At 39.4% G+C, this 126572-nt stretch overlaps 4 protein-coding genes across 4 annotated transcripts; all 4 read left to right on the top strand.

The window, feature by feature from the left end:
* Positions 1-28077: 28077 nt before the first annotated feature.
* Positions 28078-28826, top strand: LOC308408527 (uncharacterized protein; the record flags this gene model as incomplete). Its single annotated transcript, XM_080900846.1, has 3 exons — positions 28078-28351; positions 28435-28552; positions 28684-28826. Exons 1-3 carry the CDS (start codon positions 28250-28252, stop codon positions 28824-28826), a joined length of 363 nt encoding a protein of 120 aa, XP_080756972.1. The 5' UTR covers positions 28078-28249.
* A 35070-nt stretch (positions 28827-63896) lies between these two features.
* On the top strand, positions 63897-65334 carry LOC308408519 (type-2 ice-structuring protein-like; the record flags this gene model as incomplete). The annotated part of the gene is made up of 5 exons (XM_080900832.1): positions 63897-63957; positions 64415-64551; positions 64641-64760; positions 65017-65122; positions 65261-65334. 5 exons carry the CDS (start codon positions 63897-63899, stop codon positions 65332-65334), a joined length of 498 nt encoding a protein of 165 aa, XP_080756958.1.
* A 14304-nt stretch (positions 65335-79638) lies between these two features.
* LOC308408508 (type-2 ice-structuring protein-like) lies at positions 79639-81231 on the top strand (the record flags this gene model as incomplete). The annotated part of the gene is made up of 5 exons (XM_080900821.1): positions 79639-79714; positions 80261-80397; positions 80487-80606; positions 80914-81019; positions 81158-81231. The coding sequence occupies exons 1-5, from the start codon at positions 79654-79656 to the stop codon at positions 81229-81231; spliced, it is 498 nt and encodes a 165-aa protein (XP_080756947.1). The 5' UTR covers positions 79639-79653.
* Positions 81232-94801: 13570 nt separating this feature from the next.
* Positions 94802-98474, top strand: LOC308399808 (uncharacterized protein). Its single transcript, XM_080887239.1, has 14 exons — positions 94802-94929; positions 95085-95134; positions 95234-95311; positions 95530-95695; positions 95790-95909; positions 95985-96032; positions 96121-96204; positions 96314-96379; positions 97428-97487; positions 97580-97630; positions 97719-97763; positions 97848-97912; positions 97989-98093; positions 98213-98474. Exons 5-14 carry the CDS (start codon positions 95898-95900, stop codon positions 98289-98291), a joined length of 615 nt encoding a protein of 204 aa, XP_080743365.1. The 5' UTR covers positions 94802-94929; positions 95085-95134; positions 95234-95311; positions 95530-95695; positions 95790-95897; the 3' UTR covers positions 98292-98474.
* The last annotated feature ends 28098 nt before the right edge of the window (positions 98475-126572 follow it).

Here is a 126572-nt window from a genome sequence, read left to right as displayed (position 1 = left end):
TGCAGAACAATCCCTCATATATTTGATACTCATGGTACAACTTGCTGGTAGCACTCCTGCATGTTTGGCTTTGATATAAATGCTAGAACATTTAGCTGTTGGCATAGGTGTGTCTTTATTTATCATACTTACAGTGTCTCCATTGTGAGCAGACACACACAGACATGTCCATGTATGATCATGTACAAACTTGCTCTCATGTTGACAGGCAGTGAAAATAACCAGTTGCTGACAATCTGGTCTGATCGGTACATGATGACCTCAGTACTGAGGTAGTTTTTAGTTGAAAAACCCAAATATTAACATTGTCAGTATATAATCTACCACAGATGTGTCAAACTCAGTGTCACTAAAGGCAACACTATGAAATGAGAATCAGAGAGTGAGTTAAAATGTGCACAGAAATTCCCTCTCTGGTGGAAAAGGTTTGTTGCACTGAACACTGAATAAATAAGGAAACCAATAACATAGGTTCAAAGGTCATTGTCATAAAATGCAGTCAAGGAGTTGCTAAATGAAAAGCTCCTGTTGATAACAGTTCAACAGGGACTACTGTGAGTTTTAGGATACTGACAGACATCAATGTTGCCATAACATGTAAATGTGTTAATCAGCTGAGAATCAATGACAGCTGCACAAAAGTATCCAAAGAATACATCAGTGAGCAAAATGTTTCTTGAGCTATAGGAAATGAGGCTCTTAAACCAAAGTAATCATTTCAAAGAATCCATTTAATTTTTTTTTGAGCATATATATGACTTGACTTGTAAAGAGTCTGGACTGCCCAGAAAGTTAATGATAGACAATTTGTCAGGGCGAATTAATGATGTCAGTGAATTAAATAATTCCAAAATTATCTGTGTATTTTTTTAAAGAGATACAGATAACAAATCCAAAAAAATGACAAAGAAGTTCACACAGGGAATAGAAAGATCTTGTTAAGGCCAACATGAAATGGTTCATTTCCTCATTTCAAACATCTAATATGATCTGGTATTCTGTTCAGTTCAATTCATTTTTATTTATAGCATCACAAGAACAGGTGCCTCAAGGTGTGTAAGGTAGAGACCGAACAATAACACAGAGAAACCCCAACAATCAGATGACCCCTTATGAGCAAGCACTTGGTGAAAGTGGAAAGAAAAACATGTTTTAAAACAGGAAGAAACCTCCAGCAGATCCAGGCTCTGGGAGGGCTTCCCATTGCTGCAATCAATTAGGGGTGAGTGGAGGGAGAGCTGGTATCTTCTATCGTAAATAAAATAATTTTTTTATTGTTTATTTTTTTTAACAACTGTGAGCCAATTTGGGATTAGGATTATGGTTTAGAATGTCCAACATAAAAATGTCCTCAGTGAAGATCGACTAACGAAAAAACCACAGTGGTGAGAAATACCCGCCCTCTTACAACACTACATTTTGTACCATGTTGGTTGAAAATTTTCATATCTTTTGAGGTTTTTAGCTCTCACGCATGACGTTTTACTTTCACATGTTGTCTCTGTAGATATTTCCTTTTGCCAGTATTTAAATTTTTCTCTGATAAAACAGAGTCACCTGCATCTGTGGGAGTCTGCCTGTAGCTTTAATGAACAAGCTTGTACATTAATGCCATCATTTCACCAACAGATGGAGCCAAAGACTCAAAACAGTTCATTGACCATTTATGTGAGGCTTTGACAGTAAAATGCAGACCTGCATTATATAACATTTACATTTGTAGAAATTGGAATGGGACGCAAGAAGCGAGCAGCTGAAAGTAGCTAGAAGACCAGTGATTTCCAGATTCTACAGGTTTGTTTTCCCCATCTTCATCCAAAGCTCCAACTTTTTTTCTGTAAAATTCAAAAACAAACCAAAAAGACAGGTGAACCACAGCCTTAAATAATGTGTATCATCAGAAAATCCTTTTAAAAATTTTGGAAAAGTAGCAAATGTTGTGACTCACAGAGCACAGGAGAACTTCGATTTAAAGCCCACAAGGCAATGCCAACAATGGCTGCGACGGCTCCAACACCAAACACAATACCAACAACTTTGCCAGCACCCATGCTGTCGTCACCTGCATGTAGAAGAAGGATAAACATAAAAGCTGACAATCTTTAAGCTGCTTTTAAGCTCAAACAATATTTCCATGACAGCTATTCACTTTCAAGCTATGAAAAATAATCATATTTACCTGATCCTGTGGACTCATATAGCACCTTCTTCTGATCTTCTGTTTCATTTACTATTAAATAACAGAGAAATGTAGTGAAAGATGTAGTAAATCCAAACATCAAACATAAGATTTTACTTCAACACATCAAATATCTAAATGAAGCTCATATATTCTGTTGCAAAAAAAGCAATATGACAGGAAGTACAATTGTTAACTGTCTTTTTGCCACTGGTTATAATAAATAACTAATAATGAGAGTTTGAACTGCCATCATGATACAGGCCTTTGGCAAAATTCATGATCTGCATCAGCTCCTCTATATTTCACGTACTGAACAGAAGAGTGGTTGTATGTTCTGGGGTGGTTGAAGGCAGAACAGTTGTTGGCAGAGGAGTGGTGATTGGTCCTGAAAATATAATAAACAAATATGTAAAAATAAACAGTTACAGTAATCAATGAAGGAAATGCACATTTTTGGAGTTTACTCACTAATTTGAATGCTCACAATCACACAGCGTAGCTCAGAGTGATACTTGGCCGTACTGAGAAAAGAAATCCAAAACATAGTAATTAAAAAATGAAACAGTACAACATATGTCCATAAAAATGGTGGTGCGAAAATGTTTAAACCATCTGACTTTAACTCTGCCTGGACTACGAAGCAGATGGGATGGTTTTCTTCATCTTCCCTGTCAGATGGTGTCCAGGTCAGGATGAACTCTCCATGTGATACAACATGTTTCACAACGCTGTGTGGTCCACTGAACAAAAGCTTTGAGACCCTTACAAAAATACATAAAATAGAGATTTGGCATGTAGGGGTAAATCAGAGTGCAAACATCAGAATTTATTGCAGACTGTTTCATCACCGTTCTTTTTATTGTATCTTTTTACAAAAAGAAATACATCTTAAACAATATGTTTAAAGAGGAAACGAGCAAGCAAAGACAGCTCTCTATCAATGCCTCTGCTAAATAATTTTCCCAGTCCTGCATCTGATTTTTTCAAACACATCTATTTATTTATTTTTGACCTGCAATTCAAAACATTCTACATTGCAAACAAAAATCAAATAAAAAATGTCTTGCACTGTCAAGGCATTCATGTAGGACATCTATGTAGCAATGCAACATAGGTGACATTGCATGGGTAGTGTAGGGTGATCCAGATCAAGTTATATTCTAACTTGGTTACTTGCCCTTTCTTGGGTAAATTAAATGTATATTTGGTAACCTAGATGGACATCAAAATTGGCCTTCCCATGACTCACTGTGAGGTTGTAGAACCACGTGGATTTTGTCCCAGCTAATCAGCAAAGATCAGGTTATGTGGCTGATACTGACATTATTGCATGTGGCCAACCAATAATGACCTAAAGTTTGTCAGAGTTCAGTGTCCCTCCAGAATTTGGGAAATTGGGTTTTTCACCCCAACCTACTCCCACTCTTGTTGTCATAACATCAAAACTAAGAGTAGTAATATGATTAAACTCATGTAATATATGGTTTAATAATTATTCTGCATGTTGAAATTAATGTTGTTTGTTCTGGATTTCTAAAATGTTTTTATGCCACATAATGATCGCACCATATTTGAATTCATGCCCTGTTCACCTCAAACTATTACAAGTGATGGATTGGATGTTACCACTACTTCATGTATGACTTTACAGTGATCCAGTGAGAAATGTAATTTTTTGTTTTTTGGTTTGTTTGTTTGTTTTTTAACTATAATTCTTATTAGTATTAAAATGTATTTAATAATTTAATGTCTGCAATTTATTTATCTTCAGCAGATCTAGACATCAATTTTACTATTTTTCTTCAAATGTGACTAGACAGGGATGTACTTCAATAGTGCATTATATTTACTAAAAGTGTGAATCAAGACAAATGTTCATGAATGAATTTTTTCTTAAAGTTATGTGTTTTTCATATAGTTTTTATATACACAATTTTTTGGAAAGAAATGTATATTCTGAACAAGCAAGGAATCATATATGGCAGCATTACTGATTTTGATTTGCAATGAAAATGAAAAACACTGAAAAGAGTCACAAACGTTTTTTGTTTTTTTTTAAAAGGTTCTATATTATGCTCACACACAATCTAGGAGAAAGTTTGAAACAAAAATATTCTTTACATATGCCAGTGTTTTGTTTCTTTCTCTTTAACTCACATGGTGTTGGTTGCCTCTGCCATAATGGTAATATTCAATGTTTCATTAATATAGGCCAACAGCTGAGCCCCACTGACGGGGGTTGGAGGCAGAAACTTGGGCAGGTAGGCTCCCTCTGAACAGGATGGCACAGGCAGGTCCACTGGAACAAAACAAAAAGGTGGCATATTAATTCAAGATCATATCAGTTAGTGACTTAATTTGGCAAGCTAGGATTTAAAATGAGATATGATTTTGAAAGTTATTTCAACAACAAAAATATAGCCAAGTAGCTGTAAATGTAGCTGTAGGTGCTTCAAATGTAACAATGTTGGAACTTTGTGTGGGACATGTATTGCTGTGTTAGCTGGTTATTGTGCCCCCAAATGCAAAGCAATTGAGTCAAGAGTCATAAGTAGTACAGAAATGCAAATCCAAGACCTACACAGTAAGTATTTACCGTAAATGTCGGGCTATAAGCCGCTACTTTTTGCACAAGCTTTGAACCCTGCGGCTTTTAGTCAGGTGCGGCTTTTCTATGGATTGTCTGTGATTTTTGTCATATCGTAAGACGATTTGTTTTGTGTGTTCCGCTGTTGTACGGCACTACGTTGCCTGGCGGAAGGATCGGGGTTCAAGAGTGGTATGTTAGTCACATGTCCGTCCGCCAGGCAACGTAGTGCCGTACGAAGTAGCGCGAAAAACAAACTTCAAAGTAGCGCTACGCGTTCAGCGGGAGTCGTGGATGATGAGCGGCGATAAACTTGCAAGTTATGCCCAACTCCACCGGTGGATTCTGACAGCGTGGAAAAGTGTGAAAACATCCACGATCACCAACGGATTTTGAAGGGCTGGACTGCTGCATGATGGAGAGGAGGACACCGCCACGGCCCTTCTGAGGGTGTTCGACTCTGACACTGACAATGAGGATTTCTTTGGTTTTGAAAGTGACAACGAAGGAGAGAAGAAGAGTGGATGACGAAGCCATCATGAGCCTGTTTGTATCCGACACTGGAGAAGAGGACTTTGGTGGTTTTAGTGCGTAGGAAGAAGAGAAAGATGGTGGTGAATGACTGACTTTTCTTCTTGTTAAAGCTGTGTCACTGCACCTGAGCCTAAAAGGTAGGCCGAATCTATTGTTCTGGTGTGCTGTAGGTTATTGTTATGTACTACATGTGCAAATATGTACCCATAACTTGTTTTTCAAAATATTAATAAAAGTGATGTCTCCAAACAGCCATCTCTTTCCTGACAATTCCCTTTGTGCATATTCTCTTACATATGATAAGTCAACATTGAAACACCTGCGGCTTTTGGTCAGGTGCGGCTAATGTATGTACAAAACAGGATTTTCCCCTGATTTTAGCTTGTGCGGCTAATATTTAGGTGCGCTTTGTAGTCCGGGAAATACGGTAATTACTCTTCTGATGTCAGATGATTGCAGAAGAATGGGATGATCCACAGATGTAGACAACTGCATCTGTAGGAGTTTTCATCCAGGACTCTGAAGGACTGTGAAATAGTTAAGAGGTTAAAAGTTAACGACCTACCTATTAGACCAAATCTGATTGGTATTTTGCTGAGAGCATCACTGGGAGTCCTTGTTGTCTCCACATCATCACTTTGATGGAGAAAGATGGTCTGCTTGGGAAAGTCCTCCATCTCCAGCTGTATTGCATATGCACCTTCATCACTCCTACTCGCAGAATGAAAGGTCAGTTTGCAAGACTACAGGAGAAGGAAACACAGAGAGAAACCAGTTACATGTTTATATAGCTGAATTTATGTTTTATAAGAAGAAGCTATTTTGAAATAGCTTTTTAGGACATCTTTGAAATTGTCAGAAATTGGAAGGTGGCATGACCATGAGGCAAAAAACAATAAAGTGTGTTCTAACCCACTGAGGTTTCAGCAATGACCCCAAATCTATATTTGGGGGTGTAACCTTTGGGTGTATGAGAGTTATTACTGTATTTTATTGTGATGTTATTCATTATTTATTAGATTAAATAATAACCTCAGAAGAATAATAACGTCTTAACTTTGTGACACTTAGCTTGAGACAGATGAAAATGCTTTTAACTTACTGGTGTGATGGTTAGAAGAGATGGTGGTGTACAAGGATTACACTCATCTGCTGCTGTGTCTCCATATCTGCATTGAACCTCGTCTCCATCAGGATCAAAGGCCAACAGGCTGAATTCTCTCTTACAGTTTGAAGGAACTCTGGCACAGAGATATCACAGGTCAAAAATTCTCGCCTAAAAGGTAGAACTGTCTTGTGGTTTTAATAAGTGCAAAGACAATATATTTCTCTCTAGCTCTAAAGATTTTGTATATCCAAAATCACTTTTGTTTATTAAACTTTACTTCATTAGCTACATAGCTACCTATCTAAGGCTAGGGATAAGCACTTTTATGTAATGTTTGCCTGTTTGAAACACACAAAGCTTTTAAAAGTAATGTAAGAAGTAATGTATTTTTATTAAAAATAATGTGTATTGGTACTTAACTCCTTGCCAGTGAATGTAATTCAGCACACTACTTGTTACACTTGTTTTGTTGCTGTGCAAAATGTTCTGAAATGCATTTTCAACTGATTACCATACTAAAGGCTACAGTCCCAAACAATAACACAAATCCCTACCCTAGAAGGAAACGCACGGGATCTTTTCTTCAGTTCCTAATTATGAACATAAAACCAACAGCACAAAGGAAAGATGAAAAACCAGGACCCAGATCCCCAAAGTGATTCTACTTTAGAAACATAAAAAGGTACAAACAGAGGGCACAGCCTGACTGCTCATCACTGTCTTGGTGAACTGTTGATCAGGCTCTGCTATGCTGGGGTCAGCATACACTGAGATTTAATATCACTCTGGGTTGTTGGCAAGCTTAGCATTAGCATGCTGTCTGTACAGATGATTGCAAAGAGCCAAATTTCTCTTAGCAGTACAATAAAGTTTCTGTCCTAGTTTCCATTTTACCATCACACACATCTTTCATGTAATAAAAGTAATGCCCAAAAACTCAACTCAAAAACTCTATGGCTGTAACATTGCACTGCTCTACCACTGTCTTCCTGCTGCACACCAACTAAAAATGGTTGACTGTAGCAGATAGAAAAAAAAATCTTTCTTTTACGTTTTTCTTTCTATCTGGCACACAGATAACTGAAGAACCTTTGTAACACAATAACAACATAATAGTAACTAATGTAATTATTCAATTTGGTACAATAACACACTGCATTACCATGTTGCTAAAAAACAACCAACACTGGCAAAAATTAAATTAAATCCTAGCCCTAAACAGACTAATGGTGTCCTGATTATTATCATGATTCTATGTAAAGAAAAAACATCAAATTTTTCAGGAACCCATATTTCAGTTACATGTTTTAGGACACAGGTGTTGAACTCCAGCCCTCGAGGGCCGGTGTCCTGCAGGTTTTAGATGTGTCCTTGATACAACACAGCTGATTTAAATGGCTAAATTACCTCCTCAACATGTCTTTAAGTTCTCCAGAGGCCTGGTAATGAATTAATCATTCGATTCAGGTTTGTTGACCCAGGGTGAGGTCTAAAACCTGCAGGACACCAGCCCTCGAGGCCTGGAGTTCGACACCCGTTTTAGGATATATATTACATGATAATTCATTCTTTTCATATGCCATGAAGTATTGAATTTATTTTTGATTTGCAAACAAGATATATGATGAATGTTTGATGCTTTCCTCTCATGATGGTTTGCAAATACTAAAAAAACTAGCCACAACAAAGTTAATAGCTTTACCTCAGAGCTGGCAGGATGGTGGTCTGAGGTGATTTGTTGGGTTGAGCTGTGTCAGATCGAGTCCTCAGGTCCACCTGAGTTACAGCTTTCCAGTTACCAATACCATTTTTGTTGTCAATCCAGTTACCACCAGCCAAACTACGGATTTGAATTGAAGGTTGTAAGGTCCATAGTACACACATTAATATACTAATTTGTACATGAATCCAAGTAATGTATAAGCACAAGACATTTCTAAGATATGGGAAAGACCATTTTTACAGATCAGGAGGCCCCCAAAGCCTGGAGATTTTAAACAATTAGGGATGTTTAACCTCTTAACCATAGGTGTTATTTCGATAAAATTCCTTTCATCACAGCAGAAAAAACATACACTTAAGGTTTTTTCTTCCAAAGGGACAGTTGTTGTCAAAACTCTGTAATTCTTATTGTGAGTAACCGATGTACAGTGTACTATGTTTTTGTCAAGTGATACATACAAGTTTGACCACTGAATGCAATCAGGTCAGTGGCATTTTGTTGAATCTGCTGTTTCAGCTGACGTGTTACTGACCGTAGCTGAAACAGAGAGTTGCTGGAAACCTCCCGAGTCATGACTCCTTCCCTCTGACACCACTCTTTGTCCTCCTCATCCACGATGTTCAGCTCCACACTCTCACTACCACAGTCACCGCTGGCACAGCTCCACTTGTCTACATCTGTGCATGAGCGAAAGCTCAACTTGTAGTCAAAGGCCACCTGTGATATTGTAAAAAAAAAAAGAAAGAAAGAAAGAAAGAAAGAAAGAAAGAAAGAAAGAAAGAAAGAAAGAAAGAAAGAAAGAAAGAAAGAAAGAAAGAAAGAAAGAAAGAAAGAAAGAAAGAAAGAAAAGATGATGCTATTGTTATATGATTGTATAATATTATAACAAGATTGTTGCAACTTAAAAAAATAATAGACAGTACTGTGTTGTCCACTGGGTAGCTAATACCTTGATTATGTTGTAATAACAAATTGGAAACCACACAGCTTCATGATCACCCTGTGATCATGGAATTCATGGCACTTCACACAATAAAACCACTGCATACTAACACATGTGAAAAGTTACATTTGACTTACATATATTACACAACAATGATACCAGTGTATTTTTCCAATTCACAGCTTTAAGCAGACTGGACCATTTTGTGGTAAGAACAACAAAGAAGAACTGAATGCAAGATAAATCCTGGGCTTTACCTAAGCTGTCAAATTTATCCAGAGAGCAGCTGTCCCATCCTGCAATGCTTGCACAATTCCCAACAATTTCTAATAGAAAGGTTACATAAAAAAGTAGAAAATATATGCAGATTCTTCTTCAGCTACCACACGGAGACGGCTCTGTAAAATCTGGGATTACTTGCCCTCTTTGTATATAAGTTCGCACATTGTCAGTAGTTCACCCACAGATTTTGACACTCCCATGTGTGATTGATTTACACTCACGACATCACGTTAATTCCCCCCATTTTGTAAATCAAACAAAGCTGAGCACTTTTTCACTTTTTTTTACAAATACAAATTTTGTAAAAGAACACATTATAACAGCAATCAATATTTTTGCACTGTGCCCTTACCCTTAGAGATCCATCATCCGTGCTTTCTTTAGGGGTAAAGGTCATCACTGTCCCAAAGTAATGGGATGCCTGAGAACCAGAAAGCACCAGGAGAAGAAGAAGCAAGCCTGTGGTCATTATGTCCTCAGTTTAACTGCTGCTTTATACAGTCAGCTACTCGATACAGTACAAAAACGGACTCATCTGAAATGAAACGAGCACAACGGTTAAAAACAGGATTGTTTCACTGCTCCTCCTTCTTTACTCCCCTCCCTTTAAAACATCATTTATGTCCCACTCAGTAGAGGAGACACAGTGAGACTTCTGGTTGGGTTTTACATCATCACTCATAGATACAAGCAGAGATTTGTCTCATGATCCTATTTAATTCAAGTAAGTTGTAGCAACACTGGTTAGACGTTTTTCATGGTTTGGTCTCTCACAGCTTTATCATTACTACTTGATTTCATCAGTACTCCTGCAAAAGAGAAAAAAGTTGAAGGTAGCTCAAAACAAAACTGCAATACTGTTACAGAACTCGTGCAGCCTGGGCTGACTAACTGTTAGAGATCAGCTTGTGCTTTGCTTAGTTTAATCAGACATGGACTAAAGACGAGATTACAAATGTATTATATGGAAGGCTGTTTTCTATCTTAATACCAACAGTGAAAATGTACAGAAAATGTACAGTAAATTGCTGACCTTATTATTAGGGAAAATAAAATCTGTATATCAGTTTATTAAAACAGTTTTTCTTAAAAAAGCAAGAAGTATGGTTCTGAATAACAAAAGTGATGGAGGGAGCATAAATGTGCTCTGTGAATATGAAAAGACAAATGTGTAAGATGTAAAAATAAATAAATAGCATATGAAAGAAGATTGCTTGTTTATGTTCATGCCTTTCTAAATTTATACTTGACTGTTATGTATTAATGGAAAACGCCTTCTTAAAATAGTGTGATGCTAATATAAGAAATTCCTTCAACTGCCTCTATACCAATAAAATAAAAGTAATAATGTTTTAGCAGAATAAGAAACATGTAATTTTCATTGTGTTGATTTGCCCTGAGGAGCATGTGAATGTAATAACTGCCACCACATTACAGACATTGCTGAATGGAGCACTTCAGGAAAAGAACTCACCAGTTTTTGAGTGACAATAACAATGTGGTTATCGTCAGAGATGTCCAAGTCTAATTTACTGTACTCTCCCATGTAGGACAACAACCTGCTGATAAACCTTTCAGACGTTATAAACCTACTTGATTTTAACGTTTGAAAAGCTTTCATTTACCTGTGCAAATAATGGCTACTCTTTTTCCTTTGGTCAAATATAAGACAGCTATGTTGTCAAAATGTCTTAGTTATACATAATTTCTTTATAACTGCCCCATTTTGGTAAAGGCTAAGCCAAGTCACTGGGGGCAGATATATAGGTTCTGACAATAGTTTGTTTTTATTAGTTGAAATAAACTATATTGACCTTTAGCTCAAGAACAGTGTGTGGACAGCTTAAATGAATGGATTTCTATGGCTGGATCCAAGCCTTACATCACCAAGCACAATGCTAAGTGCTTCTTGTTCCAACATGACTGCGCTCCTACACACAAAGCAAGGTCTATAAAGACTTGGATAGGTAACTGGCATGCACAGAGTCCTGACCACAACCTGACAGAACACACAGTTGGGATGAATTAAATTAATTAAATCAGAGACTGCAAACCAGGACTTCTTGTCCAACATCAGTGTCTGACCTCACAAATGTGCTTCTGGAAGAATCATCAGAAACGCTTTTAAACCTCGTGGGAAAGGCTTCCCAGAAGAGTTGCTGTGATAGCTGCAAAGGGTGGGCCAACATCATATTAAGCCCCATGGATTAACTATGTGATATTACTCAAGTTCATACGTGTGTGAAGGCAGATGAAAGAATACTTCTGTTAGTATAGTGTATTTTACAGTATTTTATAATAGTATTTTTTTTTACTAATTTTGTCTTTGGCATTTTGTGGCATTTCACCCTTGATTGTGTATAGAGGTCATTCTTACAGTTCATCTTTGGCAGTGTCCTAATTTTAAACTGAAAATGTCAAAAGCCTGTAATTAGACAGAGATGTGAGTCATAATAAGCAAGCATATCCAGACATGGACATTGTCTAGTTTGGTTTTGATGTTGATCTGTCTTTGTTTATGAAACACAGAAAATACAAAACCATTAAATAATAAAAGAGATTTCAGAGAGTGGTCAAGCATAGAGACACAGATTCACAGTGCAATACAATAGTCTAAACTAAATCAATCAATAAATAAAAAGGATTAGTCTATGGTTAAACAAAGAATGCATGAAACCACAAAATGTGTCCTTGACTTTGGTGATCTTACACTGACACGCCCTTGGAGTTAAACTAGTTGAATCACCGGCTTTGAATTTGGGTAAATCCTATAAACTCAGCTTCTTTTGGTTTTCCCATCTGAGCAGTCAGTTATTAAAAAAGGTTGTGAAACAAACAGTGTTCACAAGGTTACTTTTAAAATGTATTCCACTACAGATTACAAAATACATGCCCCAAAATGAAGTTTGTAATGTCTTCTACAAGTTACTCAATGTGAGTAACATATGAATACTTTGGACTACTTGATATATTGTCATGCTTTTTACAACTACATGAATGTGCTATTTTTCTTCTCTTCTTCCTCTATTTGTGTTGTTTTTATTTTTTGTTTGTCTATGTTTGGGCCATTTTTCTATATGTGCATAAATATTTTTATATAAATACGTGCATATCTTTTAAATTAAACAGCATGAATTCAGTGTGCAGCATTTGTCTTGAAGACTGATGAAATACATTTTAAAAACTTTGTTCCCTTTTGTTGTTATGTTTTCTGTTCTGAAACACGAGGCAACAGTGTAAAAGGACACATTAAACATAAGGCTGTGTTTTGCTGTGAGGTAGGTCAAGTTGATGGAATGGCAAACGGTAAGCTGGAAATTAACTCAATCATCTTCAGAGCTTTCGTTCCCAATGACACGTCATCTGTTGGTCTAACCAGAATCTGCGTTGTCTGAGGTTTTTTTTTTTTTGCCTATCCCGTTTTGCACTTGTGCAGCCAAAGGTTTATTGTCATATTTTCAATTAATACATAGTATAAAACACCTTTTTATGCATTGTCAAATCTTTGTAGCTTTTTAGCAGAAAACCTTCCATTCAAATCCACTGATAAAAGCGTTTAATCACTAGACATTTAATCCCTGACCGACAATGCTATTCAACTGCCAATGTTTACCCTGCCAAAAGGAGCTTCAAGAATAAAATATTTCTCTGTCTGCATAACAAATACTCTTATTTTGTTATACTGGTATTGACATTTACTGGTAGCATGTCTGCGTGTCAGATGGCGGTTTAACTGTCAGGACAGTTACCTGCTGGAATAGGTGTGTCCTTGTTTGCTCTCAATGTCTCCATTGTATGTAGACATACCCAAACATGTCTATGGTATAACTGTGATCATAGAAACGATCAACGTCATTACCTGACAGGTTTTGGTTTGATTTTGGAGTAGTTGATTTTTTGTTTCTTGGTCAACACCCTCTCACTTCATGTGGATGTAAAATTAGCTTTACTGTGGAATGATTGAGTCTCCATGGCAGGATTGAGTCTTGGTGGTTCCTCGGTTGTTTCCAAGCATCCCGATCAATTTCCTCTCAGCTGATGGTGACAGTTTTGGTCATCTTCCAGAACTTAGCAAAGTAGTGAAATATCCAGAAAACTGGTACTTATGTAGAACTGAACCGTGGTCATTCAGAAAAGGCCAATAAAAAAGGCCCACAAAGTTTCTGGAATGGATTTCCCAAAGCAGAGACCTCTGCACTATTTAAAGACTTCTGGACTATGGTTAACATCTAAATAAGGTACAACACTGTCCTTTTCAAAGTATTTATTGATTATTGAAGAAAGAAAAGAAAAGGAAGAAAAATCTCAGCTTGCTTATAAAAACAAGTTCCTTATGATGTGCCAAACATCTATGCCCAGGGGTTTGTACTTTGATGATCCAGACAGAGCATCTACCTGATCAGTTTTCAGTTTTCAGTTGTAATTGTCATATGCAAGTTAGCACAGGGTCAACATCGCAATGAAATGTATTTGACAAGCAGAAGACAGTCACTCAGCAGAATGGTACAGTAGAAAAAAATAAAATAAAATAATAAAAAATAAATAGAAAAATAGTAAGAGCAAAATAATAATAAGATGTAGTAAAAGAAAAAGAGATTTTAAGTTAACTGACTATATATATATATATATATATATATATATATATATATATATATATGTACACACTAGTGATTAAATAAAGAAAAACTTAAATAGGAATGTGGGGGGGGGGGGGGGGGGGGGGGCAGATGGGATATTGCACAGGAATAAGCAGCAGTAACTAAAGTTTTTGTTTTTTGTGGCAGTTGTTACAGTATTGCACTTTTTTAAAAATATAAATATCAATAAAGTGGAGTGACCAGTGCAGATTATACAGAGTACTTGTGAAGCTGCAGGTTAGCTTCTGAGTGCGTCCTGTGGACTGTGTTGTGGTTGAGGTGTCGTATGGCTTGATGGTAGAAACTGTTTTTAAGTCTTGTAGTCCGAGCAGACAGGCTCCTGTAACGTCTGCCAGATGGTAACAAGGAGAAGAGCTGATGTGCTGGTTGGCTGTGGTCCTTGATGATGCTGTGTGCTTTAGAGGCATCGCTGGAGAGAAATGTCCTGAATGGCAGGAAGCCTCATGCCAGTGATGTGCTCTGCTGCCTTCACCACCCTCTGTAGTGATTTACGGCTGCTGGCAGAGCAGCTTCCGTACCAAACTGTAATGCAGCTCATCAGCAAGCTCTCGATTGCACACCTGTAGAAATTTGAGCTGATGTTGGCGTTCATGCCAAACTTCCGCAGCCTCCTCAGGAAGTAAAGCCGCTGGCGAACTTTCCTGATAGCAGTGTCTGTTTGAAGGGTCCAGGAGAAGTCCTCAGTGATGTTGACTCCAAGGAATTTGAAGCTGCTGACCCTTTCGACCTTGACACTGTTGATGTGGATGGGCTGGTTTTCCCTGACTGGTCATTTCTGGTAGTCCACTATCATCTCTCTAGTTTTGCTGATGTTGAGAGTCAGGTTATTTTCCACACACCACTCGTACAGCGCCATCACGTCCTCTCTATAGGCCCGTCTCATCGTTGTCTGTGATGAGGCCTATGATGGTTGTGTCATCCGCAAACTTGATGATGATAATGTTGGACTCGTGTTTAGCAACACAGTCGTGTGTGAACAGTGAATATAGGAGGGGGCTAAGCACACAACCCTGTGGCGTACCTGTGTTTAGGATGAGTGGTGAGGAGGTGTGCTTACCAACTCTCACCACCTGGGGCCTGTTTGTGAGGAAGTTTAGAATCCATCTGCAGATTGGTGTTCCCAGCCCAAGGTCGACGAGCTTCGTGGCAAGTTTTGAGGGGATGATGGTGTTAAATACCAAGCTGTAGTCGACCACTGACTGCCTCAGGGAGAGGTTGAAGATGTTGGTGAACACCTCTGCCAGCTCGTCTGCACACACTCTGAGTAGCCGGCCTGGGATGCCGTCCAGTCCTGGAGCTTTGTGAGGATTGACCTTTTTAAAAGTCCATCTCACAGCTTCTGTTTTCAGAGTTAAAGTTGCAGCCTCACTGTCCTCCTGAGGGTAGAGGATCTGCTCTGTGTTGTCTGCGTCAAAACGAGCATAGAAGTTGTTGAGTTCGTCTGCGAGAGATGCAGTGGGCTGAACACTGACTGTGTTGACCTTCTTGTAGTCAGTGATGCAGCGCAGTCCATTCCACCATCGCCTGGTGTCAAAGCTGTGGTAGCTGGACTCCATGTTGTCCCTGTAGTCCTTTCTGGCCTTTTTTATGGACTTTCGGAGGTCGTACCTGGCTGCTTTATATGCATCAGCATCCCCGGAGTTAAAGGCAAGGCAAGGCAAGGCAAATTTATTTGTATAGCACAATTCAACGACAAGGTGATTCAAAGTGCTTTACAGAGACATTAGAAACAAAAACAAATAAAAAGCATGATTTAAAATTGATTAAAACAAGCAAACAAACAAACTAACTAAACACACACATTTCACACCTGTTCGCACGATCTGAACCCTTATCGTAAGGGGAGCTACCAGTCCTTCTGTGGACGAGCTACTTTCTATTTTAAATTCCCTGAATTTAAAATACTCTCTAGACCCAGTCTAGACCCAGTTGGGGAGCTACCCAGAGCTCTAATCCCACACCTGTTCGCGCGATCTGAACCCTTATCGTAAGGGGAGCTACCAGTCCTTCTGTGGACGAGCTACTTTCTATTTTAAATTCCCTGAATTTAAAATACTCTCTAGGCAGAGGTCCGCACTTTTAGCTTGGCGCGAACGTGTTTATTTACCCAGTGTTTGTGATTTGGATATATGCGGACAGTGGTTTTTGTGATGATATCATCCATGCACTTTCCAATATATCCAATGACAGAGTCTGTGAGTTCATTGATGTTGCCATCAGCTGCATCCACAAATATCTGCCAGTCAGTTGTGTCAAAGCACTCCTGCAGGACCTTTCAGTCTTTGTCTGTATGCAGGCAGCAGTATGGAGCAATGGTCAGCCTTAGCAAAAGCTGGGTGGGGGAGGGGTTTGTAGCACTCTTTGAATGGAGTGTAACAATGGTCCAGTGTTCGATCACCTCTTGTGGGGAAGGAGATGTGCTGATAGTATTTGGGTAGAACCTTCTTCATGTTGGCTCTGTTGAAGTCTCCCAGCACAATAAAGGCAGCTTCTGGATTTTTGTTCTCAAGTCCAATAATGATGTTATACAGTTCGTCCATCGCCGTAGCTTTATCAGCGTGTGGGGGAATGTAAACAGCTGAGAGGAGAACTCAGCTGAACTCCCTCGGGAGGTAAAAAGGCCTGACTTTAATGGTCAGCAGCTCGAGGCTCTGAGAGCAGTACGTTTTTAAGATACACACATCTCTAGCCCACAAAGCGTTAACCATAAAGCACACCCCTCCTCCCCTTTTCTTTCCTGAGTCCTTCGTTCGGTCTCCCTGGTAAACAGTGAATCCATCCGGCGTGATGGCGCAGTCGGGGACGCTGTGAAGGCCAGAACACAGCAGTTCCTGATGTCTTGTTGGTGTTTAATCCGTGCACGCAGCTCGTCAAGTTTGTTGTCCAGAGACTGGAGATTTGCGAGCAGGATGCTGGGCAGAGGTGGCTTGCTGTTTCTCTGTCACGTTTGGCACAAAACTTTGGTGCGTTTCCCCCTCTTTGGTTTCCCTCAACGTCGCGCGAGTAAACAAAAGATCCCAGGCAGCAGAGCGTCCACGGAGTCGAAACCCGCTGTAGTCCGAAGTCCGAACTGGCTGCCGAACGTAGCTCCAAAAGCGTTTGTCTGTCATACCGAGTGTATGATCGCGCTGTGCGCACAGAAATATAAAGCAGTACAAAATAAATAATAACATTTTTGCTGAGATGACTGGGAGCTCTCGTCGGTGCAGCCATCTTACGCAACCAGAAGATCATATAATTAGTTGTCTCTTTTGGGGTTTCTTCATTTCTAATGATGTTAGCAGTTTGCAAGTATGTTTCTGACAGTATGCCATTGGCACTTCAGCAAAGTACTGGTACTGCATAGTGTGTAATAATTGTCAACAGCTTCTTTATTTAACCTTTGTGTTGTTTTCAGATTTGCCAATTAAAGTCCAGGTCAAATAAATGATTTATTGATTACAAATGTATAAAAACACTTATAACCGTATGATTCTTACAAATGTGGTGTGTATTTCCAACATATAGAAAGTACTTTAAAATATGACCTCTGACCTCTCCTTTAAGTTCAATAGATTAATCTCAAGATCTAAGTGATACTAATGCCACATAGAGCTAATTAAATGTTTGATTTGATTTGATTTGATATACCTTTATTAGTCCCACAGGGGAAATTTCATTTCATAAGGCTGCCGACCTATTGCACGCAATGGCGGCACCATCTTACCCTCCGACCATACATACATTACACAAAAGATCACATGGGGAAGACAGGTCAGAGAGGTATAACAATGGAAAATGCACCACATGAGGAAAGATAACGAGAAAAAACTAACTCCCCCCAGACTGAGCTCCAACAGTTTGAGAACAGAAAAAAACACCTCTGCACATAGCACATGAAAAAACTCTTAATACACCAAAGAAACACATGACAAGCCACAGGGGTGGGTAAAGGGTGAGAGACAGCCAAATTAGACAGTACATCCGGGCCTGCGTGCGCTGGTCTCCTTGATCCACCGTCAGCATCGGAAGGGAATAAGCATCGAAGGCGTTTGGAAAGGGAGGGAGGATGAGTGTGTGCATATCAGTGTATATGTATGTGTGTGTGTGTCCAGAGTTCAGCTGAGACAGTGTCCTTCGCCCTGCTAGGCTAAGTAAACAGTCTTCCAGCCAACTCAGGTGGCCTTGCATGGAATGGGAAGAACAGTCTAAACACAGTCGTTATCAGGGTGTTTTTTGTTCGGCTCCAGCCTTGCGACCGCAGCTGGCGCCGAGAGGGTATCCGCATGAAGTGATGGTGCTTTTTACTTTAGTGCGAACAACTCATATGAAGTTCAAAGCTGTTCTAACAGTCCAACACTGGTCTCTCAATCTCCCGTTGGAGAGCCGTGAGCTTTCTATGATGGTATCCAAACTTACGTTCCGTGATGTTGTCGTTCTTTTTGCTCAAAGAGCAGGTTCTGAGAACTCACGACCGCAGTGCACTTCCCCAAGATGTGATCGAATTTGCGCTCAAAGGTGTTATTCGAGCTAGTCCCTCCAGATGTAATCCAGTTTTTCACTCAGAGGTCTTGTTCTGAGTATTCACGGCAGCCGTGCTGCACTCAATGAGCCCATTTTGAGAAACTCACGCCTCGTCCCATCATTTCAATCCCAGCGGGCAGCCTTGTGGGGGGTTTGAACAGCCGGTTCCACCTTCTTAATTCTTCAATAAGCCAGGGCCAAGCCAGCTCCGATCAGCAAGAACCCTGTTACCATGGTTCTGAATAGGTAGATATCTTCAGCACTCAGGCTCACCCGAGCCCAGACTTCTCGTTGAGAAGGGGTGTCAATTGCATTCAGAGACCAGTTGATCAAATCCATAATTCTCTTTTAGGTTTTAGAGAACAGACTGTGAGAGAGTGTTCCAGGGAAAAGTAATACAAAAAACACGAGACTAGACAAGGACACAAGAGGCTAAGCAGGGAAGCTAAGGGAGAGGAGGAGGAGGAGAGGAGAAAAGTGCGACCGCCTTAGCTGAGAGCAAGAGCAGATATGATATCTCTTCCTGCTATTGTTTGTATTGACAATATAGAGAATGATATATGGGGGTTATACATATAAGATTACATTAGACCCCTGACCTTTTCATCAAGGTCAAATAAGGTCAAACAATCATTAATTGTCTTTTATATTTTGAACTTCTTAAAATTTGTTTGTATGAAATACTGATATGGGAATTCTAAATATTTCAGAGACAAAGAGGAGTTGAAAAGGGTGCAGAGAGAGCTGAGGGGACTGATAAGGAATGGGAAGGAGAGCTACAGGCAGAAGATGGAGAACCAGCTTCAACAAAACAACGTTGGTGAAGTCTGGAGAGGCCTCAGAACCATCTCGGGCCACCAACAGCAGAACTCTCTGCCTGGGAGGGATGTGAGATGGGCAAATGAACTGAATCATTTCTTCAACAGATTTGATTCAGCCATGAGGCAGTCTGCAACATCGGCTGCAGACTCACCCACCCCCACTGCTGCTGTTCCACCTCAGACACTTCACACCTCCTCTATTCACCCGGCTCACTCCCCCCCACCCCCAACTGCAGCATCCAATACACACTCAACACAAGGCTCCAGCCTGTCTCTCTCAACCACCCAGGTTAGGAGGGAACTGAGGAGGATTAATGGCAAGAAGGCAGCGGGTCCAGATGGCATCAGCTCGAGGGTCGTCAGGTCCTGCGCGGACCAACTGTGTGGGGTGATGGAGCACCTCTTGAACCTGAGCCTGAGGTTGGGAAGAGTCCCACAGCTCTGGAAAACCTCCTGTGTTGTACCAGTGCCAAAGACTTCACGCCCCAAGGACCTCAACAGCTACAGGCCGGTGGCTCTGACATCCCACCTGATGAAGACCCTGGAGCGGTTGGTCCTGGCTCAGCTTCGGCGCCTAATAAGCTCATCACTGGACCCACTTCAGTTTGCCTACCAGCCTGGCATTGGAGCGGATGATGCCGTCATTCACCTCCTACATCGTTCCCTCGCTCACCTGGAGACCGCTGGAAGCACTGTGAGAATCATGTTCTTTGATTTCTCCAGTGCCTTCAACACTATTCTTCCCTCGGTTCTAAAGGACAAGCTGGTGAACTCTGGAGTGGACCATCACCTCACTACCTGGATCCTGGACTACCTCACCGACCGACCACAGTATGTGAGGACTCAGGGCTGTGTGTCGGACAGGGTCGTCTGCAGTACGGGGGCCCCACAGGGAACGGTTCTGGCTCCGTTCCTCTTCACCATCTACACTGCAGACTTCTCCCACAATTCCACCCAGTGCTTCCTGCAGAAGTTCTCTGATGACTCTGCAATAGTCGGCCTCATCACTGATGGGGACGACAAGGAGTACAGAGGTCTGACCCAAGACTTTGTGGACTGGTGCCAGCTGAACTACCTCCAGATCAACGCCAGTAAAACCAAGGAACTGGTGGTAGACTTCCGCAGGCACAAGCATTCTCCACTGCAACCACTGAACATCCAAGGTATGGACATTGAGGCTGTGGACAGCTACAGGTACCTTGGTGTTCATCTGAACAATAGACTGGACTGTACTCATAACTCAGACGCCCTCTACAGGAAAGGGCAGAGCAGGCTGTACCTGCTGCGGAGACTCAGGTCGTTTGGAGTGGAGGGCCCACTCCTGAAGACCTTCTATGACTCTGTTGTGGCTTCTGCTATCTTTTATGGCGTGGTCTGCTGGGGCGGCAGCATCTCTGCTGGGGACAGGAAGAGACTGAACAGGGTGATCCGAAGGGCCAGCTCTGTTCTAGGATGCCCTCTGGACCCAGTGGAGGTGGTGAGTGACAGGAGAACGGCGGCTAAGCTGTCATCCCTGTTGGACAACATCTCCCACCCCATGCAGCAGACTGTGACAGCACTGAGCAGCTCCTTCAGTGGGAGACTGCGGCACCCACGGTGTGGGACGGAGAGATTTCGCAGGTCTTTCCTCCCCACTGCTGTCAGACTCCATAATAAAGACTTTAATTGATCAAGCACACACATCCATACATATGCAATAATACTAAGTCCAATAATCCTTTCTGTCATCGTTGTATTTTTACTCAGTTGTATATAGTATTTGTATTTGTATTCTATTTTTATCTTATTGTATATTTATTTTATTTTATTCTACTGTATATAGTATTTTATTTTATTCTATTCTGTACAGTTGTGTACTGTATTTATTCTTATTGTATTCTAATTTTTGCCTCATAACTTTTGCACTGTCCACTTCCTGCTGTGACAAAACAAATTTCCCACGTGTGGGACTAATAAAGATTATCTTATCTTATCTTATCTTATCTTATCTTATTATTGTTTGCATTCAAATAGCATGTCACATTTGACCTTTGACCTTACATTTACATTTCACATGTGCTTTCTTTCAAGATGACCCCAAAATGCATTATTTTTAGTGCACTACAAATTCTTGAAGTTTAAAAAGAACAAAGGGAACAAAATTAATAGATACACATGGAGCTGAATCAGCATGTAATCACATTTCAGAAAAATAATTTTTCATACATCAAACTGGGTACACGATAAGCCCTCCTCACTGAGGTAATGGTTTTAAGTGGTTTTGCTGCCATCAAATAAAAAATGAACTAATGTCATATTTTCTCATTTTGAAGATTAAATGTGTTCTATGTTCAATGGCAGAAATAAAAAGGAATGTATTGTAAATCACTACAGTTATTTATTGGTAATCCATAATCAGTGTTGGGAAGGTTACTTTTAAAATGTATTCCATTACAGATTACAGAATACATGCCCCAAAATGTATTATGTAACGTATTCCGTTACATTACTCGATGAGAGTAACGTATTCTGAATACTTTGGATTACTTAATCATGCTTTTTACAACTACCTGAATGTACTATCGCTGTGATTTATTACTGTTACTGAAGGTTCGTGGCTCCGAACCCGTAGTAAAGGGATCTCTGGCTAATACGTCGGGTTCGTGTTGGGCTCGTAGCCGAAAAAAATAGCTTTACTTTGTTGTCTGGGTCAACTTTGCTTGCGAGAGACAAAGAGAGGCGTTGAAAGACTGCTCCAACGGAACTTATTGTTTCGGAGGAAAACACGAACACGGTGTACAGTCGAGTCTTAATAGCGTACTTACAACTGGGCTCGTCAGGCACTCTTCTTGGCTGCAGTGGTTATTATTATATTTACATGCTTCCAGCTCCCGTTTCTGCTCGATGACAACTCGTACTTTTCCCACTCGCCTTTTTCTCCTACCTCGCGCTCTGCCCATGAGGCTACATTCTTTAGAGCTGTAGCATTCTGCCTATTAGCTTAGCACAACAACAACAACAACAAAAAGGCGCTCTCTCACCCAGGAAACATGCAGAGAGAGAGAGCGTCACCCTGTAACCATGGCAACCGTAACGCTGCCGCCAGGAACAACAGAACGTAGCTGTCAAACAAAACTCAAACAGTCCTGACCCGCCACAATATGAAACAGGAAAGTACCGCCGTGTAATCCATTTATTTCAACAAAGTAACTGTATTCTGAATACCACCTTTTTAAACGGTAACTGTAACGGAATACAGTTACTCATATTTTGTATTTTTAATACGTAACGGCGGTACATGTATTCCGTTACTCCCCAACACTGTCCATAATACAGTTTGCATTTTTCGGAATTTTGAAATGCATTAGGGGTTCAGCAGTTTTAATAATGGGAAAAAAAAAATCAGAGTCAGTTTCCAGAGATGATTCACCTTATGAAAGAAAATACTGCTTTAGGGTTCACAGATCAAAACACAAACATAAAACAAAAAGAAAAACAAACAAAAACAGCCAAATACAAGTTGAAAAAGAAGTTAAACAGCTAAAACATTTGTAAAAACATTTATGCATAGCGAGACATTAAATATTAAAAGTCAGTGATGCAATATTGTAAAGTCCAAAATGTGACAGTGATATAGTTTTGTTGACAGATGAGAGGCACTCTGTATAACTCCAAAAAACGTATTAATGACAGCTGCGACCATTTATCATTTGTTGAGTATAGAAATTATCCATCCATCCATTTCCTTCCGCTTTTCCGGGACCATGCAACATTTTACATGTTTGTTTCTGTTTGTTAGTTCTCGGCACCAACTTACTGAAAAGCTTATTACCTTGTTCAGTAAGTTGGGTGGTTTGTGGCTCAGCTGCAGGATGGAGGAGTAACGGGTTCAGGGACAGTGCCTAACCACGCCTTTCTTACTTTAGTAGTGTCCGAGGCCAGAAGCAGAACCGGAGCTGAATGAGAGCTGGTTGGAGCCAAAGGGCCACACAGGAGCCGAACCGAGACTTCAGCTCCAAAAACAAGTGAACTCAGGCATAACCTGGACGTCGTGTGCGTGTCTGAGTTCATGTAAAAACGTGTTATAAGCCTCAAACTGAAGACTTCAAATCTGGTTTTTCATCATGTTGTTGTGCAGAGTTTATATTCACAGTCTGAGATCTGCAGCTTCCAGCTGTTGTTGTCAGTCCTGAGACTGGGTGCAATGATCCACCTACTGAATCCTTCATCAAGAACTCACTGGCCGTGTGTGAGGAAGTGTTGATCTGTTTAAAATTGAAAGAAAATTGAAAGATTCACTGAGTTATACTGAATATAATTTAAGAAACTTTAAAGTGTGACTGAGATATTTTTATATTTACAGAATAATATCTTTCTCTAAAACAGACTTACTTGTTTTAGATATTTCAGAAGAAACACAAATGCACACAGGATCAGCAAGCAGGAGATACATGAAACACTAATTATTCCCCACCCTAAAAAAAGAAATTCCACAGTTACACAAACATGAAAAACATTATTCAGTGTTAATAATGAAAAGATCACATTTTAAAGACAGGAAGCGGAATAGGGTAATAATTAGTTTTATTCTATTATTTACACATTTGTGATAATCAGAAGCCCAGGATGTGTTTATGGGTAGTATTTTAAAGATGGTGGAGCTCTGAATTTTGGCACAGATCACCTGCCTTATCTGTACTGTATGAGTGAATAAATGAGCCTAATAAGTGTTGTAAGCTTTAAAGTTACATTTATTTGTTTATTTTTTATGTGTGAATTTGGTCTCTTTATTCAGATCTGGGCCCTATTTCAGGAAGCCGGTTTAGAAAACTCGGAGTGAAAAACGATACTCAGGGTTGAGTAACCCCGAACTGTCCAACTCGGAATATTCGGTTTCAGAAAGGCTGATAACAAGTAGTTCAATCAACGCGGAGTTGCTTTAACCCCAAGTTAAGCACGCGCACGAGGATACATAAAGCCCTGATTAGTGGAGCAGAGATTAAGCGAGTTACCATGGAGACGGAGGGAAAGAAGGCGCGGTCAATGTATTTTACAGCGCTTGAGGCCGAAATTCTGATGGCAGCATATGCCGATAACATGCAAATTTTGCAGAAAAAAAGTAACACAGCCTCAGCTGCAAAAGAAAGAGAGCATGCATGGCAAAACATAGCCGACAGAGTCAATGCGTGAGTGTTAATTTAAACATTGATCTAGGGATTTCCACCCATTTAACACGTTATTTTATTATATCTTATTTTTTATTTTATACATTTTATTTTGTGATGTGATGTGAGCGCAGGTGCAACCCAACAGGCCCCAAACGTTCCTGGCAGCAAGTAAAAATGAAATATAAAAATAAAGTCCAAACAGGTGAGGTGTAATTGTATTATGAGCCATAGTGCTTGGTCTGTTTGTCCGATGTAAATCAATTGCAGTTAGAGGCTACATTAATTTTCTTTCTGTAAGCACTTATTGAAATTATCTGAGCACATTACAAGTACATATTTGCTTACTCTGTATGCTCAAATGTGACCCGTTATAGCCACTAGAAAAAAAGCGGAGGCCCGAAAAACAGGTGGGGGTCCTCCACCACCACCACTCACAGAGGCTGAGCAGTTGGCTTCCACATTTGTGATAATGTTGGCAGCATCACATATGATCTTCACAGTGCAGAGAACACAAATTAGCATCCATTACTATAATGAAATAATTTGTTAGTTTGAAATGCTACAGGGAACTATGTACCTGTACATTAATGCTGTGGAAAGACTTCCTGTTCACATAGTCTCCTTCATTTACTGAAGGAGCAATGATTGGAATGTGAGTGCCATCTGTACAGCCAATCACGCCTGGGAACCGTGAAAATAAATGTAAAATTTAAGTAGTAGTTCAAGTATCACCACATCATGAATTAAGTTTTGTTCATCCTGATACCTGCAATTTAGTGGAATCCCTCTTTGATAAATCTTGTGGGTCTATGACCGGGGAACACCACAGACGAGTACAGGAGACGTTTCAGTGCAACTGTAACATTCCTGACTGCCCGACAGACGGTAGCCTTGGAAACGTGCTCAGCGTCACCAATATTATACAGAAAGCTCCCGTTTGCAAAAAACCGAAGTGCAATACAAATAATATGTACAGAACTGAGAGAATGTCTGCGATGTGTCACATGAGCAATATTAGGCCTGAGGATGTTATTCAAATAAATTATAGATTGTGCTGAAAAACGGTAACGTTCACACAGGAAATCATCAGGCAATGATAAAATGTCCAAACGCGCTCTAATCACTCTCTCCCGGCGGAGAGCTCTGCGGAGAATTTGGGCTTCAACATCTACTGGCTCTTCAAGGGAGGGGCACGCCATGTCTGACACTTCCTACAGTCAGGTTTCCGACAAAGAGGCAGAGAATGTCAGGGTTAGTTGAAGTAAACCTGCTAGGGGGCAGGTTAGCTTCACGGAGTGTGTCGTCATAGTAACTCACTCAGAATTAATCTAAACTCGCTTTGTGAAACCGAAAACCCAGAGTTTTCGTTAACTCAGGGTGTACTTACTCAGAGTTTGCACTAAACCGGCTTCCTGAAACAGGGCCCTGGTGGTTCGATGTTTCCAGGTTGCCCAGTTGTTTCTGTTTTCCCAGAGTTTGATTCCGAAATAAAATTATATTTTAACTTTTTGTTGTCTCTTCAAAAAACTCAATGTCAGGATTTATAAACACCATTTTTTTTTCCCTTAGGATCCAACCTTGATCTATTTTAACAGCTCCCAGTGATCACATGTGTATAAATGAATTGTCTTACCAGAGACGGTGACTCTGCAGCTGTTGTAACCGCGGCCATAACCTGTGTCCACCTCACACAGGTACAGACCCGAGTCCTCAGTCCTGAGTCTGGACAGCTGGAGTCTGATTCGTCCTTCTCTGAGGGTGTCTTTGTCACTCTGGACTCGTCCTGAAAACTCTTCATCCTCTGAGAACTCGACACCATCAAACAGAATATAAAGAGTTGAGTATGTTTGACCAGTTTTCAGGTAACAGAGGATCTCCAGTGCTGAGATGGACGTGTCTGGTTTGGTGGTGAACGTCCACTCCAGTGTGATGTTGTGGTTCTCCTCTGCCTGATAGGAGCTCTGTGTCACATCCACTACAAATGATCCTGTTGAGGAGACAGAGAGGAGCAGACACTCTCACAACATCAGAACTGTTAAGAACAACAAACAGTCTTTCTGACAGCCTCCCACACGATAGTTTTTCATGTTCTTCCACCACAGTATAATTCCACATTTCCTTTCACAGTGAGTCAGAGACAACACTGTCAAAAATCAATGCTGTGTTGGTTGGTTTGTTCAGAGTTACTTAAACATGAATAAATCCACTTTGTTTCCACAGTCAGTGAAATGAAGATGACCAAGATAACTGTGATGATGATTTTGTTTCCATGACTTTCATCATGAATCTGTTGATCAGACTTATTCAGTATCTCTGCAGTCAGCACAGTTAAGCAGCCACAGTTTGATCATCCACCAAAATCTAAAGTCAATTTAAACAGCTCACAGAAAACTTGATTCACTGAGAGGTTTTGAAATCATGAAGAAGAAACTGGATGGTTGTAATTTACATGTGAGCACTGAAAACATGTCACATTAGAAGGATTTCAGCCTGTAAACATCCACAGCAAACATCCACTCCCACTGAGATCTGCTACATGATAAATGTGAGGGAAATTAAACACTGATGACATTTTAACTGTGTCCCTCCTGCAGATGGAGCTCAACATCAACTAATAACACAGATGTTACTTGAAACATTTATCAGCTCAGTTTGGAAACACAGAGACTCTGAAACTGTTTCATAGTTTTTCAGTGATCAGTATTTTGACTTCTGTTCCTGTCTCCACTGATGAAGTGCAGGGGGACAGACCATGCGAGCATTAAAAAAGTCACAATGGAAAAATATTTAACACATGACACTGGATCAACACATAAAGTTTAGTTATTAGTCAAACAGAGTTATTTACAGTTAACTAAAACTTGAGTCTGACAGAAACAGATTTATTTACCTTTCACAAAAACCAAGCAGAGGATAAAAATCCACAGAGAAACAGAACGAGACGACTCCATGAAGTCACAATGATCACAGACGATGGAGGAGAACAAACCCAGAGTGAGTCTTCATTTGTCTAGTTTCTCTCTCCTCTTCACACTCAGCCTGCAGACATAATAACTCCATGAAATCTCAACACAGACATGAAACTCATATTTTCAGATTACACTAAACTTTTACTTTGATTATACGATCATACTTGATTTCTCCTGAAAATAAAAAAAAATAAAGACACTTACCTTTCAGGTACTTGAGAAACATCACTTTTAAGCTACAACATCAATCAGGAAAGAAGAAATGTTCACTATGAATTTAATTAATTTACCAACATGTGATTAAATCTAGTTGATCAGCTGTGATAGTCTATAATCTACACAGCTGCTAATGTGACTGAGAGTGATTCTAAATAAAAGCTGTTTACCTTGAAAGCAGAAGAGCGAGTTTAAGGACACGACACAGATCAGTACAAGAACATAATGTCAGGTTAGGGCTGTGTGCAGGCAGGAGTTGTGGTAAGGAGGACCCAAAGTGCAGACGCTCGGAGTAGTGATGTGACGTTCTGTATCGAGGCTTCGAAGCTTGTGTCGAGTAATGGAGGGGGCGTTTCCTCGATGCGCGTATCGAGGCTTGCTTCTTTTATGGGAGGAGCTGAAAATGATGACGTCCGAAGCCTCGCTGCCCGGCTGTACCACGTGACTGGTTCATGAAGTGGTTTGAACTTTGCCGTGAGATATGACAGCGATATAAACCCCTCAGACTTCATTCAAAATGTGGGTGTTTGATGGAGAGTTGCGGTTAGTGAGAGTTTGGAGACAGTTTGGAGGTTTATGAGAGTGAGGAGAGAAAGTCAGGAGAGAATGGAGCCAGCTAAGAAGAGGAGGATGTCCTCCCCTGTGTGGGAACATTTTGATCTTATTCCTCCCAACAAGGTATGTAAATTTCTACAGATGTATTTTCATAATACTGATGGTGCAATACAATTTATGTTAAGCTGTCTGTACTTTTGTACAAGGTGAAGTGTTTGCTATGTGCCAGGGAGCTGGGATATAACAACAACACCTCATCCATGCTTAGGCACTACAGAGCTTTGCATGAGAATAAGGGGAACACCGATTGTGGAGCAAGACCAGGTGAGCCATCAAATGTCATGATAATATAGCATGCTGTAATGTTACTAAATGATATAACAATATTATACAACTGTAATAAGTTACGTGTGTGATATTTATATTTGTGCTTTATCTTTATTGTCTTTCCTCAGGAGAACAATCTCAAATAGATGAAGACCTGGTCAGCATGGTGATTGAGGACTCCCAGCCATTTAGCATTGTCGAGGACAAAGGATTCAAAAGATTCGTTAAATCATTAAATCTTAGCTATGTTCTCCCCACTAAAAGGTCATAAAAGCAGTGAAAATTTAGTTTTTACAGAATAAAATGTGAACAGGCAGGACTGAGGCCTCAGTCTGTAGCTGTCCATACCTCAACGTTACAAAAGCACAACCACTGTCCACACCCCAACCACACCTCACAGTAAATGATCATTTCCATTTTAAGCATTTCCAAATGATCATTTTACATACTGCCAGTATAAATATACACAGTATACTGCCATCACTACAATATACATGTTTTACACACTCCTGTTATAGTTGACATTTACAGGCTGTGTGCAAAAGGCCACACTCTTCAAATTCATGCCAACTAATATTTTTACGTCCAGTAGGTGTCCTACTAGAGCAAATGAAGCTTCAAGAAGCTTTGTGCTGGGGTGAACCAATTGGATGAAAAGCTTCAGTGCTTCATGAAGCTTCATCTACCCATCACTAGCTCAGAGGCAAGAGTGTACTTCAAAACAGCTTTAATGCTCAGACAGACACACCAGACAGCAAGATGATGGTAGATCGCGACACAAAGAAACACAGTCCTAAAATACACAGAGAGAGCAATCAGTGAATGGGTAACAGGAGGGAAACACAGCTGGGGCAAATCAGGCCTAACGACACAAAGGAAGCAAAACCAGACGCATTTATATGAGACAGACTTTCAAAGTAAAACAGGAAACATAACACAGAGATGCGAACTTGACAAGGGGATACAGCTGACAGGGGAGACAGAGCAACTAGAGAACACAGAGACATAAACCATAAGACAGAACTCTAGCAAAGAAACCAAAGACTAGAGATAATAAATAATATAATGAACTCAAAAACCCTGGATCAACGACCCAGGCATCCTAACACATAATGACTGTAGGACGGAGCTTTGACTCTGGTACCAACCTGCAGTTTGTGTTTGGACTACTCCACCCACATTACTGCAACTGGGATTTGATTGGTTTGAAACTGAGACTGACCTGAGTCTGGGTATTTCCTCATTCTTGAGCCACTTCATGGTTTCACTTCTGCTTTTTAAAATGTTTGTGTTGATAAAAACACTTTGAGTAACTCAAACTGAAAGCACAGTGAGTTCAATGGATCGTGTTACAAAAGATGTTTGGTTATTAATCATTTATTGTTGCGTGAACATCTGAATATAAAATATATTGAGCTTAGACTTTGAATCCATTATGATTCATTTTTTATAATTTGTATTATTATTATTATTGTATCTAAAAACGTGAACATGTTTGATTCACAGAAATGTAAAGAATAGTGTCAGTCTGCTTAGTCAGTGAAGCAGAAATTGATTTTCTGACAAACATCATTCTCAAAATGTTCAGTTGTGCAGGAGAGCGCTGTTATTAGTAACTGAGTAAATGTGTAAAAAAGTTTCCAATAAAATTGGTTCTGATTGATGAGCATTGACAGCTCAACCATTTCATCCAAAAAAAAAATTTGTTTCCACTTCATCAAGCTAAAGGAAGGTTTTTCAAAAGATTTTATTTATTTTGACTTTTTACTGTCTCACTAAAGTATTCAGAGTTCTGCATGCATGATGTTTTTTATGCTTAAAATCAGCATCACTGTGTCTTAGATTATTAAAGGAAATAAACTCTGTGGGAAATAAAAGTTTAATCCTCAAAACATTTCTTATTATCTTATTCTTATTATTTTAAATCTCAGCATCTGTTAATTATTGTTGAGGCTGAGAGGAAAGAAAGGCACTGAAACAAAAAGCCCAGGAGCATAAGATCCATATATTTGTATTTGAATGAAAAAAAAGCCCTTCACATTGAAAGGATAAAGGCTTGAATGCATTATGTCAATTTGGCATAACAAAAAATGTTAATTAAAAATAAATAAATAAATAACTTTGATGTAAAAAATAAATTGTATCCAAACATTCTGTAAAATATTCACATACTGTATAAAAGACTTCAATACAGTGTACAGAGGCACCAGGTAGGGCTGGGCGATATGGCCTAAAATCCATATCACGGTTGTTGAGGAGTACTTGGTGAGGGCTAGTTCTTTTAGGTTCAGCCGCTAACAAGATGGTGTATCGGTCAGGATACAGGAAGTAGGACAACAGGCTTCCACTTTGCTGGATTGTCACCGCCATCTGTTTTATTTCCACTTGGATGCTCAGTGTTGCCAGCAGTCTGTAGTAACAACAAATTGCCATGAGTATATGAATATATACTAGGGCTGCACGATTAATCGTTAGAAAATCGCGATCTCGATTTATACTTATGTGCGATCTCATTTCCAAATGACAACGATTAAAAAAAAACAAAAAAACAACGACGACGATTGTACCGCATTTTGATCCGGGACGTAATCTGCATGAAAACAAGCGCTCACTCTTCCTGCTCAACAAATGACAAGGGCGGAGCCTTATACCACGTGATACAGAAGCTGTGCCGTGTGATGCTAAAATTAGTAGGGAAAAAAAAACGGAGAGCACATCAGGGATGACGAGAAAGTGACAGGAGAAAACCCGTCCCGGTCAACCACCCAAACATCAATAATGGGAACCTTACAGCGCTTCCCTATACCCGTCGAACTCCCGCAGGCACAAAGAAATTACGGAGGCTATCACTTATCACCTGACCAAAGATATGGCTCCCATCAACACTGTGCAAAACGAGGGATTTAGGAAAATGATCAACACCCTAGACAAACGCTACACAGTGCCGTCCCGCAACTATTTTTCTATTGTTGCACTACCTGCTCTATACACGCAGTTTCGAGCAACGGTGGAGACGGAAGTTCAAGTAGTACAACATTTTGCGGCAACAACAAAACGTGAGACATTTGTTGTTTTTATGTTTATTTATTGTTTTTATGTTCAGTCTCAACTGTTACGAAGTTGATGTGCAGTTAATAAGTGCAATAAATATTTATACTGGAAAAGAAAATCGTGAGAGAATCGTGATCTCAATTCTAAGCCAAAAAATCGTGATTCTCATTTTATGCAAAATCGTGCAGCCCTAATATATACAGCAACAGCTCCACTAAGATAAACATAAGTATTAAATGAAATAAACCAACACATCCATCTGAATATACAGATAACATGACATATATAATTTGAACTATGCCAATCTTACATCTCTTGCTCCAAACACAGAAAGGACACAATTAAACACAGTGAGAATGTCATACATAGCCGAAACATCCACTCTAACTGTGAACAAAGGGACTTTGGTGCCATCGTGTGGCCGAATAAAATGACTACATAATGGCGGCGGCCAGCGGCACATGCCTTTAAAGAGATAAGATTCACTGGCATCACGTTGCTCTAGTTAAAATAGCAGCTCAACAGGCAGCCTACAGGGAGGTGTGCCCAAGGGCTGCTACCGGCTACTCACCCGTGACGTCACACTGCAATTCGCACTGCAACTTAAACTGTGCTTTAAAATGTGCTCGTATCCCGGTGTTTACGCTCACAAGCGGCCGTCTCTCTACCAAAATAAAAGAAAGTAAAATGAACCTATAAATCAAGCAATTAAAAAAGAAACAACAAACTGTGAATAATATAAAAACTGAAGTACATATACACACCTTTAAAATACTACAATTAAAAGCAACATCCGGGGCACTCAAGCTGAGAAACAATCAAAGCGCAGAGAAGCCCAAAGAGAGGCCCAAATGCGACACGACAAGATTAAAACACAATAAAATAAAGTTAAAACAAAACAAGGTACCAGAAGACACAAGAAATAACAAACGATGACAACAAGACGTCAGCAGGGTACACCAAGAGAGAAGAGCAGTCATCCAGGGTCCACCTTACTATAAACCACATTGCAGACCTCATAGGAGGATCCTACTCACCACTCTTTCACAGTTACACAGCCAAACATTGGTCAGGGGGCATGAATCCGATCTGCAACGTTAAGGTCATGATCGTCGCCATCTATCATAGGAATGAGTGCCAAATACCAGGAGTCTGATTCGACAGCTCGGGGAGGAGTGAATGTTCATGCTGCGTTCAGAGCAATACAGTCATTAGTTCACTATGCAGGAACACAACATCATTTATAAAATCCAACCTGCTACATGAGCATAAAAGACCTGCTTCAGATCCCATTTAAAAACAAACAAACAAACAAACAAACAACATGAGCAATGAGTCTGCTCAGAGCCCAAACTTAAAAAAACTGTTTTGGTTGTTTCTGTACTTCCCATATCAAATTAGAAATGCATTTTAATGAATAAATAGCTTGACCGATACAGATAAGTAGTCTACATTATGAAATTAGAAAACATTTACCACAGTGAAGGACCTTGAAGAGCAGAACTGCCACTCAAAAAGTCACTTGAATTTCCATGAGTGGGTCAACAGACGTTTCTATTACCAAACTATAATTCCTCTACATTAAGCGAATTTCCTGCAGAAGATGACATTATCCACAGTAAAAGACAGGAAAAGTGATGCGCTCGCACATTTTATCCACAAAATAAAAAGTGAAAATCTTGGACTATGTGACATCAGCGGAAAGTACTCAGCTTTCTCTCTCTTTTTACAAATTGTACACGCGCAAGTTCTTGCAGCATCACACATTGTTGTGTTACTCTCCAGCTATTCTGTATTTTATTTCATGAGGGGTAACACTACTCATCACATTTTTATAAAACCACTTTTAATCAAATTCACAACATGGTGCAATGTAACAGACCTAAAAACGTATATCGACATGTTTATACATGAACTATATACATGAATTAAATTTTGATATTATTACTTAAAAACGTATTCACAATCCTTTTATTTATTAGTTTATCAGTAATGTTGAATAAATATTTTTTTATGTTATTCTGACCCCAATAAAACACAACTAACATGAACAGACAATCAGCCAGCTCAGACATGTAATCTCTCCAGCATGGATGTGCCCTCCTCACCTCCTGACCTCCTCCTCGTCCTATGATGTGCCCAAAACACTTCACCTAGGAGGCTTTTTGGTTCAATCACCTCAGCTGGCTCTGTTGGGTGTGAATGGGCTCTAATTAAGAAATCCCTTCCAAATTAGGGAGTTCCTTACCTGCCTAATGATGAGGCAGCTCCTTTCTGCTTATCTAGTCAATCTCATTTTTTCAGTCACAGTTAAAATTACAAGAAATGTTAAACAGTACAATATATCAAGAAAAGAAACTGAAATTCAGTGGACAAAAACATGATGTCACCTCTGACAGTGACTTCCCTGCTTGCTGTTTATCACCATGAATGAGCCAGTCTGACTTGTAAAAGTGCAGGATGTCTTCCCCCTGCTAAATATCCACCATCAGAGGAGCAGGGGATATTCATGGTCCACTATGTTCAAAGAAAGTAAAAGAAAATTGATGACAGTACACACAATATTCAAATTGAGGTTTTAAATGGTGCATTGATTTGTAGTCAAAAGCATTTAAATGACATCACCACCAGGGTCAGCTGTTGTTCAGTTGGCAAGGTCATATCTGTATGATTGATATATGTGAAGGGAAGAGACTTCTTCTCTCCCCATCTGACAAAATTAACCTTTTTGTCTCCTTATTCATCCATTCAGATTTAACAAAGTCTCTTTCACAGCTCTTTACTCATCCAAGCTACACTAATGTATGCAGTGTTGGAAAGATTTCTTTTCATCTCTACATGGTTAAAGATTAATGTGAAATGTCGCATGTGTCCTGAGTTTGAATAATTTAAACTGTGAAATAAGGCTGAAGAATACAAAAAAAAACATTGACTGGAAACAGGAAATATAAAACTCACAGCAGTTATCTACAATGATTACTGTGAATAACCTTTATTGATGTAATTTGGATTAAAGAGGAATGTTTTTACTGCTGTACAACCATCAAAGCAAATATGTTGTAAGTAAGGTGATTAACCACTAGGTGACACCAGAACATTTTGATGTTAAACTTTAGCACAGATAACATGCACAACCTTAGCCTAAATAAATGCAAAGGTCTTGCATGTCCAGCATAGGGTACTTGATGGTTTTCTTTTAATGTTATTTTGGGGGTGTGCGTTGTGTATGTGTGGGCAGACAGTGTCAGGATGTGGTTTAAATGTGTTAGAGTTTTCTTAGAGAAACAAAGTCATCTTTAAAACAGGATGATGATCGCACCAGTCTGCCTCATGATCAGTAAGAAAACTGACTTTTTATTTCATATTTGTCAACAACAGATCTGTGTTTGTTTTTACATTTATAGCTTGCATACAGTTTTTCTCATTTGCAATGAGTCAATTCTTAAATGATGGTTAAAGTTTTAAAAACCTTTTGAAATCCTTTAAAACACTTTGCTACATGTGAACATCAGAAAGCATATTTGTTTTTTTCTTCTGTAAATCATTTGAGAAATGAGCCGTGTTGGCTTAGAGCCAAAGGGTTAAAGGGTCTTGTGAGTGGAGTTTGTGTCTTTGTTTGGACTGTGTGAGTTCCTGGTAGTCTAACTTCCTCCCACGGTCCAAACACATGCCTGTTAGGTTAACTAGTTATTTTAATTGTTCACAGGTAAGGATGGTTGTCTGTGAACGTTTAGCTCTGTGATGGACTGATGACTTGAGTCCTCGGGTGTAATCTGTCTCTAAGCCCCTGTTAGCTGGGCAGATTCCTGATTTTGTGCATTTTATGAGTTTGAATTTGAATTCCTCTCATACAGGTTAATGCGACATCAGCTGTCATGGTTGTTCTAACTCCCATCACTTCATACATGGTGGAATATTTACATGGATTAGTTTTCCCTGAAGCTAACATTAACCCTTCTTGAACATTCATGGTCAGAAGTTTCCATACACTCATCAGGGGAGTGAATGTTGAGGTAATTGTGGGCTTTTAATGGTTTCTTCAACTGTTCTTACATCTTTAATGAAAATTAAACAAAAAAAGGTTGAAATATTTGGTTAACATTTAACAAATATTAGTGACAGCCAACAACAAGCTGCAGGCATAACTCTGATGGGAAGTTTGACCTTTCTTATTGGCAGAATGTTTTGTTTCTGGGTCTTTGACCCAGCTCTTTGAGGTTACTTTATTAGGTTAACATATTTGTTGATGTTTGATTTTTTGCTTTGTTAAGAAGTTTTAGGTTTGAGTTTTGGTTCTTCTAATGTCATTGAGTTTACAGCTTTCCCCACTTATGTCTGTGTCTGCTCGCCTTCTGTGTGTCTCGCTCCCCCTCCCTCTGTGTCTTGTCTCCCTTAGTTGTTCCCAGGTTTTCCTCCTTGTGTTTCATCCTTGTCTCATCTGTCCTTCATGTGCATCCATGTGTGTTCTCCACAGCCCATCATGTCTCTCGCCGTCTCCATCTTCTCTTTTTGTCTTGTTCCCATGTCTGTTTCCCCCTCTGTCCCAATGTCAAGCTCGCGTGTCTTAGTCTGTGTCTTTGTATGTTACTTCTTAGATCTTCATTCAGATCTTTGGACTTTCCCATTTTTTGAGTATTGGTTAATCTGATGAACGCTGTGAAACAAGTCCGTTAGTGCTGACAGAAATAAAGTACCAGTTGTAGTTAATCATGATCACCCATGAAAAGCTGACTGTGTCACTTACTAAAAGATTTAAGTGTATGTATATTGAACCTGAAAGTATTCTTTTGATGTGCAGTGCAGATTTGAGAAAATCGAAAATAAATTCAAATTTGTGCAACCAATTACTTTTTTTTGAAATGGAATAAGGTTAAGATTAGAGATTAAAGTGGAAATAAAACATTTCAAAGAAATCATTAATCTTGAGCCCCAAAGTGGTTTCTGAGCTTCCTGCTCTAAAATGAAATGCCCAAAATTAATTGATTATTTCTCCTCCAATACAAACTCTGTGCTTACAATTTTGGTATCAAAATAAAATTAAGCAGAAATTCATTAATTTTGCTTAAAAATGCTTGTTTTTTTAATACATTTTTGAAGAATTAACCACACATTTACATGGCAATGGCCCTTTTCTGCCGTGCGCATGTAGCGTTTAATTGGCCTCTGGCCCTTTAAACTCTGAGGGGCTGTAACTTTGGTTTCTTTGGGTAAATTTGCGTGATTGACACCTCTTTTTAATCGTTTGAGCCAATAGAATCACAGTAATGATGCCACGTTCCCGTCACTTCAACCAATCAGAACTTGCAAGGCCAAACTCAACGTGGCCCCAAAATTACTACATGTGACCTCCATCCAGTCACGTGTCTGTAGGTGGGTCTAAAATGTAGGTTGTTGACGGAAATGGCTCTGATGCCATTAGTTAGCCTTGGAAACTGCTGATAATCACGTGGCTAACAGCTAACTGCAAAATCTGAACAGTAAGCCAATTTCTGTGTTTTTGTGGTCTTCTTTTGCGGCTCGTTCAGTGAATTTTGGTCAGAGTGTTGTGAAACTTGGTGTTTGGAATCGTTGATATCTCTGGAAGATAACGCACCTTTCTTTAGCTGGTTACATAAAGTCTGGAGAATTTCTTGTTTGGTTTTGTTTGTTTAGCGGACATTTACGTAACTGTTGGTTTAATCATGACTTGTTTTCGTTCTGTTTAGTTTTTGTAGAAATGGTTTATATGAGATTTTAACTGAGATTCAGAGGTTTTTGTGGATACCGCACATGTCCAGACTTATATTTCTGACACCGTGTTATAACCGATTAAACGTGAGCTCCTCCTTTTTACCCCTGGTAGCGGGGCGTGGGGCTTAAAAGCCTAACATTACCATGTCGTTCTTGGCAATGTTGAGTTTGTGGAAACTTTTGTCCAAAACGGTCGCTGGTTTCAATCTATGCAGTAGCAGAAAAGGTTTCAGCATCTATATCATTGATCTTCTCACACTGCGTGTACTACATGTCAACTGATGTGTCTCAACCTGATGTTTTTGAACCTGCAGCTGCTGCTCTGAGCATCCATCCAGGCAGGTCAGTCTTCTTCTATTATGAAACCGTGACTCTGAGCTGTGCAGTGCCAGGCAGCTTCAGCAGCTGGACAGTGAAGAGAAACACCTCCACAAGGTCTTCTGTTTCATGTGAGACCTGGGGCCAATTAAATGGGTCATCCTGCACCATCAAAGGTGTCTACCCATCAGACAGTGGAGTGTACTGGTGTGAGTCTGACAGCGGGGAGTGCAGCAACACCATCAACATCACAGTGGCAAGTAAGCTTGCAATGACAGATAGTTTATATTAAAGAAAATAAAATTAACACATTTTTGCAACTTTGTAACTAAGAACAAAACCAGAGTCAGAGACCACAGTTTCTCTCTCTGCATTTCAGCTGGTGTCATCCTGCAGGGTCCTGCTGTTCCTCTGACTGAGGGAGACAGTGTGACACTAAACTGCTCCTATAAGGAAAAATATGCAAAGGAGTCTACGTCCAATTTCATTACTGCATTCTACAGAAATGGTGCTGTTATTGGAAATAGGTCTGAAGGAAGGTTGAGCTTTATCCATGTGTCCAAGGAGAACGAAGGCTTCTACAAGTGTGAACATCCCACAAAAGGAGAGTCACCAGAGATTTGGCTGGAAGTGAGAGGTGATGATGATGGTAGATTTCATGAAGGTTTCGTCTGACAGCTTATAAATACTGTTGCATACATAAAGCAGTTTCATTTATAACTCAGTGATTAAATGGGATGTTTTTTGTATAAACCTGACCACAACTAATTAACAAAGCCTGTTACCACCGTACATCACAGTTCTCTATGTCCCTCTATGCTGCCTGGTGAAAGTCAGGTTTAAAGCTGTAAGTTTTATAGATCCTTCCTGCTGCCGGCCTTACCTTCCCAAACAGCACTTTGCACGTGATAGGGCAGAGGTCTTTATCGGGAGTCATATAGTCTCCCCTGTGCACGGTGTTGGTGAGCGTTGGTGGAAGTGAAGAGGAGAGATGTTGAAATCGGGCTCAAAGGACCAAAGTGTCAGAAAAATTCTCTTATGAAGTGAAACACACAGAATAAGAAGTTACAATGGGTTTATTTTATTGGAAGCAGCAGGAAGCAGAGTTGGCTTCAACTTCTTTACTCAAGTAAAAGTAAAAAAGTAAAGTCTCTGAAATGTACTCAAAGCAAGAAAGTAAAAAGCAGCTCTTTGGAGGATGTTTCTATATTTGTGCTAAGCTAGCTTCATAAGTCATCACTTAACAACCAGATACTCTAGCACAAGACACGTGACTGTCAAAGTAAAACGGGAAATACACAAACATGGGGACCAGGGTGATTAGACATACCACAAGGAACACAATGGAGGCACAGTAACCAAACCTAAAGACTACAAATCACAAAATACTAAAGATAACTTAGGAAGCTATAAATACAAAAAAAAAAAAACCTAAACCACAAGAACCACAGATATACAGAATATTAATGATCAACACATAAAAACTGGGTGACCAGATCCAGGATCATGACGGCTGTAATTTAAACACAAAAAGATCCATACAAGGTACCTGTGTTAAAAAAATATGAATGTAATATTGTCATCCTGCTCAGATTTAAAGTCTGGATTCTCTTTCCATCAAACATGATGTGAAATCAAAATAAGCAAAAACAAAACAAAAATGAGTCCTGTCTAAATTACAATGATGCCATTTTAAAACCTTATTAACCTGCATGTATGCGACAAGTCATTTGTTGTTGCTTCAATATGTAAATACATGCAAATCAGGATATTGTCTTGCTTATTTTCGTCTTTTTCTAATTTGGTGATGGGTGATGAGTAATTTATAAAGTAAAATAGCATGGCATAACACATAATGTTCTTATTGCCATGAAACCCTGTCATCATTACTCATTGATCTGGGTTGAAATTCAGTTTTCTGTATGGCTCTTTCGCACTCACTTACTCTTTCTCAACCCTGGGCGGCTGTGATGCAAATTCAAATTCAAATTCAAATTTTATTTGTCACGTACACAGTCATACACAGTACGATATGTAGTGAAATGCTTGGACAACTGCTCGTGACCTAAAGAAAACAAAAAAGGAAAAGGCTATGAATAAGATAGGAAATAAATATGAAAAATTAAAAAGGGTAAATTTAACTAGGAAGGAATAAAATATAAATTAAGGTTAAAAATGAAATAACTGTACAACACAAATTAGAATGAAGGGTAAATTTAACTGGGAAGAATAAGATAAAATATATAAATTAAAGTTGAAAATAAAATAACTGTACAAGACTCTACTGTCAATGTTTCTGTTGACACTGACTCTAGTGTGACGCTAAAATCATTAAGGTAAGCAATGTTGCTGCTTTCAGGAACCGTTGTAATTTTTAAGATTGCACAAACCGTTTGGTTTGTTATGGTAGTTTAGAGAACGGTTAGAAAAAACGTTCTGTCTGAGCTTGTAACTGTTATTTTGGATGTTATCAGCCTATTGAAAAATAATCAGTGTGGAGCCTCTGGCTGATTAGAGGAAGCCCTGTATCAGATTGCGCCCAACCCCCTCTTTTTCTCTTGCTACCCGGGTTTAATACGGTTATAGCAAAGCACCTCCATCATGGACCTGTGCTATAAATCTGCCCGATCCACTAAGACTCATTGAGGAGTTCCTGAGCTTTCAACCTGGTGGCAAACACATACTGATAATCCTGTTGAAAAATCTAGAAAGTTAATGTACTCACTTAACAGCGACTTTTTAAATATACTTAATATTCATTAATTAGAATGTTAACATTTATCCAGGTATTTGTGTTCAAACTCACAAAAGCGAGGGATGTATAAACACATGACTCATGCACACCCACGCATATAACCAAACATGCACACGTGTGCTTGCTCCAGCACAAATCCACTTATCTTATTTCCTCTGATACTCTCATCTACTCAAGCTTTGCATGACAGTTATGGTTACAATCATGGCTCTAATAGAACACCAATGCAATCTGTTCCTCATAATATACTGCTATACTGTTCAGTGTGCTGCAGCTCTATGACAGATTAGCTCTCCCAGACTTCCTTTTTCAGTGTGCCTCAATTTGCATGCTCTTCAGTGTCTTGCCTGCCAATAAAAGCTTGGTCCAGTGCTTGGTCGTCAGATAGTGAGTAAAGAGCTCATTGTGCAGAACAAAGACATTTCTCATGCTTTTTGCATTGAATTGCAGTATATTTTCAACAGCAGCCAATACGAGTATCAAGATACTCTCTGATTTAATGTCCGCTCCAGTAAGCTGCTGGAGCCCGTCTCTCATAAATTTACTTTTTGAATCCACTGGAGACTTGTAGCTATTTCACAGATATCAGTTGTTGTCTTATTTATTACAACGGAAGTTTCAGAATCAGAATACTTTATTAATCCCTAAGGAAATTATCCCATTTTTGTAATGCTATTTATGGCTTTATTCACACATACCCACAACAGTGACAGTTGCTCATGAGTGAACTGGACTTTATGCTGTGCCAGTCTTTATAAATAGTCCATAAAATATGAACAAAGTATTCATATTGGAAGCTTTTGGATTTCCATTTATAGCCCACTGTAGTCAGACCTTTGTTGACAAATCACATGTGATCAGGCTTTGTTTGCTTACAGGTAAATACTCACGGAGGGTAAAAGAGGGAATGCATTAGCAGAAATGGAGTGAAAAGAGAATCAAGACTTGAAAAAAGCAAAAAAAGAAAAGAAGAAAAAAAGAAAGAAAAAACAAAAGAAAAAAGAGAAAAAAAAAGAAAAATAATCAATGGCTTTCAGTCCGATACATGTCACCTCCTCTTTGATCTAGCAGACTCAGCACAGTTGTGGGCAGTGACTGAATGCTGTTATCATCACTATAAATCTGTGATAAACAGAGCAAATAAGATTTGGCAGATATGTTGCTGCTGTGAGACTGATGGGAGGATAAGTGTTCTTAGAAGACTATGGTTAGAAAAAAAAACAAAAAAAAAGTTGACATATTGATTCTGTGTTTTTCAGGTAATGATAATGACAACACTAACAACCCTGTTAGTGCCGGTGCCATTGGTGTCATTGTTGGTGGGGTTGTCATCACTGTCATCACTGTCATTGCTGTCATTGCTTGGTGCCAATTCTAGAAACTTTGGCAAAAGTGTAAGTAACAGTTTTCTTCTCTTTTAATTAAAAAAAACATCTCACAATAAAAAAAACAACAACAAGAAAAAAACTGAACAAACCTGAACAGATTTGTGGCAATTTATAAGTTATTACCACTCAATTACCTGTGGTAGTTTCTGTGTAATAAGGGTTGCAACACTGCCTGATGATGATAATGATGATAATATATAATATGGTAAATTACATGTTTAAAATGTCCAGTACAGAAAAATAAGATGCCATCCATATTCTCCTGTTTGTCCAGTTCAGGGTTGTGGGTCGAAACACCACAGGCCTCTGCTGCGTTCGTCATTGACTGACCTCTAACCATCCAAAGATCCAGCCTCTCCTGCAGCAAGTAACGCCAAGCAAGCCACTTGCATATTGAAAAATCCAAAAGAAAAAACAATGTTAAAGCAAGCACGATGTAACTGTCAGTTTTTTGAGCAACAATTTTACAGATACAGTGTCCTATTAAAAAAAGGCACTGTTATAATTTGTGTATAAAGTAAAATAATAACTACTCTTTTGCTTTTTCTAAAATATCATATTGGAATATTCAATGTCGATCATTAGAAAAGAGCCACTCAGAAATTCGCTGTGAGTGGATAGCTATGTTATGAGGACTTGCATCCTAGATCCATGTTTATATAAACTAATGGACTGGTTTCAACTCCAACTTCAACAGCATAGGCCAATGGCTCAGAGGTGTGGTGTCCTCAGAATATAGCTCCACCCAGTGACTTTTGTAGTGGTTTATTTCTAATAATATAATCTAAATATTCCAGTGCATTCCAATATGTTATTTTAGGTAGAAAAGAAAAAAGACAAATTAATAATTTTACTTTACACACAAATTATAATGCTGCATTTTTTTTTTATATTACAGTCTGTTTCTGTGAAATGGTTGTTCAAAGACCTTCCAAACAGCAGCTTGGTGCTGCTTGCTGCAGGAGAGGCTACATCTGTCAAGACCTGCTGTTGCAGATCATGTGAGGCGAGGTGCAGATCCAAGCGCAGACAAGGATAAGAAATAAGCAAAAATCAGAACGCAAAAATAACCTGAACTGGGAAAAATACTAGGAAACCATGAAACATGAGGGGAGGTGAGAAGAGACTCAGCACAGGGATAAAGAAAGACTGAGACAACCTCTACACAAAGGGGTGATAAGGAAAGTGGAAACACATGGGAGCACAGCAGGAAGAAATTAAACATAACGAGACAGCGGAAGCAAACTGAACACAATGCAGATGAGATAAGGTATCATGAAAATAAAAACAGGAAGTGGAATGCAGACTGAGACCCAGACAAGGACACGTACACTTGACAATAGAGCAAAGGAAAGACTGACAGTAACAGACGCACATGATGGACTGGAAAGACAAAGGATGAAACACAAGAACGAGAACATGGGAACAGGTAAGGGAAATGAAACAAACACATGAGCAAGAGGGCGAGGGACGCAGAGAGGGAGAAACATGGAGGGAGAGAGAGGGAAGGAGAGACATGGCTAGAAAGACAAAATGACAAAACAACATGAAGACAAGACTGACTTAACTGGGAGACACCGATGAAGAACACACAGATGAAACAATGACATAAAAGGGAACCATAAAATACACAAGACAACCCAAACAACAAGATAAACTCAAGAGTGGTAGAAATTAAACTAGTAGAGAACATAAGTCAGCAAATATTAAATAAACAACACTCAAAAACTATAATGTAATATAAATATAATATTATATGATATAAATATGAAAAGATCATTTCTGATTTATGATGCCCAAACATGAAATATGAAACTAAATATAAAACACTGGGTCAACCGAGGTACTCTGACAGGATCTTTAGATGCTTAGAGGTCAGTTAATGATGACGGTGGCATTCATCCTGTGCAACCCTGAATTAGACAAGTGTGAGAACATGGCATTGTATTTGTGTGTACTGGACATTTTAAACATGTCTTCCACTTTCTTTCCTATCTGAAATATTTTTAGCATATCATGTATTGTCATCCAGATATAAACTATGCTGTGAAAGAGGATTCTCTACACTCACACGTGAATCTAATGTATTAATATGTATTATTCCTTTAAACTGACTTAGGCAAAATGCTAATAATTAAATCCAGTTCCTTCAAGACTTCCTGATGCTTGTTTCAATCATTAATTATGAATACAGTATTAACTTTCTGCTTATTACACAGAAACTACCACGTGTAATTGAGTGGTAATATCAGTGTTGTCATCAGTGCTATTCTCATGCAATATAAAAACAAAAACCTCCATGTTACCTCATACTAAATGTAAAATATATGGCTACAGTTGCTGTATTATAAAATTTCTAAAATCTCCAGTCACTATCAATTTTCATCCTAACATCACTCAATGCAATCTGTAAATGTTGGGCATTAATAAACATCAATCAGATTGATATGAATACACCTGCTTGACAAAAGGTGTCTAATATCAGACCTACAAGAGTATTTGTTTACAACGATCTGGATCCTTTATATAGATCAAGAAATAAAAGTTCAAAAATCAGTCTGTGCTAAAAATATAAATGTATCTCATATAACTGAAGCGTGGAGTGCTTGGTGATCTGCTATAGCTTAAAGCTATTCAATGTGAATTTTATTGGCCCTCTCAGCTCAAAAGAAAAACTGCATAATGCATGATGAATTCTTTAACATACCAATACTTTCTCTCTTTAGTCTTTCTTGCTTTTAATTTGAAATATTTCTTGTTTTCCACAACCTAAGATGTAAGTTTGTTAGCTTAACCACATGTTGACCAGAGTGTCCAAACAACATAATATGTTAATGATCAATTTTGAGAAGCAAATAACTTGTTTTATGTTGCACAGGAAGAAAAAACATAGGACAAAGCAATCATCCAAACAATGAGCAAGCAGAACCACAACAAGAAGAGATTTGACTGAGAGAAGAACAAGAACAGCCAAACGGACAGCTTGTCCAACAGCTTGGTCGCACAGCAGAATGTAAATTTATCTCAAAAGAACTGTGTGTTGGTTTTTGGTCATGGACATTTTTTAAGTTAACAATACATATGTGTTTAGAGACATTTGATATGATTGTGCAAGAAACATCTCCTGGATGCACTGGCATGCATCTTTAGTGATGTATCCTGGGGTCATTAGGCATTTTGGATCTTGCAACATCATACACGCAGCCGGGGGTGATCGCCACGGATCAGCCCTCTTAATTCACAGCCACCTTGTGGCTTTCCCTGCCGCTTCACTCACAGCCTGGATGGACCTCTTCTTCATTGCCCCAGCCACAAGGACTTTGGTCAAGGACTTTGCAGAGTGATCATCCTGCAAAGCCCTTACAACCCACTACTATGCGCTCATAGAGTGTCTCCCACCCCCTTCCCCTGCACTCCTGCACTAGTTCCTGGTACTTGTCGCGTTTCCTCTCATTGGCCTCCTCGATCCGCTCTTCCCAGGGCACTCTGAGTTCCAGCATGATCAGATGACTACCTGGCAAATAAAAAAACAAAAACTAAAAATAGACACACACACACACACACACACACACACACACACACACACACACACACACACACACACACACACTTGTTATTAATTAAGATATTGAGGTGTAAAAATTTGTTCCATTTGGACCTCTACTTTCAGAATTTTTAGTCCTTAAAAACTGGACATGAAAAAAAAATCTTGATGATGTATTTGAAAACAAAGATGAGGCAGTTTATGTCAAGTAACAGAACAAAACTGGACTGTGTGTCCATAAACACTCATTGGGTAATTTTATGAAGTATTAACCTTGAAACTGTTAGTTAGATCCTTGGTGTTTGCTTTATCCTTGTTGTTAGGGTTATATTGTTGATTGTTATTTATGCTTAGAAATATGTACTCAGAAATGCTTAGTCGATTATAATCGATTGCATAATGATAGAGGTCTGATCCTTAACAGTCTGCAAAGACTCTGTGTGCTACCCAGAGCACTCTGGCATGCACACACATCTTAAGGTCATGAGAGAGGTCGTACCTTCTCTTACTGATTTATGGTATAGGAGGATACCTACTCTGTATCTGTTTAAGTACAAGTGCCTTTTGTTTAGGTGGAGACTCCTTGCACCAGCTTTGGGGAGTCTTCACAGGGTCACATCTTGACCCCACACACACCCACACACACACACCCACACACATACCTATATGACACACAGAAAAGATACTCTTTGTTCACATGTATGCCTATGTAAAATGTCGTGGGTTAATGAACGTATGCATATTCATGTAACGACAATAAAGAGCAGTGCTACGAGGGAGCAGACGAGAGCAACTGGGGTCAAGCGAAGGAACGGCGCTCGTCACTGTTCTCTCCTTCGTGCACAAGTAACACAAAGAACTTTGGTGACTTGCGTCTTGCTTTTTCTGTTGTAGTAGAATTGTCTTGTTCCAGCAGTGGGTCTGTGCCAGGCAGACCCATCACTTGTGTGGTGATATGTATTTTTTTTTCTCTGCCAAAAAACAACTTATGTTGAACTTTGAACTGATAATAATTAAAGAAAGACATTTTCTACTGAAAATGAGGAAGAAGAAAAGACTTCACAACTCACTGAGTTTAAACACATATTACCAGAGCTATGAAAACAAGAAAAACGGCATACATGCAAGCTACATGCAATTACAGCCTATTTCATTTAATTGCTATATTAATTGTTATATTGCTGCTAATCAGTATTCTGTGTTTGCACAGATCTACAGTATGGATTTAACGTCGATTCCCAGACGCCTTCAAAACTGGATTATAGATGGCAGACAGTTGGCGTCATAGGCCACCACCTCTGTTCAAAGATGGTCGCTCACAGTGATTTCAGTGATCATGTGATTTCCTGAGGTCAGATGGCCCAGAGTGTGAGTGGGCGTTAAGGCGTCACAGTGGACATAAATGGCTTCTTTGACCTCAGGAAATCACATGATAGGGTGGGGCTAGGTTTCACAATGAGTTCACCCGAAACCCTGGCTGATTGTGACCCACACCCGTTTTCACACCTTGGCTCATGTGATTAGTTAGAGGATCATCAGGGGTCCTTTGTCCCCCTTTTGGGGGGAAACTCCCACAGGGCTTAAATCTGGGACTCTCCACCATTTGACTCTTAGAACTGAAGAAGCTTCTCGGATGAGAGGTGAAACGTCTTCAAGCAACTTAAAGAAGTCCAGATGCTTTTCTTTCCAAGCTCCTTAGATCAAGATATCACATATTTGCAAAAGTGCTCCGATGTTTTCAGAGACGTCTGTTCCCCACCAGCTCGATAGCTCGCCGGGAGCTCGAGGGTCACTAGAGCTGCCGAGAACGGCAAACTCCCGGCACATCACAGCAACGCGGTCTTTCGCTACTCTGGTTAAACTTGATATATAAGTCACTTAGATAACTTGAAAATGTTATTGTTTGGCTTTTTTCAGTGTTTTATTTGTTCAGGAGTAAATCGGTTTGGCTGGATTAAAGTCATTAGATTAGATTAGATAAATTAAAACTTTATTAATCCCTCGGGTGGGTTCCTCCGGGGTTTTCACACAGCTGAATAAACGTCAAACAGAAAACTGATTAAACAGAAGTGTGAGATGGTCGGGAATTTACGCAATCGTCCTGTTATATTTTAGATAGCGAGGAGCAGACGGCCGAGTTGATTAAACTCCAGCGAGACAGCGCTGACGCAAATCTGAAGGCTAGACTGTCCGGCCTTTACGTCCGGCCTATTGGACCTTCTGAGGACCCGGCCCACGTAGACCACGAAGGCCAGGTCCTCAGGAGGATACAGCCCATGGTTTTGGACACGCCAATAGTGTCCTTGTTGAATTAACCACTATCCAGATTGATATCTGTTTTTGTGTGCACAATGAGCATTTTTGACTGTCTAGACTCTGAAAACTCCATTAGCTCTTACATTGCACTATATCAACAAAACATACTTTTATGCTCGGGATAACCACTACATTATGCTCTTTGTTGTTGCTGTGTGACTCTCTCGTCCACATAAACACACAATGCCCTGAGAGAATTTCTTCAGATTTTAATTTGGACTGCGAAATTACCTTGAAATAAACTTTCAATTTTTGTGATTTTTGTGATCTCTTTCTTAATAGGCCTTAGTAGACTATTATTTCACAAATTTGCACAGAGATGTTGGTAAACTGCATTTTGGTGTTAATAGTTTTTAACCTGGTGCCTCTGAGCACTGTATTGACATCTTGTATACAGTATGTAAATATTTTACAGAATCCTTGGGTACAATGCAAGCTTAAGACATTTAATATCAATTCTTAGAAGTGCAGCTTTTTAGACAATCTGTGTATGTTTTACTTGACATCAAAGTTGTGATGAGCAACTTCTTTTATTTTATTTTCTTGTTCTATTCGTTTTATTGACCACTTTTTACTACAAAATTGGCATAAAATGCCAAGATAAAGTATGCAAGACTTGGTTGCCTCAAATAGCCTTTGGCAAGATTTATTCGGGATTTACCACTAGGCGTTACCAGAACACCTAATACTTGTTATTAATCTCTGTTTCTCTCCCACAGCATGTTTTCCTTCTCTCACCCCTCGCAGCAGATGGCCGCCCCTCCCTGACCCTGGTTCTGCTGGAAGTTTCTTCCTGTTAAAAGGGAGTTTCCCCCCCCCCCCCCCACTGTCGCCAAAGTGCTTGCTATAGGGGGTCATATGATTGTTGGGTTTTTCTCTGTATGTATTATTGTAGGATCTACCTTACAATATAAAGCCTTGAGGCGACTGTTGTTGTGATTTGGTGCTGTATAAATAAAATTGAATTGATTGTTACACTTTAGTAGAGATACCAATGTGCACATGCACAACCTTAGGCCTGGTTTATGTAACCGTGGCTTATATTTGTAATATTAATACAGAAAATGTTCCATCTGTAAAACTCTGTTTTACAGTCCACACATTCAACTACTTTTTCTAAAGGAACAGAAATAAAGAAGACATTTAGACTTTATGGTCTCTAGATATAAATGCAAAGGTGTTGCAGGTCCAGCATAGGGTACTTGATGAGTTTTTTTACGTTATTTTGTGGGTGTGCGCTGTGCATGGTGTGAGAAGGCTTTGGCAGGATGTGGTTTAAATTACTGTTTTCAGACTTCAAACAAAGTCATCTTTAAAACAGGATGATGATCGCACCAGTCTGCCTCATGATCAGTAAGAAAACTGACTTTTTATTTCATATTTGTCAACAACAGATCTTTGTTTGTTTTTACATTTATAGCTTGCATGCAGTTTTTCTCATTTGCAATGAGTCAATTCTTAAATGATGGTTAAAGTTTTAAAAGCAGTTTCTGAAATTCTTTAAAACACTTTGCTACATGTGAACATCAGAAAGCATATTTGTTTTTTTCTTCTGTAAATCATTTGAGAAATGAGCCGTGTTGGCTTAGAGCCAAAGGGTTAAAGGGTCTTGTGAGTGGAGTTTGTGTCTTTGTTTGGACTGTGTGAGTTCCTGGTAGTCTAACTTCCTCCCACGGTCCAAACACATGCCTGTTAGGTTAACTAGTTATTTTAATTGTTCACAGGTAAGGATGGTTGTTTGTGAATGTTTAGCTCTGTGATGGACTGATGACTTGAGTCCTCGGGTGTAATCTGTCTCTAAGCCCCTGTTAGCTGGGCAGATTCCTGATTTTGTGCATTTTATGAGTTTGAATTTGAATTCCTCTCATACACGTTAATGCGACATCAGCTGTCATGGTTGTTCTAACTCCCATCACTTCATACATGGTGGAATATTTACATGGATTAGTTTTCCCTGAAGCTAAAATTAACCCTTCTTGAACATTCATGGTCAGAAGTTTCCATACACTCATCAGGGGAGTGAATGTTGAGGTAATTGTGGGCTTTTAATGGTTTCTTCAACTGTTCTTACATCTTTAATGACTTTAAAAAACTAAACAAAAAAAGGTTGAAATTTTTGGTTAACATTTAACAAATATTAGTGACAGCCAACAACAAGCTGCAGGCATAACTCTGATGGGAAGTTTGACCTCTCTTATTGGCAGAATGTTTTGTTTCTGGGTCTTTGACCCAGCTCTTTGACGTTACTTTATTAGGTTAACATATTTGTTGATGTTTGATTTTTTGCTTTGTTAAGACGTTTTAGGTTTGAGTTTTGGTTCTTCTAATGTCATTGAGTTTACAGCTTTCCCCACTTATGTCTGTGTCTGCTCGCCTTCTGTGTGTCTCGCTCCCCCTCCCTCTGTGTCTTGTCTCCCTTAGTTGTTCCCAGGTTTTCCTCCTTGTGTTTCATCCTTGTCTCATCTGTCCTTCATGTGCATCCATGTGTGTTCTCCACAGCCCATCATGTCTCTCGCCGTCTCCATCTTCTCTTTTTGTCTTGTTCCCATGTCTGTTTCCCCCTCTGTCCCAATGTCAAGCTCGCGTGTCTTAGTCTGTGTCTTTGTATGTTACTTCTTAGATCTTCATTCAGATCTTTGGACTTTCCCATTTTTTGAGTATTGGTTAATCTGATGAACGCTGTGAAACAAGTGCTTTAGTGCTGACAGACATAAAGTACCAGTTGTAGTCAATCATGATCAACCATGAAAAGCTGACCGTGTCACTTACTAAAAGATTTAAGTGTATGTATATTGAACCTGAAAGTATTCTTTTGATGTGCAGTGCAGATTTGAGAAAATCGAAAATAAATTCAAATTTGTGCAACCAATTACTTTTTTTTGAAATGGAATAAGGTTAAGATTAGAGATTAAAGTGGAAATAAAACATTTCAAAGAAATCATTAATCTTGAGCCCCAAAGTGGTTTCTGAGCTTCCTGCTCTAAAATGAAATGCCCAAAATTAATTGATTATTTCTCCTCCAATACAAACTCTGTGCTTACAATTTTGGTATCAAAATAAAATTAAGCAGAAATTCATTAATTTTGCTTAAAAATGCTTGTTTTTTTAATACATTTTTGAAGAATTAACCACACATTTACATGGCAATGGCCCTTTTCTGCCGTGCGCATGTAGCGTTTAATTGGCCTCTGGCCCTTTAAACTCTGAGGGGCTGTAACTTTGGTTTCGTTTGGTAAATTTGCGTGATTGACACCTCTTTTTAATCGTTTGAGCCAATAGAATCACAGTAATGATGCCACGTTCCCGTCACTTCAACCAATCAGAACTTGCAAGGCCAAACTCAACGTGGCCCCAAAATTACTACATGTGACCTCCATCCAGTCACGTGTCTGTAGGTGGGTCTAAAATGTAGGTTGTTGACGGAAATGGCTCTGATGCCATTAGTTAGCCTTGGAAACTGCTGATAATCACGTGGCTAAGAGCTAACTGCGAAATCTGAACAGTAAGCCAATTTCTGTGTTTTTGTGGTCTTCTTTTGCGGCTCGTTCAGTGAATTTTGGTCAGAGTGTTGTGAAACTTGGTGTTTGGAATCGTTGATATCTCTGGAAGATAACGCACCTTTCTTTAGCTGGTTACATCAAGTCTGGAGAATTTCTTGTTTGGTTTTGTTTGTTTAGCGGACATTTACGTAACTGTTGGTTTAATCATGACTTGTTTTCGTTCTGTTTAGTTTTTGTAGAAATGGTTTATATGAGATTTTAACTGAGATTCAGAGGTTTTTGTGGATACCGCACATGTCCAGACTTATATTTCTGACACCGTGTTATAACTGATTAAACGTGAGCTCCTCCTTTTTACCCCTGGTAGCGGGGCGTGGGGCTTAAAAGCCTAACATTACCATGTCGTTCTTGGCAATGTTGAGTTTGTGGAAACTTTTGTCCAAAACGGTCGCTGGTTTGAATCTGTGCAGTGGCAGAAAAGGTTTCAGCATCTATATCATTGATCTTCTCACACTGCGTGTACTACATGTTAACTGATGTGTCTCAGCCTTATGTTTTTGAACCTGCAGCTGCTGCTCTGAGCATCCATCCCGGCAGGTCAGTCTTCTTCTATTATGAAACTGTGACTCTGAGCTGTGCAGTGCCAGGCAGCTTCAGCAGCTGGACAGTGAAGAGAAACACCTCCACAAGGTCTTCTGTTTCATGTGAGACCTGGGGCCAATTAAATGGGTCATCCTGCACCATCAAAGGTGTCTACCCATCAGACAGTGGAGTGTACTGGTGTGAGTCTGACAGCAGGGAGTGCAGCAACACCATCAACATCACAGTGACAAGTAAGCTTGCTAAGTAATGTCAGATTGTTGATGTTGTATCTTAAGTAAAAATAAAATTAACGCATTTTGCAATTTTTTTTTAACTAAGAACAAAACCAGAGTCAGAGACCACAGTTTCTCTCTCTGCATTTCAGCTGGTGTCATCCTGCAGGGTCCTGCTGTTCCTCTGACTGAGGGAGACAGTGTGACACTAAACTGCTCCTATAAGGAAAAATATGCAAAGGAGTCTACGTCCAATTTCAGTACTGCATTCTACAGAAATGGTGCTGTTATTGAAAAAACATCTGAAGGAAGGTTGAGCTTTATCCATGTGTCCAAGGAGAACGAAGGCTTCTACAAGTGTGAACATCCCACAAAAGGAGAGTCACCAGTGGTTTGGCTGGAAGTGAGAGGTGATGGTGATGTTAGATTTCATGAAGCTTTCGTCTGACAGCTTATAAATACTGTTGCATACATAAAGCAGTTTCATTTATAACTCAGTGATTAAATGGGATGTTTTTTGTATAAACCTGACCACAACTTATTAGCAAAACTTGTATCACCATAATGCACCAGTATGTCTACCCCTCTATGCTGCCTGGTGAAAGCCAGGTTTAAAGCTGTAAGTTTTAAAGAGTAAACTAAATCTTAACATTTCCGGGACATTGATTAACCTAAAGTTTTATATTCCTAAATCAAAAGTTAACCAAGTAGTTTTCAGTTTTATTCTCGCTGTTTATCGTCACTTCTAAGATAAGATAAGATAAAACTTTATTAATCCCTCGGGTGGGTTCCTCTGGGAAATTCTGTTTCCAAAAGCATAGCACCGACAGAAGTTACAGTTACAGAATATTATATGTATATATACACACACACACACACACACACACACACACACACACACACACACACACACACACACACACACACACACACACACATATATAAATACAGAGACATATATAAATAAAATATACAAAGGGGATAAATAGAATAAATAGGAATAAAAATAAAAAATACAAGTGAATTGCACATTTCAAGTATTGAGGTCTATTGCACCATTGACTATTAACAAAAGTATTGCACAGTGAGGTGAAGAGGCACTACAGCTTAGTTGTTCCCCCCTCCTTTGTCCTCCTGTTTCCCCTCCCTCTCCCCTCCAGAGAGGAGTTAAACAGTCTGATGGCGTGTGGGACAAAGGAGTTTTTAAGTCTGTTAGTTCTTGTCTTGGGGAGAAGCAACCTGTCACTGAACAGACTCTTCTGGTTGTTAATGGCCGTGTGCAGAGGATGCCCAGCATTGTTCATAATGTCCAGCAGTTTCTTTAGTGTCCTTTTCTCTGCCACTGTCTCCCACCTCCAGCTGTGAGGTGGGAGAAGTGATGTGTTATCTTGTCCAAACTATATATCACAGCAGCTGTAACTATCATTTTGTAATTCCCCCTTTCATTCTTCCTGTTATCCTTTTGCCATAACTCACACTCATCTCCGCCCACAGCACCTTGCCTGCACTCTCTTCTTTGCCTCTCTTGTGCACTGTCTCCCACATTCACAAACATGTATTCTAGCTTACTTCTAGGGACTTTCATTCATCTTATCTCCAGAACTTACCTCCACCTCCCCAGGCTCTCTTCCACCTGTTCCCCACTCTCTTAATACAAATTTCAGTGTCATCTGCAAACATCATAGTCCACAGAAACTCTTCATCTGTCAGCTTGTCCATCACCATCTCAAATAAGAAGGAGCTCAGAGCTGATCTCTGATGTCATCCCAACCCCATCATAAACCCATCTGTTAATCCCCCTCATGACTGTCTCATCCTGTTACATGTCCTGCAACACCCTTCTCGTGTACTTCTCTGACACTGACGTCCTGACTTCTGCACACAGTACACAGTACAAAGTCACTATGTTGCACTCTATCACATGCTTTTTCTGGTGTCTTAGAGTCCTAGGGTCTAGAGAAGACACTAGAGACATAACCAGTTCTTTTCTTAAACACACAACTATGATGTAAATGAAGCTGGTATTTGGCAAATAAATGCTTTAATCGATGTCCCAGAATGAGAACACACTGCTGGCCGACATCCCTACTAAAAAAGAAAATAAATAAAAAGGTCAAAAGAGAAATGTGCTAGAATTTTAGATTTGGTTTAAAATATTTATGGAGTAATTTGCTTTCTTATCCAGAAATGAAATGACTGTGTGTTTCGTTATAAAACCAATCTGAAAAATCTAACTACTGTAGCAAATGAAATGAAATGTCACTGGAAGCGTGTCACCAACATGAAGCGTGTCAGGTTTTTTCACATATATGAGCTGCTTCCTGGATATGCAGCAGTTCTACCACAGGAAGTGGTACTGTAGGCCAGGTATAAGGTTTGTCATACATCTCATATCTTTATGCTGAAAACTTTGACTCATTTCACAGAAGCTCTGTTTTTCATGTCCTGATGTGGTTCCTTGAAATGTTTTGGTGAAATGCACAGTAATCTCTGCATATGTATCAACACGAAATATTGATTTAAAATTAACATTTTTTAATGCTCGCTCTAAACAGAAGAACTGATGATAAAACTTTATCTCCTAACAGAGAATAATATTCCCGTGACCACCCCTGATCCTGATCCTGATCCTACTCCTCCGATCGCTCTGCCCAAACTTTTGAGCACCATCCTGCTGTTCATCCTCTACACCTGTATACTCATACTGGCTGTGTACACCTACAGGAAGTGGGCTCAAGGTAAGAAAACTTCAAAAAATTCTGATTATGTTGGTTTATGTCAATTTTCCTAAAGGGGTCAGAGGACATAGGTGCTGAAGAAATGTCAAAAATGAATTATTATCATATATAATGAGTAAACTTTACAAAAACTAAAATTTCACTCTGGACATTAAGTTCACAATGTCAGACTTTTAACCCATTAGCCCGTGCACATGGTGCCACCTTAGTTGCAGGCTTACTTGCAGATGTTGCGCCTCTCTTACTGATCTTTAACATGCACTTTTTTGGAAGGCCTTTACTGCAATAAGACAGTGGAGAGAAGACATGAAAGCTGGGAGCAGAACTCAGAGTAAAAGCTCAGGTTTCTGTATTAGCTTTATGACATATGCATCACCTGCTGAACCCAGTGAGCTAAACCACTGCTGTAAATGTGCGTTCTTATTGAGAGTATAATAACTCTTAAACCTCCAGAGTTGTTTTGGTATTTGTCTCTGTATCTTGCAATGCTTTGGGAGATCATTGAAGAAAAGTAGCATTACCTCACTCTGTCACTATTTGTAAATACATTTCTGAAGTTCAGTTTTAGATCCATGACGTTCAGGCTGGATTTTATTACTTTAGTCATCAGGCACAAAAGTTGCTTTAAAGATGGAATCTGACTGCATGAGGTTGCAGACCTGAAGCATCAGGCATCAACCTGATGCTTGAACCCAAAAAGTTGATTCTGCTCATCTGGACGTAATGTTTTCAGTGGTAGAAACATTTGGTGACTCATCCAAGTGACTTCTTCAGTCTCAGCTGACTGCACGTTTCCCCAACCTTACAGCTTGTAATGAGTAGGCCTCACCTTTTTTTAAAAAAAATCAAGAGTTTTGAAAAGAATGAGCAAAATGATAAAATCTCACATTAAGGTCTGAAATATGAAATTATGTAATCGTAATGGAATTTCAGTGCTGATTGTTGTGTTTCCCATCTTGGCACCAAGTATTTATGGGTTTAATGCAGTGCTGTGAGCCAAAATGTCATTTTTTTATCTGTCTGTGTGAATGTATTGGTGGTAGAGCAGGTTATTTACCAGTCAGAAGGCTACAGTAGAGGTTACTGCTTACTTCACCCTCCATTAAATCTAAAATGTCCTCTTTTTCATGCAGGCCTGGACATCGTCACTGTCAGAATTTCACCATTTTACTTTTGCTTCTTAAGCTGCTGCTTGGTGGGCATTTGGAGCCAGAACAAGCTAATGATATCAGACCTAACACATAGATAACGATCATCATGTCACCTGAAGGCAACGTCTGTTTGACTGAGTGAAACCATAGAGTAGAAACAGTTATTATAATCTTTGGTTCAGTCTAACCACATTAAGGGGAGCGGGGCATCCACAGTGGTGCAAAGTCAAATGACACCATGTGATGCAGCCCCCTGGTTGTGTCTGAGTATGTTCATGCTCCTGCAGCGAGGATGGATGTTCACTTGTTTGCATCACATTTCACAGCAAAGTTTCCAGCTGCTGTTGAGTCATTTCTGTGGCAGAAAAGCTGACAGACAGTTATCTGATATCCTTGTTACAGTCAATGAGGTGGAAACAGCTGGTTCTCTGGAAACAATAGGTGTTGTTGCTGTTGTATGAAGCAGCTTATACGTGACTAAATGTCATCTTTGAAAAATGTCGAACTATAAATAGTTTTTGTTCTTCCTGCAGCTCGAGCTGAGGCTAAAAGGAAATGGCCTGATCATCTCTAACTCGAGTGCAGGAAGAAGATGATCAACAATCAACATATCACTGGGATTAAAGCAATAGTCTTACACTGATCCTTTCAACCTTAATAAGCTCTCAGCAGCAATGATGTTCGATTTTGTATGAATCTAAAATTATATAAACTGAACAGAAAACTGTCTCATTTTCGCATTTGATGAGTTTTATGTTTAAAGGACAAATTGAGTGTCACAATGTTATGAAGAAGCACTCTGAGAGTGCAAACCTTCACCAGTGCCGCTCACGCTCCAGGCTACATTTGTTTTATATAGGATTGTATATACAAACTAGTATATTGTCTTTTATAAACCTGCTGTAAGAGATTTGTCAAATACTTCTTTAATTTATAATATGTCCTGTGGTTTAATGTATCATTTTATGTGTCAGTGTCTGTCTGTATTACTGCTGTTCTAAATACATCAAAAAATATATGTTCTTACTTTTACAAACATTACTCTTGTGTTACTCTGTAACCTGGCATTAACTATCTGCTGTGGTAAGTGGGATGAAGAAATAACAGTAACCAGGCAGATGTGCCTTTGACATCAAAAAATTTGAAAAATAGTCTCACAAATGTCCTCATCAGCATTGTGTCTGTCTCCACCTTGTGGGCATTTTTACACTTGTTGCTTATTTTAATGCAATCTGAACATTTTATATAAAGTAATTGAAATACTTATAATGTTGTTTTAGAAAGTTCCTTTCATAAAAGATGACCCAGTGTCCCCTCTGGTGAGTAATTAAATAATCAAACACTGAAGTGGCTTAAGTCAGACAGCTCTTATTTTTGCTGACAGAAACTTTGGGGACATTCACTGAGTAACCTTTAAAAGCAAAAATGGCCATCTGAGCACACTTCCTGAATTTAAGAATTAAAACTGAAACATGGATGTTGATTTAAAGAAGAAAGAGGCAAAATGTTTTATTCTCCCACACACTGTGGACTTGTTTTTTTCTATAATATGAAATCCATGGAGTCTCTTCTCACTTTCTCACTGTGGACTCTCATCCACTGCTTGGATTTCGTTAAAGGTAAATCAATATGTTTCTTATACAAATGTCACTTTTAGTTCTTTTTACACGAGTTTATGGTTTGTGAGTCATGAGCTTTTTTCAGTGCAGCGTGAACATTAATAATCCTCTTATCATTTGTCTTCACTGTGTAACTGCATAGACTTCTGAGTGTTTTGACACTCTGTGGTACTTTTTGGAAATCACAGAAGTTCTTAGTTGGAGTTCAGATCTGTGGAACATCAGGGGAATAAAATGGGTCTGTGGGTTTTATCCTAGTAGCTCAGGGTACTGTTGGCTAAACAGTGGATGCCTGTTTGCCCCTCCAATGATACAGCCCAGCAGACCGTGACTGTTATATATAAGCATGTACAGCAGAATAATATACATCTTAATCCAATTTTAGTTATAATGGTTGTTGTAGCTTGTCTCTTCATATTTGCTGGTCTAATGGAATATTTATTCTGACTCTCATGTTAATCTTTTGTGAGTCTCCCGTCTCTTTTAGCACTTACGATCAGTACAGGTTACTTCTCTGATGTTCATGTCATTGATCTCGACACACTGCATGTAGTCTACTGCATGTTAACTGATGTGTCTCGACCTGATGTTTTTGAACCTGCAGCTGCTACTCTGAGCATCCATCCAGGCAGGTCAGTCTTCTTTTATTATGAAACTGTGACTCTGAGCTGTGCAGTGCCAGGCAGCTTCAGCAGCTGGACAGTGAAGAGAAACACCTCCACAAGGTCTTCTGTTTCATGTGAGACCTGGGGCCAATTAAATGGATCATCCTGCACCATCAAAGGTGTCTACCCATCAGACAGTGGAGTGTACTGGTGTGAGTCTGACAGCAGGGAGTGCAGCAACACCATCAACATTAAATGGATTTTCCTGCACCATCTGATGGCTTTTAGGAACAGTTATCGGGTAGTCTAGGAGTAAAAACAAAATCAGAACAGTCATCATCCTGTTTCAGTTTTGGTGCCTACGTAACCCATAATGCACCACAGCAGCATATAGTTCAGTCAGACATTTGAACCATAGAGTCAGATTAACCTTTAAGCTTTTTCACCCACCTACACAACAATACTCCCTAACTCCCGGTTTGCCTTTGATTTGACAAAGGCAAATAAGTTGTGGTGTGGTAAGACATGTAGATATCTTCCAGCATTGATCGTGCCTCTTCAGATGTGCAAACTGTCAGTCCCATAGGGCACAAATGCACACCCTGCTTCTCTTCAGAGGTCAAAGGTTCCATGTTTTCCTTAAATAATTTCCAATTTGATTCATCCAACCAGGGAGTAGTTTCCTGATTTACCTGAGTCCATTTTAAATGAACTTTAGCACAGAGAAGATGTTTCTGGGTCGTGTTTGCATCATGGCTTCTTCTTTGTATGTTAGAGCTTTATCCTACACTTGTCAAAACACTGTGCACTGTCTTTGCACTCAGTGATTTCTGTTCCTCAGTCCATGCATTGATTTCCATGACAGCCTGTTTGTAATGAAATGCCAGATGAGAGCCAGGTCTGGACTGGTAATCTGCCATACTGAGCACTTCCCTAAGAGAGGAAAATAAAAATAAACTCACAATACGTGCCGAAAAATGTGTAAAGTAAACAACATCTTAGCTGTCAGGGCTACTGGTGCACCATCAAGGGTAGTACCAGCACAGCTAGTAACAAGCCCTCTCAGTCACAGGAGATGTGCAGGAGGAAGGACCATGGTCGTGACAAAAGAGTGAGGAAGGTAAAGTTAACGTAACAGCACTTGGCACCTATTCTAAAGTTGTTCCACAGTTTTTAGAAGCAATCTTGTGCCACTACATGAAATGTCAATTTTCTTTATTTACTTTTCATGTAACATTTGTTCCTAAATAGAAAAGATGATGACAAAACCGTTTCTGTGTCACAACTCGAGCTCCGTCTATTACACTTTGTGAAACAGATCCTTGGTTGTGGCTCATCAGATGACCTCAGGCATGTTTGTTTGTTGATGTTCATTAAGTGAAGACAGATATTGATGTTTTCAGCACAAATGTCACAGCAGATAAAGACAGACAATTATCATCAGGGATTCTTATTGTTGTTAATGAGGTCAGAGGTCAGAGCTAGTTCTCATGGCAACAATAGAAAGTGCCACTTTTGTATAGCACTGCTTACATGGGATTAAATTCTGCTTTTAAAAAAGGTCCCACTACATAAAGTTTACATTGGATGAGTTTTTTGTTTAAAAGACAAAAACAATGATTATGTCAATGTCAAAATGTAAATAAGCTTCATGCTAGGCTTCATAGGTCAATACTGGCACTTCTCATGCTAATGTAGTAATGTTTGTCTCTATTATTATGGTTAAAATCAAATAAAAAGTAATGTATGTGCACCACCTCTTTTAACTGACATCACTTTAAAATCAAGATGTCAGAGCACTTATTTGATGCTGACTGAACTCCTCTCTCGCCTCATCTGTTCATCACATCTGCTTGGATCTGTGGCAGGAGGAACTAAGATTGTTTGAAGACAAAGCCAGGAAAAAAGCCTGTTCTTTTGCAGTCCAACACAACAAATACAGAAACAGTATGCACCAAACCTCTGGTAAACGTTCATTGCGTGAAAAAGGTCTACAAAAACCTGGAAAATGGCATAGGAATTGGTCCATTAATACATTTCAATTTCCCACCAGTTTCTAGTATCTGAACATGTAATATGCATAAAATCAGAATGTGATTCTTTGTAATTATTTTTTTTCAAATAATGTAAAGTCAATTACCCAGTAGCAATCAAATCCATTTGCTACCTGACACCAAATTGGTATAGTGTACTTTTCAGTATGAAGGTACTGAGGAAGACTCTGGTTTTAAAGTGTGATGCACTGATGTCCCTGAGCAGCAGTCCTGTGGTTGTTTTTTTTTTTTTTTTTGAGTAACTGCTGTTTCAAACCCAGCCTCTATTTTTAGCCTGGTGGTTCTGAATAAACTACATTTTGTCCGGGAAACACAAAGTACTGAGGATAATGCTTCTGATCAGAATTTCCGACTGGTGTGATGAAACTTTCCTTAGTCATAAAAGCAGAATCCCTGGTGGAACCTGTATTTTATTTTCCAATGAATTTACTCCTCTTTTGATTGCCATTAATAAAGTAATTGCAGGTCACACTACATAAAATAAAAAAAAGATGTTTTTATAAATGTGTGTTCTCCAACCTCAATTCCATTGTTTCCTTTCCAGGACTATGGCCATTTCCACATTATTTTTTTCTACAGACTTTTATTATTGGTTTCAGATGCAGTAAAAAAAAGGAAACTTATCTTTAAGTTAGTACTCACATGAAGACATTTTTTAATTGTTTCTTGATTTATAGAAATGTTTTGTTGTATTTTGTTTAAATAACTGCTTCAGGGAATACCTGATCTCATTCTCTGAGTGGATGAGGTATACGGGTGGGTCTGGGGATGCAGAATGACTCCATTGTGCTGCTCATTAGGTTGTCTGAGGTTTTTCTGAGGAACTGCTACCAGCTCGGGTCAGGAGCACCTGACTCACCACTCCTCAGTGAAGGAGTTTAGTTTGGCTGTTGGATAGTTGATCGGGTGTGGCATTGCAAAATGAGGCTCCGGCAAGATACTGAGTAGCTAAACCCACACGCTGAGAAAGTCCAGAATGGAAAGATAAAGAAAAGATAAGATAAAGAAGCCCTAAAAACAAAGTAAATGAACATTCTGAATATAATTACGGGTGATTTAGCAGAGAGTGTGCTTTGGATAAAGCATGTTAAGATTGGTGGTGAATGCTAAGTAGAAAACACAAAAAAAAGGAAAAAGAGGCAGAAAGCATAGACAAAAGTTTCTTGCATTAATGGATGAATGAGGCATGTTGTGTAAAGTGCTTCAAGTGCTCAAGTACAATAAAAAAAGTGCTATGTAAAAACTAGTCCATTTACAATCACCAGTGTTCCATCATTCATCAGAAACGAAGCAGGAGTTGTCTAAGCATGCACAGCTCCTCTCTGCTATTAAAATCATGCTTCTTGGCTGCAAATCTCCTTGCTTAAAACATTGTTTTCTCCTTTAAAATACAGGTTTTAATGACTCTCACGGGGGATAAAGAATTGAGCATTGCTTTTCAAGATTGAATCGATAACTTTTACTTTGTTCTTCATATAGTATCTGAAAATATGAAATGCTTCAGATGCGGGATGGGGGAGCATCCCAAGTAGAGACAGCTGAACAAGTAGGTAACAAACAGATGAATGTAGATATGGAAAAAGGCACAAGGCAAGTGATAAAAAAGGAAAAGAGTGAAAAGATGAAAGAACTTTACATGCAATGTGGTGAACAGTGTTGGTCAAGTTACTTGAAAAAAGTAATCAGTAACTAATTAATGATTACTTCCCCCCAAAAGTAATCCCATTACTTTATTGATTACTTATTTTCAAAAGTAATTAGTTACTTAGTTACTTATTATAACATGATTTATACCCTGAGTAGGTAGCGATAGATCTTTCAGCCCAATTCTACTTTTCTGCATAATCCATCATATAAAATGTAATCAAATGAAAAACCTCTTTTTAAAACTTGTTTTATTAGTTTTAACCTTTTAACTTTATGCATCAAGCAAAAAATAAATTATATGCAACATTCTCTGACTGGAAGAAATTTGTTTAACATTTAAACCTATTTTCTGCACATTCCTGCACATAAAATAAGATATTTTTTGTGTTTACACTCACTCTTTCAAATAGATGCAAGTAAAACACAGCAGAAAATAAATAAAATCAAAGACTCAGCGGTCCTGTTGCTCTATTTTCACCTGTTTAGCAGGCGGATGTTTGCCCTGGTGCAGGTGAGCCGCAGCGGTTATGTCAGTGGAAGAATCTGGGAGTTTCTCTGTGAATTTCCCATTACGTCGTTGCGCACTCGGTGCTTGCTCGGAAGTTTAGGGGGTTTTTTCGCTGCAAAAAGAAGTTTTCTTCCCACGCAGTGAATAGCGGACACTAATGTTTTTGTCACTTTTTACAGAATCAAACTCAAAGTAAGGTCAGTACTTCCACGCTTTAAACACTGCACGCTCATACTCTCTCCCACGCTCGATATATTATCCAGTGTTGCTCTGCACACAGCTGTTTAACACAGCGTGCTTACGGGAAAGTAACAGTAATCTAATTACCTTTTTTGCAATAATAATCCCTTACTTTACTCGTTACTTGAAAAAGTAATCGGATTACAGTAACGCGTTACTGCCCATCTCTGGTGGTGAAACGGTTGTTGGTGGAATGAAGGAACAGACAGGCTAAATTCTTTCATAGTAACTCAGTCAGTGTGGGAGGAGGGGGATGTTGTAATGGATGAAGACTTTCAATTTTTATATAAAGAGGAAGAACATTAAAACTAAACAACAAAAACGTGAGGTGAAAAAAGTCTTAAAGGGACATTCAAAAGTCCCTCTGTGTCATTCACACATGGTGAATCAGAGGTAGACGGTTAAAATAAAAAAAGAGAATAACTATTTCTTTGTTAAAATTAGAAAGTTTTTGGAAGACACAACAGGATCCATAAAGATGATTCACCTGGATCCACTTCCCCAAGAGCTTAGGCTCTCTGCCAGAGTCAATATGAAAAACACAGCAGGGCTTGGAAAGGAAAAAGACAGTAATGAGGGTGATGCTGCTGACTGTAAGAGAGAGTTCATGTGTCATTTCACTTAGTCATGAAAGTCATAAAAGTAACGTCACTGATGGAATCTATATTTTTATTTCCAATGAATTTAAGCCTCTTTCTGTTGACGTCACTGACGTATATGCAGGTCACAGTTTAAAAATCAGGCACTAAGAGAGAAACTGTGTCCCACTGTTTCCTGGACCGCGACTGTTGCCACTCTGTGTTGGAATTTGGAGACCGTTCCATTTATTTGGAGAGCTGCTTCATTCTTTCCTTCCTGGCTTCAGGTACAGTCAAACTAGGAGTTAAGTAAACCATGTTGGTTGTTTACATCAGCAGAAAACAGAAAACAAATTGTGACGTTAAATTAATGTTACAAACATTGATTATCAATTTTATTGTAGGATGAATGATCTGAAATGGTTTGAAAATATTTGGTTTTGCAGTCATATGTTGTTTTCTGGAAAGAAAACACATGAAGAGAGAAATATTTGAATGGAATTATTGCTAATTATTGCGAGTCCAAAGATAATTTTTTATATAATAGTAGACTATCAAATGCTGTTAATAACACTGGTTTCAGTGTATTTTCACCAGAGCACAGCTTGTCTTTAACACACTATTCATACAAGAAGAGTATGAAAAACAGCATGCACGTCACTGCTGTTTTATTGATAGTTCCAGGTTATTTCTGTAAATGTTCTGTGACAAACTCAGATTTTTTTCATCCTTTCTGTATTGAATTGATAGTAGCTTTTTTTTCCACAGAGACACTAACATCACCATGAAGCTGCTGACTCTGTGTGCACTTCTCTGTGCAATGATAGCTGTAACCACGGCTGGTGGTGAGTATTGCACTATAATTTCCATTATTTATATATGAGTGTAGTTAAAAATACAAATTAATAGTAACATATGCATCTTATTTATGAGAGTTAAAGCAAAGGGATTGATGCCCACAAATGAAATACATTTTCCAGATTTTCAATAACTAATGTCATGTTGAATCCAAGATAATAGATAAGATATATAAGTTACCATTGTTACAATTAATTATATTGTCTTAATAGATACAAAGCATACAGCTATATATATATATCAATCTATCAACGTGAAGGAAAGACAACACCCTGTACTTCATACACATAACTGCACACCAGTACACCACCAAACCTTTAATTATTGTTTATTTCTCAAATGTTACTTGTATGACTTGTCAGTTATTGGATATATAATAATTAAAAGTAATACAAAATAAGATATTAACCAGAGACACATGTACAACTGTTCATTTGTCCACAGCCAAGAGTCACCTGATCAAGAGGTGCATTTATTGTCCTGATGGTTGGAATCAAGCCCGGTGTCCTTACGGTTGGACTCAAGTCGGTAGTCGCTGCTTTACCTACAATCAAACACCCATGAGTTGGGATTCTGCTAAGGTAATTTTATTTTACTTTTATCATCTTTAACACCTGATTGAACCACTCATTGTTTTAAAAAACCTCTGCTTTGTCCCTCTTCATTGAAGAGACACTGCTGGGGCTTGGGGGCAAACCTTGCATCAGTGCACACTTACTGGGAGCACCAAAGGATCATGCAGCTGTTTGGCAACACGCCAGTTTGGATTGGAGGAAGCAAAGGACTCAAGGTATATTGTCAAAAGAAAATGTTAATTCCCACCTACAATATTATGTCAAAAATGTCAATCAACAATCTTGGGTGGAGATCTGAGGATCTGCCTTTTAGAGATTATTAACCAGGTAAATAATATGCCTAATGTGAGATTTGCCAGTTAGATATACAGAAAGTTATGCGTGGTTGCATTAAAGTGAGCTGATCTGTTGGTTAGGATTACACACAGGCCTGTCTGAAGTACTTTTTTTTCAAATTTTGTCTTCTACAAGGGTACTTGGTTTTGGAGTGATGGGACCAGTTCCTCTTTTTCAAAATGGTGCTGGGGAGAGCCAAGCAATGGTTACTACGAGAACTGTCTGCAGATGAGTTCTCGAGGTAATTTAGAACAGTTATCAACGAGTGCTTAATGTGTATGACTGGTTGAAGTGATCAAATATACAAGCCATAAAGGCTGGTTCTTTAGGTTTTTCATTTGAGTAACATTTGAATGATTTCTGCTCTTGAATCTTGCAGATTCAAATTGCTGGCTTGATGCATGGTGTGGATATCATCTGCCATCTGTTTGCGCCAAGAATATCGTCAATTGACAGTGTTGGACTGACACTCAAGCACGAAACTCCCATAAAACACACACTGATGTGTGATGGTGGTTGCTCTTTTTTGAGGAATAAAGCTTCAAGCAAACATGTCCGTCTTCTTTTGTGGCACATACACATATTTTAAGCAGTTATATGCATTATTTTTTCTCTACCTTGTATGCATGTACAAGTTATCTTGACCAGTTACCAGACCATTACACCTAAGATGTGTTGTACAATTTGTATTTACTCCCTGATGTTTAAATGTGCTGCCAGATTGGGTGAGCATGATATGATAATTTCAACTTTTTTTAAACTACTTTCTGTCTTTCTGCCAACAATATTCTTAGTACTCTCTTTGTATACAGTAAAGTAAGAGGAAACTAAGATTTTTCTCTACATGACAATTACAATACAAGGAAACATATCTGTAGCTTGCTGTGCATGTACTCATCTCTGAGCACAGGGAAAATGACAAAAATGAAGGCCTAAATCCTTGATAGTAAGCATAATAAAACACAATAATCTAATGACTTATTGATGATTATACAAGGTTCGATCCTGGATTAATGATTATTTTCAGTTTCTTTCTGGCCACATTCCTTTAGTTTAGCATTATTCAGTATTTTCCTTGCATTCTTATTATTCCTATACTGATAATATTCAGCTATATATGCTGAGGTTCACCGATTGGACAGGTTGTCCACCCTGTTTATCCCAGATTAGTGACTGACTCCTGCCTTCTTTTAAACTCTAGCAAGACTGAGGCTAGCATTGTAGCACCTCCTGATGTTAATTCAAGAACCAGTGTTTGTAATATTTGATTCATCTTTGGGCTTTGACTCACATATAAAACTGATCTCATGTACCTGTTTCTTTCATTTAAGGAACATTTCTTAATTGTGACCTCCTCTTCTACACTAGAAAACTTGTTCATGCATTTGTGTCATTGCACCTAGATTATTGTATTCCTGTATTTATTGGCTTAGATAAATCGTCCTTTTCATGTCTCAAGGCAATACACGATGCTGAAGCCAGACTCTTGACACACTATAGCAAGTAACCTCATATCATCCCTATTTTATTCTCTTTTTATTAGCTCCCAGTTGATTTTAGAATTTGTTTTAAAATGTTCATGCTACTGTGGTGCCAAGGCTCTGGAAATGATTACCACTCCAGCTCACATCAAGAAATGGTTTTCTTTCATAAGAACCAACTATTTGCCTACTGTTTAAGCTTCCTGCAGCATCTGCTACTCTCCTTGTAAGCAAAGAACGTGTGAGGCATGGGTGTCCTTATGATTTCTGACCTTATCAATTTTCTGTGATTCTCACCACAACTAAAAGGAGAGCAAACAGTCCAGCAACCACAGCATGTTTCACAATGTGCTGCATGAGCATAGACATAATACAAATGTCATGAGATACAGGACTCGCTTGTTGTGCACAGCACTTGAGTAAATTACCACTGTGAATCATTTGAGTCTCAAAAGCAAAACAAAATTGTATTGAACATAAGAGGCTAGAATTGTGTACTCCATTGCATTTTGTTCATATAAGGAAGTCCAGGGCTAATAACCTTACATGAGCGAGGCTTTCTGCTTCATGCCATTTGATAGTTTCAGGACCATTAAATGTTTAAGATCTCTCTCAGAGACAGCTCTTTCCTGATGAAATATGAAAGAAATATCCTCTATAATAACCACCAACACAGGAAGACAGTGTGCACTCAACGTTTTACTCTGTTATCTTCCTGATGCACATGACACATGTTACACTTCAAAAACATTCCTACTGTAAACATTATGGATGAACCAAAATTACCTCCAACAAGGTGCCACAAAAAATAACTTATGTCACACAAATAAATTATAAGGTAAGATAAGTGATAATGAACTATTTAAATATAAAAAAATAATATTGCAAAAACTAATATGCAACATAAATGTAAAATAAGATAACTCTTTGTACAGTCATACATGGTACAATGAAATTGGAAAAACTGTCCCACATTTGCACTATGTACAACACATAGTGCAAATGTATTTATTACAGTAACTTGAGTAATAAAAAGAAGAAGAAGTGTATGGTTATTGCACATTATTGTTATCATTATACCTTGTTATAAATTTAAATATTATTATTGTTATTGTTGTTACCCCCAAAAAAGTACAGGGAGGTAGCCAATAAGTTCAGCTGTTAGCATTGATTAGGGCTATTGCCCTGTTGTAAAAGTTGTCCTTTGGTCTGTTTGCCCACATGTATATTATAATCTACACAAATTAAATGTGGACAAATATAAATACATGTGCCATGACTAAGGTTACAAAACTGACAGCTAAATATTATAAATATAATGGTTGTATTGATGTATAGCAACTTGAAATGCTCCCAAAAATGGCTCCACAGCATGTAAAAATATAATATAAGCTCTGGCGGACTTGGTTCTATGGTAGGTCTTAAAGGGTTAAAAGCAAAACTGTCCATCTGAGCACACTTCCTTTATTCAGGGATTAAAACTGAAACACGGGTGTTGATTTAAAGAAGGAAGAAACAAATGTTTTATTCTCCCACACACTGTGGACTTGTTTTTCATATTGTTTTCTATAATATGAAATCCATGGAGTCTCTTCTCACTTTCTCACTGTGGACTCTCATTCACTGTTTGGATTTTGTTAAAGGTAAATCAATGTGTTTCTATTACAGATGTTACTTTTAGTTAATTTTACACATGGGTTTATTGGTTGTGAGTTGCCTTTTTCAGTGCAGTGTGAACATTAATAATCCTCTTGTCTTCTGTCTCCACTGTGTAACTGCATTGATTCATTTATTATTTTTAACGCTCTTAAAGCCTCAAACAGTTGAGAAAGTGTAGTTCTGACTCTGCAGCTGTAACATGTAACACTAGACTGTACTTTAATGCTAAACAGTGGATGCTAATTTGCCCCTCCAATGATACAGCCCAGCAGACCGTGACAGTTATATATATATATATATATATATATATATATATATATATATATATATATATATATATATATATATATATATATATATATATAAAAGTAGGGATGGGTATCGAAAACCGGTTCTTGTTGAGAACCGGTTCCCACTGTTTCAATTCCTTGGAATCGTTTACCATTTTTGCAAACGATTCCCTTATCGATTCCAGTCGCCCTGAATGACGTCACCACGTTGCGGAGCGTCATTTACCTGGCAGGAAACATGGCGCCTAAGCAGCTCAAACGCTAAAAAGTTTGGTTATACTTTACAAGAAAGGATGACAACAGGGCAACTTGCAATACTTGCAAAGTAGATACTTCATTTAAGGGAGGAAACACTACGAATATGCAAAAGCATTTGCTCACAAAACACGCGATGCCCTTAAATGAATGTCGTGTTTTTAATTCCGCTCCGGACTCGTGAATCTCAACCCAGCAGCAGCGGTAACGTTTGCACATCCTCTCCCGTTAATGCGGCAGGTAAATAATCAACTAACAGTGCATATTATGTTAGCGCGATCTGCCTTATCTGCCATTACTCCCATTACTGTGCGTTTAGGTGACCATGATGAGAGAGACAGAGTCTGGCTGGCGCTCGCTGGCAGTTCTCGCTGCAGTCTACCGGTAGCGTCTCCTTTCAGGCCAGGATAGACTAATGTTACCGAGCAGTGACTAAGTTTGTGGTCAAAGGCTTGCACCCATTTGCCACAGCAGATGCCCCGATTTTCGGTAAGTGAATGTGTTTAATTGTAGGCAAGGACATTACTGGATATTCTTGTGTAATTGCTACAGAATAATTTATGTTATACTTTGTTATTGCTACAGAAGATTATTTATTTTATTATTTTACATTTACAATTTTTTTTCCTGGGGACCCTGTGACACCACATTGAAGAGCCGTAGGCTGGATCTCTTAAGATCTCACTGTTGGGTTTGTAAGGCCATGTTACTCCTAAATTTCTATCTTGTTCAAAGAGAAGATATAAAACAAAGTTCTAAGCTAATCGACCTTAGTGTTCTCCTTTTTTAAAAAGAATCGATAAGAGAATCGATAAAGAATCGAATCGTTAAACAGAATCGAAAATGGAATCGGAATCGTGAAAATCTTATCAATACCCATCCCTATATATAAGCATGTACAGCAGAATAATATACATCTTGATCCAATTTTAGTTATAATGGTTGTTGTAGCTCGTCTCTTCATATTTGCTGGTCTAATGGAATATTTATTCTGACTCTCATGTTAATCTTTTGTGAGTCTCCCGTCTCTTTTAGCACTTACGATCAGTACAGGTTACTTCTCTGATGTTCATGTCATTGATCACTGCATGTAGTCTACTGCATGTTAACTGATGTGTCTCGACCTGATGTTTTTGAACCTGCAGCTGCTGCTCTGAGCATCCATCCAGGCAGGTCAGTCTTCTTCTATTATGAAACCGTGACTCTGAGCTGTGCAGTGCCAGGCAGCTTCAGCAGCTGGACAGTGAAGAGAAACACCTCCACAAGGTCTTCTGTTTCATGTGAGACCTGGGGCCAATTAAATGGATCATCCTGCACCATCAAAGGTGTCTACCCATCAGACAGTGGAGTGTACTGGTGTGAGTCTGACAGCAGGGAGTGCAGCAACATCCTCAACATCACAGTGACAAGTAAGCTTGCTAAGTAATGTCAGATTGTTGATGTTGTATCTTAAGTAAAAATAAATGAACACATTTTGCAACTTTGTAACAAAGGACAAAAACCAGAGTCAGAGACCACCGTTTCTCTCTCTGCATTTCAGCTGGTGTCATCCTGCAGGGTCCTGCTGTTCCTCTGACTGAGGGAGACAGTGTGACACTAAACTGCTCCTATAAGGAAAAATATGCAAAGGAGTCTACGTCCAATTTCAGTACTGCTTTCTACAGAAATGGTGCTGTTATTGAAAAAACGTCTGAAGGAAGGTTGAGCTTTATCCATGTGTCCAAGGAGAACGAAGGCTCCTACAAGTGTGAACATCCCACTAAAGGACAGTCACCAGAGGTTTGGCTGGAAGTGAGAGGTGATGGTGATGATATTAAGTTTCATGAAGCTTTCGTCTGATGGCTTTTAGGAACAGGTATCCAGTACTCAAGGAGTAAAACTATAAATCAGAACCCTCATCCTCCTCTTTGCCTATGTAATGCGGATACGAAAGCTGATGCGCCAGAATGTCATGCTGAGTAGAATGATTATTTTAAATACAAGGGGAGCAAGCAAGTCAAATACCAAGGGCACAAGCAGGTCTAATCGGAAACAGTTTATTTCCAGACAAAAAAAAAAAAACAACTCTTAAAAAACATACGCAATAAAATGTTATCAATATACTAAAATCCTAATGGAGACTAAATAAAACAATTCTAAAACCCATAAAAATACAATTTTCTATATTCACTATAATTCCCTGGTGTAATTATGCCAGATGTTTATTACGGGTCCACCAGCAGTCCAGGAATCCCTTCTCCAGAGCGAGGTCCACACCAGCCTCGTCTCCGGCAGATGAGAAGGAGCCTCCTATCTCGTCCCTTCACTAGGCCCAAGATGGGCCTGCACTGCATTAGATTTACTTACATACAGTGTCCCAACATTTTTAGGGTCCCAAAAATGTTCAGGGTCTGTGTTTAGCATTCTCAGTAGTGAACTCAAATAAAAACTGACTAAAACACAAGTTGTATAAAGTGCTTTGAGTGCTCAATGAGAGTAGAAAAGTGCTTTATAAGAGCTAGTCCATTTACACAGTAAACTCTTCACCACTATGAACGATGGATTTTCTTTATTTACTTTTCATGTAACATTTGGTCCTAAACAGGAAAAATAATGACAAAACTTTTTCTGTGTCACAGCTCGAGCTCCATCTACGACTGCTCCTCCTCCTCCTCCTCTGATATCTCTTCCCAGGCTGGCATACACAATCTTTTTGTTCATCCTGTTCACTGGTATACTGATACTGTGTATATCCATGTGCAAAGGTTGACTCAAGGTAAGAGTAAAACAAAAAAATATATATTTAGAATAATATATTCAATTTCCACACAGGGTCAGAGGTCCAATACAACATCGTAGCTGCCTAACAAATGTCAAAAAATCAATCATAAAACTATTTTTCCAAACTTATTTTGTCAGTCTAACAATAATTCAAGTATGAAATCAGGTGATAGATACATCTGGGGCCCGTTCTTCGTACGTCGCTTACTACATCCAAGATCAAATGACACATCCAAGATCAAATCATCGCGCTAACCGTGAGCTCGCTAATCCGGTTCCCCGAACACACCTGCTGTTGACGATTACTACAGCTGGACGCAGGAATGTGACATCACTGGGTGTCGTAAAAGGGGCTACGCATCGATAGTAGAAACATTGATCGGCAACCCGCTGATTGGTCGGCGAAAATGTCGAAGGGGCGTGCTCGGTATTTTCCGGCAGCAGAGCAAGAACTCATGAGTGAGGGATTACAGGAGTTTCAGAGTTTAATTAAAACGCAAGAGAACACTGCAAAGGCTGCAAAAGCAAGGAGAGAGGGCTGGCAGAAAGTTGCTGACAAATCAAACTCGTAGGTAATTTAATAATAATAATAATAATGGATTGGATTTATATAGCGCTTTCCAAGGCACCCAAAGCGCTTTACGATACCACTATTCATTCACTCCCACATTCACACACTGGTGGAGGCAGCTACGGTTGTAGCCAGGCTGCCATATCGCGCCATCGGCCCCTCTGGCCAACACCAGTAGGCGGTAGGGTAGATCTATCATATGACACTATATTGTCCAATATCATATGGCATTATATTATATTATAATATGTTATATTATATCCCCTTTCACATTAGAGCCACAACAGGACCCACAAGAACATGGGAACAAGTAAAAGTGGAATACAGGAGTATTCTACAGAATGGTAATATTTATCTCTTAGATTGCTTTGCGTCTCTTGGCAAGGTAATACTGGCCTGTAATACTCTGTTAGTTTGTTCATAACAGCAACCAAGAAAAGGGCAGAGCAAAAAAAAAGACAGGTGGTGGTCCTGCACCCCCTCGTCAACAAGTTGGTTAAGTGAATAATACCCTCACGGGAAAATCGATATCTCTCTATGAGCACACTGTCGCGCTGAGCTAAAGGATCCTGTCTATCCCGCAATATACGCTGAATTCTGAGGACTCTCCTTATCAATCTTGCACCTTCCGCAATGGGTTGGTCGCGTATACGGACAGGACATGGCTGCAACAGGCTTCCCAAATCCACCTTCGCTTTTATAGCCGTGGTCTCTCATCTTGATTACACGAAGTAATTTACAATTGCTACTCTGAAATATGAATTACATCTGTAATAATCACATACATGTAATAGAATGTTAATAGTACATTTCCCTTTTTTAGGAAATGACCTGTATGTATCTGTGTGACATCAATAAAAGGATCAAGTGCTGCATTATCTTTAGTTACATTGATAATATTTATTTATGGTGAAACAGTGGAAAAATATCGCTGTTGCTTTTGTATAAATGAAGCGGACATACCTGCGTGGCCGCGATCTAATCCTGTTTACATAAAGTAAACCTGCTCCCGAGCAGGTTTACGCTTACGGCTCTGTTGCTATGACAGCAAGTCCCGGATGAGCTTCGGGGAACCGACTGATCCAGGATCACGCGAAATCGTCAACAATCTAATCCGGCTAACCTACTTAGCGAGGTACGAAGAACGGGCCCCTGATTGAAAATAACTTAAAAGCAGCAGCAACACTTTAGCCTCTTGCTGTGAAAGATTCACTTCTTCCATTTGCAGCCTCCTCCAGTTGGACAGTAGATGCCAACTGACCACAGTGGTGTAACGTAGCTTCTCAACTCATTACACTTTGTGAAACAGACCCTTGGTTGTGGCTCAGCTAGTGACCTCAGGCATGTTTGTATGTTGATGTTCATTAAGTGAAGAAAATATTCATGATTTAAAGACAGACAATTATCATCAGGGATTCGTATTGTTGTTAATGAGGTCAGAGGTCAGAGCTAGATCTCATGGCAACAATAGAAAGTGCCACTGTTGTATAACACTGCTTATATGGGATTAAATTCTGCTTTTAAAAAAAGTCCCACTAAGTTTCTGTTCCTCCTGCAGCTGAAACTGAGACAAAAATGAGAGAGTCTGATCATCTCTGACTGGAGTGTCTGAGGATGAAGATCATGATGAACAATAACGATCAATGTATCACCAGGATTAAAGTAACATTTTTTTGGTTTTACTTTTTTAACTTTATAACTTTTTAACAGCTGATGTTTTGCCTACACTGTTAGCTCATGACCTGATGATCAATCTGCTGTTTGCACTGAACTGAAAACTGCATAATTCTCACATTTGATGTGTTTTTGGTTTAAAAGACAAAAACAATGATTATGTCAACGTCAAAATGTACATAAGCTTCATGCTAGTCTTTATATGTCAATATTAACACTCCGATGCTAACGTAGTAATGTCTTTATTATTGTAGTTAAAATCAAATAAAAACTAATGTATTATGTTTCATATTTGCTCTGTATATTACATTTTATAAGAAGTTTCTTTTAGGAAACCAGGGGTACAGGTTTGTGTTGTCATGTTTCCTGTTTTATTTTGAAAGTCTTGGGTGTCCTGTGTCTTCTATGCTGAATGTGTTTAGCTGTACTTTTTTCCCTGTGATGTCATTATGCTCATTAGTGCCAGCTTTTCCCCAGGTGTTTCCACTTCCCTCATTACCCCTCTGTGTATTTAGTCTGTGTGTTTTCATTCAGTCTTTGTCAGATCATCTGTGTTTCTTTCCTCCACGTAACGTTAAGCTCACGTATTTCACGATTCAACTCAGGTCTTGCGCATGTTCCATGTTCATGTTTTTTCCTCATAGCTTCTCACATGCTCCTGCCCTGAATCATGTTCATGTCTTTTGTCATAGTTGTCATAGTTTAATTTCTTCCAGTTTAGGTTTTAGTTTAGTTTTCGTCCCTGTTCACTTTATCTTGTTATTTGTATTCATATAATCACCCTTAACAAAGGGCTTTTTATTCATTCTACATTCAGTTTTTTGTCTGCATTTGGGTCCACTATTTGCTCAACATACAGTCAGTCGACAATAATGTTCTTATAAATAAACAAATGTATCGTTATCTTGTTAATTACTTGTTAATAACTTGGTCAGCAGCTCCATGTTCTGGTGGGATTTGTGAATCTATGTGCACAACAACTGGTCTAAACTATTTTCTTTCCTGAACTGCACCTCAGGCCCCAATTCACTCAATTCAGTCTTTCTCTACCTCACCAGAGACACAGATCTCTTCAAGTCCCCCTCATGCTTTGAGGAAGTTGAGGTAATACATTTGTATGATTGAAGTCGTGTCTGAATACACCACTTCATAGTCTATGTCTCCCCCTTGCTGTCTGATCACAAACAGTCCTTGCCACTTAGGAAGTAACTTTGAGCTTAACTAAGAAGCATTACAAACACTTTGTTTCCTGGTGAAGCATGTCTGAGTCAAGACTCTGTGTTGTACAAATACTGCTTCCTGGATCTGAAGCAAATTCTCTCGTAATAACCTACCAAGAACCAGGAGCTTCGCTCACAGGTCCAGAACGTAATGAGTCTAAGTTTTACTTGGACTCATGCTGCTTCATATTTGGATGATGACATCATCCAAGTATGAAGCAGCATATGCGGTGTGTGGTACATGAGGCCGTACTGTACTGCATTGCAAAATGCTGTTGCAATGCAGCAACATCTGTATTATTCTATTCTATTAACAAATACAGAAACAGTATGCACCATACTTCTGTTAAACATTCACTGTATGTGTAGACAGCAGCATAGAAAAGGTCTGCAAAAACCTGGAAAATAGTAGTACTGATTTCTAGTATCTGAACATGTGATATACACACAAAATCAGAAAGTCAATTACCCAGTAGCAATCAAAGCAATTTGCTACCTGACACCAACTTGGTATAGTGTACTTTTAGCATAATAGACATGGATAAATCAGCATGAAGGTACTGAGGAAGACTCTGGTTTTAAAGTGTGATGTACTGATGTCCCTGAGCAGCAGTGAAACCCTCTCTTACTGCCAAAAATGGGACACACTGAATGAAAAACGTTTTTTGGAGTAACCGTTGTTTCAAAATGAGCCTCTATTATTAGTCTGGCGGAGCTTAAGAAACTACATTTTGTCCATGAAACACACAGTACTAAGGATAATGCTGCTGATCAAAATTTCTGACTGGAGTTTCGTGGTGAAATGTTCCTTAGTTAAAAAAGCAGCATCCCTGGTGGAACCTGTATTTTATTTTACAGTGAATTTACTGCTCTTTCGATTGGCATTAACCCTTTAAGACCTACCATAGAACCAAGTCCGCCAGAGCTTATCTTTATATTTTTACATGCTGTAGTGTCATTTTTGGGAGCATTTGATTGATTGATTGATTGATTGATTGATTGAATCTTTATTTTGAACATGTTGAAAAAGTACAACAACATAGAATTAAAAGAGACAAATGAACAAAGCAAAACAAAAGGAAAACGAGCAACCACAACTACTTTCATGTTCAAAAAGGAGCAGGAAGAAGCATAAGCATTTCAAGTTGCTATACATCAATACAATCGTTATAGCCCAGATTTTAATAATATGTATGCATTAAGTGCATAATTACTACATAAATTGCAAAAAAGCAATAAACTACAAAAAATTAAAAAACATTTTTGGCTTTTTGTTTTTTACATATATTTCTAGTTAGAGAAAATTAAGAGGCTTATCCCTCAAAACTGTAAATATAAAAAAGTTGCACAAAATAGTTTCCAACCACAGGATATTTATTTTGAGTGACTTCATAGGTTTATTTTTGAGTTACATCAATTTCTACATACTGCAGGAAAAACAAAAATAAATCCTATAATACAAATTTGCAAAAAAACAGCATATGCATCAAAATAAACTGTTTCCAGCAGTGCAATTTGAGCTCTAAGCATCACAGAAACAGTTTTTTGTTGCTGCAAATTCTTTTTATGAAATTTTTGCAAAGCTATATGTGGAAGGAAACCGTGACCTCATGGTGAGTCAACTGCTTCTGACCTTAACTGGTAGCAGTTACCGAAAAAAATTCTCCACACCCCAGACAACCTGACCACAACTGTGATGGAGTCATTCTGCATCCCCAGATCCACCCACCCACCATGTCCACTCAGAGAGAGAGAGAGATCAGCCATTTTCTGAAGCAGTTATGTAAACAAAAGCCAGCAAAACATTTCTATAAATCAAGAAACAATAATCCTCCACAAAATGTTTCTCTCTTCATGTGAGCACTAACTGAAAGATAAGTTTTTCTTTTTTTTCCCTTTTTTAAAAACTGTATCTGAAAACAAGAATAAAAAATCTGGAAATGGCCATAATCCAGGAAACAGTGGCCATAGTCTAGGAAACAGTGGCCATAGTCCAGGAAACAGTGGCCATAGTCCAGGAAACAGTGGAACATTCCCTGAGTGCCTAAGGTTGGAGCACAGATTTATAAAAATATCTTCTTCTTTTTTTTTTTCAATTTAATGTGACCTGTGATTACCTCATTAATAGAATAGAATAATGCAGATGTTGCTGCATTGCAACAGCATTGTGCACCACAGTATCTGGGGTACCATTTGGGAGGCAGGCACATGCACCTGCAGATGAGCAAAACAGCAGCCATTGTATCCTGCCAAGATAAGGAAAGAGGTACATCAGTTCTTGAGGTGGGCTGGTTACTATTGTTGGTCCATGCCCAGCTTTGCGCAGCTGACCTACAATAATACATACAGGTGACCCTGAATCCTCCCTTAGTTATGCTGCAATAGGCATAGGCTGCTTGGGGATTCCCATGATGCATTGAGTGTTTTTTCCTTCTCAGTCACCTTTCTCACTCACTATGTGTTAATAGACCTCTCTGCATTGAATCATACCTGTTATTAATTTCTGTCTCTCTTCCACAGCATGTCTTTATCCTGTTTTCCTTCTCTCACCCCAACCGGTCGCAGCAGATGGCTCCGCCCCTCCCTGAGCCTGGTTCTGCCGGAGGTTTCTTCCTGTTAAAAGGGAGTTTTTCCTTCCCACTGTCACCAAAGTGCTTGCTCATAGGGGCCATATGATTGTTGGGTTTTTCCTCTGTATTTTTTCTCCGCATCCTCACAAAAACAAAAATGAACAGCTTGTAGAACTGGGGGGTCATATATAGATAAGAACTGGGAGGGGTGTGTTTGGAGGCGTGGTCCCGCTCCTGAAATTCAGATAATTTATCTCCAAGTAAAGTTTGGAATCTGTACTTTATTTTCCACTTAATTTACAGCTCATTCAGTTTGGCATTGATGAAGTAATTGCAGGTCACATTTAATAACAAAACAAACAAACAACAAACCTCCCCCCAAAAAAACACTTAAGTTGTTTTTATAAATGTGCATGCTCGAACCTAAAGCACTTGGGGAGAAACTGTGTTCCATTGTTTCCTGGACTATGACCAATTCCAGTAACTTTCTCAGTAACTGCTACCAGTTAAGGTCAGGAGCAGTTGACTCACCACTATGCCATAAAGCTGGCTCCTATTCTGAGCTGCTCAGTGGAGTTTAGTTTGGCTGTGTTTGGCTTAGTCCACTTTTCCACTGTTCATCAGAAATGAAGCAGCCCACCGGAGAAGTAAGCTGCACACAGACATTAAGTTACTTTTAGATTCTAGATTCTGTTTTAGAGTCAATATGAAAAACACATGGACAGGAAACAGACAGTAATGAGGATGATGCTGTTGACTGAAAGAGAGAGTTGTTTTGTTACATTTCCTTTAGTTATAAAAGTGGCATCATTGCTGGAATCTGTATTTAAATTTTGATGAATCCACGGCTCTTTCTGTTGACATTGATGACGTAAATGCAGGTCACAGTTTAAAACTCAGGCACTCAGAGAGAAACTGTGTCCCACTGCTTCCTGGGCCGCAGCAATTTCCACTCTGTGTTTGAAGAGGCCGTTCCATTTATTTGGAGAGTTGCTTCATTCTTTCCTTCCTGGCTTCAGGTACAGTCAAAATAAGAGTTGGATAAGCTATTTTGGTTATTTACATCAGAGTAAAACAGAAAATGATTGTGGCATTAAAATAATGTTACAAACATTGATTATCAATTTTATTTTAGGATGAATTTTCTGGAATATTTTGAGAAATATTTTGGGGGAATTATTGCTTCTTTGATTTGAAGAAATGGTTTGTTATCTTTTCTTTAAGTATACTTTTCAGTGAAAGCCCTCTCTCTCTCTCTGTCTCCCTTTCTGAGTGGACATGGTGGATGATTAAGTCTGGGAGTGTGACTGAGTAACTGCTTAAAACAAGCCTGCAAACACTGCTAACTGTAATTTCAAACTGGAGTCTCCAGGTGAAACTGTCAGCAGCGGCTTGACAGATTTTACAGTTTTAAATGTAATGCTGGTGTTTTCAACAGTGTTTCTATAACTCTGATTGATTCTTCCAATCTGCTGGGCGTGTCTGCTATATGTGCTGTGGTGTACATCATGTTTCAGAATATCGCCCTGATAGACACTCTTTCTCACTTTTTCTTTGACTTGAAGAGGAGGAATGGACAGAAAAGGATGAGTCATTCTCTGCTCTCCTACAATGGCCATTTTATCATTTTGCAGAAACCCTTAAATATGCTGCTGGTTTCCATAATGCCCTGTTCCAGTCAGAGTATGCAGGAAATGCAGATATGTTGAGCTGTTTTCGCACCAGTCTGCTAAAAGTGTCACCACATACAACTGCATTGCTGGAGAGTGAAAGCTAGCAGTATGAACTGTTTACTGATCTGCATTTCCTTCACAATGGAAACATTTCCACCTCTTATGATCCAGCCTGATGGTTTTATGGAGGATCGATGAAAGAAAATCAGTGTGTGACACTGAAGTCTGTTGAGATGTTTCACTCAGGTTTTTCTAGAAGATGGTTCTGAAAACACTCCCATATTGAAGTAAATGTAGTCACTTTGTTTCTTTTATGACAAGTACAGGTCCAAAGAGTCACAATGATGTAATTTTTTATATAATAGTAGACTATCAAATGCTGTTAATAACACTGGTTTCAGTGTATTTTCACCTGAACAAAGCTTGTCCTTAACACACTATTCATTCAAGAAGAGTATGAAAAACAACAAGCACGTCACTGCTGTTTTATTGATAGTTACAGGTTATATAAATGCGTAAAATTAAACTGTATATAAGCGCTGGTCTTAATATGTTCTATACATGTTTTTACGATAGTAACTTTTTTTTTTCTGTTTTCCACAGAGACACTAACATCACCATGAAGCTGCTGACTCTGTGTGCTCTTCTCTGTGCAATGATGGCTGTAACCACTGCTGGTGGTGAGTATGGCAGTATAATTTCCATTATATATATATATATATATATATATATATATATATATGAGTGTAATTAAACATACAAATTAATAGTAAAATGTATTAATTTAATTAATGTAATCTTATTTATGAGAGTTAAAGAAAATTGATTGATGCCCACAGGTTTTTTGCATTTTCCAGATTTTCAATAACTTATGTCACGCTTAACAGAAAAAAAACCCTTACAAACCTTGAGGTTTCTGGCTGTTATACTGTTATACTCAATACCTAAATGATTGGCTTCCACTTTTAATTGACCTTCTTTCCTGAAATACAAAGCTTAAAGTAACATATATCATATATCTATACCAATCTATAAATGTGAAGGAAAGACAACGCCCTGTACTTCATACACATAACTGCACCTGAACACCACCAAACCTTTAATTATTGTTTATATGTCCAATGTTACTTGTATGACTTGTCAGTTATTGGATATATAATAATTAAAAGTAATACAAAATAAGATATTAACCAGAGACACATGTACAACTGTTCATTTGTCCACAGCCAAGAGTCACCTGGTCAAGAGGTGCATTTATTGTCCTGATGGTTGGAATCAAGCCCGGTGTCCTTACGGTTGGACTCAAGTCGGTAGTCGCTGCTTTACCTACAATCAAACACCCATGAGTTGGGATTCTGCTAAGGTAATTTTATTTTACTTTTATCATCTTTAACACCTGATTGAACCACTCATTGTTTTAAAAAACCTCTGCTTTGTCCCTCTTCATTGAAGAGACACTGCTGGGGCTTGGGGGCAAACCTTGCATCAGTGCACACTTACTGGGAGCACCAAAGGATCATGCAGCTGTTTGGCAACACGCCAGTTTGGATTGGAGGAAGCAAAGGACTCAAGGTATATTGTCAAAAGAAAATGTTAATTCCCACCTGCAGTGAAACCTGAGGCAGGGGAGAGAAGCTAAAAGATCAGGCATTAATGATAACCAGTGTTGGGCAAGTTACTTTGAAAAAGTAATTAATTATAGTTAGTAGTTACTTCTTCAAAAAAGTAGATGAGCTAGTAACTGAGTAACAAGATTGTAAAAGTAATTAATTACTTGAAAACTTAACTATAATTAATTACTTTTTCAAAGTAACTTGCCCAACACTGGTTAGGATAAAGCACAGGCCTGTCTGAACTACTAATTTTTTTCTTCTACAAGGGTACTTGGTGGTGGAATGATGGGACCAGTTTCTTCTTTTCAAAATGGTGCTGGGGAGAGCCCAGTAATGGTTACTATGAGAACTGTCTGCAGATGAGTTCTCGAGGTAATTTAGAACAGTTATCAACGAGTGCTTAATGTGTATGACTGGTTGAAGTGATCAAATATACAAGCCATAAAGGCTGGTTCTTTAGGTTTTTCATTTGAGTAACATTTGAATGATTTCTGCTCTTGAATCTTGCAGATTCAAATTGCTGGCTTGATGCATGGTGTGGATATCGTCTGCCATCTGTCTGCGCCAAGAATATCTTCACCTGACAGTGTTGGACTGACACTCAAAGCATGAAGCTCCCATAAAACACACACTGATGCATGATGGTGTTTGCTCTTTGTTTTTGCAACATTAACTTAAGCTTCCTGCAGCATCAGCTACTCTTCTTGTGAGCAAAGAACATTTGCTGCATTGATGTCCTTATGACATTTATCTTAACATAACATAAAATGATATGTTAAGATAAATGATAAGATGTAAGTAAACTCAAATATGTAAAATTAGTATATTTTTGTATATAGTTATTTCAATATGAGTAATATTGCAAAAACTAACATGCAACATAAATTTATATTATTACTTTTCAGTGGATTTAAACTATCAGCTTTTATTTTGATATTCAGTGTATGTTATATTTATTTAAATTAATAAACAATATCCTTAATCTCGAATTCAGCTATGTGATTACAAATGCTTGGTGGAAAAATAGTCTCACAAATGTCCTCATCAGCAGTGTGTTACTGTCTGTCTCCACCTTGTGGACATTTTGACACTTTCCGCTTGTTTCAATGCAAACTGAACACCTTATATAATGTAATTAATATAATTATAATCTTGGTTCAGAATGTTTATGCAAATTATCTTCTTTATGGATATTAACACCTGGATATGGAGCATATATTGTTACAGCAGTGTAATGTTGTGCTGTTTGTTTAAGAGCCTGTTGTTATGGAATCAAATTAAAAACACACATCTGCATGAGCTCCATCATATTCTTGAACAGTGGGGTTGGTGTGTTGCCATGAATTATGGGACAGAGTGATCTTTTTCCTTTCATAAAAGATGACCCAGTATCTCCTTTGGTAAATACGATTATAAATAACTGAATCACTTTTCACCAGCTTAAGTCAGCCAGCTCTTACTGTGGTTGCCACGGAGAAATCTTTTGGACATTCACCCAGTAACCTTTAAAAGAAAAACTGGCAATCTGAGCACACTTCCTTAATTTGAGGATTAAAACAGAAACACGGGTGTTTATATGAAAAAGGACGATTAAAAGGACAAGTAACTTCCTGCAATTTCCTCAATTATTGATTCCTTTTCTGCAATCTCTGGCTACACCATAAATTGGTCTAAGTCGGAAGTTATGCCCATTTCTAAATTGTGTCCGCCAGTTGTGAGGAGCTCATGGCATTTCAAGTGGATGCCCGAGGGTTTGACTTACTTAGGGATTAAACTGACCCCTGGTTTAGACAACATAATGCAAGTAAACATCTTCCCAGTGATTCAAAATATTCGGCCGCTGTTGCAGAATTGGGTTAAAATAAATCTGTCCCTTTTGGGCAGAATTAATTTGGTGAAGATGATTATTGCCCCTAAACTTCAGTACTTTCTTCACATGTTACCGATAGCAGTCCCACATAATTTGCTAAAGCTTTATAATACAAGTGTGGAGGGTTTTGTGTGGGCAGGCAAAAAGCCATCTTTTAATCGGTCCAAATTATATGCTGCTAAAGAGAGTGGTGGGTTGGCATTGTCCAAGATGGTCTGGTATCATTATGCTTTCTCCCTCTCTCAGTTAGTTAAGATACATAATTCCTTTACGGAGAAGCCATCATGGGTTGTGATTGAGGAAAATCTTGTGGCTCCTTCGTCTTTAGAGGCTTTCCTTACTCAGAAGGGAAGACCAGTACCGTTTAAAGATCCAGTATTGGCTTTCATGCAAGAGACCTGGTTTAGAGCTCACCAATATACCAACATTAGCCCTTATCTTACCGCTAGAGCCTCTATCTGGTATAATAAGAAAATATTAATTGATAAGAAACCGGTCTGGTGGGAGGCTTGGGCTAGGACAGGTATCAATCAGGTGGGGGATTTATTTGGGCAGACTGGTATGAAACCGTTTGCAGAAATCAGACGAGAATTTAATCTGGATCCAAGGGAAATTTGGAGGTTTTTTCAAATAAGACACTGTATTAAAACCATTTTGAATAATAATCCAGACCCTCCATCTAGTATTCAGAAGATGTTTGCAGCCCCTGGCATTAATAGGATCATCCAAATTTTATGGGATCTTCAGAGAGGCGCACTCTCCCAATTTGGGGGGACTGAGGCAGTGTTGGGAGAAGGATCTGGGTATCCAGATTTTAGAGGACAGTTGGAAGACACTGGTTTCATCATGGTATGTTTGCTCACCTGAAACACAGTCTCAACTTATCCAGTACAAATTGCTTCACAGAAATTACTGGACTCCCAGTAAACTAGTCAGGCTGAAGCTTGTGGATAATGATGCATTGGAAATGCCAGGAGGAAGCCGGGACTCTAGTTCATATGTTGTACACATGTGGGAAAAATGATTATTTGTGGGATGGGATCATTAACTTGCTGAATGATATTTTTAAACTCAATCTTTCTAAATCTCCAGCTGTATGTGTCCTGGGCCTGTTACCTGACAATAATATCCTTTCAAAAAAACAGAGACTGTGGATGCGTCTGGCTTTCATAACAGGATGCAGGATAATACTTAGGCACTGGAAGTCATCCAGCCCCCGTTCTCTCAGGGAATGGACTGAACAAATGTCTAAGATGGCATCATATGAACGGGTTATGTACAGAATGAAGGGGAGAGAAGATATTTTTGAGCAGGTCTGGGGTCCTTTTTTGTTGTACATCGACAATGTCTCCTAGATATTGTGATAAATGTTCTTTTGGGGGGGGGGGGGGTTCATGTGTCGTTGGTATTTTTGCTGTTGTCTTTTTCTTTTTCTTTTTTTTCCTTTTTTTTAAAGTCAGTAGAGGGAAGAAATTGTCTAATGTCATCAGTGGTCAAGGTTATGTTTTTGTTTTTTTTTTTTTGTTTCGTTTGTTTCGTTTGTTTGTTTGTTTTTTTGTCTGTTTGTCTTAGTTATTGTTAGTCCTTATTTGTTGGTTGTTGTTAAAAAACAGACAGAGAACTGACAGTATGATTATTCTAGTTGTATATTTGTTAATGTTCTGTCCATCTAAAATATCAATAAAAAAAAAAAAGGACAAGTACCAATTTCCTTATCAGTCAGATGTTTACCTTGATAAGCAATATATTGCTTTAGTCTAGCTGCCTCATTAAAGTTACACAACAGGCTTTTTACATTAAAGCCAGCAAGTCAATTGCATACTCCTTTTCGTGACCCCCTGATCTCTTAAATGGACCTGCAAGGGTTTTTCAGATCTGAAATACTGTGCACAGTCTGTGTATATGCAAGGCAGTGGACAGCTTCTTTTGTAATGTGTGTGACTGTTAATGTAATGTTCAATTATTCCCTTGCAATTTCCACAAACAACTACAAAGTTTGCAAGTCCAACTCATTTAAATGAAAAAATACAGATGTGATCATCTAGACCTGTGAAAATAAATGAATGAAAAACCTTCAGTTATGGATGCTATTACAGCCACAAGATCCTAACAATGTGCTCCATTTCTTTTGTTAGTGATTTTTTGGTAGCATATCTGAATATTTTGCTTACACCTATAAACAATGTTGTTTTTGTTACCACACAGGGAATGCAGTTCGCAAAATTATGCATAAAATCATAAACAACCCAAGGGACGTCTGCAGTATACCATGCTAAAACTCAGTGTCTCTGATACCATTTTTTTGGTATGGAAACTCACACAATTTGCTCATACTGATCACAAGAGTTTAAAAATAAATCAAATTGGAGCTGTTGTTATATGGAACGCCAGGACTGACATAATGAATTAATTAAATACAGCATTAAATAATTAATTAAATGTGGCAATAATTAATTAAAATTGTAAATAATTATTTAAAATGGGAATTAATTAATTAAATAAATATTATTGACACATTTAAGTAATTAATTATTGACAAATTTAAACAATTATTTAATGCTGTATTTAATTAATTCATTTTGGCACTATTGACTCCTTCAGGTCCCACCATGAAATAATTTTATCTGTCAACCTCACCCATCAAACTCAGGGGGCGGGGTTAACGCTGATCGAGTCAAATCCATTGCTTTGGCCTGGTGGCCATTGTTTCTAGCACACAACAACCGGCATGTTGAAACTAACAGAACTGAACTTTGAAAAACCCTGTTTGTGTGTCACCAAATACCATTTTAATATTTTTTAGCCGAGAATGTAGTGGTTTAATCTTCAGATATCTGGTTGGTTTGTCAAGATATCGCCTCTTTGCAAAAGTGCTTCGATGATTTCGGATCAAACGTGGGATAGACTCGCTCGCCTCGCAAACAGTCGAGCTGTTATTACCGCCGACAAAGCGCAGGCCCCGGTACACAGCTGAAATAACCCCCGCAGTACACTGTCTTCATTTACTGAGGTTATATTTATTGGGTTTTTATTTCCTGTACCGAGCTCACAGTTAAGCTGGAACACCGGGGCTGTGAGCTCGGTACACTTGGTACACTCTGTCAGCTGACTGTTAGCGGAGCTAGTGACATCTCTGAATGCATCTGAGCAATTTGTAAACATGTTGACAACCTGACCAGACATGTGAAGAATACGACACTACATTTGCGGCTAAAACAGTATTAAAAGTGTAGCTGGTGACAGAAAAACGGGGTATTTTAAAACCATTGCTGCCTGTGGTTTGAAATGCATTCTGGGATACCTGGCTGCCCCAAGTCCACACAAGCAATCGATTATCTAGGATCGACCTGTCTTGACTTACTTTGCATGGCAACCAATCAAATGTTAGAGAAGCTGCCCCTCCTGGACTCCATTTCCCTCTGGACTCGGTAAAGGAACCTGCTAGAAACACGTGGTCTAATAGTAGTGATGGGCAGATGAAGCTTCATGAAGCACTGAAGCTTTTCATCCAATTGGTTCATCCCAGCGCAAAGCTTCTTGAAGCTTCATTTGCTCTAGTAGGACACCTACTGGACGTAAAAATATTAGTTGGCATGAATTTGAAGAGTGTGGCCTTTTGCACACAGCCTGTAAATGTCAACTATAAAAGGAGTGTGTAAAACATGTATATTGTATTGATGGCAGTATACTTTGTATATTTATGCTGGCAGTATGGAAAATGATTATTTCGAAATGCTTAAAATGGAAATGATCATTTACTGTGAGGTGAGGTGTGGTTGGGGTGTGGACAGTAGTTGTGCTTTTGTAACGTTGAGGTATGGACAGCTACACACTGAGGCGTCAGTCCTGCCTGTTCACATTTTATTCAGTAAAAACTAAATTTTCACTGCTTTTATGACCTTTAGTGGGGAGAACATAGCTAGGATTTAATGATTTAACAAATATTTGAATCCTTTGTCCTCCACAATGCTAAATGGCTGGGAGTCCTCAATCACCATGCTAACCAGGTCTTCATCTATTTGAGATTGTTCTTCTGAGGAAAGACAATAAAGACAAAGCACAAATATAAATATCACACACGTAACTTATAACAGCTGTATAATATTGTTATATCATTTAGTAACATTACTGCATGCTATATTATCATTGCATTTGATGGCTCACCTGGTCTTGCTCCACAATCGGTGTTCCCCTTATTCTCATGCAAAGCTCTGTAGTGCCTGAGCATCGATGAGGTGTTGTTGTTATATCCCAGCTCCCTGGCACATAGCAAACACTTCACCTTGTACAAAAGTAAAGCCGCTTAACATAAATTGTATTGCACCATCAGTATTATGAGAATACATCTTCTGTAGAAATTTACATACCTTGTTGGGAGGAATAAGATCAAAATGTTCCCACACAGGGGAGGACATCCTCCTCTTCTTAGCTGGCTCCATTCTCTCCTGACTTTCTCTCCTCACTCTCATAAACCTTCAAACTGTCTCCAAACTCTCACTAACCGCAACTCTCCATCAAACACCCACATTTTGAATGAAGTCTGAGGGGTTTATATCGCTGTCATATCTCGCGGCAAAGTTCGAACCACTTCATGAACCAGTCACGTGGTACAGCCGGGCAGCGAGGCTTCGGACGTCATCATTTTCAGCTCCTCCCATAAATGAAGCAAGCCTCGATACGCGCATCGCGGAAACGCCCCCTCCATTACTCGACACAAGCTTCGAAGCCTCGATACAGAACGTCACATCACTATCTGAAAGCCCTCCATTTGTTGATAGCTCACCTGGATAACGCTCCCTGGGAATTGCTACAAACAAGTAAGCAATCTTCTCTTGCAACCTTTAACTCACAGGTGTCAAACTCCAGGCCTCGAGGGCCAGTGTCCTGCAGGTTTTAGATGTGATCTTGATCCAACACAGCTGATTTAAATGGCTAAATGATCTCCTCAACATGTCTTGAAGTTCTCCAGAAACCTGGTAATGAACTAATCATTTGATTCAGGTGTGTTGACCCAGGGTGAGATCTAAAACCTGCAGGAGACCGGCCCTCGAGGCCTGGAGTTCGATACCCTTGCCTTAACTTCAAACAATTTAATTAAAATTATCGATCCTGGACTAGTATTAATAACAAAATGATATAATGATAATCAGTGGAAACTAAAATCATGAACCTTTTGAGGGCTGGATTCAAAATCACACGAAAAATCAAAGTTGCGAGGATCAAACACATGTCATAATGCGGTTCAGTAGTGCGTGTGTTCCCCACGTGCCTGCATGTAGTCTTGACAACATCTGGGCATGCTCCTGATATAGGTAGATGGTTTCCTCCAAGATCTGGATCAGGGCACTTCTGAGCCTCCTGACCCTCTCTGGAACTATTTGGAAATGTCAGCTTACCTGTACATAGCGGCCCAGAGGTTCTTGGTTGGATTCAGATCTGAGAAACATGGCTCGCCGATGACATCAATGCCTTTATCCAGGAACTGTCTACACACTCTAGCCACATGTGGCCTGAGAGGGACCACTGTACCATCAGGTTTTACAGTGGGTCTCTGGGTTTCATCCTAGTACTTCACTGTAATGTTGATGGTGGAGGTCTGTTTGACCCTTCAAGAATACAGCTAAACGAACTATGACAGACTACATATAGCAGAATGAAGTATATCTTAATCCAGCATCAGTTATTTCAGTTATCAGTTGTTGTAGCTCAAATCTCTTCACATCCGCTGATCTAATTGAAAATGTATTCTGACTGTCATTTTAATGTTTTGTGAGTCTCTCCTCTCTTCTAGCTCAGCTGGTTTTAATCAGTACAATCGCAGTAGAAGTGTTATTAATGTTTATTCATGTTATTAATCTCCAAGTGTTGCCTATACTGCATGTTAAATGATGTGTCAGCCTGATGTTTTTGAACCTGACGCTGCTACTCTGAGCATCATCCCAGCAGGTCAGTCTTCTTTTATTATGAAACCATAAATCTGAGCTGTGCGGTGCCAGGCAGCTTCAGCAGCTGGACAGTGAAGAGAAACACCTCCACATGCTCTTCTGCTTAATGTGAGACCTGGGGCCAATTACATGAGTCATCCTGCATCATCAGGAGGTTGGGAAGCCCATCTGTAACCGGAAGGTCGCCGGTTCGATCCCCGGGCTCTCTGTCCTGGTCGTTGTGTCCTTAGGCAAGACACTTTACCCTACCACCTACTGGTATTGGCCAGAGGGGCCGATGGCACGATATGGCAGCCTTGCTTCTGTCAGTCTGCCCCAGGGCAGCTGTGGCTACAACCGTAGCTTGCCTCCACCAGTGTGTGTGAATGAATAGTGGCATTGTAAAGTGCTTGGGTGCCTTGAAAAGCGCTATATAAATCCAATCCATTATTATATATTATATTACCCATCCGACAGTGGAGTGTACTGCTGTGAATCTGACAGCGGGGAGTGCAGCAACACCATCAACATCACAGTGTTGTTTCTGTTGTATCTTAATTAAAGAAAAATATGTAAAAGAGTCTACATCAGATTTGAGTACTGGATTCTAAAAGGCCTGAGGGACGACAGTGCCTTATCCATGTGTCCAAGGAGAATTAATGCTGACGTGTGACAACCCCACAAAAAGGAGAATCATTTCAGAGCTGGCTGGGAGTGAGAGGTGATAATGATGATGATGTTAGGTTTGATTAAGCTTTTGTCTGATGACTTGTGAGTACACTTATTGAGTAAAACCATAAATCAAAACAGTCATCCTCCTGTTTCAGTTGTTGGTGCCACATTACCCATAATGCACCACAGCAGCTTTTAGTTCAGTCAGACATTGGAACCATAGAGTTAAACTTACCTTTGGAAAACATAAATGCTTTAAGCTCCTCCAGTCTCCTATGCAAGAACACTCCCTAACTCCTGGTTTGCTTTTGATTTGTCAACAACAATCTAATACAATAACACACACCTGCACTGAATTAGCTTTCCAAGGGAAAAATAATTAATTAATAAAATGTGGTGAAGTAATTTGTCTTTATCCATACCAGCAGCAGCTGATTGTTTGAGGGAAACATTTGAAAGTTTTTTAATCATTTGCTAAATACAGGCAGATGCTGCTATGACACACATCTACAAACTAGCTAAACGGATACAGATTTTCTTTTTGTTTTTCTTTTGGAACTGAAACTCAAAGTGTAGAAAATCCTAGTGTTCTGAAAGTGACAGCAGCAGTGGAAATTCCCCCAATCTGCCAAATTTTAGTGCTTAAACAAAAACAGGTTGTTATAGTGCTTAAAAACAAGCAATGATTGACAGTAAAAGGAAAAACTGAGTGGGGACATTGAGTCCTGGGAGGGAACAGCAAAACAAGTGCAAGTTTGAATCATAGGTTCCTGTGACAACTATGAAAATTTTGCTACTACAAGTCATCAAAACAGGGCTGTTATTGGACAGAAGTCAGCAATGCAGTGATCATTAAGACAGGACACTGGCACCAAAGTGCACCTCATCTGTAATGATGAACATATCAAAGGTTTAGATGTACACGATGATCTTCGATGTCTGGGAAATGAAGAGAGCAGTGTCAGCTGTGTCAACAAATGACCACTTCAGAAAACAATTTTCAGGATCTCTGTGTTTTTTATTAACATGTATAATACACCATGTTGTAAACTGAATTGATGGAAGTAATATTATTATTATTATTATTATTATTATTTTACTTGACCTTACAGATGGTTTAGCTGACATTTATAATCTTTAATAGGTTTCCTTAAATATATGACCATTTTTCTTTAAAATTTCTTTAGAGTAAAATAAATAAAATCAAGTTTAATTACCAAGCAAACAAAAGAAACTGTCAGTGAAATGACATCTCAAAGCAATCAGAGAGGTTGTACCGGGCCTCTGTGCAGTCAAAATGAAAGTGAAAGTACAACCTTGAGAGTGACACATAAAAATGAGGGGCGAGGATATGTGCCAAGTCTTTTGTTTTTTCTGTTTCCAGGAGCCAAGGACAAACAGATACACATAGCTTCAGAGAGGGTCACGTGACTGTATACACCAAGATGTATGCTAAAATTATTCCCCATTCACTGAATGATATTCCTGAACTTTTCTGAAATAATAATGATGTAAAGAAAGAAGTGTGCAAAATTTTAAACGTGGGACTGTTGAAGGCTTTCTTGTGAAGGCTGTTGTTCATTTTCAATCCCGTGACTCCGTTTTTTTTTGGATGCATCTGAAAAGTATTCACTTGTTCTCGTTTCACTTTTTCCACATCATAATATGTTATAGCTTCCTCCAAAATGGATTACATTTATTTTTTCACTTCAAAATTCTAAGCACATTACCCCCTAATAACTAAGTGAATAAAAGTTTGCTTAAAATTGTTGCTAATCTCACATAAAGGGGCCAGGAGTTACTGCACATCGGCTACAACATGAAACTGACAAGATTTGAAGAGTCTTGCTGCTCCTTTAACATACCAAAGGAACTAACGCGACCAGTGGGTGATACGTGGGTTGTTATTGTTACTCACAGATGGGAAAGATGGAGGATAGAGGAAGCAGAAGCAGGGATGCTGCTCAAAAGTACCAGCCAGACACAGTCTAGGAGTGTTTCTCAGCAATACACAATCCCTGATCAAAAAAAAGAACAAGTTTGAACTACTCATTCATGCAAATTTCTATGTCTGAGAGAGCTGCATTTCAATAAGATCCAACACACCTGTGGAGCAAGGAGACGATGGGGGGGGTTGTGCATTTATATGCTGGTCTGGAAAAAGAATGATGACACACACACACTGCTGACTGGACCTAGAGTACTTTCCTGTTACACCACAACCTTTTTTTCTATGGAGGGAGCTAACAGTCTTGCTAATTATGGAGGCTAACACTAATTAAACTAACACTACCAATATGTACAATATGTAACACGTGCGACCAGAAAGGAAAAAAACTTTGGATCATGTTTATACAAACATAAAGATTCAGGTAACCCCCACATTTAGGCCAGTCTGACCACTTCCTCTGCTCCTCTCTTATGCATATACACAACAAGGCCCAACGTCAACATCAACTGCAGGACTGTTTCTCTCGCACTGAGAAGAGTGTCTACAGTTAGCCAAAAGGGTCCTAAACGTAGCCATAATGGTGAAATCCAGATATAATGTATATCTGGCATATCTGGCATATACATTACATACATTCCCACATAGCAAAATTGGTATGGCCCCGACCTGGCCCACACAATGTGCTTACACATGGCCCACATACCACTAAAAATGACGGCTCTTTGGCGGCCCAGATCAGGTTTGCCAGTGGTGGTTCACACATGGGCCAGCACAAGGCCAGTTACAAGACAGTCTTGATTAGTCTGAAGAAGTATCAGCTTTCAAAACATGTTTTAAAAACTGAAGTTCTGATATTGTTTCAGAAAAGTTATGTTTTCATCTCTAACCTTTTAGCAGCCAGAGGCCAGGGAAGCAGAACATCATATCACGAAGGCCCTGAGTAAATTCCCAGCTGGGAAAGTACCCAAAGAATGTTTCAGAGAGATAAAGGACAACTGCTGCCTAAGGGAAAACCTTAAGTGATCCCATATGTGTCCAGAGTTTCACAACAGATCAGACATATTTTCTTAAAACAATATCTGTGCCTTTCAAACCCTAAAAACATGCTACCCCAAAATTAATCACTATATATATGTAAATTGTGGGGGTGCCAGGTGAAGAAGCCATGCTGTAAGTGACTAAGAGCTAAGCTAATAGCTAGGCTAAGCTAGAATCCTCAAAGACAGAATTAGTTAATACTGTGAATTTTGCTTTAAACTATGTGAAGATCACACTATAAAAGAAGTTGTTATGTAAAGGTTTTTATTTAGAACAGGCTACACACATGAGCCATACAAAGCGCCACCAAGTGAGAATCATTTACCATGGCTCATTTATCATAAATTAGCGAGCAGCCTTGGGAAGAAGTAATAGTTTTCAAAACATGTTTCAAAACTTAAGAACCACTAGCCCAGGCTGTAAGACAGGATGTTTTAATTTCTGGTATTCGTGTTAAAGAGGAGATTACCAAGGCCCAGACTTAAAATGGCCACACTCCAGATATCCAGTCGAGTTGGAGGTGTTGATTTACCCAATCTGCGACTTTACCAACTTGCTATTCATCTTACAGTGATCGCAGACTGGCTCAGATGCGACTCTACCCCGATCTGGCTTGATATTGAATCCTCTCAGTCCAAATGTCCCCTGTTTAATTTGTTAAAGAGATCAGTCAAGTCAAAAAACTCTCCAACAATCTTATTATCCTATGCTCTGTCAAGGCCAGGAGGTCTGTCCGTGCTTTGGAGGGTCGGGCCCATTTGACATCCTCCCTGGCTCCTGTTATGAATGGCCCTTATTTCTTGCCTGGATGTCTGGACCGGGGTTTTGTGGTCTGGTCTAATTTGGGGCTGGTTAACTTGGGTGATCTGTTTAGAGGCCGGACCCTTCTTTCCTTTCAGCAGCTTCAACAATGTTTTGGCCTTCAAATTTGGAATTTTTTAGATACCTGCAACTGAGGCACTTTATAATTAATGACACCACCCTATTGTTGGACCCTACTAGGTCCGCAGTGGAGGATGCTTTGTCCTCCCTGCATTCTGGAAAATCCATCAGTTCCTTTTATAAGGTTCTTAACTCTAGCTCAGCCCCTCGCTTCCTGGCTGCTAAACAGGCCTGGGAAAGAAACCTATAGGCTGCTCAATAAATGTTCCAGACTGGCAGGAGATTTGGGCCTGTGCTTCTAAGATATCTGTCTGTAATCGGGCTAAATCAATTCAGTTAAAAATTGTTCATCGGGAATACATCACACCCTCTTTAAAAAGTAAAATAGATGTAAACTCCTCCCCTTTATGCTGGAAGTGTAATGTGGAGGAGGGTGATTTTATGCATTGTTTTTGGTCATGTGTGAAAATTCAATATGTCTGGTCTGATGTTGGAAAGGTGCTTTCAGTTATTTTCAACTCTGTTGTTCCTCTGGACCCTCTCTGTCTTATACTGGGAGTAATGGAAAATCTGGTTATCAAAGGCAAACACAAGAGACTGTTCCAGCTGTTATCTTTTGCGGCCAGGAAGAATATCGTGCGCCTCTGAGGCAGGCCAGCAATCCCAACGAAGAAATCCTGGCATATCATTGTTATGGACTGTATTCCCAATGAATATATAACTTGTATGCTCAACTCCACCTTGGACTCTTTCCACAGAACCTGGGACCCATATCTGAAATACGTTGGACCTGTACTTTCATCCTCCTTGTTGCGGGGCTTTCCAAACTGAATTAATTTGCCTGAATATTGGTCTTCTTGATTTGTTTTGATTCCTGGTGGTGGTTTACCTCAACTGCCTTGTATGTGCCTCAGAACCTTGTATTGCCTGAGCTAAGTTCTGTTCTGGTTCTTGTGTACTTTTTCTTTTGTCATTGTCTGTTACTATGGAAAAAAATTCTAATAAAAATATTTTTAAAAAACCCCCAAAACAAAGCAAAGCAAAACAAAACAAAAAAACTTAAGTTTAGACATAGTTTTATAAGAGTTAAGGTTTCATCTCTAACTCAGCATTTTTAACCATAACTGCTTCAGTCAAGGCCTGAGCTCTCTCTCTCTCTCTCTCTCTCTCTCTCTCTCTGAGTAGATGTGGTGGATAAGTGAGTCTTGGAGCATGTTGCTCCATGGGCAAATTTCCTGAAACTTTTCTCTTTTTTGTGTGTGTACTAGTGATGTTCGATTTGTGAACGAATCATTCAATACTCGAGAATCACTTTACTGACTCGTGAATCATGGTTCACAAGCGCAACTGACTCACTGACTCATCCCTGTTGCTGTTATCAAACTAATTCCATTAGTAGAAATATATCTAGCTTATAATTAAAATTGTGGGGAAAAAACAACAGCCAGTTTCTTAACAAAAACATTTCTGCTCTGAACTGGAAGAAAAAACCCTGAGTAGAAGCCCACATCAAGACAATAGCTCCTCGGTTCACAGTAGCATCGCTCTGCTAACATGCTAACAGCACATTTGAGTTACTCACTCCCTCCCTTGCTGTGCTGAATCGTAGCGTAAGCGATTCACTCAGGACTCACTCACCCCCTCCCTCCTGGCTCACAGCTCAAACGAGTTGAATGAATCACTGACTCACTCACCCCCTCCCTTCCTGTGCTAAATCGTAGCATAGACGAATCACACACTCACCCCCTCCCGAGAAGGGTCTGGCTGCAGCCACTGTGGAGCTCCACAGTAACCGGATACACGTGACCTCCACACTAACCGGAAACACGTGACCTCCACAGTAACCGGAAACACGTGACCTCCACAGTAACCGGAAACACGTGACCTCCACAGTAGCCGTAAACACGCATGGATACCGTGGAAGTCTTGCAAGTTGATCGCAAAGGTTGGGACAGAGTCTTTCTTAAATAAATTTGCCGTTAGTGATTTCATAATTCTAGGAATCGTCTAGTTTTCTTACAATGATCATGTTGCCACTTTTTTTGCGTTACAACAACATTCCTTCTTATTTTAATGTTTTTTCATCGTGCTCCATGGCAGAGAAACACACAGATCAATATCTCATTGTCGGCATTGTCAAGCTGTCGTAGGTAAGTACATGTATTGTCTCATGACCAGAACGCTACCATTGTTTACATGTTAGATTTGTTCCTATCTCTGTGTGTATATTCTTTTCTTTGTGTACCTAGCCCCACAGGTGTGCAATAAACCCAGAGAAATCACTGAAACGGTGTTGAACCCAGCACCTTCAATGTCTGGTGACACTGGTAAAAGTTCTTATTTTGAATAGTGATTGTCATATATAGGTGAAATAATAATCTTGCATTCATTATCTTGTTGTAGTTGATGGCTCATAAACGAATTTGTTACATGCTGTTTCAAATGAATTTCCTTCTATAGATAGTGCTTATTTTTCTTGCATTTGTATGCATTTAGTATGCATTCTATGTAGTGTTTTGTCTGAAACCTGTTAAAATCCCTATAGAACCTCAGGAAAGAGTTGACAACAAGAAAGCCAATAGAAGGTCTCAACAGATGCAACTTTTCCTGACCTGTGTGGACCACCGTGCGAAGCTCTGACAAAGCCTGAGAACATTTTGGCCAGCCGTTCATTGTGGTGTTTTGTACCGCACCCTGGCCAACAACAGCTTGTATGTTAAAGTTTTCAGATGTCGCAAAGTGCAACTTTTAGTGCTTATCTGATTTTGTCATCCACAGTCTATGACACCTCTCTGTTTTTTTTAGCTCAACTATGTTCTGGACATCAGCAGACCCAAAGATGAGCTGATTGTTGAAACGTCTTCTGGATGCCTCACGCGGGCAGATTTTTGGACACTGGGTTTAAACAAACAAATGGAATCGACTGTAAGTATTATTTTTTCTATGAATATGAAATAATAAAGTGTACATTCATTTTTTTCATGATTTTTTCTGTTTCAGATTGGAAATGGCTGTTTTGAGCTTATCACTAAAATTGTTCAGTCAAAGGTACTGTATGTTGTATATGATGATTGTCAAGCTTTAATTTAAAGAGTTGTTGTTTTAAATGTTTTTTGTTTTTTTTTTTACATTCTAGGGGATAAGCATTTACATAGAAAATCTGTATGTCACCCGGACTTGGCTTGCACCCTATGGCTGTGATCCATTGCAGTCCTTTCCTGTAAGTGTACCGTCCTTTAAAGAAACAAGCAAGTAATCAAAATGATTTTTTTTTATAACTTTGGTGCAAGTTTATATACAGGATACTTAAAAATACAATTCTGTTTCAGACTGATGCTCAGAGGATGCACATCATAGTTCTCCCTCTCTGGACACCTGGTCATTTCCAGTTGTGTGTAAGTCTTGTTTTTTGACACATACAAACTGTTAGAATTTTGCTATGTGTCTGAGATGTATTCAAGCTTTTATGATGCAGTTTCAAAAGTCTTTGATTGTGATCGCTTGCAATGACATTGTTTTCAGGTTTGAAGTCATGGCTAACTGTCTTTTAGGTACTGAAGCCACCTAAAAGAGAAATCCTCTTTCTTGACCCATTATACACCAAGGCAGGATTTGGTGGCCAACAATATGTTTCACTTTTGAGGTCACATTTTTATAAGCATTTTTGGTTTGTCCCGGAGTTTTCAGGAACCTGTTAAGTGCATCCCAGATCATGTTCTGCTGATCTTGAGTGTTCACACATACAGTACACTCACATGCTTTTTTTATAAACTATATCAACAAGTTTCTGTGTGGAGTTTACATGTTCTCCCCGTGTTTGCGTGGGTTCCCTCCGGGTACTCCGGCTTCCTCCCACCGTCCAAAGACATGCAGCTTGTGGGGATACGTTAATTGGATAATCCAAATTGCCACTAGGTGTAACTGTGTGAATGAATGTGAGTGTGAATGGTTGTCTGTCTCTGTGTGTTGGCCCTGCGACAGACTGGCGACCTGTCCAGTCTGTCGCCCTATGACAGCTGGGATAGGCTCCAGTGCCCTCCGCGACCCTGAAAAGGATAAGCGGAAGCGAATGGATGGATGGATATATCAGCATGATGCTTCAGCATTTTATTCTATTTCTCATCTTCACATTATGATCAAGTCAGTGATGCTGTCTTTAGATGACTTTCAGACATAAATAGGGTCTTCCAATGTTCTAGTTTAACATAAAACACCATTAAAAATTAGTTTATAAAATATGCCAACCTTAACTTAAAGCTGTAAATGCTTTATTTTGACCAACTGTGAGCATGTGACTGTACTTTTTCATTTTGTTATGCTGTTTTGTTGAGGTCGTGTTCCTAAGGCCTGTAGTTACAGTTGGTGCTATTAGCAATAAACATTTCACACCGATCATCATGACATCTGTTAACTTGTGAATGTAACTGTCTTTTTAAAAAAAAGGTATCTTGCAGTGAAGATCATTCAGATCAGTGGTCAGAAAAAAAGAGCTTTGACTTGAAGGTATGTGCTAGTTTAAGTGTATGGTGAATGATATGAATTAGTCTTCTTTTAAGGGATTTTATTAACGAGCCTTTATTTTCAATGTAATACAGGGTTTTCCAAGCCAAGACTATGGAGTTGACTGTGGGATCTTCATGCTGATGGTAATTTTTCTCTTCTCTTCTTGAGATTCATACAGAAGCTAATTTAAGCTTCTAAAAAGATGACATTTTTATTTTTTCTTCCAAATAGTCTGCTCTGTACGTGGCACTGGATGCTTCATTTGACTATACTATTGTAAGTATTCTATTTACTTTCACAGCAATGGAGTCTTGAATCTTTTGAAAGTTGTTAAATATGTTTCATATTAATATTTTACAGTCAGACATGCCCTACTTGCGTAAATGGTGGTGCTTGCTGTTGATGGAGAACTTTGATCTCAGGAGGTATTTATATTTTGACTTCTGTTCTATGTTGTGTCAAAGTTTACACACCTTAACAATATCAACATTTTCTGTTAAGCTCTGGCAAGCTATTTGCACACTGGAGAGAGGAAGCCAAAGCTGTGCTTGAAGGACAACACGTGCCCATTTTCAGACTGAAAAAGCGCAAGTTCCAGGAAGTCAGGTCAGTATTCACTTTAAACAGTAGTGTAATTACTTGTTTAGTGACATTTGAATAACTGTTAAAAAACTGTTCTGCAACAGAGAAATAACTATGTTTTTGTCCCCATTTGCCTGACACAGGAGCCAGCAGTTGTTGAAGATCTGCGTCCTGCTGTGCAGTGGGTTGTCCAAAATAAGGCACTTTTCCGTGGACACGTAACAATGCCAAAATATCTGTCCTTAAATCAAGGGGACCAGCAGAGGGTCTTAAGAGACATGTCAGAGGAAGAAGACACTGGAGCAAGGGACTTGTTCCTCTTTGTTTTTCAGTTTGCAGAGGACATGGAGCTCTTTTTGAAAGCATGTGCTGATGAGCAGGGACTAAGGGTCAGTGCTATGTTTGACATGTAATGGACAAATGAATGCACTGGCTGTGTTTGTTTAATATGTCGTTGTTGTTGTTTTTTGTTTTGTTTTTGCATAGTACAAAATTCCAATTAAACTTATTTCAAAATGTTGTTCACTTGATTCTATGTCCATACTTATAATAAAGGATTACAGTGTAACAGCATTAAATGTAAATGTAACAGCATTTTTTTTAAACTTGTAATTTCAAAATAAAAAGCTTATTGTTGATATTAACAGTAAAGAATTGTAATCAATAATATTTTTATACATTTTAAACATTAACACTCTGGGCTCTATCCTGGCCATTTGTGGACACTTCACTTATTCTTTTTTTTTGACTACTGCACTGCAGTGGACCAAAAGAATGACACGGGTTTGATCTTAAGGATCTAATAGTTGTGTGTGTTGTGCATGACATTACCACACATATATGTATTTGCAAGATAGAGTAGAATAAATTATGACGCATGAAATATTACATAGGCTGCAGTGAATTTCTGTTGATACAGACTATTGAGCTTTGAGTTTCCCAGTCAAACTTAGCTTTGAAGCACCTGCTAAAAACACTTTTACTCTTGTACATTTCATAACAAGACACCATAGCCAAAATATTAACAAAATATATATTATTAAAAAATTCAAAGCTGCAGCACATACAGCAACAAACACCGTTAGTAAATGTGTCCTGGAGTTTATGCAGGTGCAGAAAGTGCTGCTGCTGTAAGTCAGCCTAACAGCTTCCAGATCACTTATTTTTCTGGAAAGATGGTAGGAAGGGCATCACTGCTCATTTCTACAGTCTCCCAGATCTTGGAATACAAGGCCTTTGTACCATGAAACCACTTCGCAGTACTAGGAGTCCACTAAAACCTATAAAGAGAGTGATCCTGGAAGAAATGGGGCACACACTAGTGACCTCAACAATTGCAAGACAGCCTTTTCCCCGATGCTCAGATGGGGAAAAAAAGGAAGTTTCATGAAAACATTAGGACTTTATCACCGTTTTATCTGAAAAGTTAATGGTAATATATAACCTAACTGGCTATAAAGAGTAAAAAATTTAGATACAATTTTGATTTTGATGAAAAGGACTGGTGCTATTTTAAAGAGTCAGGTCGGTAAAAGTAGATAAATGTTTTAAGAAATCTACATTTTATAGCATTTTGTGAACATACACAAAAAGTGGCCATTTTTGGCAACAAACAAGCTGAGAGAGAGTTTTATATTTTTTGCTCTCCTTGAACAAAAATAATAGTGCATAATAATCAATGTTGATGTTAATCAATTAGATGTCCCAGACTCTACTATTAATAATACAGCAGTCCCTCGTTTATCGCTGGTGTTACGTTCTAAAAATAACCTGCGGTAGGTGAAATCCGTGAAGTAGCCAACTTTATTTTTTACAATTATTATAGGTGTTAAGACTGTAAAACCCCTCACTACATGCTTTATACACTTATCTCAGACAGGCATGAACATTTTCACACTTTTCTCTTTTGTTTAAACACTCTTAGAGTTCAAATCTTCGTAGAAACATAAGTCCAGTATTATGGAATGAAACCAAAAGGTGCATTTGAGGGTGCAAAACATTTCGTCGGCATTGTTGTGTTTGTTTGGGAGAAAACTTACAAACATACAGTACAGCACTTCAGAGTTACACTGCTAGCGATCGAAGATTTATGTAAATTCGACAAGCTAAACGCATTCTGTACTGTACAGCGGGAGTCCCCAACCTTTTTTGCACCACAGACCACTTTAATGTCAGACAATATTTTCAGGGAACGACCTTTAAGGTGTCGCGGATAAATACAACAAAAGAATAAAAAAAAAGAAACTGTGGTATTTTGTAAATATAATAATAAACGTGACTTGAGCTGTGCGCCAACAACAATGACAGTGACATCCTCCTCTCTGCTTCTTAATGCTCTCTGGTCGCTATGGTAACGCGTAAATAGTTCTTTCAAAATAAGACACACAACTACAACCATACATTTCACACCGGAGGATCAACTGTCGCGGAACGGTACCAAAGGACTCACGGACCGGGACCAGTCCGTGGGCCTATTAGGGACCGCTCCTGTACAGGAGACACTGGACTAGATTGATTGACAATGGTCTACAGCAATCAGAACGCACAACACGATGTACTGTAAAAAAAATAAATAAATAAATCAGCGAAACAGCAAGTGTCGCGGAAGGTGCGCCGCGTTATAGCGAGGGACCACTGTACACTTTTGGCCACGAACAATTTAGGGGATGGTGAATTTTTTGAACAAACCCAGAGTGTTAAAAACCCCCACTTAAAACCATTTTTATTTCTCAGCAGCATCAATACTAACAAAAACGCAATTTAGTTTTCGCTGTCAAAGTCGATTTAACTGAAGTTACGTGTTTCCGGTTACTGTGGAGGTCACGTGTTTCCGGTTAGTGTGGAGCTCCACAGTGGCTGCAGCCAGGTGCTCTTGCCCCTCCCTCCTGACTCACAGCTTCTTCTTCTTCTTGGTTGACAACCAATGTTAAGGCGCATTACCGCCCCCTGGCTCACAGCTCAGTGGACATTTAGATGAGAAAATATATATTTGACACATTTAAGAAAAATACTAATAAAATAAAATAAAAATATATAAATGTTCCCTTTAGATTTTTTTTTGCTCTTTTTTGCTCTATAAAATAGTTGTTTTCTTTTACAATCATTCATCTTAGCAGTAGGATTTACATGAAAAGAGAAACAAATTAAGTTTGAGTGAAAATATACGTTTTTGCACTCTCTGGTCAACTGACTCAGTGACTCAAATGACTCAAGAAACCCAATTCACTTTGGTGAGTGACTCATTAAAACTCGATTCAGTAAAATGAATCTAATTTACCATCACTATTGTGTACTGCCATTTTTTCTGTTGTTTTGATGTTTAGTGGTTGGTGTTACTTTTCTTGAAGCTATAGTCATCTGTAAAGTGGAAGAACACTGAGACTAAACAACAAAAATGTAAAGGGAAAAAAGTCTCAATCACAGAGACATGGTCAATCAGAGGTAGACAAAAAAATATGAGCAAATTTATGCTGTGAACCCGTAATATGAATCAGGCCAATGCTGCCTCAAAATGAGCCTTTCGTTTTAGCCTGGTGGATCTTGAGAAACTAAATTATGTAGAAAAGACACACAGGATAATGCTGCTGACTGGAAGAGGGAGTTTCCTGGAGAAATTTTCCTAGCGTCATCGCTGGAATCTGTATTTTATTTTCCAGTGCTTTCTCTCTTCTTTCTGTTGACACCCATTAAATAATTCCAGATCACATTTCAAAATCAGGGCTGGATTTGAAAAACTTTCAGTTGTATAAATGCGGCTGCTCAAATCTTAGACACAAAGAGACTGGCTACTTTAACTGTCTATAGGTCTGGGATCACATGTAAAACCTGCATGGAGAGCATTTTATAAAACCCCATTCACAAAAAAGGTTGGAGAGCTACAGTGGAGGATTTTAGGTGGTGCAGTGGCTGTAGATGCTTTTATTTCTGTTTTGATCCAAGTGGTGATGAGAACTGCATGTTCTGTCCTCTCAGAGAGAAGCTCTGTTCCACTGTTTCCTGGACTGAAGCTCATTCTAGTCTGTGTGTGGATCATTGCAGAGGCTGCTCCATTTATTTGGACAGTGTTTTTATCTACAGACGGTCATTCTGGGTCTCATGTCACAGGTCAGTCTCAAACCAGAGTCAAATTTTAACTATTGAAATTAAAAAATTTTTATCAAAATTATATCAACAGAAAATAGAAAATAGAGCATTAATTGCATTGTGATGTTAAAATAATGTTGATCAGGATGATCAGAACTCTCATAAACATTGATTATCAATATTACTGTATGGTGAATAATCTGGAAAAATGTAAGAATATTTTTATTAAAATCTTATCATGTGTTTTGTAAAAAAAAAAAAAAAAAGAACTTGTCTTTGAGTTAGTGCTGTTTCATAACTGTTTCAGTGATGCCTGATCTCTCTCTCTCTCTGTTGACATGGTGGATGAGTGATTTTGTGAGTGTGATGCACCATGAGTGAACTGTCTGAAACTTTTCTCTCTCTTTTTTTTTGTGATTAATTGTTTTTAGAAAAACAAACATATAATCCATAATGTCAGTGAGTAAAAGTTAAGCAATGATCTAAAAACCAAGACAAGGAGATCTATGAGAAAAAAGACAACATTCAAAAAGAAAAATCTGGCCCATAAGAAGACAAGAAAAAATATGAAAGAAGGGGGAGATGAATGGACAGAGAGCAAGACATAAGGCATTTAACCACGTCCTTTGACCACGTATCCTATGGGGGGTGCTTTGGGAGTATGGGATCTCTCACCTGGTGCTATGATTGACTCTCTCCTTGTACAACTATTGTGAGAGCTTGGTCTGAATTGTCAGCAATAAGTCAGACTAGATCCCCGTGGGTGTTGGATTCTGCCAGGGTTGCCATTTGTCTCCAACTCTCTTCTTAGTTTTTATGAACAGAATTTCTAGGTGCAGCCTAGTGGCCGGAGGCTTCCACTTTGGTAGCCTCAGAATCTTATCTCTGCTTTTTGCAGATGATGTGGTTGTGTTTGGTTTGTCAGCTGTTGGCCTAAAGCTCACAGTGAAGTGATTTGCAGCCAAGTATGAAGTATGAGAAATGAAAATCAGGACCTCCAAATCTGAGGCCAGTGTCCTCAACCAGAAAATCCCAGAGTGTTGGCTCTGGGTCACCGATGTGTTGTTGCTCCAAGTGGAGATGTTTAAGTATCTTGGGGTCTTGTTCACAAGTAAAGGTTACGTACGTAGGTTACGTACGTTACGTATATTACGTATTTAAAATACAAAATATGAGTAACTGTATTCCGCTACAGTTACCGTTTAAAAAGGTGGTATTTAGAATACAGTTACTTTGTTGAAATAAATGGATGTACGGCGGTAGTTTCCTGTTTCATATTGTGGCGGGCCAGGACTGTTTGGGTTTTGTTTGACAGCTACGTTCTGTTGTTCCAGGCAGCTGCGTTACGGTTGCCATGGTTACAGGGTGACGCTCTCTCTCTGCGCCTTTTTGTTGTTGTTGTTGTGCTAAGCTAACAGGCAGAATGCTACAGGCATACCTCTAAAGAATGTAGCATCATGGGCAGTGTAGTCCGTGCTGCAGGGAGAATGGACTGCCATACCCGTTATGTGTCTGTGAGCGCGAGGAGGGAGAAAAAGGCGAGTGGAAAGGTACGAGCAGTCATCGAGCAAAAACGGGAGCTGGAAGCACGTAAATATAATAATAACCACTGCAGCCAAGAAGAGAGCCTGATGAGCCCAGTTGTAAGTAAGCTATTAATACTCGACTGTACACCGTGTTCGTGTTTTCCTCCGAAAGAATAAGTTCAGTTGGAGCAGTCTTTCAACGTCTCTCTCTGTCTCTCACTAGCAAAGTTGACCCACACAACAAAGTAAATCTATTTTTCGGCTAGAAGCCCGACACGGAACCCGCCGTATTAGTCAGAGGTCCCTTTACTACGGTTCGGAGCCGCAGACCTTCAGTAATAGTAATAAATCACACAGCAATAGTACATTCATGTAGTTGTAAACAGCATTATAATGTATTAAGTATTCCAAAGTATTCAGAATAGTTACTCTCATTGAGTAACATAACAGAATACGTTATAAAATACATTTTGGGGCATGTATTCTGTAATCTGTAGTGGAATACATTTTAAAAGTAACCTTCCCAACACTGTCAGTAACAAGTAATCTCATATACCAGCTGAAGGACCTTTTTTGTCACATCACATCTTTGTTTCTCTACTTTTGTTGCAACACTACATGAGGAGTGACGTGAGAGGTCAACTCTTCTCAGAGTCTCTTGCTAAAAATATGAATTTGAATTGTTTTAAAAGATAAAAAACCAAGCTGAGCAAAGTTACTATGGAATCTTCTTCTCTGTGTGGCCTGTAAGGCTCAAGAGCATACACACGTTCCTTTATGTCTGACCATCTGACCATAACTGAATTTAGGAACAGGAACTACCACACCACTACTCTCTGCAGGTGTAAAAGGGCTGTGGCAGTGTGACAGGTTGAAGGACTACTGCATATAAAACTGTTCAGTTAATACTAATTCATATTAGTTAATGTAAAGACAAAAATAATGTAAATATGGTAAGAAAATGGTTAAGAGTTTATTATTTTTCATGTTATATTAATGGCTTTCATGTTATTTAAGAGAACTGCAATCTATACATCACTGATCGGCTAGTAAGCCTTTTCTGGGATCGATTAGTAGTGTCTCTGTTCTCCACTAGGGGCTTTTGTAGCATTCTCCTCACTGCAATAAACGACTGCATGAGAGACGCAAGTCATAATAACTCTCATGATTCTTTTCCCCCTTTTTTCAGGTAAAAGTGTTTAAAGGTTGATATATTTTCAATGTGTACACTGTTAAGATATCTAAGAGGTAACCCTTCATTGTTTTGTAAGCTTTAGAAGCATTATATTAGAGATTTGTGCACATGTACGTGGCGGTTTTGAGCCTCAGTTTTGTACTGTATAATGGCCATTAAGATAAAGGCAGGAGCTAAAAACGCCGCTATTGTCAACCATTTTATTAGGAAACCTGCTCAAGTATATGTATAGTAAGCACTTTAGTATTTCAGTTTATTATTTCGTGTTTTTCTTCTACCATGTGACATTTAGCAGTACAGAATGTGAAAAGTTTCTGCTCATTTTCACTGCAATAAACAACTGCATGAGAGACGCAAGTCATAATCACTCTCGTGATTCTTTTCCCCCTGTTTTCAGGGGTGTAACAGCAGCAGACCTGTATTTATTAGGTGAACCAAAATGGATCGGTCATGAGTGGACCGAGGCAGGTAAAAGGGTTTAACAAAAAACAAGCCGCTTATTGAGGTTGAGAAAAACATGAAAAACAAGGGCAGAAGAGAACAAAGATTAAACTAAACTAAAACCTATACTGGGAAAAACTAAACTAAGATCAAAGCACAAGGAATGTGGGGAAAAACTTCAGAACAGGAACACGGAGAGACTGAGGACTTAAATGCAAAGAAGGGCAAAGATTAACAACAAAGATTAAACTAAAACCTATACTGGGAAAAACTAAACTAGACTCTCAAAATAAAACAGGAAACAGTGAGACAGACTATGACAACACGAGCATGACACAGGGGTCAAGGGCACACGAGTGAGAGGGGACACGAGAGAACATACATGAAAGAACAACACAAGAACGACGAGATACAGAAGACATGACAGATTCAGACAGAAAACGGGGAGTGACACAGCGATAAGAAAACATTGACCGGGAGTATAACCAACTTAACAGGAAAACCAGTGACTAAACTAAAAGACAAAAACTTAAACATTACACATAAAGTTCAATCAGAAAAAACGTAAAAGACTCAAAATATTGGATCAAATGATCGTGGCAGTAGATTTGAGTAAATTGACACAGATATCATTATAATTGTGAGATAGTGCTTTGCTAAGTGTCAACATGATGAGGAAAGTCTGTCAATGACAAAGAGACGTTTCACTCAGGTTATTGTAGAAGATGGTTCTGAAAACACTCCCATATTACAGTAAATGTTGTGGCTTCATTTTTTTTATGACAATTATGGGTCCAAAAAGTCACAATGGGCTGCTCAAGAGCCGGCAACACATCATTGGCTGTTTTAAACAGGAGGGATATTTTATTATGTAATATTAGAACTCAAAACATGGTTAATAAGACTAATTGTTCTGTAGTTGTGTTCATAAAACCTCTGTTGAGGTTCAGTCAGTATGTGAAATTAAGTAAGTAGGAAATCAAATTAGGTGTGAGGCAATTATTCTGGTTTTGGTTGGAAAAGAAAGAAATGTGATGAAGGTTTGACAGGCATGACTGACAAATATATGTGTTAGTATTTTCAGTGTTACATTCCAGTTAAACATATATGTAACATTATATAAATGCTGGTGCTAGAGCAGCTCAGCATTCACAATTGGTGGTTGTAGTTTCTGGCTAATAATGAAAAGAAATAGAAAATATTCTACAAAAGGTATTCAATTGGTTTTCTTCTGTCCTGTTTTTAATGAATTGTTATTCATTTTGTATCTGTTTTGTTCAAAGATACTAAAAATCACCATGAAGCTGCTAACTGTGTCTGCACTTCTCTGTGCAATGGTGGCTCTAACCACGGCTGCTGGTGAGTATCATTGTATAATTTTTTATCATGTATATAATTTTAATGAAACATATAAATGAATAATACAATATACACCTTTCTTATAATTATCATATGCAGAAAATTGATGGTCAAAATCAATACTTTTGGTGGTAATTTGTCCGTGTCTTCACTGTGCAGAGGCCAGAGATGAAGTAGAGGGATTGATGCCCCCAGGTGAACAATATTTTCCAGATTTTCAATAATTATTGTCATGGTTAGCAGACAAAAAAGCACCTCAATGTTTGTAACACAAAGGATGTTTTCAAGTGTCTGGCTGTTATAAAGGCCATACTTAACCCTTTAAGTACCACACCAAGAAAAAAAGCAATGGAAAAAGCCTTATGTGCTCAACCATTTGGTTGCATAAGCATAGGAAGCACATTCTGACCGACACACACTCTGTGATTATCATCAAGTGTAGCCGCCATTGTAGTATAGAGCCTTCATCACACCTGTACTCTGTCAATCACTTAACTTATGTTTCAGTGTCAAATCTTACTTGTGCAACTTTTCAGTTATTATTTGTATAATTATTAAACATAATACAAAATAAGATATCAGCCAGAGACACATGAACAGCTATTCATTTACTCCCAGCCAAGAGTCACGTGGTCAAGAGGTGCATTTATTGTCCTGATGGTTGGAATCAAGAGGTCCCCTCGTTCCCCTCGTTGTCCTGGTGGTTGGACTAAATACGGTCATCGCTGCTTTTTCTTTAATTCAACAGTCGCGAGTTGGGCTGATGCTGAGGTAACTTATTTGTATTGTCTTCAATACCCGATTAAACCACATCCTTTTAACTGTTACGTACTCATTATTTTTGAAAACCTCTGCTCGCTTTCTTTCTCCATTGAAGAAATCCTGCAAGTCCATGAGGGCACATCTTGCATCAGTTCGCAACATCAATGAGTACCGTGAGATTCAGAGGCTGACTGGCAAAAAAGAAAGTTGGATTGGAGGAACTGATGCATCAGAGGTATTTTGTTTATCATTTGTCAGGTGTAGGCATGAGAATTGATAAGAATTTAACTCTGATTTGATCATCCATTCTCTTATTGATTCTTATTGGGTTCTCCCTGGCTCTGCTTTGAAACTCACCACCATAGCTTAGCAGCATATCAGTGACAGTACATTTTTGAAAATGAATTGAATGCTGTGTGGTCAAATGTTTACGCCTGTTGAAGGTATTTCCTCTCTTTGTTGGGATCAGTGATTAATTTAAAAAAAACAATGTGTGTTGATTTATATCTAATGGTATCACTCTGAACATCACTGCTCTTTCATATGCATTCCCATATGGAAAGGATATATATAAATCTTATAAAGTTTGTATCTGTCTTGTATGAAACTTGTATGAAAAGCATACAAGAGTGAAAACAGATATAAGATCCCTTGAAAAATTATATAATGAAACTTGTATGTTTTGGATACTTACTAAAAAAATATCTGAAAGTAATGAGAAAGTGGCCACTTTCATGAGTAAATCATATATAAATCATATATGTTTTTACTATTTCTTTTCCGTATGGGTTTGTAGGGCAACTAATGCAGGTACAGCAGCTTCAAGACTTCAAGCTGTGTGCTTAAAGTCAGATGATCTGCTAGGACTCTGAGTAGGCTCAACATTTTGGCTTGTCTGAACCAATAAGTCCAATTTCTTCCTTCTAGGAGGGTGAGTGGTTGTGGAGTGATGAGACCTGTTTTACCTATAAAAAGTGGTGCTTTAGAGAGCCCAATAATGATCGCAATCAGGACTGCCTTCAGATAAATCGTGGAGGTAAATTAGAACACAATTATTAATATGAATTATTAATGTGTGTGAATAGTTTCTGTGATCAAAGATACAACTAATAACAGCTTGTTAACAAGTGTTTGGGCTTTGATTTGTGTGATTTCTACTTTTGAACCTTTCAGTTTTCAAGTGCTGGGATGATATGTGGTGTGATGCTCATCTGCCATCTGTCTGCGCCAAGAACATCTCATCATTCTTGGGCTGACACTGGAGCATGAAAATCCCATAAAACACACACTGACGTATGATGGTGTTTGTGTTTTGCTCGCTCTTACTTCATTTCATTTTGGAGCATTATAGTTTTCCTCTCTCTGTCATAACAAAATGACCAGCCAACACAAACTGGGCTGTCTCTGAGGCGATCTTTAAAGCAGTCTTGTCTTTAATAAGAGCAGACTTGTTACCAAAGGACTGATTATGATTTTTTTTTCTCTGCAGAGAAAACTTCTTATTTCCTCTTGTTTATTTTTTGCAACAATAAAGCTTCAAGCAAGCATGTCTCTGCATTATTTTTTGTTTGTTTGTTTGTTTTGAGGTGCATATAAAGTGCTGTGCCAAAGTTTTTAGCAGGTGTGAAAAAATGCTGTAAACAAAGAATGCTTTCAGACATATAAATGATTGTTTATTGGCCCCAAATGCCTTCTGTAGCAGGATAAAAACCCCAAACATACAGCCAAGGTAAATACTAAGAGAAAGATCACGTTTGTCCTCATTAGAATAGGGATGAAAGAAGATGTTTTTTCATAGATTTCAATACAAATTCAATAGAAATAATTACAATACAAATAAACCTTTCTATAGCTTACTGTGGGGCCTTCTCTGAGAGCACAGCAATTACTAAATGAAGCGGAATTTGTGAGCTTGTTCAACTCTTTTCATAATTTAGTAATTATATATAATTGATAAAGGGACGTGTACTTAGAATCACACACAGTTTGGATGACAGTAAGTTTATACCTAATTGAGTTTAAGAGGAAGAAACCTCCGGCAGAACCAGGCTCAGGGAGGGGTTGGTTGGATTAGGTGATGAAGACAGGACAAGGACATGCTGTGGAAGAGAGCTCAAGATTAATAACAAGTGTGATTCAGTGCAGAGAGGTTTATTAACACATAGTGAGTGAGAAAGGTGACTGAAGAAGAAACACTCAGTGAATCATGGGAATCCCCCGGCAGCCTACGTCTCTTCTATCTCTGACTAGCCTGGTTTTCTTCCTATTTATCTGAAATAACTTTCTTTGTTGTTTCTCTGTCTTTTTATGGCGCCTATAATGCTATTTTTTTTTACATCCGGCTTCGGTCCTTTACCTGGCATCACTCATTCTCTTTGGAGTTGGGAGTTCGCCTTGCATTTACCATACAGGCCATTCTATTTCTGGCATTTATTAATATTTCCATGCCAATAACATTCAGCTTTAAATGTCCTTCTGTACATGTCTTTTAAAATTCACCAGCTGCATTGGCAGTCCACCCTAGACTGGTTGCTTCTTTTTACAGATTAGTGACTGGTTCTCCAATAGTGGCTTTGTTTTAAACTCCAACAAGACTGAGGCCATGATTATAGCTAATTGTTGTGCACATTCAAGAGTCAGTCAAGTGATTGCTTCCTTTTTCTCATCTTCAAAGACCAGTGCTGGTGTAATATTTGATTTCTCGCTGAACTTCAACTCACATATAAAATTGATCTGAATAATCTTTCTTTCATTTAAAAAAACTATACCACATTGAGAGCTATAGTCTTCTCCTCTGAAGTAGAGACAATTTTTCATTCATTTCAGTCATCGTCTTTAGATTATTGTAATGCCCTTTTTACTTGCTTAGACAAATCACCTGTTTCACGTCTCCAAGCAATACAAAATGCTGCGGCCACACTAACTCAACTTGCCCCTTATTTTATTCCCTTTACATTAGCTCCCAGTAGATTTTAGAACTTATTTTAAGATTTTCTAGAGCACTAAATGGTCCAGCTCCAGAATACTTATCTCAACTTCTCGTTAAAGACGCCGCGGCTCCCTGTCTTTACTCACACATTCAAAATCTGTTGGCTCTGTTCGCTCCTGTGACCAGGAGGAACATATGAAGAGAAATATGTTTTACAAAGGCTGAAAATCCATACATTGTGATCTGCAAGTATAAACTAAGCTTTAGAAATGTGTACAATCATTTGTGTGTAACTAATCCACACAGAAAATGTGAAGCAATCTAACCACACGTAAAACTTTCTGGAACATCAAAAATAGTTTCATTTTTTTCTTTTAGTAGATTCACTAGGATCTAAATTTTAATTAAATAAAAATTTATTACATTGAAAAAGCAAATTATTTAGGTTTCACTCCACCTGTGCTTGCTGTAACATCCTGATACTTATTTACTTCTGTATTCGACATTTTATGTTTAAAGAGGACATGCAGTGTTTTTAATATTTTTAAGTTTTTATAAATTTATTTTGATTATTATTTCATTTTATTTTATTACATCAAGGCTAAATAAAACAGCTGTACTCCAAACTTAAAAACCATATAGCACTCAATATTTATATATAAAAAAAAACAGAACAAAAAGAACTTGTGTATTTTTCACAAAAGACTAAAGTATCACATTTAGTTTGTTGTAATCTTAAACTGCGGGTTAGCTGTTCCATGCATTGAATGTTTTTATTGTGGCTACCCAGTGCTTGATTGGAGGTTCTTTGACAACCCAATGTCGTACTTGAAACTGTAAATACTCAGTGAAAAGTAATCAATCTTTAAATCTTGAAGGTTTTTTTATCAGCTCTTCTATTTGAGCCATCCATAATGACCAGTGTTGGGGAGTAACGGAATACATGTACCGCCGTTACGTATTTAAAATATAAAATATGAGTAACTGTATTCCGTTACAGTTACCGTTTAAAAGGGTGGTATTCAGAATACAGTTACTTTGTTGAAATAAATGGATTACACTGCGGTACTTTCCTGTTTCATATTGTCGCGGGTCAGGACTGTTTGGGTTTTGTTTGACAGCTACGTTCTGTTGTTCCAGGCGGCAGCGTTACGGTTGCCATGGTTACAGGGCGACGCTCTCTCTCTCTCTCTCTGCGACTGTGTGTTTCCTGGGTGAGAGAGCGCCTTTTCGTTGTTGTTGTTGTTGTGCTAAGCTAACAGCCAGAATGCTACAAGCATAGCTCTAAAGAATGTAGCATCATGGGCAGTGTAGTCCGTGTTGCAGGGAGAATGGACTGCCATACACGTTATGGGTCTGTGAGCGCGAGGAGGGAGAAAAAGGGGAGTGGAAAGGTACGAGCAGTCATCGAGCAAAAACGGGAGCTGGAAGCATGTAAATATAATAATAACCACTGCAGCCAAGAAGAGTGCCTGACGAGCCCAGTTGTAAGTAAGCTATTAAGACTCGACTGTACACCGTGTTCGTGTTTTCCTCCGAAAACAATAAGTTCCGTTGGAGCAGCCTTTCAACGCCTCTCTCTGTCTCTCGCAAGAAAAGTTGACCCACACAACAAAGTAGAGCTATTTTTCGGCTACCAGCCGACAGGGACCCCGCCGTATTAGTCAGAGGTCCCTTTACTACAGTTCGGAGTCGCGGACCTTCAGTAATAGTAATAAATCACACAGCAATAGTATATTCACGTTGTTGTAAAAAGCATGATAATATTGTAGCGGGTCAGGGCTGTTCGGGGTTCTGTTTGTACAGTTATGTTTTGTGTATGTTACCATGGTGACGGGTGACGCCCTCTCGCTGCGACGGTGTGTCCTTCCGGGGTCAGAGGGCGCCCTATGTGTGTTGTGGTTGCCGCGCTGAGCAGTTAGCTAGCGGCAGTGTGTTCTTCTGCAAATGTAATAAACGGCTGTGCTCCCTGGCTAGCTCACGGGAAGCAAGACCAAACGATACCTCCGTCTCCTCCTTGTCTGAACTCGCCACAATATATTAAGTAATCCAAAGTATTCAGAATACGTTACTGTCATTGAGTAACGAAACGGAATAGGTTACAGAATACATTTTGGGGCATGTATTCTGTATTCTGTAATGGAATACATTTTAAAAGTAACCTTCCCAACACTGATAATGACCCCAGCAGCCCATTAAAGCTCCACACTCAGTGTGAGCAGATTCAGTTTGCTATCTGTCATTAGGGTTGCCAACTCCCTGAAAAATAAATAAGGGACACCTCGTGGCCAGGGCCGGGCAACCCAGTTGTCTTCACCCTTCCCAGTGTGGTAGCTCTTTTTTTGTGTGTGTGAAATTATTTTTTAACCATTTGACTTGAATTTGATTTAAGCAGATGCATATTCTTTGTGATATGACCATATGGAAAACAAATGATCATTTAGCCATTTATTTTTAGCTCAAAATGACAACATTAACACAGTAAAACAGGTCTCTTTCTTAAACAGAAGCCTGTCATGCTTAACTTTTGAGAATATAAGTAAATCTTTCTTTAAAAGAACTCTGTCCTGCTTAACTTAAAATTATATAAATTAATAGAAAGCAATAGAATGAAAAATATTCTTGTAACAGTGCACATATAGTGCATTTAGTACAGTTGGGTTCAGTTGAGGTATTATTTCAGCTTTTCTAATGCTAATCAGCTGCTCCTGTTTGTAAACCCGCTTGTTCCCATGATTACGCACCTTAACTCATCATCATTATTCATCTATGTATTACTTTTATGTATTATTCATCTATTTGTTGTAATCATCCATCCTTGCAGTTGTTTATTACACAAAATAAATGATATTATCACACTTCTGGCCACATAGCGCTGATATTCACCGCACATGCCCATATTAACCTTAACCAGAGGGTTTAAACAACAAACCAGTGTTTACATACCATATCTGCTTCTGCCGTGGCCTGGTGGACAAAAAATTGGTTAAGGGTTCCCCGAGCTTTCACGCCCCTCATGTTCTTCTTGTGCCCACCACTAGAAGCATGCCTATGGAAAAAGTGCGCCGGCACACAGTGCAGTGCGCTTTATAGGTGTTATCGTGCACTTTCCCAGCCAGGTGTTTTCCTTTTCCCAGTCCTCCCTGTACTTTTGCAGCCTTTTTTCTTTTCTTTCTCTGAGGGGAACAAACATTGCTGCTCTAATGCTGGGCTTACACTGTGCGATTTTTGGCCCATTTTGAGCCGATTTTTGAGTCGTGCGACCGATTTGGTGATCAGCCCGATTTTGGCCTTCATCGTGCATCGTGTAGTATACGTGGGGTAACGAGAAGCAATTAACACCTCACGACCAGCTCCCGATCATCAATCGCTCGTGAGGGTGTCACCACAGCCGCTCACACTGCTCATGCGCAAACACGTAAACATCGGTGAAAAAGACGGCGCAGCACGGCTGTGCAGCGTGTGATCTGGACACAAGCGATGGAGGCACAACTTGTAGAACTTTGGAAAGCTCATCCGAGCCTTTTCGATGTGGCATCACAAAATTATCACGACCACAACAACCGTGAAAATAGTTGGATTTACACTGCTGCTCAATCACAGCTGCCTGATCATGTTTTTCATTAGCAATTTAGCAAAGTTGATGGTGGTGTGTGTGTCTGTGTGAGTGAAAGACAGAGAGAGCGAGCGACAGATTTTCTGTTATAACCTTCATGTTATGTTGGCACAGTGTGAGCACTCAGGTCGCATCAGAGCATCGGGCCGTATAGTGTGAGACCCTGCATCGTGACCTGCAAACTTCTAATCCCTGCGAGTCAATCGTGCAGTTTGAGCAAGAGCTGAATAACGTGACTGAAAAAAATCGCACAGTGTCTGCCCAGCTTTAGGTGTACTGTCATCCGAGGCGTGCACCGCAGTGTCGGCGTTTGTTTCCCTGTTGGCCATGCTTCTTGTTGTGGTCATCTGTTGTCTTCCGGTATTTTCTCCGCAAGCGACCTTTCCTCGACCAATGAGATAATCTGAATTGTCATACTCGAATTGTCATAAGTGTGCTGTCAGCTCATTGGTCACAAAGCAGGAGAGGGGCTGGGAATTATGTTTTCAAACAAAGCGTTAATTCCATAAACATTTATAGACTACTTTTGATTCTCACTGTATTACGGAACAAAGTGCGTCCCTTATTAGCTCAATACGGGACGTGTACTTTTGTTTCTAAATACGGGACGATTCCGTTTTTTAAGGGACGGTTGGCAACCCTATCTGTCATAAATAACACCAGGTTACATTATCATTAACTACCCTATCACTTCCCAGTGCTTGAAATTTGTCTTTTTAGAATCTAGTAACTAATTTCTAAACACATTTTGTATAAAGGCTATTTGGGTGCTTTTATCCTAATCTGCAAATGTCAACTATTCCTCATGCATGTGGGGCAACAGCTTTTTATTCTTTATATTAATGTTATAGACCCTTTAAAGAGCCAAATGTGAGAGGTGAAACTGACAGGTTCATTGTATCTCATGCTTTGCGAAGCAATACCAGAATCTGAACACTAGATGTGACTGTTGTTTACATCACTGATACTGGTTACATTCCAGTCTGAGCATGTCCAGGTACATGTCTGTTAGCAGATGTGTGAGGATGTATTTAGACTCAGCTGCATCATGGGTAAATTGTCTGAAACTTTTCTCTTTTTTTGTATTTGTGGGGCCTTTTCTGTGTTCTTTAGGGGTTTACAGATTGTCAAGTGAGGTGGGAGGGTGCTCTGATGTATGAAGACTTTCTAAATTATTGCTATATTCTGTAAAAAGGTAGAACACTGAGAATAAACAGCAAAAAAGTAAAGTGAAAAGGGTCTCAGTCACAGAGACGTGATGAATCAGAGGTAGACAGTAAAATCGATAGTGGGAATAACATGAACGTTTTTGCAAGACACAACAGGATCCAGAATGGTGAAAGTTATTTCCTGACTTAAAGTTAATTTTAGATTCTGTCAGAGATAATATTAAAAACACTGCAGAGTTTGGACTGGAACACTTTACTGATCAGGAGCTTTTCAGACGTTAAAGCCTCATCGTGAAAGTGAAGAATCAAATTAGTGATGAATGGATTTGAACCAGTTCTAGTTTTGGTCTTGTATGTGTCCTGTTTGTTTGCCCCTATGTCTCTTCTCCAAACTAAGATCACAACTAGAAATACTGAATGAACTCATGAGCATAAGTGAACTAACCAAGGAAATACAAAATACACAGAGAACATAATGAAAAACAAAAGACACAAAACACTGAGTCAGCGACCCAGGTACCCTAACATAAGTATGCAGTCATGCCTCTGTGTATCTTTCTGCGTCTCAGTGTGTATGTTGCCATTTCTTCCTGTTTTACTTTTTAGTCTCCTGTTGGTGTGCGTCATGTTATGTTTTGCTTCTCCCCTTTCTCGTCTGTCGAGTGCGAGCTGTGTTTCTCTCCTGGTCCTCCTTCCATTTTATTTATTGTTTGTGTCCTCCCTCATCTCTCATTGTGTGTTCTGCCTAATTACCTGCCTACCGAACCATTTAGTTTATTGTGTATTCTCATTTTAGTTAGTTTCAGCACATCTGTTATTTGGCAGTAAAGCTGCTTCCTGAGTTTGTTTGCCTCTGTAAGTCTGCTTTTTGGGTCGTCTCCTTATTTCTATTACTGTTACTTTTATCTCTTCTTCTTATTAGCTGTTCTTCAAATATGAGCAATGTTAAGCTGGGTACCCTTAATATTAATCAAGCCAGAGATGTTTCAAAACAAGCCTCTCTTTTCAGCCTGGTGGAACTTGAGAAACTAAACTAACACACATGATAATGCTGCTGACTGGAAGAGGGAGTTTCCTGGAGATATTTTCCTAGTGTCATTGCTGGAATCTGTATTTTATTTTTTAGTGCCTTCTCTCTTCTTTCTGTTGACATTAATGAAATCATTCCTGGTCACTTTTTAAAAATTTGGGTTTGAAAAACTTTCTGTTGTTTTTATAAATGCAGATGCTCAAATCTTGGGCAGAGACTGGCAACTTTAACAGTGAATGATTTTACATGGTGCAGTGGCTGTACATGCTTGTAGCTAAATGGTTTTCATCTTAAAATAAAAGAAATGGAGCTTTCATTGCAGTATGTAAAAAAAATGCTGATCAGAAATCAGAACTCTCATATGCATGATTATCAATATTACTGAATCTAGAAAATGTAATAATATATTATTATATACATAGTATTGCAATTATATCCTGTGTTTTCTAGAAAGAAAAAAAGGAGAACTTATCTGTGGCTCAGATGCGGAGAGAAACATTTATAAGATGCTTATTGGTTCTTTAATTTCTAGAAATGTTTTGTGGCCTTTTGTTACACTACAACATGTTACATGTTAAATTACTGCTTTAGTGAATGCCTGATCTCTCTCTCTAAGTCGACATGGTGGCCAAGCATAAAATGGGATCAACAGAGAATATAGTTGTTAAGGAGTCAAGTCTTTTAACGTCCGAAGACCCAAACTCTTTCATGGCATTTTTAATTTCTCTTTGCTATTTGGGCTGATTGGGACCTGATGAATTTAAAAACAAAGAATGATCTTTTTATCTGATGCAGTTTCTGAGAAAAATGATTTCCACATATGAGGACATTCGCTTAAAATTTCAATAGAACACTGTACTGTTCACAATTCAGCAATAATGTGCAAAACTCTTTATTTGGGGTCTGAACACAGCAGCCTTTTTCCTGAGTACTAAAACAAAATGAAAAACAACAATTGTGCCCCTTTGAGAAATATGGCTTATCTGAAGTGCTGCTAACAGTTACAGGAAGACTAAGTCTGTAACAAAGTAAAAGATTTATGAACAGCACATGAAACATGAAACATTTCATTCCAAAAATGCTACCTCAAACTCTTTTTCCTCCGTGGGGGAAATGTGTGTAAAATTTAGTATCGTGATCTAGACAACCGAAAATGTGATGTCCACATATGTGGACGGCAGGTCCTGCGAGGTTAATGTTAATAAGAAAATGTTATGTAATTTTTATTATTCATTCATTGAAAGTCTTTTAACATTTTCATTTATCTGCTCTTTTAGTGTTTTATCTATTAAGGATAGAAACTCCCTTAGCAGTATTGTTAACACCTGCTCCAAAATCACAGGGGTCAAGCAGAAAGATTTGTGTTCATCCTGGGAAAGCCAGGTGATAAAGAAGACAAAAAAACATTATTATCCATCCTGCTCTCATGTTGCCTTTAACTTAACCTCAGAACATTGTAGAACAAACAGATACGTGAAATTCTTCATTCTCTCAGCTATTAGATCACTTAACGTTGACACAGGTCACATAGATGAATCTTTCAGAGGTTGTTCATTTTTAGACAATTCTCCTGTTATTCTATTTTTTATTTTACTTTTAATGTATTTATTTATTTCCTTATTTTTTTTTTTAACTCATTGTTTGTAGATCTCTGCCTTGACATGTAAAAGTGTTTGTGATTAGTGGTTGTGTCACGGGGTGCCGAGGCAGGCCGTGTGAGAATATAAACGGACCCAAGATTCAGACTGCTTAAGTTGTGAGCGAGCTTTATTAACAAAAGGGTTACAAACAGGGACGAGGAGGAAGAAAACCAAAACCTAAGAATAAACTAAACTGGGAAAAGCTACGCAAAAACAAACCTGAAACCTTGAGTCGAGAAACGGGGATGCAGGGAGAATACACGAGAACATGGAGGGGAACAACACAGACGAACCAGCAACGACTAAGACAGAAGACACGACTTAAAAACACTCAGAGACCACAGGGAGATTACACACAGGTGGGGGACACAGCTGGGAGTGATTGACGTGACGAGACTAGGGAGGCGAACTGAAAACACTCATATAAGATGCAGACCTTCACAATAAAACAGGAACTTACACATGCAAGGACACAGACTAAGAAATGCAGACTAGATACAGGAACACACGGGCAGAACAGAGTAAACACTAAACAGAGGAAGAACAGAACCAACAATCACACTAATAGAAAACACAAAACGCTGGGTCAAAAGGACCCAGGACCATGACAGATTGTGGAAGTTTGACTGTCGGAGTTGGTTGTGTGGGTTGCTGCAAACAACATGCCCCTTTTTGGGAATTATAAAGTTAATCTGAAATCTAATTATGTGTGTCATTGCATATCTCAGTGCCACCATGCAATACATACAATATGCTCTAGTGATGTCCAAGAATAATATCATGACACTTAATCTAAGCCTAAGTACATAAATTTGTATCTGGTTAGAAATGTGTAAACAGAGTTAGGTTACATCAAATGTAGATGAAAAGAATTCAAAGTTAAGCTGATGACGCTTAGATTCATTCACTGAATTCCACTTTCACAGTGTTTATTATGAAGACAACATAAATAGTATCATGTCAGGGTAGAGGATTGAACAGGATAACCCATGAAACATCTGTTTACATCTTGTTGAATTCAGTTGTGTAAATCCACATAGAGCAATAAATCTCATAGCCGCAGTATCCAGATCAGCTGATCATAGCCTGTACACACAAAAGAAAATATACTGCAGCTCCTTATAGAAATTGTGATTCTTTTTCCCAAGCTGAGCCACCACGAACAATTTTAGGACTGCTGATTTCTACTTGAACCTCTGAAGGTACTCTTTTTTCTGTTTAGAAGCAAAGTACCTGTGAAATGAATGGACCCACACAGGGTGAGATGTGGTTGACACTTTATTTGATTGCAAGCAATCTTTTCTGGTTTCGCACAATCTTTGTAGCCAGAAGTCAGCTCTCTCCATGGCTTCCTGCACTACACGCTGCCCTCCACAACTGTCTCTTTGTCACTCTAGTTCCTCCCCCTCCACTGCAGCAGGCCAGAGACCACACCCCTGCCACAGTCACCCTCGACAATATTGGAAAATAGAGCTTTTTTTTTTTTTTTTAAATTTTCCTTCTTTTTTTCTCTGCTCATTTTCTACTGCTAACAGTACTGTTCTCCTGGCAACTTCCAAACCCGGATTCGTCTATCCAATTGCCAGACTGAGAAGCATGATTTGTCATTCTAGAGAACACATCTCCACTGCTCTAGAGTCCGGTGGCGGTGTGCTTTACATCAATGCATCTGACTCTTTGTTTTGCATTTGGGGATGCAAGGCTTGGATGCAGCTTTTTCCTTTGTGTGTGGCTTTTTCTTTTTTTGTTTTTTGTTTAGTTTCTCTGAGCAATGCACATTTTGACCTTGGGGAGAGATTTTCTGGGATTTGCACGCCTAGGAAGATTGGCATGTTAAGTGTGTTCCAATTATGAGCAATCCTTCTCACTGTAGAATAATGGACTTCAGGTTGTTTGACCATTTCAAAAATGAATGTCTGCTGCTTAGTAGGTCTGTTTTTATTTTATTTTTTATTTTTATTTTTATCATCAATTAGCCAAGACTCTTGGTTACAGTTTGAAGAAGCAGCAGCATTCAAAGCATATTTTAAAACTGAGGTTCAGACATTATTTCTCAAGAATTATGGTTTGATCTCAAACTCAGCATTTGTAATCGTAAATGTGTCAGCAAATGACTAGTCATTATTATCAGATTTTTTCCACAAAAAAACCCCAACAAGTAACAAAAATAGTATGATGTATATGTTGAAGCAACTTTTAAAATGTTGAACTACTGTTATGAAATTGTATTGCACTGGAGGGTCTTTACTGTATAATGTAAAGTACCTTGAGGTGATTGTTGGGTTTTTTTTGTTGTTTTTTTGTTTTTTGTGTGTCCCGTTTGGATCTATAGCCATCAGAATTGTTGTCTTAAGGCCAAGAAAGATGCCAAGCGGATTTATTTTACCAAGTGGATCATCATGGCCTTGCCATATTGGTCCATTTGATTGACCTTTATTATAATTATAAATTTATTTTATTTTCAGTTGCTACAAACAGACAGACATGACTGGGGGATAGGACAGGGAGAAAGAATGAAAGAAAGAGAGGGAGAGAAAGAAAACCAAAGGGGAGAAGAGAAAGGGGGGGGAAGAAAGGAAAAAAAAAAAAACACAAAACACCTGGATCACCTGTATGGAGAAAAAACAACAGAAGAGAAAGCAAACAACAAAGAGCAACATAATAAATAAAAAAAACAGCACCATCACAATAAACTAGCTAGCAGTAGATAACAGTAGATACTAAATAATAAACGATATTGTGCAGCACGCAAGATAGACAGCACACAATGTGCTTTGAGGCAGCAGCCAAGAAAGCTGTAGTCTGCGTCTGTGAACACCCGTGTGAACACCTGTGTGCATACCTGTGTGGATCAGCATGCTTGCATTCCAAAGGTTTCTCCATGTAACGATCTGCTAGGGAGTGTGGGGGGGCCATAGCCCCGTCCACCAGGGTATGAAGCAGGTATGGAGGAGATCCAGGCCCCAGATATCCAGAGGCCCCAGAGTACAAGGACCCGAGGAGGACCACCAAAGGGGTGGAACCGTGCCACCCTCCTGGGAAGAGCTGAGTAGAGCCCCAAAGGCGAGGACACCCAGCAGCTACGGAGCAGAGGCCGGAGGGGGTTGCAGTGGCGTGCCCGCGGGCTCTGCCGGCAGCCAGCTGTGCCAGAGAGGACCGAGCTTCAGGCCCAGAGGCCAGAGGCCTGAAGCAGCAGCACCACCCAGCCCCACAGAGTCCGGGGCAGCCCACCCGACTCCGCCCCAGAGAAAACTGCACCCACCCCATCATCCAATCATCTCCCAAACTACACAAGACAATAGACACCCAGGTTGACTTCATTCTCCACCTCTCCTATATCTCTCCCCCCACCTGCAGAGTGAGCTCCTGTAGTGAGTGTCACGGTTCTGGGTCCGTCGGACCCAGTAGTTTGAGTTTTATTATGTTTTGGTTTTAGTTTGCATCAGGGATTGTTTTCTTGTTCTCTTGTAGTGTTGATTATGATGATGTTTATTATTTGAGTTTCATGTTTCTGTGGTGTTTAGGATTTGTTCTTCAGTTGTGTCTGCTTAGTATTTGTCTAGCTCCATGTGCCATTTTCTGTCTGTCTCTCTATGTCGAGTTTGTGTCTTAGTGTGATGGTTTCTTGTTCCTGTTTTATTGTGATGGTCTGCGTCTCATGTGAGTGTGTTCAGTTTTACCTTTGTCTCGTCTTGTTGATTATTCCCAGCTGTGTCCACCACCTGTGTGTAATTCCCCTGTGATTCTGTGTATTTAAGTCATGTCTGCCGTCATTGTAGTTGCTGGTCCGTCTGTGTTTCCACCCTGCTTCATCTGTGTGTTTCCCTGCAGTCTACCATCATCTGTTTCCGCCCGCTCTCATTCATGTCCAGGTTCGTGTTCTATAGTTAGTTTGTTCCCAGTTTAGTTTAGTCATTGCTCCGTTCGCCGTTTGTCCATTTCCTTTTTGTGTTTAATAAACCACCCTCACACCCATACAAGTGCCTGCGTTTGGATCCTCCTTTATTTTCCACACGGCTCATCTCACTCGCCGTGACAGTACGGACCAGCCTGATATGGATCCAGCGGCATTCACCCCACCCACAGAGCTTCGAAAGCTCATAACGGACTCTGTGTCAAAACTAATCAACCTGTGGCTCAAGCATGAGGGAGAAGCGTTTCTCTACGTTCTGGAAGTCAGGCTGCAACAGCTTATCACGGATTATCCCTGGCTATTGGACTCACTGCACCCTCTGGTACAAAACTTCATTCTCCACGAACTTCACCTCCACCCTCCAGGCGCTGCCGCTACCGCTTCCCAACCCAGCCCGCCGGTGAAGGTTTTGCCCGGCCCGCCGGAGGTTTTGCCCGGCCCGCCGGAGCAGTCGGCAGGGAGGAAGCGACGTTCGCGTCACCGGCGCGGCGCCCCGCAGCCGGACTTCAGGATGTCAAATCGGCCGGCTGTGGTGAGTGAAAGGGACACTTTTGTTGACTCTGTTGCTTCTGTGACTGTTGTTTCTGGGGCATTTTTTCGTGTTTCGACTGAGGATAACAATGATTTTTCATCCATGCCCATAGCATCTAAGACTGCCTGTTCTGAACCCGCGTTCCATGTTTATGACCGTGTCCGTTCCATTGTCCCTTCCTCAATTCCATCCCAGTCAAATGCCAGGCCTGTAACGCCGCTATCAGTTCAGCCAGCCACTCCACCACCTGTTACTACTTCGCTACCTGTAGCTCAGTTACCACCAGTTCAGCAGCCTGCCCACTCATTTACCCAGCCTTTATCCTCACAGCCTCATTACAAGCAGGGAACACACTCCACACAAACTTTTGCTGGTTCATTTAAGCTGGCCATCTCAGAGACAGTTGCTCCCTCTAGGGCCTCCCCAGAGGCTGGGTGTCAGTCACCAGCCAACTCTGGATCCCTAGAGGTCAAGACACCAGCACCAGCAGCCTCACCGGAGAACTCACCTGAACAGTCTCGGCTCTCAGCACCCCCTGAGAGCTCAAGTGAGTTCACCCGTCCGCCTCAGTCCTCTGCTGAGTGTATTGGGGAACACTTCCAGCCCTCTGAGGACTGTATCCCACTGTTGCTGCCTGAGTCTAGCCACGGTGCTGCTCAGTCCCAGCCAGTGTCCACACTGGCAGAGGTCTCCGTACCTGCTGCTTCAGAGACTGCTTTCACTGGAGGGCCCGAGGAGCCCGTCCAGCCTCAAGCCACGTCTGCTGGAGGGCCCGAGGAGCCCGTCCAGCCTCAAGCCACGTCTGCTGGAGGGCCCGTGGAGCCCACCCAGCACATCCTCACATCTGCTGGTGGTCCTGGAGGACCCAGCCAGCACATCTCCACATCACCTCCTGCAGCATCACCGCCGTCAGGTTCCGCAGCCGTCCCGCTGCCGTCTTCATCATCTTCGCCTGGTCCAGCCTCCGTGTCTTCATCATCTTCGCCTGGTCCAGTCTCCGTGTCTTCATCATCTTCGTCTGGTCCTGCCTCGTCTGGTCCTGCCTCGTCTGGTCCTGCCTCGTCTGGTCCTGCCTCGTCTGGTCCTGTGGTTGCCACGCCGCCGTCGGTGCCAGCTCGACCCGTTCCGCCTCGCCTCTGCCGGCCGTTTTCCGGGCCTCTAAGATGGCGTCATGGCCTTCGGGGACTGCCTCCGGAAGGTGTTCGTCGCCGCCGCTGGCATCGCGGCCGTCCTCCGGACCTGCTCGGTGGCCGCCACTGCCTTCCACGTGGTCGGCCTCCGGAACTGTTTGCCCGCCGTTGCCGTGTGCACGGTCGGCCTCCAGAACTGCATTCGCGCCGCCGTTGCCGTCCGCACGGTCGGCCCCCGGACCTGCTTCCTCGCCGCCATTGCCGTGTGCACGGTCGGCCTCCTGAACTGTTTGCCCGTCGCCGCCGTTGCCGTGTGCACGGTCGGCCTCCTGAACTGTTTGCCCGTCGCCGCCGTTGCCGTGTGCACGGTCGGCCTCCTGAACTGTTTGCCCGTCGCCGCCGTTGCCGTGTGCACGGTCGGCCTCCTGAACTGTTTGCCCGTCGCCGCCGTTGCCGTGTGCACGGTCGGCCTCCTGAACTGTTTGCCTGTCGCCGCCGTTGCTGTGTGCAGGGTCGGCCCCCTGAACTGTTTCGGCTCTTGTGTTGTCGGCCCCCGGACTTTACTGTGGACTCGTAAATGGTCTTGTTTTGTGTTGGCCTGTTTTTGGTTTATTCTGGTCTCTTGTGCTCCTTGTTTTTTTTGTTTCGGGACCCAAGCCTCCACGCCCGTCCCCGACCCTCCCAGGGGCAGCCAGGCTACCAGGCCAGTAACCAACGTCCGCCAGCACAGACCCTCCCCCATCTCCGCTGTACGCAGCCACAAGGAAAAAACCATCCAAGAGCCCCAGAGCTCCTAACCAGGTCATGGCCACATCCCCCAGGTTAGTCCCGCTAGGGAAACGTCCCTAGGGACTCCCCAGACGCCCTAAGGCCGTCCCTACCCCCATATCAACCACAATAGCGAAGGCAGGACCAAACCATGACCCCCCCACCCCCACTAGGTGATGAAGCCGATCAAAGGAGCCTAACAGACTCTCCATGTCTGCCAGTTAGATGGATTTGTGACAAAGCTTGATTTCATGTTTTCCTTATCCCTGCAAAATGAACTTGTTGTATAGTTGGATACATTGTCAGCCATGTAAGTGGTGGATAAAGGTAGATATGATGCTATCATCAATTAGCCAACAGTTTTGATTATAACTTGAAGAAGAAGCCAATTTCAAAACATCTTTCATAAATGAAGTTCAGACATAGTTTCACAAGCGTTATGGCTTCATCTATGACTGAGCATTTTTAACCACAACTGCTTTGGTAAATGCTTGATCATTATCAGAAATTCTCTTTCTGTCTCTCCCTCTCACACTCTCCAAGCTTTCAGAGGTTTATGGACTGTTGTTAAAAGAAGGCTAGAGTGGTAAACGTGGCACTGTCTAAACGTTTATGAGACATGTTGTTGGAATCAAATTCAAAATGTGCTAATGCATCTCTTAAATGAATGTATTACCCCGTTTCAAACATTTGACATATTAACCCCTCATAATGTAACATACTTGATACATCTGTTTTTGTGACCTCTATATCTTGAGTGTGATAGTTCTATGAGAGAGGCGTTTGTTGTATAAGTGGTTGCTGTATTTATGTATTGTAGTTGTCCCAGAAGCTTGAATATTGGATGAACCTGTGAGGCCAGCTTGTTTTACTATTTTGTAGGTTTCTACCAACACTACTGCTAATATTTCAGTCATCCCTTGCTTTGACTAATTCTTTAGATCTAGTAAAGCAAAATGAAATCTATAAGATTACTATTTACTTATAAATACTCAAATCTTATCCAAATCTTGTCTTACTGTGATGCTTTTTGTATACTTTGAACTGCATACATTAAACTGTTGTAGCTATTTCACACAATAAAGCAAATGATACATACAATCCTATATTTATTAACTACTAGCAGTAATATACAACAGCAGGATCCATGATATTGTGAAAGTTCATTTACACATAAGGAGCAACAGACATCTTTCTGGCCATGACCTCTGTCTGTCTTGGTTTTTCGAGAAAATGCTTCTGTAAAAACTCCCATATTGCAGTGAATGTAGTAGTTTCATTTCTTTCTTTCATGACAATCAGAGGCATACCCACATAGCAGACAGGTCTGGCCCGGATCTGGTGTCAAGCTGGCACTTCTGACTGACTGGTGTCATGGCAGGGTGTATGTCAACCAGGTGTGGGCCAGGTCTGGCAATGATGACACTATTTATGTTCCCATTTTCCTATTTTAGTTAGACCAAAATGCCATGTTGCAATACTATAGTATACTATAGTAGCCAATGTTTCAAATGCAGGCTTGACAGGTTTGTGAGTGTACACTTTATCCAAACCCTAGTGAGGGTTTACTCATGTTTCCCACCGAGTGACTGTAGCTCAGGAGGTAGAGCAGGTCACCTACTGATCAAAAGGTTAGTGGTTCAATCCTTGGCTCCTCCAGTCTGCATGTCAGGAGTGTGAATGCATATGAATGTAGTTAGGAAGCAGTCAGCTTAAAGAAAGTCTGTGATTGGGTGAATGTGCCATGTTGTAAAGAGCACTTTGAGTAATCCGGGAGAGTAGAAAAGTGATATGTAAGAATCAGTCCATTCACCGTCTGAACAGAGTTTCGTCATGTTACTTTTGCACTATTATGTTCCGGGACATGTTGTTATTACATGACTTGATTAAAGTACACATTAGGCTGAAACCTCTAGCAAACCAGATCTGGGCCACCAAAGAGCCGTCATTCTTTGTGGTATGTGGGCCATGTGTAAGCACATTGTGTCGGCCAGATCCCGGCCATACCACTTTTGCTATGTGGGATAAAGAGTAACGGTGGTGTCAAGTGGTGGCAACACTTTCTTGGCTTTTTTTAACCACGAGTAATATTTTATTATATAATATTAGAATGCTAAACACTGACAGTAACACTAGTTTCAATGTATATTAATCTTCCTGAGCACAGTTTCTCACTTAACACACAAGCTTTGTCAATTGTCCTGTAGTTTTATATCTTTGTTGAGCTTCAGTGAATATGTGATTTTAAGTCAGTAGTTATTATTTTGGTTTTGGTTGGGAAAGAAAGAAGTGTGATGAATGTTTAGCAAATTATGTACGTGTCAGTTTTTTCAGTGTTAGTTCCTGGTTATGTAAATATAAACGGTATTAAAACGCTGGTCTTAGAGAAGTTCAGCACCTCCACACTGGA

The sequence above is a fragment of the Rhamphochromis sp. 'chilingali' genome, assembly GCF_963969265.1.
Source record: "Rhamphochromis sp. 'chilingali' genome assembly, chromosome: 1".
In the NCBI taxonomy this organism is placed as follows: Eukaryota; Metazoa; Chordata; class Actinopteri; order Cichliformes; family Cichlidae; genus Rhamphochromis; species Rhamphochromis sp. 'chilingali'.
This window is presented reverse-complemented; position numbering and strand designations above follow the sequence as displayed.

What these genes read in the sequence shown, in the direction of transcription:
- LOC308399808 (XM_080887239.1), top strand. An exon ending in CTAAAATTGTTCAGTCAAAG is followed by an intron (nt 96,033 to 96,120) that starts GTACTGTATGTT and finishes TTTACATTCTAG; the next exon opens with GGGATAAGCATTTACATAGA. An exon ending in ATCCATTGCAGTCCTTTCCT is followed by an intron (nt 96,205 to 96,313) that starts GTAAGTGTACCG and finishes ATTCTGTTTCAG; the next exon opens with ACTGATGCTCAGAGGATGCA.